Below are 140000 nucleotides of genomic sequence, written 5' to 3' on the forward strand. Positions count from 1 at the left end.
ATTACTATAATTTAACTAAAAAAACTCATTTATTCCTAAAATCTAAATATATTCTAGAAACCACTCGCATCTCGTTTCTCAAATCTATCTTTCATATAATTAAATAATACTTATTCGTTCAACTTTTATTATTTTTTCTGTATCCTTCACTTGCAACCACTCACAACAAAATATAATAAAACAGTTATACAAGGAGACTTTGAACCCCAAATTTGGTACTGCACTATTCATATCCCAGTAAATTTGATGGGGAAGGTGATGTATACTTAAAAACACAAGAATTTTGTAATTTCTGCTAAAATCCAGAGGTGAGGACAAAAATGAGGTTGCTAATGTGAATACTCTTACTCTTAAGAGCATTCATAATCAGTTTTGTGACTTTCAATAAAATTATACTAAAAGTAACTACTTTTTTCTGTCCATTTCAATTCAATAATATTTTTTTTATATCTTTATTATTACATTTTCTCTCTTATATACTTACAAAAAATATTAAAATAAATTATAAATGATGAACAATATTTTATTTAAATTTAACCATGAATGGTAATATTTTCTCTCCTCCACTTACAACCACTGTCCTAAAAATGAACGTTGTGGCCCGCCACCCTAGCCGCGAGCGGCCTGGCACGAGCCACGTCAGCCACGAACACCACAACGCACCATCGCAACCGGCCTTGCGAGCAACCGCGAGCCGGCTCGCGTATGCTAAAGTGGACGTTGAAGGGGAATATCTTTGGGGGGTGTGCGCTAAAGTGCACGTTGAAGTGGAAAATTGATGGTGAATTCCGGCCATCCCGGTTTCCTGGCGACGGTTTAAACCTCTAACGAGGTGTTTAGACTTCATATTAGGGATATATAGCCATGAGTTTGATCAGATTTAGTGGCTAAAAGGATATTGATGAACGATTCCTGTTTTTTTTACAAGAATGTGGAAGTGGCTAGATTTCCGGCGAAATTTCGGCCACCCGCTCCTAGCGCGTGCTATGTCGGTATATAAGCCGGCTAAAAACGGTTGAAAACGGTGGGGTTATAAGTTTTTCGGCAAACTCCAAACTAACTTTGCCACCCGACAATTAGTTATTAATTAAAAATAGATAAAAATAGTTAGTAAATAAATAAATTAGATAATTCGCTTAAGTCGTCGTTCGCCTGAACCACAACAGGCTCAGGCGGTTTATGCAGTGGCTTCAGCAAGTGTCTAGTCGGCATCCAGTCAGCACTGCATGGTAGGGGTGTGCATGGGTTGGTTTGGAGCGGTTTTAAGTCATACCCATAACCATAATCGACATGTCGGTTAATGGATAACCATAACCATAACCGATCCGTTATGGCTTGGTTAATCGGTTTTGAAGGTTATAGCGAGTCGGTTATGGGTTAGTTAACTGTAACAAAAAAATGTAATTGGGCCTATAAGTTTGGTAGCACTAAAAAAATGACATAACATAATCCAATAAAATATATAACCCATAATATCAAAACCAAATATAACAAAAAAAAGACATTATATAATCCAGCAATGAAATTCAAGTTAATTTGATTTTAAACATCGAACCAAAAACTTCAAAATGGTCTAACCATGCAATATGTTTGGTGGAAATAATCTCAAACATATTGTCGGTTAAGTAAATGGGTCGGTTCGATTATGACGGGTTTGGAATTATCTTCAACCAAAACCGACCCGCATTGACGGTTTTTGAAAATTAATAAACTGACCCACCAGTTATGTCAGTTTATCGATTAAAATCAGTTCGATTATGGCAGTTATGATCTGGTTAACGTTATGGCGGTTAAGTTGCTCACCCTTACTGCATGGCACAATGTTATTCGATGAATTCAAAGCCCGACTTTAACAGAAATCTATATTCTAATATAGAGGACCCATTATGAATGCTGCTCTTGGCATGATTGATCCTAGTAGTTTTAATATAAAAATCTTATTTTAATCTTATATCTTTTTGATGCCCAATGCATTTTGATTTTACGCTTCACATAAATTAAGCCCAAAACCGATTTTCTCATAAAACTAAAACCCAAACCAAAATAATAATAATAATAATAATAATAATAATAATATTAATAATACATGTTTTAGTACCCGACTATAGAGTTGATCAAAAAAACGGTTTCTGGAACGAACCGGTGGACCCGAACCGGTTCCTACCCGTTTTTGGTAGGAACCGGACCCTATCTGATTCAACCCGATGATCCGTGACCGGTTCTTGCGTTTCTGAGTGGGGGCGGGTAGGAACCGGAACCGGTTAGGAACCGGTTCTAGCCGTTGGATCGATTAAGCCGTTGGAAATCGTTTTTTTGGCCGTTTTTTGACCGTTGGGGTCAAAAATAGCCGTTTTTTTTGGCTCCCCCAAGCACCCCACTACTAGTATAAATAGGTATTTGGTGTCATGGGTTCATCACAACACTCAAAACGCAAACCCGAACGCAAAAAAATACAAAAAAACGTTATTACAACGTTTTGAGTTCTCTAATCTCTTGTTTTCTCTTCTTCTATATTCATATTTGTTGTTATGGCTGCCTCACAATCATCGGTTGGTCAAGGTTCCAACGCCGAACCAAGTTTCGTTCGTATTGTACCTCACAATCGTAATCAAGAGATTTGGTGCAATTGGGATTTGGTTGAATTGAGTGACCATTCATTGAAGGCTCGGTGCAAGTTTTGTGGGGTTTATTTAAACCCACTTTCGAATTCAAATTTGAAGAAACACATCGAAAAACCGTATTGCAAGGCGTTGAAAAAGAACGTCGATTCGCAACAAACGCAAATGGATAGTGAATGCGGAATATTTACATACCAAATTGATCGAGTTCAAGATCGTATGGCGAAGTTTGTGATTCAAGAAGCTTTGCCGTTTAGCCACTTCGACAACCCTCGCTTAACCGCCATGATTCGAGATACGCTTCAACCACAATACACTCACGTAAGTCGTCATACTCTTAAACGTTATTGTTTAAAATTGTGGAAGAAGGCCAAAGAGGTACTAATTGCATATTTTGAAAATATAAATACGGGAATAAACTTAACTAGTGATGTTTGGTCGCTCCACATGGTCTACCCGAATCTTATCTTGTGTCACCGCTCATTGGGTAGACCGTCATCGTGGGAAATGATGAAACGCACCATTGCTTTCGAACTCTTTGAGTATCCACATACGGGAGATAATTTGTTTGAAATTTTAGATTATGTTATAAAACTTATAAACTAGAAAATAAAATATTTTCAATGGCATTTGATAACGCGTCGAATAATACATCGGCGGTTGATAAATTAAAATTAAAATATACGCCGATTTGCAATGGTGTATTTTTTCACTCAAGGTGTGTTGCACATATCATTAATTTAATCGTGCAAGACGGACTTGCTTCGGATGAGGTTACATCGGTTATAAACGATTTTAGACTAATGCTACATGAAGTTTTTAAGAAAAGTAAAAAAAGACAAATGGATTATAGAAAATTTTGTAAAGATACGGGAAGAAAAGCTTTGGGAGCTAATTGGGATGTACCTCATCGATGGAATTCCACTTGCACAATGTTTCAAAGTGATTTGGAACAAAGAGAAACTTTACAAATGTTTCATTCTAGTCTTGCCGATAATGATTTGGCAATCCCCTTTTCAAATGAGAAATGGGAAATTATCAATGACTTATCGACTTTTCTTGAAGTTTTTAAAACATCAACTACGAAACTATCGGGAACGTATTATCCGACAAGTCCCTTGGTTCTTTCGGAGTTATTTTCAATGGTTAACAATCTTAAAGAATTTGAAAATAAAAGTCCAATGTTTTCAAACATCATATTACCAATGAAGTTTAAATTAAAAAAATACTTTCTTGAATTGCCACCGGTTTTTACTTGCGCCGCCGCTTTAAACCCAATGTTAAATGTTACTGGGGTTGAATGTGTGATAGACGAAATTTTTTCAGCCTTAGATATGCATGAAACTGACCCAAACTTTTCAACAGAGGCAAAAAATTATTTTAATTTGAATTTTAAATTTATATATGACTTTTATTTAAGTAAATATGGGTCAAACATACACATGCCTATGCCGGGGGGGTCTTCATCAAGTTCAAGTGCTACTAGAGTACGAGATCCCATGATTAGCCTTATGAACACCGTTCGCAACGTAACGGCTAAAAAACAAAGGGGTAACACCCCTTCAAGCGAACTAGGAAGGTATAGTGCAAATGATTACTCTACCGGTTTATCCGAAGAGGAATATGGCACTTTTGATGTTTTTGCTTGGTGGAAGGTAAAGGAAACCGAGTTTCCGATTCTTGCCACCATGGCCCGTGATTTACTAACCGTCCAAGCTTCTACGGTAGCTTCGGAATCCGCTTTTTCTCTTAGTGGCAGGGTAATATCGGTGAGAAGAACAAGACTAAATTCGGAGTCGGTGGAGATGTGCATTTGCTTAAAGGATCACTTGGACTCAATCGATCGTATTCAACACGTAACCACTCTCGAAGATGAAACACCACTTGATGTTCGAGTGCACGACGAACAAGAAGGAATTTCTACAAGTAATTCCGAGGAAGAAGTCGCCGCTCAATAATTACGACGAACAAGAAGGCTTTTCTAGAAATAATATGTCACAACTTTATATTTATAAGTTTAATGTTTTGTTAGTTTGTTTTTGAAGATTTTAAAACATGTAACCTTTTTTTTTTGAACTTCTTAAAGTAAATAAAATGAATTTTATGTTAATTGTTTTGTTTATTTTTCATGCTATACAAATACGAATCGTAGTTTAGAATCCAAATCGCAAACGAAAAACGAAAAAAAAAAAAATTTTACACTGTAACCGGTTGGTTCCAGTGTAGGAACCGGTTTAGGAACCGGTTAGATAGGTTAGGGGTCCGAGGGTGGGAGAACCGGTTCGGTTCCCTAACCGGTTCGAGCCTGGAACCGGTTTAAAAGGGGCTTTTGAATATAGGAACCGGTTCCGGTTCCTAGTCCCAAACCGTTTTGAACATCTCTACCCGACTAAACACCCGTGAATCCATCATATTCAATGGAACCGAGGGTAGTGAAACTGAAGCCTGTGGAAGCAACACCAGAGACCTTCAAAGACTTCGGTCAAGTGATTCAGCCGTCACGTGACGGAGACCACTTCGGTCCTCACGATGCTCAGCTCGACCTCTCTAAAGGCACCCCTAGGTTAGTGTTGTTACTTGTTAGTTAATATGATGGATTTCAATAGGTTATTATCGGTTAACCGGTTAATAACCGAACCGAAAAGATCACATAGCAAGGGATTTTCCCCTTTGAAATCGGTTAGGAACCGTAACCTTTTAGTGATAATAACAGGTTTTGACCGTTTGACCCAAACCGGTGTCTGTATGTAATTAATATTCCAGAAACTAGTTAACCGGTATATTTGCACCGCTAGATATGAATTTGTTTGGTTTTTTAACTAAGCATATGAGGAAAAATATTGGACCGATATTTGAGAGATCGGTTATTTAGGTAGGATAATTTTAATATCATATATATATAAAGGTGTGTTGACGTACAATAATTTCTTAACGCACATTAGGTACGCGAAATACATTCAAGGTTAAAAAGCATAAAACGTTCAAGCCAAATTCCCACCTTGAAAAGTTCAAAGGTTATCAAGTTTAAAATTTAAACGTTCTGGCAAAAGAACTTAAACGTTCAGGCTTAAAATCCTGATACATTCAAGGTTAAAACTTGTCATTCAAAACTCAAAATTGATCGATTGAAGCTTCAAATTGATGATTAATTGAATCAATCTCAAAGATTAACCGATCAATTGGCTTCAATTTCAATTTCAATTTTTATTAAACAAAAACCTGTGAAACAAGAGGAGCGGCGCTCGTGTTTTTCCGGCGACTTGCGGGACCCTCGTTGTCGACTACGGTGATGGTGAAGGAGGTGTACTGATGCCGGCGGGTGGTGGTGGAGACAGATTGTGGGAGAGGGATGACAAATGAGTGTAATTGTGATTTAGGGATTCTGAAAATCAATGTCCCGCAGTGTCGCGTACGTAACGTACGATAAAGGATTATTGTATTATATATATATATATATATATATATATATAGGGGATGGATCATGCGAGAAGTCAAGTTATAGCGAGAAGTGCGAGAAATCAATCTGAACCATTGATTAACATTGGCTATGTGTAATCAATGGATTAGATTGGTTAAGGTGAGGATACCAATTTACCAAGAATTTAATCAATAAGGGTAGTTAGGTCTTTGATTTGTGGAGTGTTTAAAGTGTAACTTAAATCATTAATATCATTTATTTCTTATTATTACTAACTAATTGAAAGTTACATGTAAATTTTTTAATTGATACTATTAATCAAATTAATGTTAAACAAATATAATTTTAATCAAATACCATAATGTCTTCAATTATATTTTTTCAAATCCAACAAATATCTTGTATTGCCTACACATATTCATATATTGTGTATGTGAAGTCATGAATGTGTACGTGAAAATTTTACAACTATAAGCTATTAATATGATATATTATTTATTATATGCACTTTAATGTGAAGAATAAAAAATAAAAAATAGTTCATTTTATACCGTGTAGGGTTTATATGTATTGTGTAGGTGGTATCATGAATGTGTATGTGAAAATTTTACAAATTGAGGTTATTAGTGTTATCCGTTATTTATTATATGTAGTTTAATGTAATAAATAAATGATTATTTTGTATTATGTAGGTTCATATATATGTACTGTGTAAGTGATATTTCGAATTTTGTATGTGTAGCTTATATAGTTGAGGTTATTAGTGTTATCCGTTATTTATTATATGTAGTTTAATGTAATAAATAAATGATTATTTTGTATTATGTAGGTTCATATATATGTACTGTGTAAGTGATATTTCGAATTTTGTATGTGTAACTTATATCGTGTGTAGGTTCATTTATGTACTATATAGGTGGTATTTTGAATTACTTGTGTACTTTTTATCGTATGTAGGTTCATGTATGTGCTATGTATGTTCATAAATTGTATCGTGTATGTGGTATTCTGAATTCTGTATGTATAATTTTTATCATGTGTAGGTTCATATATGTACTGTGTAGGAGGTATTTCGAATCGTGTACGCATAATTTTTATCGTGTGTAGATTTATTTATATACTGTGTAGGTGCTATTTCGAAGTGTGCATGCGCCATTCAGATAAAAATATTGAAATTAAAAATAAAATGAAATAGATGTATATTTGTTTGTTGATAATCTATAAATAGAACAATATCGATTATGGGAATTTGAATTATGAATATATTATAATAAAGTATGGTTAAATTCAAAATTAAAAAAATGGTTGTTTGTTCGTTATAAAAAGAAAATAATAATAAAAACGTAGATTTGTTTGTTGATTTGTGTTGATATGTGTTTTATCTTATGTACGAGAGGTTAGAACACTATGAGGTTGGATCAATTGCAAAGGTGTTAAATGATTTTGGAGATAAAGATAAATAAGAATTTTAAAAATTCATTTTATGTTACTTTTCATGAACCTCATAAGTTTGATATGTATTATACTTATTTTAAAATGTTGGATTTCATGTACAGCATATATAAATAATTTCATGTTTTAATTGAGTAACCTCTTGCAAATATTTAAGAAAAATAAATATAAATTGTTATTTGAAACATCCTGCAACATTTACTAGTTATCATATACACAAATTTGTGGAGATTACAACTATACCCTTCTATATAAATTAAAGATAAAATTAAAAGAAAAATTATGATTGGTTATAATGACTTCTCGCACTTCTCTCCCTAAAAACACTTCTGAAATGAACCTAATCCTATATATATATATATATATATATATATATATATATATATATATATATATATATATATCAATTTAACACTAATAATTCCGTATACTCATCAACCATTACCAAATTAACCTTTTGCAACTTACAAAACTAATCGTAGCAAGTAGGAACTGATTAAGACTTAAAATACTAACATTGGTTGTTTGGTAGCCTTTAAATGGTCATTAAGAGGCTACCTCTTAATGGTTCATAGACACTTAATGGTTAAGAGGTAACCATAAGTCTGAATGGTTAAGAGGCGAACTCTCTTAACCATTCAGACTTAAGGCTATCTCTTAACCATAAGAGGTTGTGAACCATTAAGAGATAGCCTCTTAATGACCATTAAGGTTCACTTTTAGACCATTGAAGCTTATAATTAGTTATTGTTTGAATTAGAGATTTGAATAATGAATAACCATTATTAGCTGTATAAAGTTTTAATTGGTAAAATCTAAGGATTACATTTGCTGGATAATTGATTAAAAATATGGAAACAGCTGATAACAATGCAATTGTGACAATAGTAATTAAACAAGAAAAAATTTTAACCTGCAGAAGTTGTATGCGCGGTTTCGTACGCATTAACTAACGGTAAATCTTCAATTTGTTACTAAACTAATATTGTTTAATGTATGCTATCAGATTCCATATTATGCAACTGCAAGATCAGCCTCTAAGGTTTTCCAGCACAACACATCATGCAAATGTGACCCAATGCCTCGGTTCAATTGGTGGGGATGGATGGTATCTAGGAGTTGCTAAGCCGTCTGTTGTGGATCCGAATCAGGAACACAAGGGTGATAATGTTTTGAAAGTGCGCAGTGGTCACTTTTTTGTGCCTCCTGCTGTTGACGGTGTTCAGGTCTTCAAAGTCACTGGTTCAAAGTTTTTGAAGCTCCACCGAGGGACTTGGCACGCTGGTCCATTGTTTAAAGCACACACGATGGATTTCTATAATCTTGAACTCACCAATACTAATGCAAGTACTTGTACTCGGCACTTAAATAACATTTCATGTTGGATTGTTGTATAATTTTGTTTGATTGTAGTACAGGCGGTGGATTTTACAAGCTATAATTTCAAGAAACGAGAGGCGACTATGTTTGTTATTGATGACTAGTTGATACTAACGAAAGACAAGTCGAAGAAATTGACTATAATTACTGTGCATCTACATGTTGGCACCCTGTTTGTTTCATTTGCAAAGTAAATTTATGTGTTACTTAATGTTTGTTGTATGTGTGTTTTGAAAACTTCCTATTTGTTTCATTTGCAAAGTAAATAGCATCTGCGTGTTAATATGATCGAATGGTTTCCTAACGTAATCTTGTGAAGCATAAGCAGTGATTTACATGATCCCATAGGTTAGCAGGGTACCGACACGAACCCATGAGCTTTCGAGTAACGGTTTTTATGGTTACCAATAATCATCTGATCTAACCAATTTATCATGTGATAAGAGAAAGTTGATTGTTTATTTAGAGTAAACTGCGGTTTTCATCCATGTGGTTTGTCTAAATTTGCGGTTTTAGTCTAATAGTTTCAAATCTGCGATTTTCGTCCTTGTGGTTTCATTTCACTTGCAATTAAATCCAACCCCACTAACCACGTTAAGTCTAATCGTTAAACACATCGGCATTCCCCTCACGTGAGGGGGGTAGTTTTGTCCTTTTTTTTCCCCAAATACACCTCAGCACCTCACGCGAGGGGCTTGTGAATTAGGGTTGGGGTTTATTTGGGAGAAAAAAGACAAAGATGCCCCTCACGTAAGGGGCACGCTGATGGATTTAACGGCTAAACTTAACGGGGTTAGTGGGGTTGGGTTTAATTGAAAGTGAAATGAAACCACAGGGACAAATATCGCAGATTTAGAACTATTGGACTAAAACCGCAGATTCGGACAAACCACATTGACGAAAACCATAGTTTACTCGTTTATTTATGTTATACTGCAAGTAAATCAACAAATGGTGGATACAAGTAACAAGTATTCTTGCATAATTTTGCAAACAATACAACAATTGAGATCGAATCTCCAAAAACTTGACGTCCTAGCGATCATAACAGAATCCATCATCAAAAACACGAAACAAAAAACCCAATCACACCCACGACATAACCTTTGCTTCTTTCTATGTATGTTAAAAGACAAAACTCGATTATTGAGCTTTGTCTTCAGCTTGAGATACGACTTCTTCGGCTAATTTTGATTCAGAACTACCACTGAAAACCCCTGTACTCCCCTCATCTGCAGCATCCGTAGCTACACTGTTGTTTTGGGTTTCAACCGGTGAGGCTGAAACACCCACCCCTTTCGCAAGACTCGTATACATCAACACAAGTTGCTTATAACTGTTCAGCAAATCTTCCACATCACCTACAGTCAAATCACCCGCACGCGAGTACAGATAAGGGAAATTTTTAAACTCTTTAATCGACGTTTCATCTTTCAAAATCATGCTCGCTCCTTTTGTCTCCAAATCTGAAACCGATGGGATCTTGCTCACTGGCTGGTCTTTCACGGTTGACTCTTCGGTTGTTGACTCGGCTGCAACAGTACTACTGTTTTCCTTCTTAACTTCCTTAGGTTCTGGTATGCTTTGACTTTGACCGCCATCATAATCGCCCGATAATCCATAAATCAGAGCTTGAGCCGACTCCATATTCTTCTGAAACTCGGTTTCGTCCATTGAAAGTGATTCACCATTTATGTTCATAACAAACGACTCTGCAGATAACATGTTTGTGAAGAAATAAGCCGCTTCTCCAACTAGTCTGGATTCCCGCCTGTACCTTTGAATGTACAACAGATTTGAGTGCAACTGAGGCGGGTTTGCTTTTATGGTAACATAGATAAGAACCGGAAGAAACTCATCAGCGCCAGGTAGACTTTCATTTGTATCAGTCGAAGCATTAAACAGCAAGTTGCTAATAACTTTACAGCAACTTAAGATACACACGAGTTTGTCACGTGGCGCCTTGTAAAGATTAATTTTTTGTAGCTCCTTTTGAGCAAGCAACCATGATGTCTCATTTTGATACGCCGGTTTAATATCCAAGTGTTCGGGTCGAATGAATTGCTGAACTAAAGCCAACTTTTCATAGAGTTCATCGTCTACTTTTGCATCATCCGGATGTGAAGCAAAGACACGCGTGAATAATTTTGTCATGATGTATTTCTCGAGCCCTCCACCTGCACTTTCTAACTCTTCTTCGGACCGGCCCGCCCAAAGAGGGTGGGCCCGGAAAGCAGACTCCATATTGCCAAGAAATTCTTGTACGGCTGCACTGTCTTTTTCAGGATCTGGGGGGTTATTTGAGAAGGACACAATGAAGGTTTTTATTGATTTCACAAATTCTGATGCGGATGGATGTCGCATACGTTCCAAGAAGTCGTGCCATGTCAACGGAGCAGTTGAGGCACTAAAGGGCTCAGCATTGTCCATGATGATAATCAGGCTTGAAGATTATCCGCTTGTGAAATAAATCGATAATGAAACTTGGCCCTGCACCAACGTGTGATTAACTGATCATAGATACATTTTTCGCAGTGATTCTACGTTAGATATGTAAAGTGATTGTTGATGGTATTAATCAGCTTACCACCCAACCGAAGAACGTAATGATGTATGGTAAAGAAATAGAATGTAAGACCGTAACAGTTAGTATACTAAAGAGGATGCATATCAAGCTTGCAATATATCCACTATAAATATACCAACTATCACAGAATTACCTTCTTCTTCTATTACTATGCACTATTTCATACTTCATTACAGTAATAAACTAATTAATACCTTCAATAATCTTCTATATGTATAAACACTATTACAATATTTCCATTCCTACATAATACATTAAAGTTCAAAAATGCACATGGGTAATCTGTATATGTTTAGCATCTGTTTAACTAATCAAGATTCATTGATTAACTAACTAACAGTATAGATCAGGTACCTGGGTCGCATCCGAATTGAAGCCAAACGAATTCCAGCAAGTATTGATTGAACGGCTCAGTGAGGCAAATGATCGAACACTTGGTGGGCACCGATGTGATGATGTGTTTGGCGTTAGGGGAATTCGAGTCGGATCTTGTGGTGTTTTGGAGTCGGGGCTAGAAGACGAGAACCCGAACCCGGTAGTTGTTGGGTTTCAAGCGGTCTGATCTGTTTGTTACTTGATAAATGAACAAATCAATGACAAAATACACTAGCAATGCTATGTAACAATGCAACATTTTTTTTAATGGCCAAGAATCCTTCCAATGGTCTAATGGCTAATTTACTATATTATAATACACTTGTTTTTTATCCCGGAAAAACTCTCATTTAAGGCCAACGTCTGTGAACACTCGTCTAAAGGCACGACAGTGCGGTGAAATAAAACTCATTTAGTTCAAGGATTCAACTGATGAAAGCCACCTAATAATCTAGTCTTCCATGTCTCTGGAACTAAATGCTGCTAGGTCACATGGAACACAAAGTCTCTTCCTTACCACTCCACCATTAGCTCATTGACGAAATTGTAACATTTGAATTTCAATTTTTAAAGTTTAGATATTATTTTTAATTTTTATTATAATAATAATTTAAACAAATTTGATTAGTAAAATATTATGTTACCTTTGAATTTCAAAATTTAAATTTAACATATGTTTTAGTTATAATAAATTTAAATAAAATGGAAGGGCACCGAACCAGGAAGCGACATGAAAACTGGTTAACAACATAGACAGATTGGAAGAGCGAGATGGAAGGTCATGTGGCATGACGCCACCGACATAACCACCAAACCTTAAGTATTGCCCAAAATATTCAAGATAAATACATCTCACCCAGACCCCATATACATATAAAGATCAATATTCAGTCAATCCCTTGCAGTTTTATCTCACTTCTACTTCTCGTGGGGCATTGCGATAGGAAGGAATGCCTAGTATACTACTTGAGCCGAGTGATCACAGGTCCGGGGACAACGTACTCAATTATGGAAGGGCATTGCCTCATATTAGTCTTTGTTACTCAGAAGTTGCGTCACTACATCATGTCCTTCACAGTTCATATTGTGACATGTGACAAGATGTGACCCAATCAAACACTTAATGTCTTGAGCTATACTATACTCATATTGAGAGTTGCTCAGCAATTCCTAACTCTAGCAGATTATCAGAAAGTCCAAATATAAACAAATTAATGATAAAAGTTAACCATTCAAAAAATAGATTTGGGCATTCTAGGTTCTAATAGATTTGTGAAAAATTTAGTCTAAAAGTCTGTTTAATTGATAAATTGTCCATAAGTCACAAAATTCACCATCGTAATCAAGAATTCAAGAGTCACATGTCTAAGGGTACTCGTCTTGAAATAAGATATGTATTATTATTATCATTATTACTACTATTATTAAAAACTAACTTTTCACCCACTAACAAAATAACTATTCATCAATTGTCTTAAGTTTTTATACATGTGGAAAAATAACTATTCATTAATTGCCTAAGTTTTATACATATGGTAGTAATTAGACAACCTCTAGGAACAATAGGTAATTGCTCCACCTAAGTCTGTCTTCATCCTACAATCCCCACATCTAATAGTATGAGTTATATAAACGAATTGCATGCCCGCTTTACTATATACTCAAACGCCCGTTGTCTTATATACAAGGGTTATTCTTCATACTCGTCTTAGGTATTAGAAATCACGAAGACGGACCGAGACAAACACGATATAACACGTGACATCACCAGCTCACGCCTAAAAGGTGATAAGGATGTGAGCCATGAGGCAATTTATTGGCATATTGTTGTTTTCGAATGGTGAGATTATTATGATGTGGCCACTTATTATGCTAAGTGATGCTTTTTGCTCTCCAATGCTACTTGCCAAAATAAGTGAGAAGGGATGAGCAAATTCTGTATTTGTAACGGTACTGAATCGGTACCAAAGTTTGAGTTTTGATATCGATTCAGTACCGTTATTTCCCGAATTTTAAACCTAATAGTTCTGTACCGGTATTACACTTTTCAGGATCGGGATGGAACGGCTATTTTAGAAGCTTTTAAACGGCTATTTTAGAAGCTTTTAAGGGACTGAAGTTTTTAAACCCGCAATCTACTGCGCCAATCGCATCTAGAAAGAAAGCGAAGATATTGCATGATTTTTTTCTTGCAAGCGCTATATGTGTTACAGGAGTATCACTTGTGTTGTGTTAACCGGTTATAAAACTTTTAGTTTTTGTGTGGAATAGCTGAGACGCAATATAATCTAACCCACAAACGCTTAAAATTGTGTCGTGTTTCACATCGATTGGTTTCAAAATACACTCTTTTCTTAATTTTGTGGACGTTCTTTCTCAAAACAAGTCAGAAGATTTCTAACTAGCTAGGTTTGTTAAACGTGAGTAATTAATGAAGACAAAAACCTTTTAAAGCTTATGGAACAAGTTAAACAAGTAACCATGTGACATTTGATCATAAAGTTGCAACCATGGTTAAGTTCTAACATACATGCATATATAAATAAATATAAACTAAAACATTATGGACAAACAAAACCCAAATCCTTCCATCAAATCACTGCACTAATTATTAATTAACTTCTAAACAACCAAAACATAAATTGCGTACATTATTCCCGGAACATATCCCAAAACCGTCAGCAATAAGCAAATCCAGAACTCCACCTACAATTTAAAGTAAAACACTCCCATCAAATTTCAAATTCTATCTTTTTCAAATGCACTTTGACAGTATCAGGTTCTTTCAAATGCACTTTGAAAGTATCAGGTCGAATTCTATCTTTTTCAAATGCACTTTGAAAGTATCAGGTTCGACCGACACGATTGTTTTTCGCGTTTTATACACCAATTAAACGCGATAATTTCGAACGAACCCATTCTCTTTTTTTTACAATTTTAGAACCCATTGGTTTTATATAAAAAAAAAAAAAAAAAAAAAAAGTTAAAAATCTATTTCCTATGAATACAGTAGATTAGTACTAAAAAATAAGTGTAAAGCGATTAGTAGACAGAAACCATTTAATTTGACATCGGGTTGTTAGAATCAAAGTATGCAAGTACCGAATAATACTGACACTATAAGAAAATTTTTCTAGCTTCGTCACTGTCAAAAACCAGATCAACCCAAAAATGACCCACGATCCATAATCGACCACGTAATTTACGAATATGAATGAAATTCAAATGGAGGCTTGAATCATTAATATCACAATTTGAAATTAAAATGAAGATTAGTTTAAAGAAATAATATTATTAGAGATGTGACTTACACCACAACCATATCGAAGAAACACGCCGACAGGAGGCAAGAGGACTGCAAGTATGATCTCCACAAATGTTTCAGTGCCCATGTTTGATCCGATGTTATGTTATGTTGTCTTTTGTTAAAGTTTTGAGGTGATGTGTCTTTTGGTACGGATCTATAACGGTTTTCTAAGATCAAGTGTACTGTTTTTTGGAATGTAAACGAGTACGTGTCACGTTTTCATGTAGTATTTGACACGTGGATATATCACTGGTTTAGTACGTGGAGTAGTAGGGGACACGTGGCCATTGCCCATTTGACCCGGTTGGATGGGCATTGTGGGTTAACTGTAAAAGTTATTTTTAGGAAAAGGAAGTTAAACAATTTAGAAAAATCAAAAAAAAAAATCATATTTTATGTTGGAAAAAATATGGGTAAAATATGGAAAAAAAGTGTTTTTCTTTTACGTAAAAAATGCATTTTTTTTACATTTTAGACATGATTAAATTATATGTCATGGTTAAATTATATGTAACTGCGGTTAATATAATTCCTAACTATTCATTTGCGTTCTATGTTGTGAGAGCTTCGTAACGAAACAGACAAAAGATGAATCAGATATCGATGTCCGAAGTTGAGTGCGTGGAATGTTAAAGCTGTCAACTTTAACAAATAAAATGAAAGAAGTTGTAACGTGTCCCTATTATTGGAGAGACAAAACATTGAATGGTTTATAAGTGAGAGGCACTCTTCACTAGCCTTCAAGAGTGCACGGGCACACACGTCCTTATAGCATGCCGACCATTTTTGTTTTTAACTTGGTGCGTCGGGTTCGGTTCGAAACTTGATGATTGTGACGCGCTAATGGTGTGCGCGTTTCACTGGTCCATGTACAGGTCACGTAAATATGTGGCATATTTGATTAGTCGGGACTCGCAGAGTGGTGCCCCAGCACGCACGACTTGTCGGTAGCGGTTTCGTGACTATTAAGTGTCTCTACCAAATGCATAATATAAGTGAATGTTGAGTGTCCCTATTAATACATCATATGAAAGGTTTGGAGTAGTAATTGAATTGATTAACCTAATAAAAGACATTAAAGATGTTTAATGTCACTTATTATGATAAATAAATTTTTGTTATTTCTAATATTACATACTATAATATTTAAAATTTTCCTGTATTTTAATAATTTATTAAATACTTAATTTTAAATAATTACCCGCGTAGTCTACATATCTCGAGCTAATTAACAAATAGTTCAATATTTTTTTTATTTTAGTTATATGTTTATAATCAACTAACTTAACCTGATAGATTATAGAAATTTAAAAAGCCAAAAGATCCACCCAATCTTCAAATTAGTTAAAAGATTTATACTCAAAATACCAATGTATCAAAATCCTATAAAATATAAGATCAATTTTAATTGATATTCATTACAATAATTCCTATTTTAAAATGTCTTGCGAGATACAAGTTAATTATAGAATGAGAATGATGAGAAACAAAATGAATCTAATTAGATACGAGGATAAAACTAATAATAATAATAATACGTTAAAAATTAATAGAAAAAAAAATGTAAATTAGATAAAATTTAAAAAGAAAAGGAAATAAAGAAGAGTTGGTCATAGCAGATCAAATAAACTAACTTTGGTCTGAAAAGCCACTCTACCCCCTCCTCTTTTGTTATTTGCCACTTTTAACCACCTTCCTCTTCACCCAACTGTACCTATTCAACAGCCAAACACACTGTACTTGTATCATTAGTAGTTCTCAACTGCTCAAAGTACAACTGTCACGGCACATGGTACCATCAAAATAAGTTCACTTTGAAATAGAGGGACTAAATTTTAATACTATACATATGTTAAGGGGCCACTTATGCAAATTATAAGAATTAGGGTTATTGGCCAAGATTAATTCCAACTCGGGAAATGTTTCCTCACAATCCCTATCAGTGTTGTAAAAATCCCGACTAGGCACCGATTAAACCCACTAGTCTTCACCCCACCGACTTGTCGCCTGTTAATCCCATTTGTTCAAAATCGGTCAAAATTGAGAATTTTATACATAAAATTTGGAGTATGTGTATATTTGAAAATTTGCATATAAATTCCAATCCGATTAATTCTGACTAATCCCTAATAATCCCAATTAACTGCTAGTGCCTATCCCACCGCCCGAGCAGCACGTAACGACTTTTGCAATACTGATCTCAAGTTTGAACTTTTTTCCTCCAGTAATCCCACACTATCTTGTTGGCTTTTTAGCTGTTCGAGCGTATTTTCACTAAAAGTTAGTGTGAGATTGATAAAGAAAAATATATTTAAAGTTAGGGATGTCTGAAAATATTTTCTGAGTTGGGATTAATACCGGCCAATACTACCTAAGAATTATAAAACTTAGATAACCCATGTGTCATGTGTGTGTGTAAGTGAAGGATGAGCATGCATGAACCAACTTGTATTATGTTTGAGTTTGACAGGTTGGAACAAATAAGTATTGTCACCTTTGGAACCATGTGATTCTGCCACACCCTTACTGGCAAAATCATCAAAAACATTATGTCCAAAAGGAGCATATTTGCATGTGACATTAATTTAATATTATTATTATTATCTTTAATTTACACAACATTAAAAAAAAAACATTACCCACACAATAAATATGATATACTTTTCAAGTTGGTTTACTTTATAATGGCAGTTATGGAACTCACTATAATTTATACATCACAAAATCAAGTAGTATCACAAACAACAGAATAAAATATTAATATTAAATATTAAATTATTAATATACCTGGAGTTGGAGCAATTTGTGTGGGCTTTGAGTAAATGGCAGGAGCAGCAGTCATTGGGCCAGCAGATAAGAATTGGGCCGGTAAGCCCATTGCTTGAGATTGATGATGATATGGATACATAGGATACATTGGCATCAATGTATGTGCACCTTGACTAGGATACATTACATAGTGTCCTCCACTCATGTAGGCCCTACCTGTATACCCTAATTTCTGTACAAATACAAAATTTAATAAATAATTATTTTTAAAAATAGTTGTGTACTATAATAAAATGTGATTATGCAGTTGTCATTTATAACTAAAATGTGATCTGGATCCACTTACATGATTGTAAGTGACATCAGTTGCCGGGAAATATGTCGCGGGAGCGTAGCCATAGTAAGGCATCGAGGTCTCGTGGTGGTATGGTGACGCAGGTGTAGGCGTTGGTGGATAGTACCATTGCACGTGACGAGGAGGTGGCGTGATCGCCCCTGCGGATCTTGGTCCCACAATCACATTAGGCCCTACAATTAAAAATCCAAAAAAATCCACCATTTGATTTAGAAAAAGAAAAAAACACGCAATTCTGTTTAGTTTCTTACTAGATAGTTTTTTATAATACAGCTAATGTTATAAAAAAATAAATTAAACCTAATGAATTGAATATGTACCATTTTGCTGGTGCCGTGGCGGTGGTGGTGGCGACGGCAGTGTGACGGTTAACATTCTCGGGCGACGAGCACCAAGTGAAGCCAGATTACAATTCGCACGACGGCCATTAATCACCGGCGTCGGATCCTCACAAGCCTTCTTCGCCGATTCCGGTTCCTTAAACGTCACCTAATGCGCACAATATCGTAAACATTAAATAAAAAAAGAAAACGTTAACCAACTTATTCTTTTAATATTAAAAAAAAAAGTAGCGTTTACATTAACACAGAACCCGCTAGCCCTTAGCTAGCAAAAGTCTTTTTTTTTTAATATTATATTCATATATCTTGAAGTTATAACTTATAACATTATAATAGACAAAAATAACAACATATGCTTACGAAGCCATATCCTTTGGATCGACCGGTGGCTTTGTCATTGATAATAACGGCTTCGAGGATATCACCGTACTTCTCGAAGTGATCTCTTAGTGTCTCTTTCGGAGTCTCCCATGCTAATCCTCCGACGAAGACTTCGGTCAACGTGGTGTCACCAAACGGTCCTACTAGTGTTCCGGCATTGTTGTGGCTCATCATTGTGATTCGGTAGACAGTAAAAGAAGGCGATTGTTGATGTGAAAAAAATGGTGATTGATTGGAATATGGAAAGAAAGAAGGAATAATAATAAGGGAAGAGATCAGAAGAGTCAATTGAAAGATTGACTGATTTATTTATTTATATATATAAAGGAATTGTGTGTCTTTGTGTTTAATATGTGTGAGAGAGGTGACAGCTAGACCAAGATGGTGCTAACCTTGATACATGATTAAATTTTTATAATATTATATTTTTTAAAGATCATGAATAAAGTCCGGCTATTCAAGGTAATCCAATAACAAAAGACGAAGCGCTGGATAGCCTAAGCCGGTTATGTCATGTTCTGGGGATAACCTAGCGCCAAAGGCCTAATACGGTAAAACCCGACTGAAATCGGATTCGAACTTGAAATCTTGCAGCATGCGGCCTAAATGTTTACTTGCCTTCGATGCTAGTTGAGTTAAAGCTCATTGTATTTTTCATAAAATAAATAATCTTATAACCAGATCATGTACAAAATGGAACCGGTTCCTGTCTGGAACCGGGTAGGAACCGGACCCGACCGGTAGACAAATATCAGGAACCGGTTCCAATGGCTATATTACCGTTTTTAGACCGTTGGAACCGGTTTTGAATGTTTATACCCACCCCACTTCCTATATATAGACGTCCTAGGTTTAGAACTTCTTAACCAACTCTCCTAACTTGTTAAACACTTCAATTACTTGTTAATCCACTTGTTAAAACACTAACCATTACCAATGGCAACCAACGACGAAGTTGTTATGGTTATCGACACCCCGAGATGCCCCGAAGTTTGGGTTCACTATGACCTGTGTGTCATGACCGACACACAGGAGATGGCGCGATGCAAATACTGCAGCAAGTTTTTGAATGCGGCATCGAATTCCACCCTTCGAAAGCATACTAATAAATATTGCAAGGAAAAAAAAGTATTTGGATGCCAAAAAAGGAGAAGCCGGGGAGTCGTCCGGCTCTACAAGTCAAGCCCCCACCGCCGGTAACAAAGCTTGATGGTCGTAGATGGCGGGACGAAAACAACGAACAATGTTTGTTATTTTTAGTTTTATGTTTAATAATGTCTGTACTTAATCGTTTTGCAATAATGTTCGTTGTGTTCTATAATTATATATATATATATATATATATGTTTAAAAGTTAGTTTAAGTGTTTAAGACAAGTTTTTTATTTAACACAAACAAATAACACTTTAAAAATACATATATTAATTGATTCGTGTTACATAATACATAAATGATTAGAACAAATATAAAAATGATTAGAACAAATACAAAAAATACAAATTAAAATTAGTCGATTTCTACGACTTCGTCTTCTTCACCCGAAGATTCTTCTTCCATCTCTTGAATTGGACGTTCAAGTGGTATTTTGTCTTCAAAGTTCACCTTGTCTTGTATATGATCTACCGCATCCAAATGATCCTTTAGGCAAATGCACATCTCTAAGGACTCGGGAGTGAGTTTGGTTCTTCGCATTGATAATATCCTTCCACTAAGTGAAAAAAACGATTCTGAAGCAACCGTTGAAGCTTGGACGCTTAGCAAGTCACGAGACATGGCGGAAAGAATAGGAAATTCGTTTTGCTTTCCTTTCCACCATGCCAAAATGTCAAGGTTGCGAACATCCTCGACCGTTGCACCTTCTCCATAGTTTGCTCCACTATATCAGCCAAGTTCAGTAGTTGGTGTGTTACTCCTTTGTCGCTTTGCCGCCGACTCACGAACCGCATTCATCATGTTTATAAGCTTGTCTTTGCATGGCTTACTTGATGTTGCTTGCCTCACAAAAGTCGACTTTGAGCTTGGACCGTAAATTTTGAAGTAATGGTCATAGATTTCCTGAAGGGATTTGTTGAAAGAATCCTTTGCTTCCGTCGACGCCATCGGATTGATCTCGTGCGCACCCATGTTGTCATATATTTCCTCGATCAACGCCTCAACCCCGGCAACATTTATGTAGGGGTTTAAAGCGGCGGCACAAGTAAACACGAGTGGTATTCCTTCAAAATATTTTAGGAACTTCTTCTTCATTGTTTTCAAACTCTTTGAAATTCAAGGAGATGTATAATTCTTGCAACACCCAACAACTAGTAGGATAGTATACACCTGACAATTTAGTTGTTGCGGTTTTGAAAACATCAAGATACTCCAAGAAGTAACCGATATTATCCCAAGCACCGTTTGGAAACATATCGGCTTGTATAGTTTGTTTTTGGGAAAAAGCACAAGCGAGCATATTACAAGTCGAGTTCCAACGGGTTGGAACGTCCCAATTCGGCCCCAAATATTTTCTATCAACCGACTTGCAATAGTTTTTGTATTCAAGATGTCTTCTTTTTCCACTTTTGAGAATATCTTGTAACATCAACCTAAATAATCTCAAACCGCCCTCCATGGTTTCGTTGTCAAGACCATCTTGAACAACCAAGTTGATAATGTGGGCAACACATCGAGTATGAAAAAACTTTCCGTAGCAGGGTGGTGTATATTTTATATATAACTTGTCTACCGCTTTTGTATTGTTAGAAGCGTTATCAAACGACATTGGGATTTTTTTTTCCTCAAGTTAAAAGTGGTTATTACCTCATCCAAAATTTCAAACAATTTTTCGGCGGTATGTGGAAACGGAAAGTTTTCAAACGCGATGGTGCGTTTCATCATTTGCCAAGATACCGGATCGATCCAATGCGCGGTCACACAAAGGTACGATTCCGGTAACCCATGGGGTGCCGACCAAACATCGCTAGTTAAGTTGACACCCGTTTGTAAAGTGTCAAAAAAATCAATTAAATCTTTTTTAGCACATTCCCACAACTTTAGACAATGACGTCGAAGAGTGGTATCTCTGATCAAGGCCGTCAATTGAGGGTTGTCGAAGTGGTTAAACGGCAAACCTTGTTGAATCACGAACTTCGCCATCCTATCGTGAACCGCTTTCACGTTGTAATGAAATATTGCCCCATCTTTACCCAATACCGTGGCGAGAACTTCTTTTAACGCTTTGCAAAATTTATTCTCGATGTGCTTTTTTAAAGTAGAGTTTGAATCATGCTTTAAATAAGTGCCACAAAATTTGCAACGAGCCTTAACGTCTCCATTAAGCAACTCTACCAAATCCCAATTCCGCCATACTTCTTCGTTGCGGTTATGAGGGAGGATCTTTGCAACTCCGGGGTCATCTTCGGCTCGAACCGGGTCAATAAAAACGGAATCGGTAGCCGCCGCCTTTCTTTTGCCCTTGTTTTGGCTTGCCATAATAACTGGTTATCAAGTGGTGGTGGAATGGAATTGAAAAAAATTGGTGTAAAGTGTAAACCGATAAGTTTTCTTGATGTTTTTGAGTTGGAGTGGTAAAACAAGTGAATGATCAAGCCTTTATATAGTTTTTAAGCTCAAAAACCCGTTCCAACGGCTATATTACCTTTGGAACCAGTTACAACGGCTCTTTTTAAAAAAAAAACCCGGTGGAACCGGTTATTTCGGGTAGGAATCGGCACCGGGTTGGAACCGGTTCCGGGTAGGAACCGATTTTTGGGAAAATATATGGGTCCGGGTAGGGTTTTCCGGGTATAATAATACCCTAACCGGGAATGGGGTACACCGGGTATGAACCGGAACCGGTTCCGGGTCGGTTCCACCGGTTCGAGTACAAGTTGGGCTCAAGAGGTGCTGGACTGGCTTGTAGCTGCAAAGGCTGGATTGGGCTTAGCCTAGAGCTGGGCACGCGCCGACGGGCCGAAGTTGAACCGGGCATCAGCCTATCAGGTCTCCTCATTCGACATTCTTTCCGGTTGACGATACGTTCTCGTTCCTCTCTAGAGATTTAGATCGATTACTAGGGTTTGAATTTGTATTTCGTGTTCTTGAGAGTTCGTAGCTAGATCGTTGAGACGATGATCTAGCTCAGTCAGTATTTGTTCCTCTCTGACTCGTTGCTAAGTTAGTCGATAAATTTTTTTTATCGAAACATGTTTAGAACACTATAACAAATATTATGATCCTTCATTGTTCCTCACACCGTCTCATAGAACTTCCTTCAGTTCTCTTTTCTTTCCATCTCATGCAACGTCCGTTTCTCTCTCACTGTTCTAGTGATCCTCTCGTGGCTTTATTCAACAACATATGATTAGCTTAGAATCTCTCGTGGCTTTACATAATCACAAATTTCAAATACGAATTCAAATTCTTGAACTTTGACCCGCTACAACGCTACTTATTACTATCACTGTTCTAGTACGTTATGAATCTTATAAGGTTGTGCTAACTAGGATAAATTATAATACATGGGAAAATTTAACGAATTGGATAACGAAATCAAGTAAGAAAAATAAGTTAAATGACCCATTAGTTGAAGTCTTGGTTTTGATTATATGCATTAGGTGATAAATCAATGTGCGTATTTATCAGATGATCTATAAGATCTGAAAACAAATCTTGAACTTTTAAGTCTTGTTTGAATGCTTGTTATTTGATTCATGGCCAAAACTTATTATTTTGAGTCAAAACGTGTCGGACCAGCGTTATTCCTATGTGCCTTGTTTTCAAGTCGAAACATTTCAAGTTCAAATGTAAAACAAAACAACAACAAAAAGCGGCCCACAACCTACATAAAGATAAAACCAAGAAACCCAAACCAAGCAGTTTCTTAAAGCCAAAAAAACAAAATCTTGAATTTGGTTCGGTCTGAGACCTAATTTCACACCTAAATTGCTCTATATGCACATGTTTTCATTGGCTCTGAACGAACACTCACATATTTACACACATAATAATAATAATAATAATAATAATAATAATAATAAAACTAATACAAATCTACATAATGTTGTTTGTTTACTGACCATTTAGTAGGAAACTGTTGAACTAGTAAACGAAAAGCTTGAAAATCCATCAACAACCAGATCATGTCGTATCCCCTCGGTATTCTATAAACAAGGCTTACAATCTAGCTATACCAATATTAAGCAATCAATAGTTCCACAGATTACAAAGCATAGAATCTAGCCAGCCTTGAGTTTGATATTTACTGATAAGTTCTGAAACAATTCACCAATAGATTACAAAATATTCACACGCCAATTGAGTGCAGAAATGACTAATCAAGGGTGAAAGAGAGATATTTACTTGAAAGCTCAAAGGTGCTAATTAAAAATAATTCATGCCTTGTGTATAAGATCCTTGATGAGTATACTGCAAATCGATACACAAATGCAAAATCATAAGCAAAAAAACGATCGAAAAATAATAACGGGTGGCAATCGTGCTAAGCTGGGTGATTGTATCGATCGACCCTAACAAGACACGTGTATTTATTCGTGTCAAAGACATCAACCTTATAAAATATGTTTTAAACTAAACAGATTAAAAGGTTCAACCTGTAGATAGCCCGTTTGGTTAAGTGAGGTAAACAGGTCAACTCAAACACGACCAGTTTATTAAGCATGACAAATCAAAACTGACTATTTTTGGGTCGTGTGCCGTGTCATATCAGGAATTGTCAACCCTGTATAAACAAGAAACCGAAGCTAAAAAATCAGTGCTTTTACTGACCTCTGCATTTGGAACAATCTGAGATCCAACTGTATCTTTCTTGCCAGATCCCTTTGTATCACCCTAAGTAAAAGATACCACACTGTTAGCTATTTTAACACTTGAAAAATCAAAGTTGGATTTTTATAGGTATGCCAAATGAATCACCAACCTCAAACTGTGCAGTCAGCATTCCACATAAGCATCCAACATCATAAAGAAGGAAAATAATAATAATAAAAAAAAACATGTCAGGAAACAAATTTAAGAAACTGAGAAGCTGATACCAACAGAATATTACAAGATAAAAGCAGTTCATCACTGTTTTTCACAAAACAACTTTTTTGAAAGTGTAGAGGTGGTAAATTACAAAATTTAGAGGGGTGTTTGGAGTTGCTTATTAAAATTGCTTAATAACCGGTTGCAACAAAACAAAACATAATGCAGAAGATAGTGTTTAGATTGGCTTATGCAGTATTAAAAGTTATTTTAGTGTGTTGCCGATTTGCCTATCTAAGGATTTAAAAGTAAAATACTCAATTACTCGTCATTATCAGATAACCAATTTAAACTTACAACTCCCAAACTGTCAATTGCACGCTCAAATAAGCAAATGATCATAAGCAGGTAGCTTCTATCCAAACACAAAAACTTGCTTATTTGCTTATCAAAACATAAATGATATACTTCACTCCCCATCTTAAAACACTGATGAAATTAAAAGTTTAAATAGCATAAGCGCCAAATTAGCAATTTGAACACTAAACTGTAATGACAAAACTTTCACACAATCTCACTCAGTTCTTACTATTAGTTAACGAATTTATGTAACCACAAACTGAATTACCTCTCTGTATCTAGACAGGTAAACCTTGAGTGGTTCAATATAATCTTCAAACCCCAGTGTAGCCATTGCCCATAGCAAATCATCACCGTTGATCGTCTTCCTCTTCTCTTTCTGGCACTTATCACTAGCCCTACAACACACAAAGAACGCAAATTTCAGTTTCAATAAATGTATAGTTTTATCCGATTCACAAAACTTCACCAAAAATAATCTGCTACAACTTTCTTGATTTACTGTAACCACCAGGGGTGTGCAAAGTCAATTTGGCTTAACCATAAACCATAGCCGAATGGTCGGTTAACCGTTGATTTTGGTTAAAAGTTCGGTTAATTGTCTAGTGTATTTTACATTTGTTCCGCTTGAACATGGTTCAGTTACCGTGTTTCAAGCTCAGTTATGAAGTTTTGAAGCTGAAATATGCTAGTTCCAAGCTCTGTTATAAACAGTTGCAGCTAGGGGTGTAAACGAGCCGAGCCTGAGCTCAACGAGGCTCAAGCTCAACTCATTTTGACATACGAGGGCTCGAGCTTGCCTCATGAGTTGCTTTTTCAAGCTCGGGCTCGGCTCGTTTATTATTTATCAAGTAAATTGTATACATTTTTTATTATTCTTATATATTTTGAGAAAAAAACTAAAGCAAGCCTAAGCTCGGTTGTGAAATGTTAACTTCATGCATAGAACTAGAAGTCTAAAAAAGGTGAAACTTAAAAATACAAAAGGCTCAACAAGCTTCCCACAAAAGGCTCGAGCTTTGGCTCGATAACTCAACAATCAATATTTGAGGCTCAGGCTCGACTCAAGCTCGAAAAAGCTCAGCTCGTTTCAAGCATTTTATCAATCCGAACTCGAGTACAACTCAGACCGTTTGCAGTTTGCACCCCTAGTTGCAGCATGAATTCAAACGTTCAAATCTAGAACTAGAGGTACAAAATATGAAAATAGAGGTATAAAATTTTGAACACACAGACATACAAGGTTCACTTCCGTTTCAGTTAAAGTCAGTTAACAACATTAACCTTAACCATAACCAAACAGATGGTTAACCAGATTCACTATAGAGGTGTACAAAACCGGTTTTAAACCCAACCCGAACCGGTTTATAAACCGAACCGGTGTGGTCAATGGCTGGTCAAAACCGGTTTGACTCAAACCGGGTCGGTTTATAAACCGGTTTAGAAGCAAGATAGGCCGGCCTGGTCACATCGGTTCGGTCCGGTTTATAAACCAGTTTTCCTTAAACCGATTCGGTTTTAAAACCGGTTTGCTAGATCTTAAGGGGAACCGCTCCTGAAACTGGCGGTTTGGGTCAGTTTGGGTGAAACTGGTTTTAAACCCAAACCGGTTCGGTTCGGTTCGGTTTGCCTAAAACCGGTCCCAAACCGGTTTTTTTTGTACACCTCTATTCACTACTGTGTCAATTACAGTTAATTCAGCTAAAGGTTCGGTTTTTGCTCACTCCTAAATGACTAAATTTACAACTACGCATTCGAATTTACTCGTGTTAGCTCAAACGCACGTACTCGCTAGTGACGAAGCTGATGAACTCCGAAACGCACTCCTGCGCGGTCTCTTTAGCGTCTTTCGCAATCTTACCGTTAGCAGGCAACGCTTTCTTCATGATCCGGCTTATATTAGCAATCGGCAGGAACCTATCCTGCTCCCGGATGTTCGAATTCAGTTCACCGCCGCTTTCGTTACCGCCCGGACTCCCTGGAACATCCGCCATTGTATATCACCTACCTAAACCCTAACCTTTCAACGGTCATCAATTAAACATAATAATAATAATAATAATAATAATAATAATAATAATAATAATAGTGAACACGCCAATAGTAGGACATAAGTATTGTGAAATTCGGGATTTTGACATACCTGCGAAATTGGTGATTTGTATTTGGCGCGAAAGAGAGATCTGATTGGATCGGACGCTGGAGAATAGATATAGAGATTGTTGAAGCTTGAGAGATCTTTATCGGAGCGTTAATGGCGGCGTTGTTTCTCTACCGTTCGTTCCCTTGTTTTTTTAAAGTCACGTGTCTCTGGGCGGCTTCAGAGTTTAGCTAACCATAACTTCGATCGCTTTTTGACAGTCGCTAATTCACCACGAGTGCTGAACTCTCTCGCGTAACATACAACGAAAATCCGTATGGACTCGTAGTTAGGTGAACAAGGGTTTGTTTGGATCATAACCATTTCATTGATAGTGACGTGTTAGATTAGGGTTTGTTTGGATCATAACCATTTCATTGATAGTGACGTGTTAGATTAGGGTTTGTTTGGATCATAACCATTTCATTGATAGTGACATGTTAGATTACTATATGAAAATGTAATGAATCACTACTTTGTATTGTTTAATAGATAGAAATGCCACTGAGTGACGGCCTTGGTGGTGGTTGTGTATATGAGCTTGTCCCGGCTAGTACGACACGATAAGATATAGTTTTCTTCTTTGTCAAGTTTTGTTAAAAGCTGGGGTTGCCTTTTTCTGTATCGTTCACGAGCGTGTCCTGTTATTAGGACTGAAACAGTTTGTTTAGGTTGTTTTATAAAAAGGTTTGGAATATCGGGTTGCTTGTGTTCCATAGATTATTATTTGAAAAGGAGAATAATGGATTAACAAGATGAAGAGGCATTAAGGTGAAGATAAAATGCAAAAATGTGTACGTGAATGTAATTTTATTATTATTCTTATTTGTTGAACAAATTGCAGCGGTACCTTCCTTGGAACCATCACCCAGTGGTCCTTTTTTACTTTAGCTAGCGATGCCACAATAACGCCTCCCCTATCCCTATTGGCGCTAGTGGTTTTGGAGTATCGAAATGGTGGGTGGCGCCATCTTTGCTTGCGTGGTATATGAATGAAGCTTCAAAAAAAGACCATGACACTTAGTCTAATACATGAAATAAGTTACAAAAACACACCATCAAATTTAATACTAGCATTAGTTAACACTAGTTTTTTTTTCTTCCCAAGAGAGTATGGAATTAGATGCTAAAGACTAGTTTAAACTATAATATATGATTAACTTAAAAAACAATAGCTACCTTATCATCCAATAGAGAAAAATGTGAAAAATGCGTTTTTTTCCTTTGGTTTGTTTAAGTTTGTTATTTCAGTTCAAAATTTTAAAATTTCATATTTTCGTGCTTAGGCTTTTATTTTCGTTACAATTTCCGTCCTCGTGAAATTATTTGCACTGAAATAACATATTTTAACAAACCACAGGGACAAAAATCACAATAAAAATGAAAGTTTATGAATGAAAATTGGAAAGTGAACAAATCAAAGATGCGATCAAAGACCACACTTTTCCCCTTAGAATATATCTACCATGTACAACAGGCATATAAAATTTTTTTTATTTATATATAAATACTTGGTGAATCGATTTTTTATTATATATAAATATTTTTTAACAACAAGCTAATATACTTCTAAATATTTTTATAAACGACTTATACATGCATCTTGCAAAACTTGGGCCATTAACCTTTAAGATACAAGGTCGACACCTTACCAACACACCATATCCCTTGAAGACACTTGATGAATCGTTTGAGTGGCAATTTCCTATACGAACTCTTCAACAAAAATATCAACTTTTATGTGACCTAACCTGTCAACCCATTTGACATATTTACATAACTGATCTAAACAAATAAACAACTGATGTTCGGTTTACCCGCCATTAAATATGTGCGGGTTACGGCTGATGTCTTGAAAACAAATAAAAAAACGAGTTATCTCCAAGTTGAGCAATTCAACCCGCCAGCCAACACGCTTTGACACCCCTGCCTATCCATATCTTGCATGTTAAGCTACTACCCGTATCCCTAAACAGAAACCATCTGTTTTTAAGTAAGTCTATTAAATATCACATGTTTTTCAAAACTATTAATATATTTATATTTATGTTTTATCCTATGGCCTATGGCAGCTTGTTAACAACAAACGGCCCATTTATTGATCCGTTGAATGTAAGCTTTTGTGTTAGATTCTACCGTATGTTACCAACAATTGTCCCAACAAGCGTGTGTTACGTAAGCTCATTAATTGTAGGAGGCAATGCATCATGGGTTTGATAGGAACCACCACCAGTTTTACTGCCCACCCGTCGTCTAAATTCTACACTTCATTTATTGCTAAGTTGACACTTAACCTAATTTTCATGTCATGTCATTCGTCATTTCCTTAACACGCTCCTCGTATCGTTATTTGTGTATCGTGGAGTACATACGTTTTACATGGTATGTGTACGTATATATTAAGTTGTTTGATGTGTCTCGAGATTTTTAAATTTTTCTTGCAGTGAAAATGCGTTATTGATCTTTTTAAATATGTGGATTAGGGCGTCCAAATCGCTTGACGCTAAAACTCGCTCGGAAATTTCTCCAAAAATGTTCGCTCGGTTTTTTGCTTGATTGTAAACGAGCTGCTCTGCTCGGTTCGGTTTGTAAACTAGCCAAACAACGAGCAAAGGTCTGCTTGGTTTGTAAACGAGCCAAATATATAACTATACAGACAACACTCATAAATATAAGTATACAATTTTTTAAACCCTTTAAAATTTTCACAATTCGATCAATTTTATAGTTTTATTTGTTTGCTTCAAGTTTTTAGAATACAGAAGTTTGTTTACATATTCATTATATCTCAGTTCAAATATAGTTGTTATAAAAATTTACAACATATTACACGTTTGTCTTTAAACTATTAATTTGTTTACAAAATATATTATTTACAATCTTCAAATTTGTTTCTTATCTAAATTTTTAAAGTGAAAAAATAAATAAATAATGCTAGAAAATTGCTCGATGTTTGATCGAAAAATGCTCTATTCGATTTTGGCTCGTTTCTATTTTCGCTCGGTTCGAATTTCAGCCATTCGGTTCGGTTCGATTGTAAACGAGCCAAGCAATGAGCAAGCCCTCGTTCGATTCGGTCCGGCTCGTGAACAGCCCTAATGTGATAGATGTAGTACGTTAATTGTATTAATGATTTTCCTATTTAAACAGGACTTATGGGTCCAAAACTCGTCCGATATTAATTTCTAGAATGGTTGCACTTAGTGCAGAAGACTAATTTGCTTTTTGGTTAGGTTAGGGCGTTCAAATAACTCAACTCAACCCGATTGGTTAATTTTGTGTTATAAGAGGTCTTCTAACCAGAACACGGTAATTATATATATGGGATAGACTTACCAATTGATTTGTTGACCTTTGTCATTATTGGTCATAACTCACTATAAATGACAATGGAAGCTAATACAACTAATAAGATAAAGAAAACTAATATAAGATTAAATAATTAAAAAAATGATCATAAGATTAAGTTGAGTGTTTCCTTGTGCTATAATTTTTAATATTTAGCATATAATTGTAAAGTTTATGGGCTGACATGCTTGAAACTAATGTTGAGTAGAAAAACAGAAATCAAACGAATGAACGATAATTAAAATAACTGAATCAATTAAGAAAGAGAGTTCCGATTATATATATAGTTTTTTTGGCGCAGTTATAGCTAAGGTTATTGTGATATCGAATAAGCATACTGGTATTATAAATTTATAACCGTATCGAATATAATAACCGAATTGAAATGCCATTTACTCCAGGAGACTAGTATACATTACTTTGGCAAAGCAGAACTATTAAATGTTACATTTTTGACCTTTCGACCCAGTTTTGACCACCTTGACGAGTCTGATAACGGTGGGCCTGTTGGGCTGAAAACATCCGGGCCTACAAAATAACAAACACGGGTCATACATAGAGGTGCACAAATCGAGTTTTTCTGGTAACGGATTCCGGATATGAGTAAATGACCGGGTATTGAAAAATAGGGTATTGATAATGCCCAATTTGGGTTCGGGTTCGGGTTCGGGTACTGTCTAAAAACTGTACCCTATGCATCGGGTTCGGGTACTGTCTAAAAACTATACCCTATGCATCGGGTTCGGGTCGAGTATAGAACCGGATATTTTAACACCATTTTCCGGGTATTGAAAAAAACTCCGTTTTTAATTTGAATATCATATTTCCGGGTATTGAAAAAATCATTTTTTCGGGTATAGAAAAGGGTTGGGTATTTTTTTGGGTATAGATAGGGTATTTATAAAACCTGGTTTCGGGTATTGAAAAACCCAGTTCCGTGCATAGATTCGGTTCCGGTTTTCGGGTATCAGGGCACAAATCGGGTCTACTTCCGGGTATGGGTTTTGGTATTGAAATGCATACCCTCTTCGTACCCTACGAGTAGGGTCGAGCACGGGTATTAAAACCCCGAGTATAAAAAACCCGGTTTTTAGTTCTTTTTTAGTCCAGTTCCAGGTTCAGGGTTTTTTTTTTAACCTCTAGTCATACACAAATGTAATTACGATAATGCTAGAGATTATGTAAATATAATGTTTAGTATACAACCCTCTTATCTAGTAAACCCTAAACAATACAAGCAATACAATTTACAATTTTCACACACAAAGGTAATCTGACTCCAATAACTAAGTTACACTAACCCAAACACGACTAAGTTAGTTGTGTGAAACCGTTCATGCCCAGCCAGACTTGTCAACCCCGTTATTAATAATAATTTAGGTCTTGAGGCCAAATCAGTCACATTTTATTGGTCGGATTTGGAGGCTTTTCAAAGAGTCAAACAATATACCATGTGAATTAGTGCAACTGTTTTCTTTCTATCCATGCCAGTTACAAATTTAGCTGGCCATCTATAAACATTTATCTAGTTGAATTCAATGCATGCCAAAATTAGCTATTTGCAAGATAACATATACAATGCATACCTCATCTTCAATAAACAAGGTTCTTTTTTATATCACTTATGACACCAAAAATGTAGGTTTCTACATGTTCCAATCATTTTTGGATCATGTCTTTTCTCCATCTAATCTAATCATGTGTACCTAAAAGCCTAAATAGCACTGTTAAAAAAAAACGAAAAAAATCATTGGTTTTTGTTATAAGTTTTTAAATTATAAATATGGTTTAGAAATATATTACATGTCAAATAACAAGAAAATAAATTAAAAAAGGTTACAAGATCGGTTAGGTCTACTATATTGGTTCCAAGTTTTAGGTCGTCGGTTGGACTGTCAAACCATGAAAGGAACTGTATAGATCTCAAACTTACTAATTGAATGCATAGTTCGATAACAAATCGCTTATAAGTACCTTAAACAAAAGTATAATCATAGGATGTTTTTAGCTATAGAATATGTTTTTGTTGTGAAACAAATTTATTACGTGCATATAATTCAATTTATGGGACAATAATTGACGGTATGAACTCAAATTATGGTATTCACATGACATGCACTTATTGGGTATATGCAATGTCTCCGACTTAAGCCTCCCAATAAATGGACACTATTCTCATTCTGCTGCATTGGAATATTGTACTAGTAGGTACAACTTGTATAAGCATTTGACTTTCCTATGTTTTGAGGTGGCGTGTTTCCACTCCCAACCCTTGAGGGTAGGCCACGGGTAGAGATGTCAATAATCGGGTACTTGGGTTCAAATTATAGGAAGTAAAAGTGAAGCTCATTCCACCTTCGGTGTGTTTGACACTTGAAACCTGGTTGTTTTTCATGTGTTCCCGAGCCTTTCATGTTTTTTTCACCTGATTTTTGCCGTCTTTTACAAGCTTTTCTCCTAATCGGTGAGTAGTTGTCGATTGCCACCTTCCAAAAACCATGGGACGGTGTTTCTTGTCAATGCCTCATTGCCATACCGTGTGGCCTAACAATGGTGTTTTCTTTTTCTTTTCTTTTTTTCTTATTCTAATTATTATATGTACATAATTTACATTATATTATACTTATGTGTATTCAAGTTATTCTTTATCTAAGTTATCAGTAAATAATTTCTTTATTCTAGTAGATAGAAAAGTTGCTCGTGCTAAAACTCTCGACACAAAAAAGTTAACGTTTTTCTTTTCTTAAAAAATGTAAAGTAATTGTAACAAAAATAACAAACATTATATAGGGTGCCTAGGTATACCTAAGCAGATTTATTTAAGTTACTAGTGTAATTGAATAAGCTCGTGTTAAGGGGAGATCCAGATAGGTGGGTTTGGAAGCTTGGGGATATGAACGAGCTTTCGCTCAAAGAGGTAAGCAATATAATTGACGAATAGGCTACCAAGAAAAAATGTTTAAATAGTTCGAACATGCTATGCACGCTTTGTGATAATTAAGAGGAGTCTAATGAGCATATTTTTGGTAAGTTTATGCCAGCAAACGAGTCAAACGTTCAGTGAACTGTTTATAAACCATTCGACGGGAATTTCATTTTTGTTTGCATATTTAACAAACAAACGAACACTAACAAAAATTTTGTGTTTGTTTAATTATGCGAATGAACATGCATACATGTTTCGTACGTTTGTGTTCGTTTGTGGCCTTTATTTATATTTATGTTCATTTACATATTAATATAAAATAATTAAATAATATTTAGATGAATCTTCTACTTAATGGTTTTATATATGTTCGTTTGTGGTCATTTAAGTGTGCTCAATTATTTTTGTTTTCGTATTTTTATGTTTGTTCATATATATTCATTTATGCCCGTTTAATCGTTTACCTTTGTTCAGTTATGTTCGTGAGCTGTCCGTTTAGATATAAACAAACAAACATGAAGGAACACGAAAACGTTCATTTTTAAGCGAATGAACATGAACAAAAATATTGTTCGTTTAGGTGGTTGTGCTCGTTCATGTGACAACTGCCCAATCCGACCCGACCCGGGTACCCGTTTTCGAATCCGATTCTTTTTATGATTTAAAATTTGATTATTAATCTTTGTAAATTTAACATTAAATAAATCATATATATATATATATATATATATATATATTTATATTACTTACTAATAATAATAATTTCCTTTCTCTCTCTTGTCGCCGTCCCGCCCCTCTGCTTAACCCTTAAGCCTTGACCCCCCCACCCTTATTCTCTTAACTCTTTGCTTGTCCTTTGGTTCTTCCCGCCTAAGGATGTCTGCGCAGCTCCACGCACCAGACTCCTTACAAGGAAGCCTGCGTGAAGACCAGCTGTTCCTGCGATACGTGAGGCGAACTGTTCCCACGACGCGCTAAGGATTGTAGTTCTTTCCGCGACGCGCTAAGGATTTTAGTTCTTCCCGCGACGCGCTAGGGATTGTAGTTCTTCCCGCGGCGCGCGAATGATCGTTGTTCTTCCCGCGGCGCGCTAAGGATTGTTCTCTGTCTGCCTTCGCCCTCGCGCGCGCTCGAGTCTTCTCGCGCTAGACCTTAAGTCTTTTCTTCAGTTTAGGTCAGCCTGTATGTTTTTGAAATATCTTATCTTTTATATGAGCACTGTAGGTCAGTTCCGACATCTGTCCGAAAAGCCACTTTCGGCGCAGCATGCGCACCAATCCTATTGGTTGACAGAAAAAGTGACTGGCATAATCTTTTGAAATCTTCTTTTGCATGTCTTGAACAGTGCTTTATCTGACACCTCCCATGCTTTGATCTGTAACCTGTCAGCTTTTCCCCATCCCCTGCAGCTGCCGGCATATCTTTTGATATCTTTTGCTTTTGGTTTCTTGTGCTTTTTAATATCTTTTGCTTGATTTTATAAGATCTTTTCCCCTTTCAAGGGATTGTGTTCCCTTGGGTTTTCCTATATATTAAGCTAAATTCTTGTTTATTAACACTGCACACACAACACTTAACCCTCCCCAAAATCTCTCTCCCTTTGCTCTCTGCCATAGTTCCTCAGCAACGCCACTCCTCTCTTTGCCTCCGTCTTCTCTTCTGTTCTGCCCAGAATCTCGGTAAATACAAATATATATATTTTGTTTTAATTTGTTTAACTAACAAAAATCGATACTTACTGCATATATTCAAGACATAAAAACCAATCGTTAAACCAATAACCTCTTATTTATAGGTTAACTTGTGCTTGTTTAAAAATTGGATTCTTGCATTATCTTTCAACGCACCGTTTACAAGCGAGTAATCTCGTACTTAATCCCCTTTTATTTTTAACGTTTTGGGATGTTCATGTGTTCGTACAACTTGAGTCTTAAACTTGTTTATGAAATTTATGTGCGCAAAACCCCATGTGTTATGGACGTTTACTTGGCTGTTTATTTGTATGTGTGAATCATTAACCGCTTTGTTCAGCCTATTCCGAAGTTTTCATGGATCCATTAGATGAACACGGGAGACCTATCGTTTACGTTTTTCTTGTTTTGTTTACACATGCACGTATGATTATTTGTTTTTGTGCTCGATTGGGAGCACGGATTGAACTATGAGCTATGATCTATTTAGGCTTGATCACAATCTGATTACACCATATGTTAAACCCCAGTTAAGCACATGTTGCGCGCAGTGTTTGTTATTATCTATTATTATCTATTAAACTTGATTTCTCACCGACACGCAAGTGTTGACGTTTTATTTTAACACATGTTCAGGTTTGCTGTAGCTGCTTTTGGGAATCTCAAGGACACGTAGGATGTTTTCTTTTCTTTGGACCTAGATTAAAATGTAACAAGACAAATTATGTTATTTGAATATTTTAAGTTATGATATGATTTATGTTACTTTACGATTTGTGTTCTGCGCGTGCGCAATGAAAATGTATTTATTAAATATTGACACCCAAATAGTGTCACGAGTAATGAAACAATACGTGGCGCCCCGATGTATAATCCGCCATCGGTCGGGGTGTTACAGATTGGTATCAGAGCTCCGTGACTTTAGGATAGGTGGTTAGACGTAACGACCTAGAATACCTAAGAGTCCCCTTCTCGCGCATGAGAAATATCTCATGTTTGCGCGCTAATTGTTAATTACTCGATATTTATAAAATATGCTTGCGCATACGCAGCACATGATTTCGTGTTTTATCCGCGATCTTTCGATTTTTATTGTTAAATTTCAATTTATTTCTTTACTTACATATTCGTTTGTTGTTGGGATTTAGCATTGAAAATCCGAAAAGTCATGGTGATACATGAATAGTTGATTTTCAATCCCCATTAACTTTATGTTTTAAATTGAAGATTTGAAAAGTCATGGTGATACATGAATTGTCAATCTCCAATATTCATTTACTCGATATTTTAAATTGAGAATTCGGAAAGTCATGGTGATGCATGAATTGTCGATTTTCAATTCGAATTCATTACATGTATTAAGTTTGCATTTAAATTCATATTTTACTTCAAAATTTGATAGCATTTAACTCCGCGAAACAAGCTTTACGACGATATACTTTGCGCTAAAACGATTTCCCATACCAAGATATTAACAAAAATTAAAACTTTTATAGAATGCCTCCGCTATCAGCTCGCCGTCATCAGAGGAGAGAAGCCGCGCGCAGACGTATGCAGCGTCGTTCCCAGGAAATGGCCGCCGCAATAGCCCAAGCCTTAAACCAAAATAATACCAACCCCTCCGGATACAATATTAAATCCTTTAATGCGGGTAACCCTCCGAAATTCACAGGGCTTGAAGGAGCTACCGTAATGCTCCAATGGCTCGAGAAAATTGAGAACACCTTCCTCCATACCCAATGCCCTCCAGACCGACGAACCTTATACGCCTCAAGTGTCCTAGAATCAAGGGCGCTTACTTGGTGGAACGGAGTAGCTCACGCGAGTGGCGCAGAGGCTGCTTCTAGCATGCTCTGGGAGGAATTCAAGGATCTTTTGACTCGAGAATTCTGCCCTCCCAACGAAATAAAGCGCCTTGAGGAGGAATTTTGGAACTTGAAGCAGTACAGTGGCGAAGCGCGCGAGTACGCTACGCGCTTTCATGAACTAAGTTTGCTTGTCCCGCACCTAGTTACCCCTTCCCGCCGAGCCATCGAGAAGTTTCTTGGGGGTCTCCCCATGGAAATTCAAGATTCTGTATGGGCCAGGAACCCAGCAACCCTCTCTGACGCCAACGAGTTGGCCGATGTGCTCAGCGACAACCATGTCAGGGCAGGAACCCTGTTCCTGCGGGGAGCCGAGAAGACCAAACTCACCAAGACTGTCCCAGAACCAACAGAAACCAAGCCAGAACCCTCAAACCGTAACAACCTCAAGCGTAGGCGCAGACCCAATCATCAAACCTACGCGCTTACCAACCCGCTCGTTGTCCAGCAACCCGTCTACCAACCTCTAGTATACGCTCCTAACCCACTGTCAACCTACCCAACACCCCCTGTAGTCCATAACTATGCCTTAACCAATCCCGCACTCCCTGCCCCGTCAACTAAGAAACCTTACACAGGAAACCAACCCTTTTGCCCAACCTGTAGACTTCACCATCCAACTCAAGTCCCGTGTCGACAATGTAACCGATGTGGCCGTACTGGTCACACTGCTGAGAACTGTAGAGTCCTTCCCGCCAACCCAATCGCGCAAACACCACCAACTTACCCGCTAAACCCACAACCAACATACCCAAATCCACGACCCAGGTCGTGCTATAACTGCGGTGACCCCAGTCATTTCCGGAACGCGTGCCCGAGACTGCAAGTACAAATTACGCAAGCTAATCCGGTTAACCAAATTTCAAACCAAGTGACGCGCGGACGAGCTTTTAATATAACCGCGCACCAAGCGCAAGCGAATAATGACGTGGTTAATGGTACATTTTTACTTAACGGATAATATGCATCTATACTTTTTGATACTGGCGCCGATAGAAGTTTTATTTCTCGCGCATTTGAACAAAAACTTGCGCGACCGCGAGTAAACTTAAATGAAAACTTTTCAGTTGAATTGGCTAATGGCGAAACTATTTTAATAAACTCCATGGTCAAAGATTGCACGCTTAACCTTAATGAACATGATTTTCTAATCGACCTCATTCCCATGCCTCTTGGAAGTTTTGATGTGATTATTGGAATGGACTGGCTCTCGCAAAATCGCGCCGAAGTAATCTGCGCCAAGAAGTTGATTCGCATTCCTCGGGAAAATGGTCAAGATCTTCATATCTACGGCGAGAAACCATCTAACGGTCTTAAACTTATGTCATGCTCTGAAGCCCGAAGACTTTTGCGGAAGAAATGTGTCGCGTTCTTAGCTCATGTGGTCAAACCCGATGAAGGAAAGAAGAAACTTTCTGAAATCCCCATTGTACGTGACTTTCCTGAAGTCTTCCCCGATGATCTTTCTGGTTTACCTCCCGCTCGGGAAGTCGAGTTTCGTGTTGATCTTGTCCCTGGTGCATCCCCTGTAGCCAAATCTCCTTATCGACTTGCACCCGCTGAAATGCAAGAATTAGCAAGTCAACTTCAAGAGTTGACCGGTAAAGGATTCATTCGCCCTAGCTATTCGCCTTGGGGTGATCCGGTGTTGTTCGTTAAAAAGAAAGACGGTTCGTTTCGCATGTGTATCGATTACCGCGAGCTGAACAAGCTCACCATTAAGAACCGGTATCCCTTACCGCGTATTGACGACCTCTTTGATCAACTCCAAGGTGCCTCTTGTTTCTCCAAAATCGATCTCCGTTCTGGCTATCACCAGTTGCGTATCCGCGAAGAGGATATTCCCAAAACTGCCTTTCGAACCCGCTACGGTCATTTTGAATTCTTGGTCATGCCCTTCGGTTTAACCAACGCACCCGCTGTTTTCATGGATCTAATGAACCGGGTGTGTAGATCTTTCTTGGACCGATTCGTGATCGTGTTTATCGATGACGTTCTGGTGTATTCCAAAACCAAGGCCGAGCATGAACAACATCTTCAGTTGGTGTTGCAAAAGCTTCGAACCGAACAACTCTATGCCAAACTCTCCAAGTGTGAGTTTTGGTCTGATGAAGTACAGTTTCTTGGTCATGTTGTAAACAAGATGGGTATTCATGTCGACCCATCCAAAATTGAAGCAATCAAGAACTGGATTGCACCGTCCACTCCTACCGAAATCCGTTCCTTTTTGGGCTTAGCTGGTTACTACCGGCGATTCATCTCGAACTTCTCAAAAATCGCCTTGCCTTTAACAGCATTAACGCACAAAGGCAAACCGTATATTTGGGGCTCGAAGCAAGAAGAAGCCTTTCAAACACTCAAGCGAAAGTTGTGCGAAGCTCCTGTTCTAGCGTTACCAGAAGGTACTGACGACTTTGTCGTTTATTGTGATGCCTCCAACCAAGGTCTCGGTTGTGTACTTATGCAACGAGACAAGGTTATCGCTTACGCGTCTAGGCAACTCAAAATTCATGAAAAGAATTATACGACTCACGACCTCGAACTTGGTGCAGTTGTATTTGCCTTAAAAATCTTGAGACACTACCTTTATGGTACTAAGTGCATCATTTACACAGACCATAAAAGCCTTCAGCACATTTTTGATCAAAAGGAACTTAACATGAGACAACGCCGATGGAACGAACTCATCAGCGATTACGATTGTGAGATCCGATATCACCCTGGAAAGGCTAATGTGGTTACCGATGCGCTCAGCCGCAAACCCAGTCAACTCAACTGTATCTTGCCGCGCACGCAGCTTCATTTCGCCCCGATCCAAAACGATCTTGAATCGCGCATTCGCAACGCGCAGCGCGCATCGATCAGCAAAGACAACCTACGCGCCGAGTTAGCGTGTGGTGCAGAAGCGCATCTAGTCCCTAACCTGAATGGAATTCTCTGTTATCTCAATCGCATCTGGATCCCCAATGATGAGAATCTTCGCTCTGTCATACTGAGTGAAGCGCACAAAACTCGATATTCCATTCATCCTGGTGCTGACAAAATGTACAAAGATTTGCGCCTTTCTTATTGGTGGCCTGGTATGAAAAAGGATATTGCTGTGTTCGTAGCTAAATGCCTAACTTGTTCTAAGGTAAAAGCTGAACATCAACGCCCATCTGGTTTGCTCGAACAACCTGAAATTCCTACGTGGAAATGGGAAAGTATAGCAATGGACTTTATCACCAAGTTACCCTTGACCGCAAGCAAACATGATAGCATTTGAGTAATAGTGGATCGATTGACCAAGTCTGCCCACTTTCTGCCCATTCGTGAAACCTACCGTGTTGAATAACTTGCGCATCTATATGTCAAAGAAATTGTCTGCCGTCATGGTACTCCCTTGAGCATCATATCCGATCGCGATGGCCGTTTTATATCTCGCTTTTGGAAATCTCTCCAAACTGCGTTAGGAACTCGTTTGGACATGAGTACTGCATATCATCCTCAGACTGACGGACAGTCTGAGCGAACCATCCAAACCCTTGAGGATATGCTTCGATCTTGTGTTCTTGATTTTGGAGGTAATTGGGATTCACACCTACCTCTGATCGAGTTCTCTTATAATAACAGCTATCATTCCAGCATCGGTATGGCCCCATTTGAAGCACTTTACGGTCGAAAGTGCCGCTCGCCGATTTGTTGGAACGAAGTGGGTGAAGTTCAAATCACAGGACCCGAACTAGTTCAAGAGACAACCGATAAAATCGCCAAGATCCGTGATCATCTGCTGACTGCCAGAAGCCGACAGAAGAGTTACGCAGATCGCAGGCGGAAGCCTCTCGAATTTCTAGTTGGTGATCTTGTTCTCCTCAAAGTGTCGCCCTGGAAGGGTGTTGTCCGCTTTGGGAAGAAAGGTAAGCTTGCACCTCGTTATGTTGGTCCGTTCAAGATTCTTGCGAGGGTGGGAAAAGTTGCCTACAAACTGGACCTGCCGCCCGCGCTCAGCAATGTGCATCCAACTTTCCATGTATCCAATCTCAAGAAATGTTTAGCTGACGAGAACCTCCACATACCACTTGATGAAGTTCAAGTTGATGAGTCTATGCATTTCGTTGAGAATCCTGTTGAGATTATGGATCGCGAGGTAAAGCAAACCAAGCGCAGTCGCATCCCTATTGTCAAAGTTCGTTGGCAGTCCAAGCGCGGAGCCGAGTTCACTTGGGAAAGGCAAGATCAAATGAAGATCAAGTACCCGCACCTTTTCTCTGCGCAACCTACTTCGAGATAAATTTCGGGACGAAATTTCTTAAAGTAGGGGAGACTGTGACAACTGCCCAATCCGACCCGACCCAGGTACCTGTTTTCGAATCCGATTCTTTTTATGATTTAAAATTTGATTATTAATCTTTGTAAATTTAACATTAAATAAATCATATATATATATATATATATATATATTTTTATATTACTTACTAATAATAATAATTTCCTTTCTCTCTCTTGTCGCCGTCCCGCCCCTCTGCTTAACCCTTAAGCCTTGAACCCCCCCTTTTTTTCTTAACTCTTTGCTTGTCCTTTGGTTCTTCCCGCCTAAGGATGTCTGCGCAGCTCCACGCACCAGACTCCTTACAAGGAAGCCTGCGTGAAGACCAGCTGTTCCTGCGATACGTGAGGCGAACTGTTCCCACGACGCGCTAAGGATTGTAGTTCTTCCCGCGACGCGCTAAGGATTTTAGTTCTTCCCGCGACGCGCTAGGGATTGTAGTTCTTCCCGCGGCGCACGAATGATCGTTGTTCTTCCCGCGGCGCGCTAAGGATTGTTCTCTGTCTGCCTTCGCCCTCGCGCGCGCTCGAGTCTTCTCGCGCTAGACCTTAAGTCTTTTCTTCAGTTTAGGTCAGCCTGTATGCTTTTGAAATATCTTATCTTTTGTATGAGCACTGTAGGTCAGTTCCGACATCTGTCCGAAAAGCCACTTTCGGCGCAGCATGCGCACCAATCCTATTGGTTGACAGAAAAAGTGACTGGCATAATCTTTTGAAATCTTCTTTTGCATGTCTTGAACAGTGCTTTATCTGACACCTCCCATGCTTTGATCTGTAACCTGTCAGCTTTTCCCCATCCCCTGCAGCTGCCGGCATATCTTTTGATATCTTTTGCTTTTGGTTTCTTGTGCTTTTTAATATCTTTTGCTTTATTTTATAAGATCTTTTCCCCTTTCAAGGGATTGTGTTCCCTTGGGTTTTCCTATATATTAAGCTAAATTCTTGTTTATTAACACTGCACACACAACACTTAACCCTCCCCAAAATCTCTCTCCCTTTGCTCTCTGCCATAGTTCCTCAGCAACGCCACTCCTCTCTTTGCCTCCGTCTTCTCTTCTGTTCTGCCCAGAATCTCGGTAAATACAAATATATATATTTTGTTTTAATTTGTTTAACTAACAAAAATCGATACTTACTGCATATATTCAAGACATAAAAACCAATCGTTAAACCAATAACCTCTTATTTATAGGTTAACTTGTGCTTGTTTAAAAATTGGATTCTTGCATTATCTTTCAACGCACCGTTTACAAGCGAGTAATCTCGTACTTAATCCCCTTTTATTTTTAACGTTTTGGGATGTTCATGTGTTCGTACAACTTGAGTCTTAAACTTGTTTATGAAATTTATGTGCGCAAAACCCCATGTGTTATGGACGTTTACTTGGCTGTTTATTTGTATGTGTGAATCATTAACCGCTTTGTTCAGCCTATTCCGAAGTTTTCATGGATCCATTAGATGAACACGGGAGACCTATCGTTTACGTTTTTCTTGTTTTGTTTACACATGCACGTATGATTATTTGTTTTTGTGCTCGATTGGGAGCACGGATTGAACTATGAGCTATGATCTATTTAGGCTTGATCACAATCTGATTACACCCTATGTTAAACCCCAGTTAAGCACATGTTGCGCGCAGTGTTTGTTATTATCTATTATTATCTATTAAACTTGATTTCTCACCGACACGCAAGTGTTGACGTTTTATTTTAACACATGTTCAGGTTTGCTGTAGCTGCTTTTGGGAATCTCAAGGACACGTAGGATGTTTTCTTTTCTTTGGACCTAGATTAAAATGTAACAAGACAAATTATGTTATTTGAATATTTTAAGTTATGATATGATTTATGTTACTTTACGATTTGTGTTCTGCGCGTGCGCAATGAAAATGTATTTATTAAATATTGACACCCAAATAGTGTCACGAGTAATGAAACAATACGTGGCGCCCCGATGTATAATCCGCCATCGGTCGGGGTGTTACAGTTCAATTCGTTTACAAGCATAGGTAAGTGTACGTTGCCAATCCTATTTGGCATTTAATTATGTCATGATTGGGCCTATCAATAATGAATTCTTTTAGTCCGGGTGAAATGATGGAGTGGCAGGTGTGAAAGTTCATCAACAGAAGAAAGAGTTGATCGGGATGATTATATTTATGACGTGTGTGACATTCGTCAATTTCGGGTCTTGTTTGTATTATTTTTTGTATTTGTTTATTATGTAAACCGACCCGATTTGTAAACCGAAGCTTATGTTATAATCAAAATGATGGATTTATGTTACAATATTGTTTCACACTTGTTGGGTCTTGAAAATATCCTATTTTTATTTTTATTTTTTATTTATTTATTTATTTATTTTTTGTTGTTTTGTGTTTTTGTCTTGATCCATTTTGCATGAAAATTCTTGTGTCTCACGCCCATATTTGACCAACAACATTACCCTATATATACACCACCTTTCCTCTTCATTTTCCCTTGCTATAACTCAAAAAAAAAAACTCTCTCAAACATCAAAGATTCAAGGTTATCTTCTTAAGTGTTCTTGAAGGTTTTTAGTCTTTCATCTTAATTAGTTTATGTAGCCTTATTAATACTTATTTATGGTTGTGCAACATACATATAATATACACCCCTTGTTTACCTTTGGTAGTTACTTCTCCGATTCCGGTCGGTGAGGTTTCGGACCTCATAAGACAAGGCTTCATGGAGGACTTCGTACCCTTGATATATATACATCTATATAACTTGTTCATAGATATTAATCTTGCTTATTTTAGTTTGTTGGTCATGTTTACAAGTTCCATGGTTATGGGTTTTTAAGAGTCTATGCTTCGGTTTAACCGTAAATAGCTCTAAACCGTAAACCGAACTTTGTTACTAGTTTTGTTAAATAATTGTTTAAACATACTTATTGTTAGATCTAAGTTTCTAAAATCATTTTTACAAATTCTATGGTTATGGGTTTGTAGAATCTTACCTCGGTTTTAACCCGAAACACGATCATAACCGAAAACCTAACTTTTGTTTAAAGACTTTATTGTTAACTTTTGGTTGTAAACTTAAAGTATTTTTATTTGTACATTATTATACAAGTTCTTTAGTGTTTGGACATGTGGAAACCATCTATGAACTTGTTGTGAGATGGAAACCGAACCAAACCGATTCTTACTCGCTTAAGACACACAAATGTGTTTTTTTTAGCCATCAAGACTTGTATATTTCTTTAAAAATAGTTACAAATTGATTTTTAAATATTTTCTTGAGTACTTGGAAATGTTGGGTCCAACTTGATCTCATAACAAAGTTTGGACCGACAAAACCGAACACTCGCTTAACGTGCGTGGTTAGTTCTAAAACAATGAAACTACATACTTGGTTAAGTCTTATTAAATTTTATTGAGTTATCTCATAACATTCAATATTTTGGAAAGTTGACTTTGGGTTTGACCAATTATCAAGACCCGAACCGACAACCCGAACACTCAATAAAAAAAAACCGTTTTAGTATCTTTATTCCAAAGGGATTTGCATTCTTGCATTTTACCCACCTTATTACTTAACATAGGTTGAGTAAATATTAAGGTTAGATATTTTAACCCGGTTTCGAGCAAACTTACATTTTTAAAGGGTTATTATTATAAATTCTTAAATAGTTACATTTTAAAACCTTGAACTTTAATTATTTACATTTCTCAACATTTATTTTGTTTAAAGACCTTCAAGACAACCTTTCTAAATTCAAGACTTCTTTTCTTTTTAGGCATTGTGCGTTAAACTCATCGTTCCGACAAATCTCCAAATTATCATCTTTCAAGTTTACTACTTGAAGGTGAGTATTTCATACCCCATTTTCCATCTTTTATTTCGGGGGTGACATTTCATACTTATTCAACAAAATGCTTTATATTTGAATTTTAAACCACAAACGTAGTTGTATACTTTACCTAAATAATTGCTCGATTTGGTGTTCTATGCTTATATGCCTATGTGTTTATCGCTTTTGGTTGGTGGAACTATAAAATCCTAGACTATTTGGCATCCCCTTATAGCTAGGTGTCGCTAATGTGTTTAGCGATATCTATTTATCCAAATTACCACTTTTATTTATCGTTTCGTATGCAAGTTTTGTGGCTATTTTTATTATATACTTATATGATTAAACTTATGAATTGCTTACCAACCTTTGTGTTGACAAACTTTATTTTATGAAATGTTGCAAGTTTGCATCTCGGTTGATTTATGATTATGAAGAAAACGACATCAAAGACCTTAGGATATTAGTAAAAATGAACAATATCAAATTTGCCATATTTTGTGATATCTTGTTTATGTTTATTTTATGGATAATTGTTATGTGATATTTTCAATGTTGTGAAATGAAATGAGTTTATTAAATACTGTCACTTTAATTAGTGTCTTGTGTTTATGGACAATCGTTACACCTCGGCATATTCTGCCGCCTTTGATCGGGGTGTGACAACGTGGTGGGTTGTTTGAAGATTTATAAAATACACGTTTAAAGTCAACGCGTAAAACAAACTCAAACCAACAAACTGGCAAAACAAAATCGTGTTGGCCAGTTTAGCCGGTCCAATCAACCTAACTGATTCGACTACTTCGGTTTAGTTTTTCCTAAACCAAAGCAATCACATTGCCTAAAATTCCATCAATTCATTTGAGACCAAGAAACTAATGGATCTATTTTGACGTCAACATGAGTTGAATACATCTAACATCGTCTTCTGAGTTTGGCGATGTCACGCACATCAATCAACTTTGTACTATTTATAGCTAGCATTATCAAACAACATAGTCAAATATCATAGGCGCGACTACTGATTTAACTATAGAAGGCCGGCACCTATAACATCAAACAATACAATTGCACTGATTAGTATCCGTCTATTTATTGCATGCAACCACCACCAAGTACCGGAATTATAACTCATAAATCATAAGTAACATATCCTTTTCAAATTCAGATATCCCGAGTTTCGGATGTCTGAATTTTGGATGGTGAATTTCAATATCCGAATATGTATAAAATTTAAGAGATATGAACATTTTCAAAATCATTGTCCAAACCTAAATCCGAAAATTTAGATATACAAAATTTTCAAAGAATTCTAATTCGGGTTTTCGGATATTCAGACATTCGGATTTCTTTTAATACCCCACATGTATCATAGTATCAAGTGATGTATTTACACATCTTGATAAACGATAAATAACACTGGATATTATTGATAATGTAAATTCAGTTTTTAATGAAGCAAGATGTGAGGTTGACTTTAATCTAGTTTAAAAGCATTCGTGAACGCAAATAGATCAATTTTCAAAACTAGCTAGGTGTCCTTTATTAATTTCAGTTAATTAAATTTATTTGAAATCGATAAATTGACTAGCAAGTGAAATTTGACGAGCCCTCCTGCATGCCAAATTGTCGTTAATTCTATAGGGACTAGGGAGGCTTTGAAAATATTGTAACTAATTGAATATTTGATGTGAGTTGTAGTTAATAACATTTATTATCTTTTCTTAGAGATTAATTAAACAAACAAAAAAAAAAAGCACACACACACACAGTAACAAATTATATACTGATTATCGTGAGAGTAACGAAAAACGTGTTTGTACTATCTTTTAATTTCAAACACCTTATAGTATATTTTGATTTTATATGAATTTTATTTAAAATAATATAGTATAGTTAGCAACTAGTGAATAGCAAATACGAGTTAATTAGTTTGCATAATAGTAACCGAAGTTATTTTTTTAATTATTCAAGAGCAATGTTTGATAAAAAGTAAAAACTCAATAACACAAGGAATTAGAAACACAACACATATCAGTTATAAGTTACTCGTAATTAGGTTTTACTATGACATTGACTTGTATATGTATTTCCTAAACTAACAACTAACTAAAATGTCGCTTATATTATTTTGAAAAAATATTTTCAATTAAAGAAGATTGATTACATAAAGGTTAATATCAAATAAAGGTTTTCTTATCACCGAACACTATAACAAAGATGGGAAATCACCGACGGATACAATCATAATCCATTTTTATGAAATGCTTTTAAACTTATAAAGAGGCGTCGTTGATCTTCCGAAAAGCTACAATAATCTAAAAGTCCGTCGGTGATAAGAAGCCAATAATTGTCTCTAACAGCACTTTCCAGGTTTATTTCCTTATGAATTGTACGAGAATGGTTTCCGACAGATGATAATGGGCCAATAATTATCCTAGCTAGCTTTTTCCATATTTGATTCCCGATCAATTGTCTGGTAATCGTTTCCAACTTTCCTCCATTAGAAACCGGGCACTTCTCAAATTAATTGACTCCACTCTTCTTCGACAAGGGTATACCTAATAGACTAAAGGGCACATCTATACTCTCTAATAAAAAGTTACAAGTTTTGCTACTTGTCACTCACACATTAAACCTTACCATTTTTAACAAATTTATAATAGTAAAATAATATTTACAATTCTTGAAATTTATGCTTCAAAATTTGTTAATTTAATATTTACTTCATATTTTTTTTTCAAATATTTACTTTATAATTGTTTCAAAGATTATTGCACAACGACTATGTATTAATATTGTTTAATAGGTTCATTGCTTCTTGTATATCGATTATTTATTAAATATTGTATTTTTAAGAACTACCCGTATAGTAGACGGGTCTCAAACTTGTATACTATAAAACAATTGACTCGCAATGTTAAAATAAACTTAATTGAGTGCTTCTAAGCTTTTTAATCACGATACAAAGTGATAACTTATAACCACTATCTCACGCATAAGTTCACCTTCTTGTATTAGTTTGTCTTAAAAAACATAGATGTGTAAGTTATCAAGTTTCTAAATTCATTCAATTACATACTTTCACAACTAACCGCTATTTAAAAAGGTAAAACTGATATTTAACTATTAATTGAAAATAGAACATTTTTATATACCTATAAGATTATACAATTATATATGTATTAAAAACTATATGATGGTTAACTCATAAAATTTACTATTTATGAAATAAGCCAATCATTTTGTTACAAACCACTTTGATGTTGTTATTTTGAGGTTTAATTTTTAATATTATTTTATGTTTTTCACACTCAATGAATTTGCAAAATTAGACTTCTATAATTAACATTGACATATTTTATTTTTGAAAATATTATATTTCTTAAATTATATATACACAATTGCAATTTGACTATTTATATTTGCGTTTCAGTATAAATTTCATTCGAAACAAATCTGGGTCAAAGTTAATATATTTTTAATTTTTTTTCACGTAATAATGTTACTCTAAATTTTGAATACAAACGTCATTGTTTCTACGTACGTCTCAATAAAATTTTATTCAATACTGAGCTCACGCAATGTACGACCAAAACAAATAGTTAAATATTATATATTTTTTATGCTTACATCACGACAACTTAATTTTATATGAATATTTTGAAATTTCTATCTACGTTTTAATATAAATTTATTAAAAACAGACTTGTTATTACATGTGTACAAATTTTAGTAATTTCATATCTTAACGTGTATTAACGTTTTCGCCGCAACACGCGCTACTTTTAAAATAACGCGTCCCTTCTTATTTGTAAAATCATTTTACACAATATTTGGCTATTTGCTATTACTTAAAATAGTAGAAATGATAGCGTGCCTAACATTATTCACATATATGTGTGAATATACATATATACATACATAATACATATAATTATGTGTATATAGCTCTCTTTATATATATATATATATATATATATATATACACATGTAGAGGTTGATCTTTAAATCATAACTAAACAGGTACGTCATAATATCATATCCCACCACCTACACAATAATAACACTCTCGTTATTAACTAGTTTAATTCCGGTTAACTGAAAAATGTCAGCTCGTATAGGGGTGGCAGACCTGCCGGAGTTTGCGGAACTATCGCCCGCCTCTCCAACTCTCGCAGAGCTTCTGGAGTATAGCGGTGACAACACCGCGCATCGTATACTTGAAATGAACAAGATGAACAACGGCAACGACTGCGGGAATGACTTCGTCCCGCAGGCGTTGCCGTTTGTCTTGTCCTTTACTAACCTGACGTACAGCGTGAAGACACGTGGAAAGTTTGGCCTTCCCGCTGTACTGTCAGGTGATAGTAAACTAGGCTCAGGCTCTGCAGCTGTTCCTGTAGCAACAGCAGGAGAGCATGTTAGAGGAGAGAATTTGTTTTGTGGAAACAAAGTGTTGTTGAATGATATTTCTGGGACAGCTAGAGACGGTGAGATACTCGCGGTCCTGGGCGCGAGTGGCTCGGGGAAATCGACTCTGATCGATGCGTTAGCGAACCGAATTGCGAAAGGAAGCTTGAAAGGGAATATTACTTTGAATAGTGAGCAGTTGGAATCAAAGTTGTTGAAGGTGATATCAGCTTACGTAATGCAAGACGATCTGTTGTTTCCGATGTTAACGGTCGAAGAAACGCTGATGTTCGCAGCCGAGTTTCGGCTCCCTCATACTATGCCAAAGTCTAAAAAGAAGCAAAGAGTTCGAGCCCTGATTGATCAGTTAGGGCTCAGAAACGCGGCGAACACAGTCATTGGTGACGAAGGTCACCGAGGCGTCTCTGGGGGAGAACGTCGTCGCGTTTCTATTGGAACGGATATTATTCACGATCCAATTATTCTTTTCTTAGACGAGCCGACTTCCGGACTTGATTCGACTAGCGCGTATATGGTCGTGAAGGTTTTGCAACGGATTGCGCAATCGGGGAGTATCGTAATCATGTCCGTGCACCAGCCGAGTTTTCGGTTACTCGGGTTGCTAGACCGATTATTGTTTTTGTCGCGTGAACAGACGGTTTACAGCGGCTCACCGTCGAATCTCCTATCCTTCTTCGCGGATTTCGGTCATCCGATACCCGACAAGGAGAATCGTACCGAGTTCGCACTCGATTTGATAAGAGAACTCGAAGGTTCTCCAGGTGGGACCAGAAGCTTAGTCGAGTTCAACAAGTCATGGCAGACGTTAAGACGCTCACGACACACGGGCAATGAAATGCCCACTCATGGTTTATCCTTAAAAGAAGCTATCAGTGCTATCATCTCCCGAGGCAAATTAGTCTCGGGAGCTGCCACTGACCACGTGAGTTCTACCACATTGGTCCCGCATTTTGCTAACCCAATGTGGAAGGAAATGCTAGTATTATCAAAACGGTCATTCAAAAACTCGTGGCGAATGCCAGAGATATTCGCTACCCGGTTAGGCGCGGTTATGGTCACTGGCTTCATCTTAGCCACCGTGTTCTGGAAACTCGACAATTCGCCAAGAGGCGTTAAGGAGCGATTAGGGTTTTTCGCATTCGCGATGTCAACGACATTCTACACATGCGCGGATGCGTTACCGATATTCATTCAAGAGCGTTTTATTTTCATGAGAGAAACGGCGTACAACGCGTACCGCCGTTCCTCATACGTCTTATCCCATTCGCTCGTCACAATCCCTTCGCTTATTATCCTATCGATCACATTCGCAATAATCACATTTTGGGCCGTGGGGCTCGACGGTGGGGCTTCGGGGTTTATGTTCTATTTCCTCATAATCCTCACCTCATTTTGGGCTGGGAGCTCATTTGTGACCTTCTTATCCGCTGTTGTACCACATGTCATGATCGGATACGTCATTGTAGTCGCGATCCTCGCGTACTTTTTATTATTTAGCGGCTTTTTCATCAACCGCGATCGAATCCCTGACTACTGGATTTGGTTTCACTACATTTCGCTAGTTAAATACCTGTACGAAGCGGTTTTACACAACGAGTTTCAAGATCCTCGCAAATGCTTCGTTCGGGGGACTCAAATTTTCGATGGGAGCCCACTCGGCGTATTCGACGAGTCCTTGAAACTTAAGCTGTTAAAAAACATGGGTGAAACGTTAGGGTTTAGCATCACCGGGTCGACGTGCCTGACCACCGGGTCCGACTTATTGCAGCAGCAAGGGGTTAATGATCTAAGCAAATGGGAGTGTTTATGGATCACATTGGCTTGGGGTTTCTTCTTCAGGATCTTGTTCTACTTTTGCTTATTACTTGGAAGTAAAAATAAAAGGAGGTAACTGTAAACAATAGAATCTTTGGGGACTATTATGTAAGTTTTTTTTAATTTTGCCATTTTGGTTTGGCGGGAAGTGAAACAAAAGATTATATGTTTTTTCTTTTTTTTTTGGGGTATAATTTGATTATCATAATTAATAAGTTTGTATTATACTTACAATAAGATTATCATTTTGTAAAGTGATGATAGTATTGACTAAAAGAATGGTATTACATAAATTAAATTTCGGTTGGTGTGAAATAGTTGGATAATATCGTGCATTTTATATTTTTTTCATTTTTTACGTAAAGCTTGAGATTGTTGAATTAAGAAATAAGATGACGTTACTAGATAAGAAGAGGGTGAATGTCGGTTTTTGGATAAATCTTTATTGAAATGGAATTCTATGTTATAAATGACGCTTAAAATACTTTGTCATACATGGTATAATTTGTTATGTTTCTTAAGTCATTCTAACATCCAAATTTGATTTATTGGAGAGTTGAATACAGGGTCAGCCCTTGGGGGGACTGGGTGATCGACCGGCCCTTGGCCTTACACCCAGTGAGGCCCGAAATATTTTTTTAAAAAGATTTATATGTGTTTTAATGAAAAGCAATATGTGTATTTAATGTTTAAACTGAATTACATAATAAACTAGCTTGCCTTAGTGGCAAAGTGGTATGACTCTTAACAAAAAGTTTTGTGGGTTCTAGTCTTATTTGAGATATGTTTAAGCCTATTTTAATAAAAAAGTTTTTTACGCAACACAAATTATAACCAAGTATGCCCATTTAAAAATTAAATTGTTTAAACCCAACTAAATAATCATTTTACTTGATGCCCAAAATAATTTTCACCTTCTCGGAGCCGGCTCTGGTTGAATAGCCCTATGTATATCTTTGTAATTTATTTTGTATAAACATACAAAATATGATATAGATATAAGTTACTTTTTTACTTTTTATCATAGAATTAACAATTTATATTGGTTTCTAGATGTTAAAGCCAATAATCAAAATAATATGAAAATGAATGCGAGCACAATTAATGGGGTTGGCATTGGCAAGCCAGCCAAATGGGTAGAGGTGGAGATGGTGGGGGTGGGGGTGGGGGTGGGGGTGGGGAGGTGAAGCTTTGTACATACACTTTATCTTTTGGTCATAAATGATTTGAGTTTGAAAGGTCAAAATGTCAATTTAAAAGCTATAGTTTGAAACAAGAGTTTGGTGGAAAATTGGTGATGTTAATTATTACTCATATTACTTCATGTATCTACCCCTCCACCCCAATTTTATTAACCTTCAATTTTTATTGCTAGATAAAATCAATGCTTTATAAATTATAATTAAAGAAATATCGCCTCTCTACTTTCATGCAATGCTGGTTATTATTTATATTTATTCATAAAATAATCCATGATTTTATCTTATATTTCTAGATAATAATGTGTATATGATAGATCCAAATATCATTTAGGGTTTAAATTTTGCTTCGCTATCAGTTAAATTTCTTTGGAGTTGTAGGACCAATGAAAGATGTCACGTTTAATATGTTGCTACAGCCTAATAACTTATATAATGGGGACCAAAGGTATTCCAATCAGAAGTCCTTCACGTGGCCCTAGAAGTAGCGACAAGACTATAATATTACAACGATCTTATATTTTGAGAGAACAAGCGTGTAACCATATATTTATGGTTTATATTTCTTAACGGTGAAATATATTGAAAACAAATACTAACTAAAAGCTAACAAATAAAAAATCACAAAAAAAACTCGTTACAAATCACATGCTCCAATTAATACATCAACATCGTAATTAAATTTACTAAAGGGTCATGTTGCATTTATTGAATAGCACGCCACATCATATAATCCACTTTAAGAATTTTAAAATAAGCACGAAACCTTTTTCAATATGAAAGTGTAAGTTTAAGATGTTGGGTATACAGAATGTGATTTGAGTTGAACAAAACAATATAATATTCATCTTAACTAATAAAAATATGTAATCAACTTGTTTAAAGACAAGAACCACGATAATTAAATATATTTACATAATGTTGATTTGGCGTAGTGAAAGAGAGAAAGAGACATGGTCGTGTGACTTGTGTTACATACCGTTTTAATGTTTTATATAATACATGTAAACCGACAAGTACAAATATTTATTATTTTGTATTGTTCTTACAGTTTCATACCAAAAAGTTGATTTTGTGTTGAAACTTGAAAGTATGCATAGATGAAAAGATTAATTTATAAATTGAAGTAGAAAATATATACATAACTAAAAGAAAATGGAAAATGATGGATTACTATCTATTATAATTATATTTATAATTATTTTGTCTATTAGATGTCTTCACGGAAAATATCATTATAATTTAATTATGTTTTTATTACCAGTAGGCTGTAGGTTTGAGTTTTTGAAAGTTAAGTTGAGAGACATTATTGACTTTTCCAACAAGGTGTCCTTTTTTTTAATAATGTTTTGAAAAGCCACAAATATCCGAGTGATTCTTTCTAAGACGTGATACAAATCGTCTATATTGATTTGATATTTCAAGTCTGACTCACTGAAAAATACCTTTCAGGAGGAAACCACCACTGTAAAGAAGATATTTGAGTCAGGTTTTAAACTTGAAAACATAAGAATCTTAATTCTTAAACTATCATCTTTATGTCATTTAACCAAAAGACCAATAGGACAATGGTGCCATTTAACTTCAAAAAATAAAAATAAAAAAAATGTATGTAGAATATATATGGTGAGAACAATTATTATGTATTACAATTAAGAAGTTTGGTGTAGCTAAGTGTCCACTGGGCTATTTGGTGGCACCGTATTTATCAATTGTATTGTTATTTTATTCAATTCCTTATTCCCAAATTTACCGACGAACCATCCCATTGGGGCACCTTAATTGTTATACTATCCGTTTTTTTTGCTCTGGTACCGTAACGAAAAACGACCAAGTGCCAATTTGGTTTTTGTTTTATTTCTGGTATCGCAATGAACGTGACGAAACCAACCAAATTTACGCAAACCCATCACATTTTTTTTAATTCCGGTCCCGTAATGCAAGTAACAAAAACAAACCAACCGAATGCCAATGTTTTTTTGTTTTAGCTCCGATGCTCATAACAAACGTGACGAAAACCGATCGAATTTACATACACTCACCGGCTCAACGCCCGGGTCTTCCCAGCGTCGGAGTATTGATGGATATATGGTTGAAAGGTGAGAGGTAGCCTCCCTACCCACTTTGGCTATAAATTAAGTGTCAATTTTTAATTAATTGGATAAATTTGATATTGAAATCTAACAAACTAGATACATTAAGCTTTCGAATTATAAATGCGAATCTGATATTGTCTCCACCCTTATTCATTACAACAACCGTTAATCCGTTATCCACCGTTGTCATTCCGTCACCAAATCAAATTAAATTAGTAATAAGTATAGCAATATATAAAAGTACATAAAAATCAAAAGAAAAACATGTTATTTTGTTAAGCATGATGCGTGAGACAGTATTATGTTACTCTTTGAGAAGATAAATGGTCTAACGGGTTTTAGAGTTGGTAATTTGTCCCGTTAACTCATGAGCGGGCTGATTTAGGGTATGATTTGTTTCTAGCATGTCAAAAGTAGCCCCAGAAGTGTACTTTTAAATGCAAGCAATCTTCTAAACTGCGTTTTTATTCTACTCTGCTTCCGCCTCTTCAATTATTTGGAGCACAAAGCAACACAGTGCACAAATCAAAGCTGGGTGAAATTTCCACAAAAATCTTGCCCCAGCACCGCCTGTCATGCTCTCCACTAAGTGGCAAAACGTCTCATGGTCTTAGGGTTAGAATGTTAGATTTTATTGTGTTTTAGATGGATACTATCGTATTGATCTTTTTTAAAGATAAAAAGCATTTTATCGGTTCACCCGGCGGTTCGCCGGTCCGGTCTGGCCGTCAAACCGGCAAAACCGGCCGGGTTTTTAGAAAATGGACAAATGTCATGAACCGGGCTGGTGTTTGTATCAGGTCTCGGTCAGACCGGGCAGACCGGCCGGTCCAGATTAGTTTCAAAACACTATGTTTGACACTCCGTTTATGTATTAAATTTTTGGAAAAAAAAATGTTGACCTGACTATTTTGCATGGCTATTGAAGGGGAAAATTCCCAAACTAAGTATTTATAAAACAAATTTCAAGTTTTTGGTACCATTTGTAAAAAATTCCAGAAATATATATTATAAACTAGTCGTGACGAGTAGTTTGTAAAACCAATTAAAACTTGCCGTGTGTCCTTAAACTAACAATAACGACTTAACGAGCACGTTCACTAATTATTTACTCGTCACGACTAAATAAGTTTCATGCCTCGTACTCAACGCCCACGGGTAATTCATAAGTCCTTTAGTCGTGACGACTAGTTTACCCGGTTTGCATTACTTACACGTGTAGTTTATTAGTAGTTAACTCGTCGCGACTAGTTTAACCTTATAATCTACTCGTCGCGACTAAATGACTTATGAATTACTCGTGGGCGTTGATTACGAGGCATGAAACTTATTTAGTAGTGACGAGTAAATGATTAGTGAGCGTGCTCGTTACGGTTAGTTTAAGGACACGTGACAAGTTCTAATTGGTTCACAAACTGCTCGCCACAACTAGTTTACAATACTTATTTCTGGAATTTCTTGTAATGGTGCCTAAAACTTGAAATATATTTTCATAAATGCTTATTTTGAGAATTTTCCACTATTGAACCCATTTGACCAACCCATTTTACCACCTCTTTATGAAACTTCATTGGTAAAAAGGCAAAATGATCTTTTATAATAATTCACATGAATTTTTCTTTGTATTGCAATTTGCAAGAGACGATATGTTGTATCCAAATTGAAATCTTAGGTAACCGACGACTGCATTCATGTTTATGTCTGGCCAACTAGATCGTGAAAAGGCCGACTAGATCACAACAGATTAGATCACGTTGTTAAAAACCCAGGCCGACTAGTAAGACATGTGGGACGACTAGATCATATCGAATGAAGATTGGAAAAAATGTTATCAAAAATAGGGCCAACTAGATCGTGAACATGTAGACTAGATCATGAACGAATGCAGACTAGATCACGCTATTAAAAAATAAAAAATACTAACATTTTATACTATAAATGGGCAAGAATCGGGAATGATAATATGAACCACCAAATTTTACCCAAACATTTGCCCAATATCCTTACAAAATGTCTTCGAGATTTGTTAAAAAAAGATACAAAACCCATCCAGACCCAAAACAACATATATCATTATGGTCCGTCTCCATTGCTAAAATAGGTGGCTCCAGAATTAGGACGTGAGCAATAAGTGTGGAAGTAGGGGTGTGCTCCATATCACACTACTCCAGCTACCAGCGCCTTGGCTCCATTCGTCATATTTCGCCAGTAAGGTTTCGTCGGGGGGTCATGCTAGATATTTAGAGAGGCAACCTAACCGGAACCTTGAACACCCGGCATTATGATGTGTATTTCGCCAAAGTCAATGATATAGAGAAAGCGACACATCTAGTCGCCGGTTCCAATCACTCACGCCAACTTATTTAAATATCATGTATTTTGTTTTAAAAATCTGATCATGTAATTGGTATATTTGTAACAATAAATTCAATGATATTAATCATATAACTTTGTTTGTTAACTTTTTTGTGAATTTAATATTAAAACATAAATGTAGCTATAAATCCGTTCAATAGTTGTAGACATTTTTGAAAACTTCACGATCTAGTCAGCATTTTCACGATCTATTCTGCGTTTTCACGATCTAGTCGGGGTTTCACGTCTAGTCGGCGTTTCTCTAGTCGGCATGTTCACGATCTAGTCTACCCTATTTGTTGATTACGCTTTTTCCAATCTTCATTTGATATGATCTAGTCATCCCACATGTCTTACTAGTCGGCTCGGGTTTTTAATAACGTGATCTAGTCGGCATGTTCACGATCTAGTTTACCCGTTACCCGACCCACTCTTTTTGCCACCGCTACTTCTTCTTTATATTTTTTTCCCATGAGACCTCATAGATCCCAACCCACTCTTTTTGCCACCGCTGCTTCTTCTTTTTTTTCCCATGAGACCTCAAAGATCATCAATTGAGTTGGGATCAGTTGGCTTATTTGTTATATAAAAGTTCTACACGGTAAGTTTTGAAAATTGGCTTAATCAAAATTATAAGTTAGCATACAAGCTGTACTACATATGTAATAATAACAATATGCTTTTCTCTTTCACAAAAACCAAGATGTTTTATAATATATAAGCACCCTATACTATACATGGTTGAGCCACTTGCCTATTTTCATTGTGAACTAGATCTAACAATCTCTCTAATACCTAGAGCTGTTCGTGACACTATACCATTGATCGAGTTGATGATTTCCATCGTGAGGTCCGAGGTAGTTAAATTTGGGTGCAATATTCGGTACCCAATAGTCACCATGGATCCACGTTCATCACCCGGTGCATATACATCACCTTTACCATAGCCTGGGACAATACTTATTCCTGATGGCAAGAGGGCCGCCGAAGAAGTGTCTTCGCCACTCATCACAGCGGATACCGTCTGGGAATCCAAAGCTGCATAAACAATAAATGATCCTGTCATATCACTTGAAGTCTCTTGCAACACCATAATTTGATTGTCTTCCGCGGATGCCTACAAGCAAAAAAATAAAATAAAGTTAGAAAACAATCATTTTATTATTAATATTATTAAGACCATACATATGCATAAATAGTAACTATGTAAACTTACATTTGAGTTCAAAATTGAGATGCAGTTAGGACTACTTTCATCTTGGCTCAACGGGAAATGGATCATGTTATCGGTAGCGATGGTATGGCATACCGCATCCCACAAGCACCTCAAGTCTTTTGTTTGCCACAAACTAAACAAGTGTTGATGATTTGTTGGTATCCAGACTGAAAATGATGCGCTCGTGACTATTCCAAATGGTTCGCCAAGACCATGTATGCACTTGCGTGCCATGATCCTTGGTCTTCCTAATGCAATCACAACCGGTTCCCATTGTTGACCACCAGTCAAACAAACGCCAGCACAAAAATTACTCGTCATGCGTCGTGCTAGGCCTTTTAAGCGTATTTTCATATTTTGATATAAGTTGGGATGAAGGGTGGGTGAAGTGGTGGCACTTAAGCCCTCGCAGTGTCGCAAAAGTGCACCAATCCATCTTTGTGCACCAAAGCCGATACCAGATCTGATTAGCTGACGATACTCATGGGAGACTGGTAGTTCATTGTATACAACATGTTCGATCCATGTAACCTACACATTAATTAAAAGTTACTAAGTTATATCGTAATTAGCCATTATGCAATACAAAAAATATAGATATACCATACCATTGTGAAACCATTTGGCATATCACGTAGGATGCATCCGGAAGGACACCTTCTTGTTAAGTGTGCTTCCAGTTCATAATCTACAGATACATCAACCACAACCCATAGCCCCTCAGCTTGCTGTTTGGCGAATCGAATAAACTCAAAGACTCTAGCTGGCACTTCAGGCGAGATGAGTTGAATTTCGGCGTTCTACATAAAGTTTTGATAGTTTAGCATTTTTTTTATCTCAAAATATTAAATAAATAGAGGAGATAAATAGAAAAATAAGTCCAATAAGGCTTACAAGTTGGAGAGCACCATTTCTTGAACCTCCTGTACCATTAGAAATCACTTCCATTATAGTACAACTTCCGATCATGCTCGAAAACATCTCTCTCCATTGATCCTATAATACACAACATCATGAATTAGTATAAGTTAATCTAACTTTCGGTTTTCTAAAAAAAAAATTGATAAGTTACCGCATCTAGTAATGCTTCTACGAGTGTTGAACTACTTATTGGTACCACACTGTTAGCCCTTGTAGCATCGGATACAAATCCAAGTGGTTTTCTACCAAGGCAAGGAGGAAAAGACTTTGCATATTCTTCGAAATTAAGGGTTTCTCCTCCACCTTCAGCGTTTCTATTCCATAATGGTGCATTAACTAGCCCACTCTTGAATAGCTCTTCCATAGCATTTGACGCTTGCTCAATATATCCACTCGTCTGAATGGGCATGTCAATGCCCATTTGTGATTGAGCCTCGACTGGGTTTAATGAACCATGGTTGTAGCTTCCTCCTGCGAGTTCCAAGTTAGAATTTGTTAGTAAAAGGGCTAGAAATTAAGTCTATAGAAAGGCGAATACATAAACATTATTTGTTTTTGTATTACATACCTTCTTGATCTTCCTTGCTTGCCTCATTAGGATATGAGATATTACTTAGCAATTGACTAGCGAGTGGCGAGTGCTTGCCGAAGAATTGATAGTAGAGATTAGACATTCTGCTAAGCTCCTCTCTCAATTGGACATTTTCTATCGTGACAACATGAATGGGTCTACCCGATATTGTCGCTTGTGCACCACATTTGACACAAAGAGGGTTCTTTACAACTTCTTTTAGTGCTAGAACCTCAAGCCTCAGTAGCTCGTTTTGTTGCCTTAGGTTTGAATTTTCATGACGCTCCGTTTGAGCCTACACAAATGAATTTAATAATTTTTAGTACCAATTATTTAGCTACCATCCAAATAATAGCAAAATCAAGTTACATGCTACAATACTGGGTGTTAATATATATTTAAAACTTAAGTATTTAATCATAGAAAACTTAAGTATTTAATCGGAGCAATTATTACGACCTTTATAAATATTTTTTTTTTCAAAAAACCAACGATAATTATTGCATTGTTAAAGATTGCCTTCATCTGAGTTCTTTTGTTTTGGAACCAAAATTTGACCTTTTTCAGCTCGATGTTGAGTTTTCTTGTAATTTCCCTTCGTTCTTTCTCGTTAGGGTGATCGTTATTCTGGAAGCATCTATTACCACAAAAAGAAAAAAAAAATAAAAACCATATATGCATGCATGAACTCAAAATTTGGCCAATAACCGAAAGGAAAGGTGAGTATTACTTTTCGAGTTCTGCAATCTGATGTGGTGTATGACGAGAATAGTGCACCTTTCTTGAACTCGAAGAAGCACCGCCACGATGGACTTCTTGTTCATCACTAGACGATACTTCAAAATTATCGTGTCCATATGGTGTTGTCGCGGGCACTTCTTCCCTAGCCCGTTGGTTATCATTTCCTTCAACTCTTTGCCGTGAAGAATTAAATCTTCCTGCCATTTTGCGCTTTAGTCTGCAAAATCATCATGTGTGTTAAATGTAATCCAGCAAACAAAATGCTAACATTTAAAATCCATAAATAACATCAATAAAGGCTTCACAAAAAGAATATGGTTTTTAATTTTTTTACTTTTACTGAATATAATTCAATCTTGGAAATTCTTTGAAAGAATTGTGTTGAAAATTTTATGGTAAATAACTTTTTGTTTATAAATGGAATGAAAAAGATATGTTTTTTTTTCATTTAATTACAAAATCAATAAAATAAGACAAATCTTTTGATACATATTATGTATTTCATTTATATTGTCACAAAACCTCATTTGCTAATTATCATGGGGTGAAAGATTTATAACAAGTGCTAAAAAGCCTAAAATAAAAACAACTAAACAAGCAACAGGAAGGGATCAATGCTTAGCGATTTTAAAAGCACATTCGAAATTTGAATTCGGGTTAACTAGAACAAACTGTATCAAGAGAAAAAAAAACATAAAATGCAGCACGATATATAAGGGTGTTCGTCGGATCGGATACGGATTATTTGGTTCGGATTGTTCGGATTTGAAATTTTTAGGACCCTATCCGAAATTCGATCCGATCCGAATTAGGGTTGTTCATATCCGATCCGAAGCCGGTCCAAATTGATTTTGGATGGATTCGGATCATATTCTGATACTCCGAAATAATCCGAATAACCCGAAATAAACCGTAAAGCAAACATTCAAACAAACGTCTAATTAAATAAAAATACAAAACCAAAAAATTAAACTAAAAGTACACAAACAAAAGTCAAAATTCAAATAAAAATCTAACTAAATCCATGATTCATCATAATTCTAGAAATTAAAACAGTACACGAATAAAGTCAAAATTCAAATAAGTAAAACACATGCTATTTGTTCCGATATCCGAATAATCCGAACTATCCGAATTTTTTTAAAATCCCTACCCGAATAAGAATTTAGATCGGATTATTCGGATTTCGTTTTTTTTTCGGGTTTCAGATTTCCTGAACACCCTAAGTCGATGTCTCAAGCTTGAGACTCGAGAGGGTTAGTATTTTCTAAAATGGCGGGTACTCATCATATAAAAAAGGGGGAAAATCTAAAAAAATAGAATATATATTATTTATAGTAATTTGGATTAGGTTAAGCAGGTTCGATCATGCTCAAAACTCCGTAATTTGATATGGACAACGAAACGAAATATGAATTCTAATGAAAAACCAAAAATGAACTGATGGATTTTGATTTTTTGAGTTCAATGTGACAAATTGACACTCGTTACAACATAATAATGTTGTGTGTTTCATAACAACAAAAACATAGTCTAAATATAGTTGGTAATTTATGCAACTTTAATACCATGACAAAAAGTTTTAAACGTAAAAAATCATTTTCATCAAAATCGAACTCAAAAACTGTAACAAAAAAAACAAAAAACAAAAAATGCATGGCTACAAATACAAAATAAATAAATAAATAAATAAAATAAAAGAACATATAAGACAATATATTATCACTTGATAGTTAATCAACGAAATAGCTTCTTCAGAATTCTTTTAACTAACAAATGAAGTGTGTAAGTGATGTGAAGACAGGAGACTTATATATACACGCACATAAAGGGGTGTAAAATTGAAATATGTTTGAAAATGTTTTTTAATGTTTTTCTCTCTTTAAATTTAAGATTTTTCTAGATTTTTCCTGCTACAAAAATAAATTTTTAGCAATCTCCTCGGTATGGAATTACATCTCATTTCACTGCATTTGACTCACCCTATTCGTTAAAACATTTAAATGTGAAACAAATCTCAAAATTAGTTATATACTTTCTTTTAAGAAAAATAAATTTATTTCTAACTTTATTTTTGTAATATTAATAGTTTAATACTATTCTCTAATACCTATTATAATATGACTATTGAATTCACGTATCAAATCAACTTTTCTTTAACTTGGGCTTCTTATTTTTTGTTGAATTTTACTTAAATATATAAAGAACTCATTTTTTTTTCTCTATATGTAATTAAATGAAAATCTGAAATAGTAAATAGTAATAAACTAAATAAATGGAAAATCTTTTATTACAATTACGAAAAAAAAACATTACACACCAATACATTTTTTTTCCTATTTTATTACATGATGATATTAAATCTTTACTTTTATTGTCTTATCAAAAAGATGCTAAAGATATGCATTATATTTTATCATTTAAGTTTTCAGACGTAAACAAATTGTTGTTTAAAAACAGTAAACATAATGATTTGTACTTTTATTATTTTACCAAAAATGAATGTTTTTCTTAAAAGTTGTTGCAACCTAAATATTTCATTGATTAATTTTATGTACAAGTTGACTCGTAATAATCTGTAATATTATTGGTTTCACTTTTGCATTTGTCATCTTAACAAAAATTATTATTCATAAAAAAAGTTCAATATTTCAATAAGAATGAGTTGCAGCAGATAAATATACTTTTACAATATATGAATCTTAAATTATTAATCATCTAAGAATTTGTTGGTACCAGGCCAACGCTGAGTGGTACCAAAGTATTGGAGCCTTGGAGGTAGAGGTGCACAAACCGTTTTTTTTTTAAAACCGGTCCGGTTAATTCCCGGACCGGTTTTTTTCTTTATTTCAATAACCGGTTTTTTTAAAATCGGTTTTTTTATGAAAAAAACGGACCGGTCTAACCGGTTATAACCGGTTTTGTTTATGATCGGTTTTTTTTTTTTTTTTTAATTTTCGCGATTTAAAATACGAACGTTTGTAAATAATGAAGACCATTAAAAATACAAATATTAAAATTTCATTTAAAATTCAACATTAAAAATACAAATATTAAACATTGTTTTTAACAAACGAATACCAAACATTACAAACTTTGAGACATTGTCTTCGTACAAACAATTACATCATTATAAATACATAACTAATTTTCTTCGCCACCCGATCCCGAGCTCCTTCGTAGGTACTCGTCGTAGGCGGCTTCTTCATCGGTCATTGGTTGAGTATATCCTTCATTGACCTCGTCTTCATACAAGCCCGCTTCATACTCCATTTCCCCCTCGAGTGAGCGTTGATGTTGTGCCATTTCCAAAGAGTCCAAGTAATCCTTGTAGCAAATCGACATCTTTATAGCCGGTGGAGTGAGTCGAGTCCTCCTAATCGATATAACCCTGCCAGATACAGAAAAAGCAGACTCCGAAGCTACCGTGGAAGCTTGGACCGTTAGTAAATCTTTGGCCATGGCAGTGAGGATCGGAAACTCATCCTCCTTACCTCTCCACCAAGCCAGCAAATCAAGATTTCTAAATTCATCCGGAGTCATGTGTTTCACAAAGTTGCTACCACTATACCTTCCAAGTTCACTGTTTGGGGTGTTACTTTTTGACGTTTACCGGCGTCTTCCCAAATCATGTAGTACATCCCCATTTCAAGGTCGGTTTAGGATTGGGATTGGGCAGCAGCTCTCAACGAGTCATGAATTTGGGACGACGACCCGTATCTTGTTAAGTAGACATCATACATATTTGAGAAGGTAGTGTTGAAAGTATTCCTTAAAGTTTGGTTAAAAATGGGGTTTTCAGCGGTGTTTAACCCAAGCTCATCACAAATTTTTTCTATTAAAGATTCAACACCACCAACATTGGTGCAAGGGTTTAACGCAGCAGCACAAGTAAAAACAGCGGGTAGTTCTTCAAAATATTTTCTAAATTTTTCTTTCATTTTTACACCCATATCAAAATAAGGTGCACCCCTACAATCAAGCTCACTCAATTTTGTGCACATGACAGCAATTTTTGGTAAAGTAATGGGGCTTGTTGGATAGTAAACCCCGGATAAACTAGTCATGCAAGATTTAAAAATTTGATGAACCTCCGTAACGGTCTCAATCAATAACCAGTTTGAAGGATGATATGCTACACATTTACCCCTACTTGCCATAATTTGATGAAACGCAATCAAAGATTCTTTTTGTTGGATGGCTTTTTCAAACATGTTACAAGTGGAATTCCATCTTGTAGGACAATCCCAATTTGGCCCCAACCATTGACAATTAGCATCGTTGCAAAATTTTTTGTATCTTGAAAATGTTTTATTGTTGCTAAAAACATCTCGTAACATTCTTTTAAAGTTGTTTCTTTGCGTTTCAATCACTTTTAACCCATCTTGCACGGCCAAGTTGATAATATGTGCAACGCATCGACTATGAAAAAACGCTCCATCACAAATAGGTTTATACTTTAATTTTAAATGCTCAACCGCGGCCGTATTGTTGGACGCGTTATCAAACGAAATTGAAAGGATTTTATCTTGAATTTTGAATTTTCGAATGATTTTATCCAAGATTAAAAAAATATTTCTACATGTGTGCGGGTAATCGAACAAATGAAAAGCAATGGTTCGTTTCATCATTTGCCACGCCTCAGGGTCTACCCAATGAGCCGTGACACAAATGTATGAGTCGGGCAAACCATGAGGTACCGACCAAACATCCGTTGTTAAGTTTACACCGTTTTTTAAATTTTCAAAGTATGAATTAGTTCGGATTTAGCGTTTTTCCATGCTTTGAGACAATCTCTTCTAAGGGTCGAACGACTTACGTGTTGGTAGCGTGGTTGAACAAACTGTTGCATCATCTCAGTGAATTCTGGGTTGTCGAAGTGGTTGAAAGGAAGTGTTTGTTTAATCACAAAGTTTGAAAATTGTTGACGTACCACATCAATGTCGTACGTAAACACCGTTCCTTGATTCGTCTTCTCCGGTTGCGAACTACTTCCCGCTTCGTTCTTCAAACCTTTGCAATAGCGCTTTTGTATATGCGCTTTCAAAATCGAATTGGCATCTTTGGCGTAGAACTTCGCACAATGCTTGCATCTTTGGAAGTGAGTTTTTTTAGTGAGTTTTGGAAGTGTGAGATAACCATTACCCAACCTAAACTATATATAGCTGTTTGTGGTGTTAAAATGGTAAAAAAAAAACTCAAAAAAACGGTCAAAAACGCATCCCAACGGTCAAAAAACGGTAATATTACCGTTATATAACGTTAAAAAAAACCGGTTTTAAAACCGGTTTTTTACCCTAACCGGTTCGGTTTTTTTTCTAACCGGTTTTTCTAGCTTGATGATGTAACCGGTACACTAACCGTCGGTTTTATAACCGGTTTGACCGGTTTTAAAAAAAACCGGTTTCCGGTTTTAACCGGAAAACCGGTTCACTAACCGGTTTTTTTGGGCATCTCTACTTGGAGGCTTTGTTTTTCAAATGCCAAGGATTGAATTGCATTCTCATGATTTAATTTACAAATAGTAGAGTTAAAAAGTATATGAGTTGGTATTTCTTAAAAAATTATTATTACAAATATAATGGTTTTTGAATCGTTTTTGTAACTGGTTCAGATAGAAATTCAAAAATCAACTTTATGTAGAAACAATACATTTCCCAAAGAATAGCCATTGGGGGAAAAAACTGGTTAAACGAACTGATCTGAAAATCAAACCGGTTTAAAACCGGTTATGTAGAAACCGATTTGGAACTGACTGAAACTGTTGGTTCAAATCCAACTGAAACCATAGATTCGGAACCGGTTTGTAATTAATTATCTCTACCGAAACCGGTTAACCGAACCCAAAACTGGCCAAAACGAGTGAATAACTTGCCAAAAACTGATCATAAACTGGTCAAGAAACCAGTTTAAAATCAAACCGAAATCGATCATAAACCGGTTTTGACTTTTGTTAACCAAACCAAACTGGTTTCAACTTGGACCATTTAGGGTTTGAAACCGGTTTGTGCACCTCTACGTTAATATAGGAAAGTACTCATAGCTTTGATACATTTCGAACAATAAATGAAAGGCAAAATGTAAATCTAGATTACGGTATTTTACATATGTAAACGACAAATTAATATAGCATAATTGCAACAAATTTTTTGTATGCATGTGATATAACGTATACGGAGAAGAGATTGATAACCTAAATGAGAGATGAATTCGAGTCTTCTGTTTCGATTTTCTATGTCGATATAAAGTAGGGTTTCTTGGAGTCCTCATTTGGACGGCGGGCAACAAAGGACTTTGATCGTATTTGTAAGAAAAAGGAAAAAAACTTTAGTGTTTCTGAGAAGAAAAAAGAACCTGACAGTATTACAAACGATGAAATTTTATAGAATCGTTAACAAAGAAATAAACTTAATTTTAGGGTAATGAGACTAACAATCAAGTATATTTTTTCGTTTGGGGTATTGCATTAATATATAGAGCGTTTGTCACGGAGATTATGATCCTCTGTGTACGAGGTACACCATACTATATTGAAACGTTTATAAAAACATCCTGTTTTGATTTAGTTATGTTTTGAAATATTGAGAGAACATTCAAGAATACATTTTTTTTTGTATTTTATGTATATACCTAATTCTCTAAAAATCTAATATAAGTTGTATTAGTATGATATATTAACTAAAATAAACAAGCAAAGAAATTGTATAATCATTGTACTATAAGATCACAAGGCAACAAATGGTGCAGGACAGGAATTGGTACTCGAATTCACAAAATTGGTGGTCTAAAGTCGCATGGGCATAGCTTAGGCCTTGCCCAAGCGCCCAACTTAACCTACGCTAGCTCTATGTTTTCTTAGCCATTTTGTCACATTTTAATGCCTTAAATCTTATATTTTACACATCTAACTCGTGACGTTGTAATACTTACGGTAATGCCTTACATAAGTATCATGGAGGATATTATATATGTGTGTGTATATATATATATGTATATATAGGGTAAGGTTAAAATGAAAACCCATTTGAGTTGTGAAAACCCGTGAAAACCCTATATAACATCGTTTTTTTTTGTTACATGTAATATATGTTGTAACATTTAATACAAAACATCGAAACATAAAAAAAAATGTTTTGCTATTTTTTAACATTTTTTTATAACTTTTATATATGTATTCAGGAGAGAGAAAAAGTTATATTTATATTTACATTTTTTATTCACTTTAATTGTGGACCACAAGATTTAAACATTAATTAAAAACATGTTGTTGAGAATGAGTTTCTAGAGTTTTCACAACTCAAGTGGGTTTTCATTTTATATTTAGCCTATATATATATAAATATATACTAGATTTTATCCCCCGTGTTACGGGGGTTGTTTTACATTATTCGTTTTTAATATTTATATATGTATAATTGGATTTTAATTTTGTTTACATTCGTTTTTAATATTTATATATGTGTATTTGGATTTTAATTTTATTTATTGTAAGAAAGTAAATAATTAATATACTTGACGTTTGATGATAAAATGGTTTCACAAATGAATGATATGTTATAATCAGGTTTAAAAGCAATCTGAGTTTGGTGATACCCATTACCTGTTTATTTTCTTTATTATAAAATTGTTTCTTAATTATAAATAATATCTTTTTTTAAATAAAATAGAATATTAATTTTTAGTATAATTCTATTATATAGGATTTTCATATCAAATATTTGATTAGATTATTTTTTAATATAATGAGATGTTATAACCCGTTTAAGAGATATTTGGGTTTGGTGAGACATTTACCTGTGAATTCGGGTCAAATGCGTGAGAAGCCTTCATTTACAAATAAAGCAATATGATGGCTTGAGATAATGGTTGTTTTACGTTTTTCGTTTTTTAATATTTATTTTTGGATTTTAATATTCTTTATTGTAAAAAAGTTAATAATATACTTAGAGTTTGATGATGAAAGGGTTTCATAAATAAATGATATGTTATAACACATTTAAAAGCTATCTGGATTTGTTGACCCATGACCGCTCATGTTTTTTTACTATAAAATTGTTTATTAATTACGAATAATATCTTTTTCTTTTTAAATTGGATATTAAATTTAGTATATCCATATTTTATAGGATTTTCATATCAATATAATTGGTTAGATTAATTTTTAATTTAATGAGATGTTATAGCCCGTTTAAGAGTTATCTGATTTTGGTAAGACCCATACCCATGAATTTAGGTTAAATCAATGAGAGGCCTTCATTTAAAAATCAAGAAATCTTGTGGCTTCTATAAAAAGGAGGAACGACCACATCACGACACATAGGATTTTAGGGTTTTCGTTTATATATATATTATATATATATCAAAAACTAACATTTGCTTCTCTCACATTTTGCACTATTCATGAAAATGTTAGTTCTTCATCGTACACGTGCTATCTTACTACTCATTTTATTCCAACACGTTGTTCTTTCTCTCCTCGCCGCTTGATTTGTTTTGTTTCTCTGGCAATAGTTAGGCGAACACTATGTCTCTCTACTTCATTCTTGGTGGCGCCAGGTGGCAATGGTGTTGCCGGGTTTCGATTATCGTCTGCTGTCGCGTTTTCGAGTTATGATTCGGAACCCTTGGTGGTACCAAACGATGGTGTATACTTCATCCTAAATCGGTTGTGTCGTCGAGTTTAAATTCGGACCTCAGTGGTGATTGCGTTTCGTCACCGTCGCCGACTCCATTGAGCATTAGGCCTCTGTTCTTCCGACACCAATACTAGGTATGGTTCTTAAATTACACCATCGAGCATCCGATTCGGTTGCCAAGGTATATGATAATTAGTAATTGAGGTTTTCAAAAACATGCGTGCTTTTGTTTGTTGATGTTGCAATAACATAATCAGTTGTTTGTGCATAACAAATTTACAATATTATAATTGATAGACGAAATGACCAAAGTCATGTGTTTTTGTGATGTTTATTTACTAAATTAGGTGTCTTATTGTTGTGTTTTTTTATTGTAGATGATCCAGTAAAGAAATCATAGCATAGTAAAGATCTCAAGTAATGACTCTGTTATCTTTTGCGAAACTGTGTTGACTTCGAGTTGGTTTACTATATAAGGTTTTATCATTGTTGTTAATCGACCATCCCAGCAACACGGGGTAAAAAGACTTGCTGGATTTAAAGATCAAGTGCTCAGAGACAAAACATAAAAAATGCATCATGAAATTGAAATGTCATTTTGTATAGTTTATGATGACGTTTTGTTTAAGCATTGTTTAATTAATGTAAATTGTGAGATTACATTTTGTATTGCAATTTTAGTACATGGCTGTTGGTGATGAAAATTAAGTTTAAATAAGGTTATCTAATGAAATATACGATCAACCAACATTTATCGAATTTGAAAAAGAGTCAGAAGAGATGGTTCGATCCTCTTATTTTTTTTTCTCGAACCGAGAGATCCATGAATCGGGATCCTGATGCATATAGATACAAATGGTCCACTGGGAGCAATCATTTCCAGGAACATTTGGAACATTTCGTTTCTGAGCAGAAGAGCCGTTTTCAAGTAGTGTTCGATCGATTACGTATTAATCCATATTCGATTGATTGGTCTGAGGTTATCGACAAAAAAGATTTGTCTAAGCCACTTCGTTTCTTTTTGTCCATACATTCGTCAATTTCCATACCCGTATATGTTTTGTTTTATCCAGTTCGGGCTTGTTTTTGGATTCTTCGTTATCAATAAATTTTGTATTTATTAGTATTTGTTGGTGTGAAATTTATTTTATATTAATAAATCATTTAAAGCTACCAAACAACCCTTAAAATCACTTATTTTTGGCTTAAAGTAGTATTTTTTGAAGTTCAGGAGCTAAAAGTGACAAAATGGAAAAGTCATAACATTTATCTCCACACGTGGCGCGCGGCACCGACCAGATCAGCAAAAACTTGATATTTCGATTAAATCCGATTTTAACCCCCAAATTTCGTCCAATTCGATTAGTTTCTAGATTGTTTTTCAAGATATAATAATTACCAATATTCCTAGTGATAAACCCTAACTTAATCTCCAAGATTTGGCTTTAATTCGCTATTTAATCAATTTATGACAAAAACATAATTCAAGCCCTAATCCATCAATTAATCGATTTTTTGAGCCAAAGCCTAACTGATCCTATATAAACCATACTTGTAACATCTATATTTTGAGATTTATAAATAAAAGAGAATTTATTGTTACGTGTGTGCCGTTAAGTTGATTGTGTGGGGGAATGTTTGGATAATATCTAGATTTGGAATTGTGAGTGGGTTGTGGGGCCCATAACCCCCTATATAAACCCAACCCCTCCACCCTTTTCACCATTTCTTTCCTTCTATCACACACACACACACACACACATTTTCTTTCAAACCCGAATCCAAGTCCGGGCTAAAGTAAGGAAGACCTTGGTGTTCAAGTGCCTCAAACAACAAGAAGACGTCCAGATCTACGTACTGTTCGGTTCCGACCCAACCCGAAGAAAAATGTGAGTTTTGGTTAAAAAGGTTAAGTTTTATGGTCGGTTCCGACATGCAAACTGATATCTTAGTAGACCGGGTTGTAAGATGTAAGAAAAACATAAAGTTGGTGAGTTATAACCTCACGGGTGTGTTGCATGACAAAAAGGTGATGTTCGGACCTCATAAACACGGGTATACAAAGTTGGTACGACCCAAAACCCATAAAAAGAGTAGAATTGGGTCCTAAGGAAGAGTCTCGGAGGAATATGGCCTTAAAATGGTAAAAATGAAGAAAAGAAGATTTCCATTCGCATAAAGGATTTCGCATCGCATAGCCATGCGAAACCCCTATTTCGCAACGTTTCGCATCGCACAACCACGCGAAGCGAAATGGCCATGCGAAGCGAAATTCTCATGCGAAGCGAAATCGCATGCGAAGTGAAATAAGCATGCGAAGCGAAATTCTCATGCGAATTTCCAAGCGAAATGGCCATGCGAAATTTCATGAAATCCATTTTCTGATGCATTTTTGTTAAGGGCTGTTAATGAAATAAACAGGGGCTCTGCCCCTTGGACCCTGCTAGGGGCTGCCGCCCCTAGACCCCGCTACCAGGGGCGCTGCCCCCGGACCCCCGTTAGTTGAGGGTTTCGTTAATCTAGAAGTACGACTTAGAAGTAGTTGATTAATTCTTATAATTGTTACACAGTTAGCCGTACACAGCTAAGGAAAGGTATTGCATTTAACTCAGAGAGAAACAGGACCCCCCGTGAGTTTCTAGCCCCTTTATCTGTTATGTTTTCGGGGCTGTGTGCATACTCCTATGTGATAGTTGTTAATACACTTACCTTAATTGGTAAGGGTATGATATGTGTATGATATATGTGTGACTAAGTATTGAATGCTATTATGATATGTTTATACGAATGAATATGTATATATATGTATATACATGACTAGAAGATATGTATAGTATGCATGTATGAAAATGAATGTATAATAGAGTGACGAGACAGGTATGGTATTTCAAGACAAAGGGACCAGACCCTAATAATATCTGAGACAGAAGGGACCAGACCCTACTAATTTCTGGGATGGTAGAGATAGAATAGCCTATGGTATACCATAGGGAGTTATGAAGGAAAGTATAAGAGATCGATTGAATGTCTGTATGTAGGTACGTATGAAAGAAATGATAGTAAGTAAAGTATGAATACGTGTCTTCAGACACGTATGGGTAAGATCGCGAATGTAGTGTACGTTGAATGATTAACTAGAATCACTCAGCGTAGTTAACTGTTAGTATGCACGCAGGTAAATAGATTGAGGGAGATGGCTTAAGGATGGCACGTGGCAGGTAGAGATGGGCAAAAAAACAGGTTGGTGAACCGGTTACCCGGTTTAAACTGAAAACCGGTTTAAAAAAACCGGTTAATTAAAAACCGGTTTGACCGGTTTAAAAACCGCCAGTTCGCATATCGGTTACGCACTCGTGGGAAAAAACCGGTTCAAAAAAAACCGAACCGGTTAATGAAAAATCCGGTTACTAAAAAAACCGGTTAGTAAAAAACCGGTTAACCGGTTAATAAAAAAACCGGTTTTTGACCGTTATAACAGTCATATTACCGTTTTTTTGATTTTTTGACCGTTTTTTTTTTTGTTTTTTTACCATTATACCACCCCAAACATCTATATATAGTTTAGGTTGGGTAATGGTTATCTCACACTCGATTATACCACCCTAAACACTCTAAACGTTTATTTCAAACTCGATTATCATGGCCTCCCAAAGTGCTGCTTCATCCGTCAACATGGGTGCCTCTAACACTCAAGAAACGGTCGTTCGGGCCATCCCCACGAAACGAAACCAAGAAATTTGGAAACATTTCGACTTATGAGAAATGTCTAGTGGTGTCCAAAGAGCTCAATGCAAGCATTGTGCGAAGTTCTACGCCAAAGATGCCAATTCGACTTTGAAAGCGCATATACAAAAGCGTTATTGCAAAGGTTTGAAGAACGAAGCGGGAAGTAGTTCGCAACCGGAGATGACGAATCAAGGAACGGTGTTTACGTACGACATTGATGCGGTACGTCAACAATTTTCAAACTTTGTGATTAAACAAACACTTTCTTTCAACCACTTCGACAACCCAGAATTCACTGAGATGATGCAACAGTTTGTTCAACCACGCTACCAACACGTAAGTCGTTCGACCCTTAGAAGAGATTGTCTCAAAGCATGGAAAAACGCTAAATCCGAACTAATTTCATACTTTGAAAATTTAAAAAACGGTGTAAACTTAACAACGGATGTTTGGTCGGTACCTCATGGTTCGCCCGACTCATACATTTGTGTCACGGCTCATTGGGTAGACCCTGAGTCGTGGCAAATGATGAAACGAACCATTGCTTTTCATTTGTTCGATTACCCGCACACATGTAGAAATATTTTTTTAATCTTGGATAAAATCATTCGAAAATTCAAAATTCAAGATAAAATCCTTTCAATTTCGTTTGATAACGCGTCCAACAATACGGCCGCGGTTGAGTATTTAAAATTAAAGTATAAACCTATTTGTGATGGAGCGTTTTTTCATAGTCGATGCGTTGCACATATTATCAACTTGGCCGTGCAAGATGAGTTAAAAGTGATTGAAACGCAAAGAAACAATTTTAAAAGAATGTTACGAGATGTTTTTAGCAACAATAAAACATTTTCAAGATACAAAAAATTTTGCAACGATGCTAATTGTCAATGGTTGGGGCCAAATTGGGATTGTCCTACAAGATGGAATTCCACTTGTAACATGTTTGAAAAAGCCATCTGACAAAAAGAATCTTTGATTGCGTTTCATCAAATTATTGCAAGTAGGGGTAAATGTGTAGCATATCATCCTTCAAACTGGTTATCGATTGAGACCGTTACGGAGGTCCTTCAAATTTTTAAATCTTGCATGACTAGTTTATCCGGGGTTTACTATCCAACAAGCCCCATTACTTTACCAAAAATTGCTGTCATGTGCACAAAATTGAGTGAGCTTGATTGTAGGGGTGCACCTTATTTTGATATGGGTGTAAAAATGAAAGAAAAATTTAGAAAATATTTTGAAGAACTACCCGCTGTTTTTACTTGTGCTGCTGCGTTAAACCCTTGCACCAATGTTGGTGGTGTTGAATCTTTAATAGAAAAAATTTGTGATGAGCTTGGGTTAAACACCGCTAAAAACCCCTTTTTTAGCCAAACTTTAAGGAATACTTTCAACACTACCTTCTCAAATATGTATGATGTCTACTTAACAAGATACGGGTCGTCTTCCCAAATTCATGACTCGTTGAGAGCTGCTGCCCAATCCCAATCCCAAACCGACCTTGAAATGGGGATGTACTACATGATTTGGGAAGACGCCGGTAAACGTCAAAAAGTAAACACCCCAAACAGTGAACTTGGAAGGTATAGTGGTAGCAACTTTGTGAAACACATGACTCCGGATGAATTTAGAAATCTTGATTTGCTGGCTTGGTGGAGAGGTAAGGAGGATGAGTTTCCGATCCTCGCCGCCATGGCCAAAGATTTACTAACGGTCCAAGCTTCCACGGTAGCTTCGGAGTATGCTTTTTCTGTATCTGGCAGGGTTATATCGATTAGGAGGACTCGACTCACTCCACCGGCTATAGAGATGTCGATTTGCTACAAGGATTACTTGGACTCTTTAGATAGGGCACAACAGCAACGTTCACTCGAGGGGGAATTGGAGTATGAAGCGGGCTTGTATGAAGACGAGGTCAATGAAGGATATACTCAACCAATGACCGATGAAGAAGCCGCCTATGACGAGTACCTAAGAAATAGCTCGGGATCGGGTAGCGAAGAAAATTAGTCATGTATTAATGATTTGTTTGTTTGTACGAAGACAATATCCCTAAGTTTGTAATCGTTTGTATTAGTTCGTTAAAAACAACATTTAATGTTTGTATTTTTAATGTTGAATTTTAAATGAAATTTTAATATTTGTATTTTTAATGGTTTTCATTATTTACAAAATATAAAAAAAACAAACGTTCGTATTTTAAATCTAGAAAAAAAAAACCGGTTAAAAACCGGTTCTAACCGGTTTCAAAACCGGTTATAACCGGTCCGTATTATTAATTCAAAAAAACGGTTTTAAAACCGGTCCGGTTTTACAAAAACCAGTTAGTGTGGGAATTAAAAAAAACCGGTCCGGTTTTTAAAAAAAACCGATTTGTGCATCTCTAGTGGCAGGGACTGGAATACTGGCATCTTGGAAAAGAATGTTATGAATTATTATGATATGTTTTACGACAAGTTAACTTTTGTTAAGACAAGATTTGATGCTTTGTGATGTAATGAATGAAGTGTTATGTATTACGCGAAAAGTTTTAATTAACTCTGATTTTAGAACTATGTTTATGAGTAAATCCAATACCAAAGTAGGGTTACCTGGAACGGGGGCCTTACAATACTTAAATTCTATAAATCAATTACCCTAACTCAATTTTTCCGTCATCAATCGAATTTGGGTATTAATTCTCAATAAACTCTTCCAGTGTTGACTTTTGAAAGTCCAAGGCTACTTTTTTCTCGGTTCTTCCATCTCCATTCGTTTTCTGGTTAAGTTGTCTTCATGAAAAATATTTGTTTTTATCTAAGTAACAAATACCTCAATAAATTTTACATATTGATGGAGTTTGGTTGTTAAATTTAATCCGACCCGTTTAGGGTTCATAAAAGTCAATTATCGTATTTTTCAATTTTGCTTATTTTCTGTTCAGAATTAGATTTTGGTCCATAAGAGTTTTAGCTTTGTTTTTATGTTTTACATTTGACGGACCAAAATCGAATTCAGATTCATTGTTCGGATTCTGACTATGCATCAGCTCGCTTACAACTTGTTTATTTCATAACTTGATCGAACTCAGATTCGCTGTTCGGATTCTGACCAAAATCAAACTCAGATTCTATTTATTTGTTTGCTGTGATTCCAGTGGAGTTATTCTCGGTTTTGACTCTAGTTTGATATCTAAAATTTTCAGGTCTTTTTGTGTTGGGTCAGTCAACACGTTAATTTCTTCGTTTGTTATTATTTTATCGTTTATCTCACCTAAATAACAAGGTGAGTAATCACTCCCCATCTTTTACTGTTTTAAACATTTTGGGGACCTTATGCGTGCCTTGTCATATTTTCATATAGCATATTATGTCAATTGCAAATCTTAAATATTGTATGGTTGATCAATTAAATGTTTATATGCTACTTGCTTACATGCTCAATTGTTTATTTATCGCATTCGGAGAGGCCCATCATAATCACATTAAAGTATGATTATACGCCGTCTTAGTAGCCATCGATTGTGTTCATTTAATCATGACCAACCGACACCGTTTTGTACTTAATTATTTTACGCCGTCTTAGTAGCCATAGCCCGTGTTCGTGAGGCATGGTCAAACGACACCAATTGTTTGCTTATCATTTAATTGTTGACACTCATGATATTTATTTGCAATTTTTCTCATATATTATATTTATTATCAACTGATTATTACTTGCTCAACTTTATGTTGACAAACTTATTCTATTTTTACGCATATTACAGGGTGTTACATGAAGTGAATTGAAGTATGAAGAACTTAGTTTTGGTTTTAGGTAATTTATAAAAAGATAAGTTTGTACGTTTTCTTTTGGATTTTTTTGCTTGTTGAGACGATGTGTACTTGATTTTGAATTTAATAAAATAATTTATATGTTGTCATTAATATTGTTATTTTAGTGTTTTGTGAACTGTGAACCGCGAGTTCACGCCCCGACATTTTCACCTTAGGTTGGGATATGGCAGATTGGTATCAAAGCCAAATACTATAAGATAGGTCATTAGAAATTGCCTACTAGCATGCTTAGAACCCTATACGTGCTTTTATGTGACCTTATTTGTTTCATTTAATTGCTTATAGCTTGTTAAATATTTATTTATTTTATTATTTAATCATGTACACGCAGACATAAACTCCGACACTACGCCTCATTCTCAAAAGATTTTCTTTAATAAATCATTAGATGGTTATTATTTCGGGAAACCAATTTCGGGTATAATAGTGTATTTGACCAAGTTTTGACCCGGTTTTCCGGATAGGGTCGGGTCGGGTTTTGACCGAGTATTTCCGGTTTCAAGTAAAATTCCAAAGAGAAATTCAATACCAAGTCGCACTCACAGGTAAGATACAAATACAAACAAGTTCCGGGTAAGATACACCGCGTATTGTGTGCACCTCATATAGTCATGCTTCAAAATTCAAACTACCACCTTCTGACAAATGTTGTAATACGGGCCTAAATAAGTCCACAATACTATTGTAGACAAGCCCAAATCGAGTTTTTAAATTTTTGTATATGTAAAAAAGAAAAATTTAAAAACAAAAAACAAGAAGAATAAATAAACAAGACTTATCCACACCAAAAGCAACCACGCATAAACAATCAGCAATGGCCACCTCGAACCCTCTATTCTCATCACCACTCTCTCTTTCCCAGCTTAAACGTCACGCGCCACCGCCCCAAATCCTCTGCTTCACCACCCCTGAGGAGTCCTCCGAACCAACGTCCGAGCCTACGACTGAACCATCCGAGCCTGGGAGCTTCGATGACCGTCTTTCGCAGGTAGGGGTGTGCACTATTCGGTTTGGTTATTAGCCTTAACCGAATCGGTTTTTGGTTAATTAGTTAGTTTATCGGTTTTCGGTTCATTTGGTTACCAGTCAAAATCAAACTTGGGCTAATATTTCTGTTTACAAATACCTGAAGGTAGAAATGGGGATATAAAATTATAAATGCATAAAATTAAGGTAGAAATTAGGGATTGCTGGGTACCAGTATCGAAAATATCAATACCGAAAATTGTCAAAAATGCGTATCGAAAATCATCAAAAATGCACGGTGCTGTACTGATATCGAAGACAAAAAATGAGTAAGATACTGGTACCAAATTGATACCGAAAGTACCCGGTTTGGTAATGCTATCCGTTACCATTTGTTCATCCCTAATAGAAATACATGAAATGATGGTAAAACGGGAAAGCTATCCGTTACCATTTGTTCATCCCTGATAGAAATACATGAAATGATGGTATAACATGAATACATGAAACAGAAGTATAAAAGCTAAAAATATTTGAAAACATGAATGATTCGGTTCGGTTAATTTTGGCTAGCCAAGGACAAAAAACGCGATAAATGATTTTTGATTAGTTCGTTTTTGATTTTTGGTTAACAGTTCGGTTATTGCTTTCCCTTACTCGCAGGTTCGGTTTCGTTACCGGAGTGGGACAGGGAAGAAAGCCGATGCCCGAAAGAGCAAGAAGACAGGGAAGAAATCTTCGGGCGGGGGAAACTTGTTCCTCCCGCCAGTGCCGTTGAAGGAGCCGACTTCAGGTGGGCTGAAGGTGGATTTCGGGTTCAGCCCGTATTCGGAGAGGATGAATGGGCGTGTTGCGGCACTCGGGTTGGCAGCATTGGTGCTGGTGGAGTTGGCTACTGGAGAGAGTGTGATCAAATACCATTCGCCATCGATAATATTTATTCAGGTGTATTTTGTGGCCGCGGCTACTGCGATATATTGTAAGGTTGAGAAGGAAAAGGTTAGCGTTTGGCCGTCGAGTTGATTCCGGTTACAGAATACTACACTGATGATGATATACTGATGCATTTGTGTTCTGTAATTTGTTTTTGTGACGGTTAAATTATTTGTACAAAACAAGAGAAAGTCGTAATATTTGAGGTGGTAAATAATAGTCGATTGGTTAACGAGTTGTTTTAGATCCCTTGGGAAAAAAACGAGTCGTTTTGGTAAATGATGATATGTGTTTTGAGTGGGATAGTTTGGGTCGAGCTATCGTAACGCATTTTGTTTAAATATCTATATGATAATCGATGTTACCTGCGTTTGTGTATGTTATGATTCGTAAATTATAAACTATAAACTTTGGGTTAAAAGATTTATAGATTTTATGCAATATTGCATTGGTCCTTAACTCATTATTATGAGAATCAAGACACGAGTAGCTTAAACATTTACTTCGAGAATATAAAGACGGTTCATTGTGGAGTAACAAGTGGAGCGTCAAACATGTCATATAGACATGTTAACACTTGCCACACCACGAGGGTCAAAATAGTGGGGCCGCAACCCGTCTTTACTGCTTTCCTGCTAACCTATTAGCGCAAAAAGGACTCAAAAGATGGAGTCAAGGCTGTCTCAACGTTTTTGAAGACCTAAAGTGAACTAAAATATCGAGGCATTTTTCAAAAACAATTTGATATAAACCCTCCTCTTTTACCAGGGCTTGGGACCGGCAATAACAAACTATTAAGTTTATAGTTGGCGGAGTTAAAAAAAAATTAAAAATATTTTTTTTCTATATAAATATATTTATATGAAGTTTACTTTTCTTGCTTTATTTGATGCAAACTAGAATGTTGGACACTTGGAACTTGTAATCTACCGGTCGCTTCAATTTCTTGCGGCATGTAATCTACCCTAGCTTCTGATTTTTGTCCGTCGTCCTTACTTAGTCCTTTCATTTTTTCTTTTTTAAATTTCCTATCAGGCGTAAGTAAATAAATCATAATAAAAGGAATTGGGCCTTACTTTGGCCCATTTTAAAACATAGTATACATATGCTGAACATTTTGGAGGCCTAGTAATCTTGGAGGCCCAAGGCAATGCCTGACTTAGCTGGCCCATTAGCCGGGCCTGGATGAAGTCCACATCCACTAACAACCAATCACATCTTTTATTTTTTTTAAATATCTAGATAAACCTAGTTAACTCATAATAGAACGTTTAACGTCTTTATCGAATAATAGAACGTTCAAAGCGTTCAACAACATTATTTCAATGCTAATAACTTTAGAAGCCTACAAGTTGAAGCCTGAAAAATAAAACGAGAATTTAAACTTTGAAAAATAAATTTCTTTACTTTTGTTTATCAAATAACCGATCGGGTGGTTCCCCCATCAGTTGATGGCACGCTCATAACCACCCGATCGCAAGTCACAAAATCCTGACTACACAATTAACCCGCAAACGCAACCCGGGTCAGGGTTTTTGCTTCATATCCTGGCTCCAATGCTAACTCTAGTTAGTGTTCGAATTCAACGGCCACTTTTGGCGCCAAGCCGGTGCTGCCTTCGCATCAGGTGCAACTCCTCCAGTGCATCTTATCCACATCAGGTTCGCAGTTAAACTCATCCAATGCACACCAACTGTTCGATAAAATGACTCAATGAGTTAACTTAATTCAGGTACTCCAGACTGTAGACGAGGAGTGTGCCGGTTTCTTGACGTGGTTAAAGCGAAAGTTTGGGGTGGAAATTTCGTCCGTGCTCTCCGTTGGGAAGTCAAGTTATGGCAGGTAATTGACGATAGGGGTGTGCATGGGTCGGTGTTGGCCCTGAACCATAATCGAGATGTCGGTTTATGGATAGCCATAACCATGACCGGTTATGGCGGTTTTGGTTATAGCGGGTTCGTTAACCGTGGACTACTGAACTCGGGTCTAACTAAGAATAGCTAAAAATAATATATTTGGGCATTATTTGGGCTTGAAGTTTTTTGATCATGGAATATATTGTTATTACACATATTTATATATAGTACTAGTTTGAGGCCCGTGTATACACGGTTAATTGATGAAAATTTTAAACTTTAACCATTAAGTGAAATACAATCAACAAAAATGATCATATAATGTTAATAAACTTACAATTTTCATTAAAATAACAGAAATTACATAACTAAGATTACACAAATATGTTGCAAATAAGTAAAACCTTCATTGTATACTACATTTGTGATTGTATTGGTTGGTATACACTGTTTATCAAAAATCAAAATCCTTAGTCCATGTCTGTTTGTAACTCTTGATAAGGTAACAAATAGGCCTGCTTATAACTATTCTGTGTGACAAATAAGGTTCTTCAAGTGCATTCCAACCCTAATAAATGATACTATATCCATGAAACCAACAAAAAAATATCCATGCACATAAAATATCATACCTTATAATTAATTAATATGATGTCATTTGAGATCATCAGCTAATGAATGAATCGGTTATGATTTACATTTAATAAAAATATTGAATTCATATATTGATATGACTTAAAGATAAGATGAGAGCTTGACAAGTGACACAATTAAGTAGCCTTTTGGCCCTTTTATTAGAGTAGTAAGATAAGATGGGTTAAAAAAATGATGAGTGATGAGAGCTTGACAAGTGGCACAATGAAGTAGCCTTTTATTATAGTAGTAAGATAAGATTAGGGTTTGTTATTTGGGTTGGGTGTGTGTTATGAAAAGAAATGGACAAAATAATAAAAGGATCCGGAAACTATTATTTGGGCGGTTGACCCGAAATAAAAACCATTTATTGAATATGGGTTAAAAAAAGTGAGGAGTGACGAGAGTTTGACAAGTGGCACAATGAAGTAGTCTTTTCTTAAAGTAGTAAGATGGGTTAGAAAAAAATGATGAGTGATGAGAGTTTGACAAGTGGCACAATGAAGTGGCCTTTTATTAAAATAGTAAGATTAGGGGTTGTTATTTTGATTGGGTGTGTGTTATGAAAAGAAATATACAGAATAATAAGAGGATCCAGAAACTATTATTTGGGCGGGTTGACGGGTTAACCCGAAATAAAAACTATTTATTGAATATGGGCTAAAAAGTGAGGAGTGATGAGAGTTTGACAAGTGGCACAATGAAGTAGCCTTTTATTAGAGTAGTAAGATATTACATAGCATTAAAAAAATACATATAATTCGTTCAGTTTGGTTTGGCTTTGGCGGGTATGACAACCTTGTTAACTATGACAACCCTCTATTGTCGGTTTTCAGAAAATCATTAAACCGGCGCACCGGTTTTTTCTATGGTTCAGTTATATCGGTTTGGTTTCATCGGTTAATTTGGTTATGGGTCAGTTAGTTTGGTTTTCTGCACAATCCTAATTGACCATGCCACAATATTTGGTCCGAAAGTTCCCGATTTTCCAAATCTATGTCATAAATTCAGGTCGTTGTTTGCCTGTAAACCGATTCAAGCTGGTGATTGTGTGTTGAAGGTTCCATACAGTGTGGTATGCTTTAATGGAAATTTTTGATTTTTTTAACATCCCAATACTATATTGTCTGTTATTTTTTTATTTTTTTTTAAAATTTTTGTGTAGCAATTGGCCCCAGATAATCTACATCCTTCGATAAGTTCTTTGTTGGGGGACGAAGTCAGCAATGTTGCAAAGCTTGCTTTGGTCATCTTACTGCATCAAAGTCTTGGTCAGGTAATATGATCTTGTGTGTAATGTACTTTACACTACTTATTGTTTGTGATTGTCCTTTTATTATTACATGTTTTTTATTTATAAATAGCATGCTATTACGCGTCTGACGAAAGCGGTTCCTTGTTTATTTTCTATTTCCTACTGCAGGCTTCTGAATGGGCCCCTTACATAAGCTCTTTGCCACGCCTTACGGATATGCATAGCACGGTATTTTCCTCTTTCCTTTTGGTTTAGTCACACTTCATAACCATGTTACACTTTTATTTTTTGTCGTTCTTGTTTGTTATTTATTATGAGATAGATATTTTGGAGTGACGAGGAATTGGAAATGATAAAGATAAGTTCTTTATATTATGAAACATTGAAGCATAAAGCTCAAATTGAAAAAGACTTCTCCTCCATAAAACATGTATGTCCGTTATAGAGCTCGCTAATTATTCATTGAGATCTTTCTTATATTAACCAATCGCTAGACGCTTAAGAACTAAACAGTTGGTGTTAATACTCTTATTACTTTAATGCAGGTTCTTGACCAATTTCCTGAATACTTTGAAGGTGTCACATTGCACAAATTTAAGCATGCATATAATCTGGGTATAATATCTTATTATATTCCCTTATCATGCACAATATATTCATGGTATCCTAATTTAAGCATACATGCATGCATACTGTTTTTGATACTTCTTGTATATGTTTCAGTTGAATCTCGAGCTTGGATCAGCACAAGGGGTGTTTCAATGGTATCCTAATGTGATCTCTCTTTAACATTTTATAACTGTTTATAATCTCTTTCAAAAGTTCCATTTCTGTAGAAACTCTTCAGTGAATAAACACTTTTTTAGATTCCGTTTGCAGATTTCTTTAACCATGATGCATGTTCAGAAACAGATGTCTTGAGTGATGACTTCAAGCAAGTCTCAGAGGTGATCTTTTCAAAACGATGTCTTTAATATCCTTAAATCACTAATGAATGTGCATTCTACAGGTTATTGCTGATGAAAGTTATGCTCCTGGTGATGAGGTTCTTATAAGATACGGGAAGTTTTCGAATGCTAGACTTTTGTTGGACTTTGGATTTGTAATTCCTCACAACAAATATGATCAGGTCAAAGTTGAGGTCAATGCACGTCAGCATGACCACCTGCATGCATTGAAGTTGAATCTTTTGCATAGACACACAACACCGTCTCTGAAAGATGTTAATGATTTAAGCTCACAAGAAAATGGATTCATGGTTATGTAGGTCTCTGTTCATGTAAAATTCATTTGATGATATTATAGATTATATTGTATGCTAGTGACATATTTACAATTTGGTCCTTGTTATCATACAGGGAAGTGAAGTCTTCAAGTGGCAAAGGGAGGGGAATCCCACAGTCACTTCGTGCACTTGCTCGTGTTCTATCTTGCACTTCTCCCCAAGGTCTCAGATATGTATATTTGTTAAAAATTATGATTTTGAAAATTAAATAATAATTATGTGCATTGCTGAATTTATTTTTCCCAATTGTTATTTTGTTAGTTTGATTCATATGCTACTTTATTCTGTTCTATTTTCATTATATCTGCTGATATTGATAATTTGATATACTGTTAGTCAAATATCAACCCAATATCAGAAGATATTATTTCAAACAAATTATAAAAATATGGAAATGCTTGTGTGCTCTTCAGAGTTGCAAGAATTGGCGACGGAAGCAACACAAAATGATGGCCGTTTGGCTAGAATTCCTTTGAAGAACAGGGATAGAGAAGTGGAAGCGCATCGGTTATTGCATTCGAGAGTCAGTCACATGATTCAAAACTATAATGCAGCTCTTGAGGTAAATTAATCCCATAGCTTTTAATCCAAATGTTTGTTACTTCATCTGCCTATAAGAGTTGCAGTTGACATGACATTGTTTCGAGTATTAGTTCATATAGTTTTTGTGTTCATGTTAATGGGCGATTAAATTATTGGTATCGGTGACCAGTTTAAACTGCACCTGTTTTGTTGCATGCTTAATTGGTAATTTTTGTTGCTACAACTGTTTTACAGTCTCTAACTCACTACAGTTCTGAGAAAAGCACACAAAGGATGCAACTGGCTCGAGATTTACTCACTGGGGAGTTTCGGATCCTTGGATCTGCTTCCGCATGGCTGAAAAACTATTGTCAAACTTTGAAACAAGCAGGATCGGTATAAACAAAGGTCAAAAAGATATAAGTTTCCAAATGTTATATGCGTTAAGTTAATTAGGCTTGTAAAAGGTGAACAATCATTTTATTTTGTTATCCGGGGTAAATGCTTAGTGGTTATTTGTGATGTTTGGGTCTAGCCTTCTAGGTCTGGTTCTAGAGTTGAAACTTTGTTTAGCGAAGTCTAAACCGTAGTCTGAGCTAGGTTTTCAAAAACTTGAAAAATTTGACGAAGTTGCCAAATTTGAACAATGATTTTTAATTTGTGATGTGAGGTTAATGTTGATGAGGTGTAAACAAGCTAAACTGAAACAGGTAGCAAGGTTAGAATTTGACTAGGTTTGGTTCTGGGTCTTGTTCTAGACTTGAAACCTTGTTTGGCCAACTTTTGACTGTAGTTTGAGCTACACCTGACCAGGCCGTAGATTGTTTGATTTCGGTTAGCTTGGCGAAAGGTCATCACCACCTGGCTTGATTTGTCAATAGAATTCGAGACTTGTGTTCGTGAAGTCATTTTTGTCTAATATCATTGTGTCAAATTAGACCATGTAGTAGTTTTTACACTTGTAAGTCTCCCGTGCAATGTTATAAATCATTAAACTAGATGTCTTATCGCCTCATTAGTCAGACCGATTTAAAAACCTTATAAATCATTCTTTTGTAAAAATCTATATGTAATTAACTTAAAACAAAATTCTTTTAGAACCTTGCTCTCATGCATCTCATAAAGTTCAAAAGATAATATAATATATAGCACAATAAAAATATTTATTTTTTTAATCTAATACTATGAAACACCCTGCTATACAAACTTAAAACCATGATTTTACGTATATACCCAAATAAATATATAGCAAGTATAAGTCGAATGAAACTTTAATGTAACTGCTATGACAAGTATATGCCATAAGGGTGTGCGTTATAACCGTGAGCATCAGGGGACCCAACACCATGCCGACCAACACTCGCGTGTACACCAATTTGCCTATGCATGAGTGGACCGTGAGCGGTGAGTCCGCGAGCTTGGTCTTGAACGTGTGAAGATTTGATTATCACTCACCACTCACTAGGTTAGAGAGACTTGTTTGAGTAAAATGACGGTGTTTGTTTGCGAATTTATAGAAAGTTGCTCGAGTAAAATAGGCTAATTAATTAATTAATTATTATTTTTAATTTTGAAACAATCAAAATACCGTTGGAATAGAAGGACGGGCCACAAAAACCACGTATTAGCGCTGGTATTCCTGAGCCCCCTCCCCCCTCTCTTGAGCACCCATTCAAAGCTGCCCCTCAGCGGTGTTACCTCCCAAAACCGTCCCATTAGAGCCCCCTTGAACGCCCATAACGACCCGCCTAAAGATAAGAGAATGTCATATCTACCTTTATCCCTCACTAATCAGCATATTTATCTGTTCAGGCTTTAAGCCAATTATGCCTCATAATATCCGATACCAAATAATAATATTAATAATAAATTGCATTAATTAAAATTAAAATAAACCGGATTCGGGTAATAACCGATCCACGGCCCACGGATACCGAAATCCGGATCTTGAACCACTATATAAACAAAAGGTAAGTCAACTGACTACCAAGCAACGAATCAAATCTAGGGTTTGTACGACTCGACTTCATCAGGTAACCTAACCTACCTCTATGTGTTCGTGCATCTAATTCTTCATGTTTATATACTTCTCTGTCAGTTTAATTTTAGATCTGAATATTTAATTTAGGTATTTTGCTTCGCTGAGTACGGATCTGGATCCGTTAGGGTTTTTCGGTGTTGTTTTTGTAGCTATTGATTTAATCAATACGTTCCGTGTTGATTATGTTAAAGGATTAGATTGTTCACGATGTGGTTATTGTTAGATTGAATTAATGCGTTATTATTAAGTTTAATTTGTGGTTATTTTAGTGGATCCTTAACATTTGAGTAGTGTAGAGTTGTTATTGATGAGCTATGTATAGTTAGGAATCATTTGGCTTTATCGAGTTATGTTTACGGTTCGGTTATTGGCTCAAACCGAGCCAAAACCCGAAAGGTTGGTTTTTTAGTTTTTGAAAACTGTTCGGTTTTTTGTTTTTGAGTTGGGTTTGTTGTGGTTATTTTGGTTTTGCTGTTTGGCTTCGAAATTTTTGTGCTTGTTAAAAAATAATGAATTTGGATCAAAGGGGCTGTTTGGTAAGCATGAATTGATGTGTGTTGAAAACAGTGGCGGAGCCAGGAAATTTATCTTATGGGTGGGTTTAGTTTGGTCATTTGGTAAGATAAGTAAAATGCAGTATCATTATCATAACAAAAGTTCTCTTTTATCGGGTTAGTAATTTGTATAGTTTATTTTATAAAAAAATATTTATATCTAAAAAATCTTTTCTAAAATTTTCATAATCCGTGGGTTCGATTTTTTTATTTTTAAAATCTAAAATTTTCATAATTTGTGGGTTTGAAATTTTTTTAATTTTAAAATGACACTGGGGTTCGCTCACTGAACAAGCATGGATTAACTCATTAATTCAATACTATAGGTTATGTATAAAATCGTAAAAGACCGTGTTCGGCAGAACCCGGTGGCCAACATGTGGCTCCGCCACTGGTTGAAAAGCTTCAAAATGAAGCTTTTCCAAACTGCTTTTGCTTTTCAGACAGCAAATAAGCAATTTTAAAAAGCTCACCCTAACACCCCCTAAATATTTTTGCTAGTTATAAATAATGGAAGTTTGAAGTAAGAAAATAAAACCAAATCGTCAGTTTTTGTTTCAGTTTGGTTCATGAATGGTATATGCGCAGTGCATACATATAATTTGTTACATGGATCGTATGCTTATTTGCTTGCTATATGATGTGATTAGAAGACGCGTTGTTGTGTCTAATTTTTCATCGAAGAGTGTGAACCGAAGTCATCATAGGTGTGTTTATATGCACTGTGAATTGTCTATTATGTGAGATACTTGTATCATAAGGATGCAAGGTGGTTTTTCATTTGCTTGCTTTTAAGTGATGTTTTTTTGGTTATTACTTTTTAAAGACTGCGTTGTTTTAGGGAATATGCCGCGCTATAATGATCGCCATGCAACTACCCGCCTTTATGTTGGACACTTGTCTTCACGTACAAGATCACGCGATTTGGAAGACATCTTTAGCAGATACGGAAGGTAAGAAAGTTAACTGTTCAACTCCAGTTGTTTAAGGTATTTTTGTGATATTAGTCTTGCTAGTACAGTTAAATGAAGTTGTCTCTCATGTTTATGCTTCGTTGCCGCCTCATGGGATTATTATCGTTTCGTGTTGTTAAAAGTTAGCTTCGTGTTCATATATTCAGGTTCGAGTAGTTAGACCTAGGTAGCGATATTCTACTAGAAGGTGTGGGTAGGAAGCTAAACCATTGCCATAATTGGCATAATTTTGATAACAAACTCTGTTTTTATAGATAATAGGAAACTTAACCTGATGATATTTCTGAAGGTAAATGGTGAGAGGTTGCCTTTTGGTGGAAAGAGTCGTTATCCACGCAGATTGTGTAGGAGACTTTGGCGATTTTTTCTATAAATGTTTTGCGTGTTTTTTTGATGGAAAATGGCTTCAATCTGAAAGTGGTGTTTAGTTGATCTTTGAGGGGCGAAGTTTCCGCCCTTTGCTGCTTAATGTCTTGATGGCCTTATGTTTCTGCCACCCCTTTAACGCAGAATTCGTGACGTGGACATGAAGCGTGACTTTGCCTTTGTGGTATGTACTTCTGTAGCTCTAGAGAAAATATTTTTTTTTGTACTCTTGATAGATTTCACGGCTGTTTTCTTTCTTGGTATATATATGTTTTATAGGAATTCAAAGACCCTAGAGATGCTGATGATGCAAGATATAGCTTGAATGGCCGTGATGTCGATGGAAGTCGTATTGTGGTGGAGTTTGCAAAAGGGGTAATGATATCTGAATATTCTTATGTCTCGATAACAAAAACATATCCGATAATATCATGACATTTATACATTCTTTAACATGCAATAGCTTCCTCGAGGGAGCGGTGGTGGCGGTGGCCATGGCCATGGTGGCGGCTATGGCGGTTCTCGTGAGTTTCTTGGCAGAGGTCCTCCACCAGGATCAGGTCGGTGCTTCAACTGTGGACTTGATGGTCATTGGGCCCGGGACTGCAAAGCTGGCGATTGGAAAAATAAGTGCTATCGTTGTGGAGAACAGGGTCATATAGAAAGGAATTGCCAGAACAGTCCCAAGAAAGTAAAGTAAGTTATTTTATTTAATAATGTTCGTTTTATTAAATGAATAATTTATTTTACTGAAAACTGTAAGCAGGCGTGGAAGGAGCTACTCTCGCACCCCGTCCCCACCACCTCGGCGTGGAAGAAATCAGAGTCGTAGTGTAAGCAGGAGCCGGAGCCGCAGGTTAGTTTTCCTTAACTTTAAGCTTTATATACAGGATTCATTTTATCTTTTATGTGTAACTTTTGTTTAACTTTTTAGCCGATCGAGGTCACCTGCAAAACGAGAACGTAGCGTTGAACGTGCAGAAAGAAGGTCAAGAAGCCCGAGAAGGAACCGGGCTTCACCAGAGTCACCTAAAGGGAGGAAACGTAGCCCGTCACCATCTCCAAGGAGGAGCCCTGTAGAAGATGATGTTCGCAGCCCAGATAACAGGAGTCCTGCTGAGGAAAACGGGCACAGCAGGAGCCCGAGCCTGGTGGCTAGGGACAATGGGACTCCTATTGAGGATGAAGATGTTGTGAACAATGGTTCACCTGACCCCAGCGAGTCCGGGTGAATGGTGGGATCATTGATATGGATGGACCCTTGAAGTAGTAATTTGAATTTTAGTCTTGTGAAAGATAAAGGAAATATTGTGAACCATAAGTTTCTTGATTTTGGTGTTTTGTGTTTTGTGTTAATGAAGATAACTGAGCAACTTGATTTGTCTTAGTGTTTAATTTCCTTGCATGTGTGTTATTTGTTAAATGATAGATTTTGTGTCATGGAAGAACCACCCATTATGAAAACAAAGCTAACACTTTACCTAATCCAAATAATTTTAATGGCATATTTACCCATCCTAACATGTTAAATGCATATTTATGTTAAATGCATATTTATCCGATTCGTAATTTTAGTTGCATATTTAGAACATTCTCAATCCGTTTCCTAAAATTTTCCCTAAAATTATGTGAGGGGGATTTGCAAATTATATGGCATGATTATGAGTGATTGTGAGTAGAGGAGAGAAAATTTATATAAGAAATTTAAATTTGAGGTTTTACTATAGATGATGTATAATTTTTTAATATTTTTATAAAGTAATTGTGAGTGAAAGAGAAAGAAAATATGATGATAAAGGAATAAAAATTATTATTTAATTAAGTATGAGAAAGAAAATACAATGTTTTTTTGTGTAATTATATTATATATATGGATATAGGGTAGAGAACGGGTTTGGAATGCTCTTACTCATTCTTAATTACAAAAATTGCAAATTTACCATATTAATTTATTGTATTAGCAATTGATTATATAGTGACCGTTTTACCCTTAAAATTTTCATCACTAAGATCATTCTCAACCGATCCCCTATTCCTATCTCTATAATTACATTAAAAAACACTACATTTACCCTTAAATTTTTCATCACTAAGATCATTCTCAACAATCCATGTTTAATTAAATAATGTTTTTTTGTACTTTAATCATTAAGTTTTCTCTCTCCACTCTATAATTTACAAAAAATAACTATATTTACCAAAATTTACAAAAAATTAATACTTTCTCTCTCTTCACCCTATAATTTACACTCACAACCACTCAAAACTCTACTTATAATTTACAAACTCCTCTCACAAAATTTTAGGGGATCGGATGAGAATGCTCTAACTTGTTAACTACCTATTTGTCCAAACCATAATTTTAATTTCATATTTACCCATCCTTAATCGACAAAACTGCAAATTACGGATTACCAACTTCGTTTAAAGAAAATTAGCCAGCTAACAATATAACAACTTTATTTGATGAACATTTTTTTATAAATTTATATAAGTTCAAAAATATACAACTAAACCAGTTGAGGCCTGGTTCCCATTCCAACCGACTCGGTCATGTTTTAACAACATTTGTTCAAATTATAACATGCAAATAGAAAAAAAAAGTCCCATTGAAATATAATCTACACTATATATAAGTCGAATACATGGATTGCATATAATAGACTAAATCAAGAAAAAAATTGGTGTGACTGGAGCAAGTGCGGATCTAGTATAGGTTGAGGGGCCGCCTCCACCACCCCTCAACTTTCTTTGCAAAATACTTTTTTGTGCAAAACTTTTTTTTTATTCGTTTTAGAATCGGCTATACTCTTAAAAAAATATGTATATTTAGAGTTCGAGTAATAACTTCGCAAATTAAACTTTTCAACCAAAAAAAAAAGTTTTTTTAATATTCATTTTACAACTAAAATTTAAAATAAAATATATTCAGTGATATAGTTTTGTTTGTGTTAAGGTTAATGTATCATTTACTTAGTCGGTTAATCTTTTGTTTATTTTTTCTTGGGCGTTAAGCTAACTTTCCATATTACTTACATCATTCACATATATATACACACACATGGGTATTAAACATTCATAAACCTAAACCCTTCCCACAATTTTTCGTTCGAAATTCATATTTGCACGTCACGTTTTCGATCTAAGATGAGTCCGCAACCACCCGCGAAACATGAACCGATAGTAAACTATTACGATACAAACATGGTTAACTTGAGAAGAACCATATACTTAACACTAATGAATAGTCTTGGTCACGAAGAAGCCGGTCACAAGCTCCTAAAAGTCAAATCGTGTCACGGTCAAGAGATCGAAACATGCGTCATGATCATCGAATGTTGCGGTCAAGAGAAAACAAATAGGCGGTTTTACGGGCTACTAGCAGAAAGGTTATGCCACAAAAGTAAAGTGTACAAAGAAGGTTTCGAAACATGTTTTGTGAAGCATTATGCGACGGTTCATAGGCTACAAACGAATAATATTAGAAATTTGGCTAGATTTTTTTCGCATCTTGTGGCCACGGGTAGTTTGAGTTGGGGTGTGTTGTGTTACGTTCGGCTTACAGAGGAAGACACGACATCATCATCACGTATTTTTATTAAGTTTTTGTTCCAAGAGTTGGCTGATACCTTGGGATTTGTGGGTTGAAGGAGAGGCTAATGGATCCGAGAATGGAGGCTGATTTTGAATCAGTTTTCCCGCGAGATAATGTTAAGAACACGCGGTTTGCTATTAATTTTTTCACGTCTATCGGGCTTGGTGGTGTTACTGAGGAGTTGAGGGAGTATTTGAAGACGAAAAGCGCGATTTCGAGGGATGTTAAACAAAGGAAACGTTAGGTTTGTTGATACATTCTTGTTTTTTTTAAAGGTTTTTGATTTGATTAATGTCATTTGAATGTAAACTTTGAAGTGTTTTACTTCATATTATGTGCTTTGCAGTTATGCTGATAACTGGTCTAATCAAAAGTAAAGGACTATTTTGTCTTGTGTTTATAGTTAAGGGGCTGTCTTTGTAACAGTGAAAAGTGGACCCTTAAAACTAGAGTTGCACAAACCGGTTTAAAACTCAAAACCGGTTTGGGTTGAAACCGGTTCGATTTGGTCAACAAAAGTCAAAACTTGTTTATAATCGGTTTCAGTTCGAGTTGAAACCAGTTTCTTACAATGTTACGATCGGTTTTGATTCGGGTTTTGATTGGTTTCGGTTCAGGTTTTGGCCAGTTTTTTGCCGGTTTCGGTTCGGTTCGGTTAACCGGTTTGAAACCGGTTTTGGTGGAGAAAATTACAAACCGGTTCTGAACCTACGGTTTTAATCGGTTCAAAACCGGTTTCTACATAATCGGTTTCAAACCAGGTCGGTTTCGGTTCGGTTTTCGGGTCAGTTTGGTTAACCGGTTTTTTTACCAGTTTACCACCTCTACTTATAACTAGAGGTGCACAAACCGGTTTAAAAACTCAAAACCGGTTTGGGTTAAAACCGGTTCGGTTTGGTCAACAAAAGTCAAAACCGGTTTATGATCGGTTTCAGTTCGGGCTAAAACTGGTTTGTTACAATGTTACGATCAGTTTCGATTCGGGTTTTGATCGGTTTCGGTTCGGGTTTTGACCTGTTTTTGCCCGGTTTTGGCCCGTTTCGGTTCGGCTAACCAGTTTTGGTGGAAAAAATTACAAACCGATTCCGAACCTACGGTTTCAATCGGTATCAAACTGGTTCGGTTTCGGTTTAGTTTTTGAGCCAACCGGTTTATTTGCCCACCTCTACTTAAAACCATAATTAGTGGGAGGATTAGAATCATTTAATATGGGATTCATGTCAAGGTAAATGAAACCCATGCATGACCCCATATGATGATATGTTGCATTATGTATGGCCAAAGATGGACATAATGGTTCCAAATGCCATACTTTTTGGGTTTGTAGGCTTTTTTACAGTACAAACATAAGTCATAAGCCGCTCCTATCCATTAACATATATCATAAAGTTGGTACAGACTGCTATAGTGCTATTAAAATAAATTATTGTTTTGTTAAAATCGGATATGATTTTGTTCATACTGTAAAATACTTTCCATATACTTTAAATAGTAACAGGTATATTTAAGAGAAACTAACCTATATTGCCATTAAGACCAAGTGGTTATCTTAGGTAGTTAGGTAGTCATTTCACTTAATTTTTAATGTTTTTCCTTAAAAGTTAGACAACTATTTAGAAAATATCAACTTATCAGAAGATGACATGTTTTGTCAAAAAAAGTTAATGTCATGTTTTACATAAAGAAAATACAAATTGACATATAATAAATATATTTATTTGAGAGATAAATCTTTGGAGCTATATATGAAATTGGTTATCCAAAACAAAGCTTCATTGCTATTTGGTACGCTATACTCTTAAAAAATATAAACTAGGACCTTAATTTAAGTAAAATTATATTGTGATTATTGTCTATTGGCCTATTGTTTTATTAATTTACTAAAAAACTTACACTATATCATAAGTAGTCTTTTTAAAGTTGAAAATGTTTTACAACATCCAACAATTATACATAAAAATCATTTATCAAGAATAAAATAAAAGACAAATACACAATGATATACATCCTACATGTTGATATCCTTTTCAAATAAGTCATTAATAACTGATACTTATTGCCTAAATTTCACACTTCAAATAATTGTGGTATGCTTTTAAATAAATTAGTTATTATCCAAATTTCATACTTAAATTTAAAAAAAAAACTCTAAGTACCATGTTTTTACTCTCTCTTGCATGCGAAGAAAACTAATCACGCGTGAGTTTATTTTACATGTATCTTGAATTTTATCCTATAACTACCATAAAAGCCTGCTATTTTATAATACACAAGTAAAAAAGTTAATTCCCAATAATGATTTAAGTATAATATATATTCCCCCACACATTAAAAAACATAACTTTCTTATTTTTATTTTTTTTCAACCAGCCAAACAACTAAACACAACATAACAAATAAAACCAAACAAAGATACTTTTAATATCTTGCACCTAAAATTATAACCTAAACTTAAGCAATATAATATTTTCTGTTTTTCCTTTTTTTGGACTACTTGCTTCTTGTAAACGGTTACTCATTGTTTTTTTTAAATATGTTTTTCTTTTGAAAAAAATCAATAAAATATTTCCAAAGATGCAGGTACACCAAATACTCCTGCACCCGTGCACTCTCGATCACCACACCCCAAATGTATACGCTCCAAACATTCAAATTTAATAAAAATTTACAAAACCACCCCCTCAACTTACCTTCTCTCCATTTCCAGTCCCTGTCTTTTTCTCAAAAGCAGAGTCTTCATCTTTTCTCTTTCACTTCCATCTTTACTCTCTCTCATCACTTTGTCTCTCTACATTACTCGCCGCCGACCACTTTCCGATCACCTGCTCCGGTAACTCTTCATATTGTGTATAATAATAATTATTATTATTATATTATTATTATTATTGTTGCTATTATTATTGTTATTATTATTAATTTAATTACTTGATTTTGAATGTGGGTATTTATGGAAACAAATAATGTTATCAATAATCACTTAAATTAACCATTAAGAGTATTAATCAACCGTCGATGATTCAAATTTCAAATCTTTTTGAATTCTTAATGCATTTTCTTCCGTTACGGTAACCGTTAAATCTTTTAATCTCTGTTTCTTGTGTTTCTTGATGTAATTGATGTATGAATTATAGGGTTTTAGAGGCTTTTGGGTTAGGGTTTTAGAGTGGAGAAGATGTGGGTAGTTTGGTCATTTTGTTCCAAGATTAATGGTTTGATAATTTGTTGAAAAGCTACTGACTGACACATGATATATTCAATTCTGCATCAAATACACGTTGGTTGATTCTTTTAGGGCTTGTTTTTATTTATATAAAAAGTTTTATTTTTCTGAAGTCAATGTCAGCATGTTTTTTGTTATTAATTTGGGATTCAAGATTTAAAGATTTGAAATTTACTAATTCTTGTTTTTTTGCTGCATATTCTTTATTAATTTTCAAGAAACTCAATTTTTGTGTGTATGTGTTACTTAAATATCTTCATATGCTCTTTATATCGTAACTCGAGTGTTCAACTAATCTGCTAATCAAATTCTTTATAATTTTTTTTTTAAGTCAGCATGTTTTTTGTTATTAATTTGGGATTCAAGATTTAAAGTCTTGAACTTTATTAATTCTTGATTTTTTGGTGCATATTGAATCATTTTTCAAGAAACTGGATTGTTGAGTGTATGTGTTACTTAAAGATCTTCATATGGTCTTTATATCGTGATTCGAGTATTCGACTAATCTGCTAATCAAATTCTATATAATTTCAGATCGTTTTGTGATTCGGTTTTCGACTGAGAGTTTACAAGGGTCAAGATGATGAAAAAACTGTTCTTTTTCAAGGCATCTGCATCTAACAATGAATCGAACAATCTAGTACCGTCTCCGTCAAAAGAGAGACAATCCAGATCCAAAAAGGCTGCTGCATATGAAGATTGTATTCAAAATCAAAACAATCCGTTTCTTAGAAGGAGCCGATCATATTCTTCTGGTACCTTTCCGGATGGTGGACTGCTAAGAACTCAAACTGACTCTCCTTGTAGCAGCAGCAGTAATATCTCTAGAAAGCCATCCGCTTCTCGTCCTTCAAGGTAAAACATTTTTTATTAAATGTAATTGTTTAAAGAAAATGGAGTATGCTAGTGCTTGTTAATTTAGTTAAACTTTAATCTTTATTATTGTTTCACAGTCGTGCTCTTACACCCGATAGGCCTTCAAGATCAAAATGGTTTCAAGATGCAGCAGCAGATACTGCACAAAGATTAGAGGAACTGAATCTTGGTAGAGTTGATAATCGTTTATCCGAAACATCATCGTATTGCTCAAACAAAGTATTAGACCGATACATTGATGGTGAACAACATCAAGAACAGATGTCCAGACAGACGAATGCCAACACAAAAAGTCATGCTTGTCAACCAACCGGAGGCGGAAAAAAACCGCCACGGTATGCTGATATTGGTTTGACTAAAAAGCCCAGGTCGCATTCATTTAGAGACTCGAATCAAGAGTCTAAACTCTATAGGTCTACACGAGAGTGGGTCGAGAACACGGCTGCACACGAGTCCCCACGAAAACTAGCAAAACATGTTATCGAAAGACTTTCTCAGTCTCGTGCTTTGCCTAGGGTTGACTCGAATGAGTTTGACCATGATATTCCCATCACTCTTGAAGATGTTTACTGTGGGTCCCAAAATTGTGTACGGAGTATTGATGAAAAAAACTATGGCCTTGATGATGATTGTCCTAGGGTTTTGGATTATGAAGAATCTGAAGACGTTGAGGAGGTTACATTACTGAAAGCTGAACTAGATTTTCGCACACGGAAACTTGAAAAAGAGAAAAACGAGTTGCAGTTGACTTTGGAGAAAGAGTTAGATAGGAGGTCAACTGAGTGGTCAATGAAGCTCGAGAAGTATAAACTGGAAGAACAAAGGCTTCGGGAAAGAGTACGGGAACTTGCGGAACAAAATGTGTCTCTTCAGAGAGAAGTCTCGTCACTTGGAGAAAAAGAATTGGATAATCAAAGCAAAGTTGTGCATTCGGGTCAACAAGTCAAAGATTTGACCATAAAGATGGAGGAAGTAGTCAAAGAGAAACAAAGCCTTCATCAAGATCTTTTAGAATTAAAAGATAAATACAAAGCGGCTGAAGAAGATAAAGTTCTTTACAAAAGAAACTTTGAAGCTAAAGATACCGAGTGCAAAGAATTGCATAAAGTTGTTACAAGACTTGCTAGAACTTCCAATGAACAAGAGCAAACCATCGAAGGGTTGCGTGAAAGTCTCGAGAAAGAAGCAAGGAACTTTGACCAAGACCAACGGTCAAAGCTGCAAATGGAACAGTTGAGGTTAACCGGGGTCGAACAGAGTTTAAGGAAAGAAGTCGAATCATATAGGCTTGAAGTTGATTCTCTTCGACATGAGAATATAAACCTTTTACACCGTTTAAAAGCAAGTTCAGAAGGTGGTTGCTTTTCAACCTTTAAGCTTGATGAAGAATTATGGAGCCGAGTTCATTGCTTGCAAAATCAAGGAATGCGCATGATTCATGATAGCGTCCACCTATGTTCTAAGTTGATTGAAAATATTAAAGAAAAGGGATTACAGAATGGCTTGGATAGCCAGTTTATCATGGGATCAGAAATGAAAGTCCAAGGGTTTAAACGAGGAGCCGAAAGCCTAACAAAAAGTCTGCAGAATGTATCTGATGTACTGCAAGAAAAGTCAACTGCATATAAGGAGTGTTCTGAGGTAAAGTTGACTTTATGCTTTTTAAGGCTAAACATATTTTGTATCTAAAATAATAATAATAATAATAATAATCTCATTTGGGTTTTGAATCTTTTTTTTAACTTGTGCAGGATGTTATGAAATCTGATTTGAAAGCCGAAGCTTTGATGACAAGTTTACTAAGGGAGAAATTGTATTCAAAAGAAGTCGATATGGAACGACTCGAAGCTGAGCTGGCAACAGCTGTCAGAGGAAATGATGTTCTGAGATGTGAAGTGCAAAACGCCATGGATAATCTTTCTTGTGTCACACACAAGATGAAAGATCTTGAACTCCAGGTAATGGCCATTATAATTATTTTTATAGTTGATAGGATATTAGATTTATAAGTTGTGGGATTTTTTGTTTTTGTTTATGAATAGGTGATCAAGAAAGACGAAAGCATATACCACCTGCAAACCAATCTACAAGATTTCAAAAAGGAGTTATCGATGGTCAACGGGATTCTACCAAAAGTGTCCGAAGAACGAGACATGTTGTGGGAAAATGTTCAGCAGTGCAGTGAGAATAACATGCTGCTGAAGTCGGAAATAATCATGTTAAAGAAGAAAGTCGAAGCTCTGGACGAAGACGTGTTGATGAAAGAAGGCCAGATTACCATCTTGAAAGATGCACTCGGGAAACCATTTGATCTTCTCTCGAGCCCGGTTTATGGTGAAGAATTCTTGCTGCGGTAATTGATCAGTGTGTCCATATTACTTACATTTGTGTGACTATTTTTTTTTCTCTTCTTTTCGTTTCGGTAAAGAGTTTGGTTTGTTTTTTCCTTTGTAAACAAAGGGCAAATGGTGGTGATAGTTTGTGAACATCTTTACATATACTTTGAAGTTTGATGCACAATGGATTGATTCTTGGCTCATTTTTATTTTATTCTCTTGTGATGCTTGAAACTGTTGACCAGTTTGATAAAAAATAAAAAAAAAGTAGATTTATAATATACTGAAGCATATCTTGCACAAATATCTTATGTATGTAACATATTATTCTTCAGTTAACATGTAAAGGAAACAATCTGATTTTCTTGAAAGTACAATAAATCTTGCATAGAGTACACTACCTCAATCCAAGCTGCAAGTTTTGGCCTGTCCACTGACCCACTTTAATATCATATTTTTTTAGCATCTAGCAAGTACTGTTGAAATCTTTCAATGAAAGGAGCATAAGCTATATCTACCTGTACGTTGTAAAAATCGCTAGTCGGTAGTCGGGTGATGGGGTGGAGACTAGTGATTAATCGGATCGAACTTTAGTGTATATTGTTCAATTTTATATATACACTCACATATATGTAATTTTCAGTTTTATACATACACAAACATATTATGTCCGGAAATTGGCTAGAATCTCGCTGAAAACCGTTAGTTTTTGCTAGTAACTGCTGATTTTGGTCAGAATCTTTCCGGAAATCGTCGATTTTAGCCGGATTGACCGTTGACCGATTAATTAGCCGACTAGCCCAAAATTAATCAAATTCCTAGTCGGGATTTTTGCAACACCCCCATAGATGCATATACATGTGTTCCCAAATGAGCAAATGGATCATAATAATGCATGCATACATAATATATTTTCAAGAAAACTGAAACCGTTATAGAATCTCATGAAAGACAGTTAGACAGCCATGGACCAACATCCTTAGTTGAAAACAGTTCACTGATATTATTATTATTATTATTATTATTATTAATATTACTACTACTGCCATTATTATGCTTATAATATTTTTCCAAGGTTATATGATATCTTCAAATAAAGTGAAATCTTTTACTTCAAACAAGTTCTAAACCCGTGAGGCTATAAATTTATCTTCTAATGGTAGGACTTAGAAACCAATCCGTCAAAGTAAAAACCGGTCGCATCTGGCAGATGAGTACATAAGGTTTAGTTCCAAACAACTTAATCTAGTAAACATCAAACATTAACTTAACATAACACCAAATCAAGCTCTCCTTGTTAACTGATCTTTTGAGGTGCTTTCAAATATCTTGTCAGCATTGCCCACCTCAAAACCATCTCTTCTATGAACCTCCTCAACCTACACAACACAACACAAAACAAATTCAACGCGCAGAAAGAAAGACACAAAGACAGACCACCCGACCGACACAACACTACCTTATCTTGGGCCAAGTCTTTATACTGTGGCAATACAAGACGCTGCGCAAACTCTATGTACGAACAAGGGACGTGTTCTTCGAAGCCATCAGAAAATTCAAATGGTACGGAATCCGCAACAGTTGAACTTTGAAGTAGCAGACCGTCTGGGCTCACTGTCACGAGTCACGACCACATCCAAACTATGTTATAATTATAATCGTACGACATTGTTTTGCAATATTACAAAATGTAAGGAAAACTAAACTAACCCTTGAGAACACCCCCTTCGGAGTTCAACTTGAAGCCCTTGTCCTGAATGAAACGATTAAGGTTGTCAATATCGTTCAAGGGGGGTTTCAGCCTATGAATGGATATGGTTACATGATTCAATGCGTATCCGTTGACCAGAGTCCACGCAGCATACTCGCTTTCTCTACATGGATTGGAACCAATTTAATTATGAACAAAACAACAATATATATATATACACATATATCGTAAACAACTCAACCTGGCTAACTGCTGGAATTCACTATGCGATGGATTCGGCCATGTCAAACAACCTAGAGCACTTGATAGAGCACTGTGTTTATGTCCAGCACCCGATAGCCCCGTGTATTTTCTTATTATATCCTATCAACCGTTCAACACAACCGTTAAGTCACCAGAATCAAAATAAACTCCATGGTTGTAAAAATCGCGCCTATTAATCGCTAGTCAGCACCGACTAATCATCGTCAATTAATCGCTATTTGGTCAAAATTCAAAATCTTTTACATGTGTGTGTGTGTGTATAGAAATTCCAATATGATTAATCACTAACCCAGGCCCAAGCCGACACCCTGATAGGCCCGAATTTTTTTTAAAATAATTATTTTTTATGAAAAAAAATATGTATTCTTAATGTTTAAACTTGATTACTCATCTAATTTAAGTCCCAATTTATTTATTTTCTAGCATTCGGCACAAAATATTTTCACGATTCTCGGTGACGGCCCTGATCACTAGTCCCCACCTCACCGTCCAAATAGTGCCTTGCGTGTTCTACAACACTGATAAGCACTTACTACAACCTATTGATCAACACAAACCTGCGCTTCTGGGCTCATTTGATCTACAAGGAGCTCTGAGATGAAGACTCTAGGCAGCGGTCCATCAACGCCGCTGCCGCCACTTGATCTACTACTAATACTAACAGGAGGAGAAAACCAGAGTGCTTTTAGCTTCTTTTTCGGAAACCTTAACTCTTCGCGTTGAGTATAGCCAAAATCTAGGAACAACTTTGACATAGACTCAATCCCATGACCATTCACCTATATAATAATAATTCATGAAACACGAATTCTTATAACATGTCACACGGTTTTGAATATAACAAAATATATATACGTACACCGAATGTGCGATATGCAAGATGATCATAGCATACTTGGTTAGCATCTGTGGAGTGGACAAGTTCCAAGACTGCGCTAGCGGTCGGGTTTCGGTTGAGATATACTTGTTCCATACTTGAAAGCACACTCCTAAAGAAGGAATGATCACCACCGCCTTCTTCCTTTGATCATTAAAAGTAAATTCAACAGGAAAACTAACTAACGAATTGGTTGATAATTAGTACAAGTCTGTGTGTGTGTGTACACACACACCTATATTATACTGGAAAATTCCCAAAATGTCCCTTTTTTTAGAGGCAGATTCTAAATGTCCCGTCAAAATTATAATTTCTTATTTGTGACTAGCATATCATCGCTTCACCTCTCCGTTAGGAGTTCGAGACGAAATGTTACTTAACTCGTCGCCTCCTCGCCATGTTAACTCAAAACTCGTTGCCTCATCGTCATGTTAGCGCAAAACTTGTCGTCTCCCCACCATGTTAGCTCAAAACGAGTTGTCTCCCCACCATGTTAGCTTAAAAAATAAATTCAATAAATCTTGTTATTTAAAAAATTATATCTAAACAAGGTACATATAAAATGATTTTGATGGTATACATGAGTTTTCTAAATCGTATTATTATCCAAAATCCAATATACAAGAATTTAAAAACTAATAAAATAAAAAATATTAAATATTTTTTAAATTAGTTTAGGATCCATGTTTGAGCTAACTTGACGGGGAGACAATGAGCTTTAAGCTAACATTGGCGGAGAGGCGTCAGGTTTCGATCTAACATCATGGACGTATTTAGAATCGGAAATTTTGGCATATTATATTATACCTGGGATGATGATGATGAATAATGTTGGGATCCATGAGAAGCAGCAATGGACTTTAGTTTGTGATGATTGGCTGATGATGGAATTGGGAGAGACATGAAGAAGAAGAAGTTGTTGTTGTTTGTGGATGACCGATGATGAGTTGTTGATCTTAAGACAGGGGATGTTGGAATTGAAACTGAAGCCTTCATCATCATAGGCATCATCGAAAGTTTGGGAATTATTAAATTAAAATAAAATTTTACTTCTTTTAGTTACACTTGACGATGATGGATTGCGTTTAAAATTAGTATTCTCAAATCGTAACTTATCTTTTGTCAGTCACGTGCAACTTACACTTGTACGCACGCATCTTCCACGTCAAACTCTTTACACATAAAACGTCATCACATGTGACTTTTTGGTTAGCAACTGAGAGAAAATGGTTACTTAATTGTTAAAAATTAAATTAAATTAAATATAAATAACTTCAATATTTAATTGGTTGGGTGGCGTTTCCTACAAAACGCTTGAGGACATAACTTTGACTCTTTGAGGCGGTGGTGTTTATAGAGTTTTGGGAGAGTTTTGAGGTGGGAAATGTTACACTATGGATGGTTGTATAAATTATAAATAAATTCATATCGAGAAGAAGATGTCTCATATTTTCATTAATGTGGTTTGATCACTTTATAAAGATCTTTTACGCATGGCTGTTTCTAAAATTTGGAATGATTGAGTGGAGTTCTAGACCAATGCTTTTATAATCGGATCGGACAATGAACCGCTCGGGCAACCAATTCACCGATTCAACCGGTCGGGCCAGCCGAACGGATTTTGCTTAAAAATGCTGAAAAAAAGATTTTCAAAAAAAAAATTATAGAAAACAGGTTCAACCGATCCGTTCCGGTCGGACCGGCTGGTTTTCTAGGAACTGAGCAAACTGCATTCACAGGACCGGTCAATAGACCGAATCTCGGTCGGTCCGGTCCAGTCTCAACAACATTGTTCTAGATCATTAGCTCGCATGTGACTTCTAACCAGAGCTCTCAGCCTTGTAGGGAATGAATATCATAGAAAAATCAACCGAGATAGTCAAAGGGGTTTGACGCCTAAGTGATATATCCGAGTTCTATAGTTATTTAATTCTTCTTGGTTTATTTAATTTTAAGTCATTCGTTATTTTAATTATTAAAAACTCTCAAATCAGTTGATAGATTAAAATATTAACAAATCAGTTGATATAGTTATAAGTTGTGGGATTTTATTGTTTTGTTTTTTAATAGGTGATCAAGAAAGATGAAAGCATACAAGACATGTGGGAAAATGTTATGTAATACAGTGAGAATAACATGGTGTGCTTATTCTGCTGTGATGGTTTGCTTTATAGAATATGGTAAAAACTTAATAATTGTACCGATCACCGGTTAAAATAAATAACAGATGTATGTAGTATAAACACGATAGCTTAACATTATTCTCCCAACGGTATCTTGCACAATTATCCTATGTAACATTATTCTCAGACAACATATAAAGGACGCAATCTGGTTTTCTTGTCCATGCAATGCTCCTGCATTCCATGTGCGACTTAATGGCAAAACCTGAGCCTTATGATGGAGTCTGCATGATCACAAAACACACAATACTTAGAAGAATAAACATATTATTAGCATAATTAGTTATATAGGTTTATTTTGACTTCGTGAAAACAGAATATTAAGACATGAGATTGTTAATAGGTACCAAGTAACGTTTTTTATAGCTCTCTACAAGTTCCTTTGGATCCCGTCTTGTTTGGTTGAAATCATCATTTTTGTTCATTTCCTGCACGACAAACTAGTGTCTTATTTTCTACGAAGGACAGAAACCAGAACCACTAGAGTTGAAAGTACAGCAAATCTTGCATAAGGTCATCATGAAAGCGAGAGTAGTACCTCAATCCAGGCTGCAAGTTTTGGCCTGCCCACTTTAATATCATAATTTTTTACCTCTAGCAAGTACGGCTGAAATCTTTCAATGAAAGGAGCATAAGCTATATCTACCTGTACATGCATGTATATGTGTTCCCAAATAAATACACATGTATACACAATATATATTTAAGAAAGCCATGCTCCTCATACACTAACATCATAAGTTGAAACTCAATATAATAAAATTGGTGTTCATCTTACTTACCAGGCTAAATTGACCTAGAAAAAACGGCCCATCATCGAACTTGGAAAGAGCCTTCTCAATATAATCAAATGCAGCAGCTGTTGCAATTACAAAACACCATGCCATTTAATTCTAAAATTTTACTGACTGGTATTTAAATATAGAACGATGGATAAGATACCGGCATCATCAACCCCGTCTCCCTTAAATGAGGAGGTGGCGGATTTATAGAAGGTATCAGTGTATGAAAGCAACTCCTCTCCAAACTCTTGCTTGATAGCATCCTTTATTGTAGTTATATAGTTATAAAATTTATAACTAACTAAATGAATTTAATCCTGTAAAGCTTAATTCCAAAAAATGAAAGCTTACCTCCGGATAAAGTGACGGTCCTTCAAAGTTGGTGTCAATATACTTGATGAGATCAAGACTTTCACCCTTGACTTCATTGTTATGTTCTAAAGCTGGCACCTATGGCATAACAACACACCACAAGCAACTAAATTTTATACAAACACTACAAGCAGCATTATGAACTTATGATCATAAAGAAACACTTATAAAGCATAAAACTTTTGCCAGAAAATCACCTTGTTTGGTGGATAAACCTTCTCCTTGTACCAATCTGGTCTGTTCTTTAGATCAATCGGAACTAGTTTAATCTTTTCCTGCAATCCCTGTTCACAGTTTAAACAAAAAAATTGAATATTTTGTAATTATCATAAAGAGAGCTGATCCATATGACAAATTTGCCCAAAATGGATTTTTTTAAGTAATTGTGAATGTATGGGAGAGAGGGAGAGCCTTGCAGTTCCGGGTAATCCACGCACGTTGTGCATACGGGCAAGTGTAGGATATGTACAGCCTAACAAAAAGGCAAACATGTTTCAGATGATTAGTTAAATATGCATATGGAAGCATCAGCTCCATATCTAAAAAACTGTAACCAGAGCAAATTGAGCTTGAATTTAAATAAAATGAGCTCCGATAGTCCGATACTGACTCAAAACTGTGAATTGTTATGGCCCAAATCCCGTTTTGACCCAATACTTGTTTCGTCCCGACTAGTGTTGTAGATCTTGCTAGGCACTAGGCGAGCGGTGAGGTACATACTACTATACTAGCGATTTATAGGATTAATCGGATTGGAATTTTATATGTAATTTTTCAAAATTACATATAAATGTTCACATAAATACTTCAAGCATATACAATCAAGCTGAACATAAAAAATCAATGAAAACACCAAGGTCCGATTGCCCTTCAAAAATAAGCAGTAAACAAATAAATAAAATATAAAAGAAAGGTCGATTACCGATTAGGCGATTAATCCTTGATTTTTGACCAATTTGACCGAGTTTTACAGACTATCGATTAATGGGCCCGATTAGGTGAAACCGCATCGGTCTAGGGCCGATTACCAAACAATCCCTGCCAAGACCTAATATTTACAACACTGGTCCGGAGTCCGGACCCGAACCAAATTAACCCTTTTTCGAATAGACCTATTCCGACCCTAACCATTCAGACCATTGACCCGACCCCACCCGACCCGTTTGCCTGTCCTAGTATTGGGAAACTAGACCACCTAATTAAAATAAGTTTCATTCAGGCATTTCATCAAACAGCTGGAGAGCATATAAATATACCTAGTGGTTCCATCAAAAACTGAAGGTGGGTCTGAAGTGGAATCAAGAGCAGGTGGAAGACCATCTTGCACACTATCAGCCATTGTTGTTGCTAGAACTACTAACAGATTATTATTATTATTATTATTATGAGGTCTTTTGTGATGAAATGTTAATGGGTGTTTGTGGGAGAATGAGATAGAAGATATATGGGTACGATTAGAGAGAATAATGGGAACAGAGACAGAGGTGATATTCGATTGAGATTGAAAGTAATGGCAGCTTAGATTCAACGCAGACATTTTGATTTTGATGATCATGTACCAGTAAAAAATCAACCGTATCTGATGATGATTCTAATGACTTCACTTCGCCTTTGTATGTTCGTGTGAACCACGTTCATCTCCGCTGTTTAGTTAGTAGTTTGGTGCAGGGTATTTGGATTAACTCGTTGATCAATTTAATTACTAGGGGCATAATCTAAGGGTCCCTAGGTGGGGTTAAATATTGTTTGAATTTTATTTATCAAGACAAATTGTAAATAAATAATCCTAAATTTTGTGTTAGCGGCTGATAATAATTTCAACTTTAAAATCACTACTAACGTTCCCAACTTTCAACTATTTTTGTCTCAATAAACCTCTGTTAAAAAACACTTAACGTCGTTATGTTTTTTCCCGAGTTTCAAACTGACGTTTTAGGGCTTTTGATCGAAAGAACGATACGAGTCGACCGATGTATAACTTATCTTGAAACGGTTATCCAAGCGACGAAACAATGTTTCAATTTGGGTGTTTGAATTTCCAATTAACAAAAATAAAGTCATTTGAATCACTGTTTTGAGATAAGTTTTACATCAGTCGAATAGTATCATTCTTCTGATCAAAAGCCTTAAAACATCGGTTTGAAACTCGGGAAAAAACATAACTGCGTTAAGTGTTTTTTTAACGGAGGTCCATTGAGACAAAAATAATTGAAAGTTGGGACCGCTGGTAGTTATTTTTAAAGTTGGGATTGTTATCAGTTAATACAAAAAAGTTAGGATTATTTATTTCCAATTTGCCTAATTATAATGAACATTAAGCAAGTTCGGGATGAACATAGTGTATGCTTGCTTTAGTTTACTATGGTGTTAGGGGTGAAGCCTCTAACAAACGGGGTCCGGGGCCAGTGCCTCCGGTTGCAGGGTCTAAGGGGCAGAGCCCCTGGCTGAGATTAAGTATCATTTGAAGTTTATTTATTAAAATTTCATTAGGAAAATGAGTTTTATGATTATGTTACACATAATCATAAGTATTATTTAAAGTTTATTTATTAATGTTTTTAAAATTTTGAATAGATAACTGCTTGAAGTAGTTCAGCTATCTTGAACTACAAGTCTACAATTGTCCAGGAGCTAAAAACATGGTTTTGTTTTAATTGACTCTTTCTTGTTCATCTTCTGCATAAATTCATACTAATACTTATCTCAATTTAGAGTTTTATCCGATTAAAGTGTTTGAAGAACCACTAAAAATAATTTAATCTGAAAGTTATCACATGACTCTCTTAATGATTATATTGAAATCCCCAACAACTTATTATTGTCCACCCCCCCCCCCCCCCACACACACAAAATAAATAAAAACCATCTTTAATAAATAGTTGGAATTTTTTTAACTTTTATTTATGGTTGATGTATATTAATCATTTTTAGATTTGACTTTTGTTTGGTTTGCGCTTGGGTTTAGTGGCTTGTCCATATCTCATTGGAGACGGCCCGGCCATTAGAAACGTATATGTGCACCTAGATGCATTTATATTTTATACATCGATCACACTACTAATCAAGAGGAGTTGCTCTCTTAATGAGTCCATGACAGGACGAAAGAAACTAGTGACCGTAATCATAAGTGAGGGAGCTTGGCTGGCTCTTGGTCTTGGGCAACTAAGGATGTCACGCAAGGCCTCGGCCTCCAAAGACAACTTTGTAACATAGAGCTCTAAATCAAGGCTCATATTCTCTTTCCATTATTCCTAAACCCTCAATCTAATCATGAAATACAACGATTCTGGATCAACAATGGCCAATTCAAAATGACAGTCTTAGCAGTTCACTCTTGGGCGATTTCAAAAACCGGAAAAAATCAATAACAATATAAAAATGAGAGAGAGAATTTCCAATATTACAAAAATACGGGCCCTAAACGAGGTTTTATAAGTAGAAATACGGGCCAACCACCCACCCAGCCTACTAGCCTAGTTCACCAGTTCAGTTACGTAACTAGTTCCGGACCTGTCATGAGACTGCTGATAAAAAGCAACAATCAGAAATCAGGTTTCATTAGAAATTCACAAAATAATCATTTTCTAGGTATACCATGAGTACAACTTATGAACCACAAAACTGTTTCTTTATGTATTACGCCAATAAAACTAATGAACAACTGAGCTTCCAAACAAACAAACAAAAAATTACATGCAACTGATGGGTAGAAAAATAGCTTTTGGGCTTCAAGAACAGCATAGTTTGTTAGCACTAATTATAAAAGGTGTTACATCAGCATTACTTTCCATATCTTCTTCATATACACTACCAATGACCATACGGCTAACATAGCTGATATGTATAGAAGACCGACACCCGTTGCACCCATGAACGCTGCGTCTTTAAAACTGGATAGTTTTCGGCATTCAAAAACCCTTATTTAGTTTAACAAAAAAATAATTAATTACTTTTTGTATTTAAAAAGTCAAATGGAACAAACCTGCCGTCTCTGATAACAAGAAGAATAGTCAATGAAGTCATTTGTGTGGCTGTTTTCCACTTCCCCAAATTATTTACAGCAACTGCCTGAAAAAGCATGCATTATCCTCAGGTACATGAAGAAAAAACTATAAAATACGATTACGGATTTAGAAAATGAATAAAAAAAACCTCCGAAAGTTTACTCCTTTGAGAAGCAGCCCATTCTCTAACCGCAGACATTGTTATCTGCCATACATCGTTAATAAATTCATAAATTCATTTAAATTTCATGAATATGCTTCTGAGTATGTACTAGCTACTCTGTACTTAATATTACACATTCACATCTAATCAAATAAAAATCTATAAAGATTTGTAAATACCAAAACATTAATTAGTGAAACATAAAGACAGAAATATGACAAAACACTATGCTTTGATGTCGCCCCCTAATTGATAAACCATACTCATATAAAACAAGTAGCAGTATCTTGCATCTGTGTTAACAATGTGCTAAAGTTAAGAATTTACCTCTCTGCCAATTATTGCAATAGCGGGAACAGTCAGCAACCATGGTAGCTGCCCAAACATAGCAGCTTCGGGAGGTCTTGTACATAGCATGACCAATGTAGCAGCAACCATAAGCTGCAACCACAAACAATCATACAACTTTATAAACCTACAAAATATAATATCTGAATTAATGTCTAAAAGTAGCAAGGGCATACCTTATCAGCCACTGGATCCAAAAACGCACCAAATGCAGTTCCTAAGTTCATCTACAAATGAAGATAAAATATGCAAATCTTTAGTTTGGGAAATGAAAAGAAGCATATTATCTTTATCAAAAGTTAAAGAACATGAAATGCTTACTCTTCTTGCTAAATAGCCATCAAGCCAATCTGTAACTGATGCCGCAATGAAAATACCCGTGGTAGCATTTGTTCCTAACCGACTGTCCATGTAAAACGCTAAAAGAACCAAAAAGAAAAATAATTAATATGTTAGTTTCATAAATTCCACTACATCTGTCTCAAAATGTTGTCAAATCAAGAACTGTGAGCATTCTGCAGCATCAACAAAACAAAGACATTATACATAAATCCATCTGTTGAACCGAATTCTCCAATTTCTAGTTGTTAACATGCCTACAATTCAAACTAGGGGCGTACAAATTGCAGTTCGTTTCTGTTTCTACCGTTAAGCAAACCATAACTGCTATCTTTGGTTATGAGATTTCCTTAACCATTACTGAACCTGGGTTTCAGTTAATCGGTTATAAAGCTCAGTTACGGTTCTGTTTCGGTTAATTGATCAAACCAAATGTGAACTGTAACTTAACTAAATGAACATGGAAAAAGAATCGGTGATATCAAACGAGAATTGCATGAAAGTTGATATATACCTGTTCTCAAAGTTTTTCATTACAACATCAACACATATACCAAACCACATACATACATATATTCATCTCAACATCAGCATGTCTTTATTCTTTTCGATTCGGTTCAATTAGCGTTCAGTTATGGGACGTCCTTCACCATAAGTCCATAACTATAACCGAGTAATCAGATAACCTTAACCATAACCATCTAGTTAATCTCGGTTATCGTTAATTCGATTCTGTGGCGGTCCGATTATCAAGGTTTGCTCACCCCTAATTCAAATTTCAAGCAAACCTATAAACTTCGGTTTCACTTAATCGCTTATGAAGCTCGGTTACGGTTAACTAACCAAGCAAAGTTTGAACTACAACTTAACTAAAGAACATAGGAAAAAAACGGTGACATCAAACGAGAATTGCATGAAGGTCAATATATAGTTATATACCCATTCTCAAGGTTAATCGTTACAACATTGAGACATATACGAATCCACATATATTCATCTTGACGTAAGCATCGACGTTCGGTTATGAGACGCCGTAAACCATAACCTTAACTATAACGTTTTGTTAATCTCAGTCATTGGTTAATTCGGTCCAGTTATCGGTTAATTTCGACTATCGGTTAAGGTTTGCTGGCCCCTAATTCAAACAAATCAATAAAATAATTCCATAATTGAGCTACAATTTGAGCATTTTCAATTGAAAAAAAACATACTGCTAATCAAAATCGGAACGGAGGCGACTCGAGCAATCGTCAATATCGTCGGCAACGTTAACAACTTCGCCGATGAATTCTGTTGCGACGGAGAAGGTTTAAGATGTCCGTCATCGTCCGACGGCACCGTAGGCACACGGTCACTTTCCGTTATCCGTTTGCCATTTCTGTTATCACTGCTAACCGATTCCATGTTAACAGCACAATAATATCTCAACCTTTTGGGACCACGAAACCCTAATTTGTTATTTCCGTTATTATTATTGTTATTATTATTGTTAGTAACCTGAGGTTGAGGTGCAAAGTTTGTTATCCTCCACCAGCCGAAGGTTGCGGACGGTGGTCTAGGTTTTGCGATGGTAATATCCCGGCGAAGCCATAAATGGCGGTGGTTGTGGACGTAAATAGATGAGGTGAGTTTGAGAAGGTTTAAGGGCATGGTGATTCGGCGTATGGTGCGGATGGATGATGATATTAATTATTATTGCTAATGTGCGCCGAGGCTTAGGTTAGCAGTTGTTCTTTGGATGGGGAGAGTTGATGGCTTAGGTTAGCGAAGCCATGGTTGATTGAAGTTGAAGGATGTAAAGGGAAATTACGGGGAGGCCCTTATACTATTTTATAATGGTTTTGAAAGTCCCTAGAGTTTGTGCTATATGCAATAATGCATTCTCGATATTTAGTAGTCTCAAGCATGACTGAGTTGCTGTTTGATTTTTCAAAGGTAAAATGTATGCAGTCTACATACTACATCTACAAACATCTGTGAAAAAATGTGGACCAGGTCTCTGCAGTCTGCAAGAAGAAAACTGTTTGTTTTTTAACGTCTATAGATTGCTAAAATAAATTGGTGGTGGTGTACGAACTGTGGTAGTGCAGTGGTGGTGGTGCTGTTGGACGGTGATAGTGGTAGTGGTAGGTGGTGGTGACAGACAGTGGCGGTGGTAGAAGACGGTGGTGGCGGTGGTAGAAGGCGATGGTTGGTTGGTGGTGGTGGGTGGTAGTAGAAGGCGGTGGTGGGTGGTGGTGGTAGACGATAGTGGTAGAAGGTAGTGGGGGCAGACGGTGGGTGATGGCGGACGGTGATGGTGGATGGTGGCAAACGGTGGGTGGTGGTGGTGATGGCAGACGGTGGGGTGATGGCGGATGGTGGCAAACGGTGGGTGGTAGTGGTGATGACGGACGGTAGGTGGTGGATGATGGTTGTATGTGTTGGTGGAGGTGGACAGTGGGTGCTGGTAGGGTATGGTGTTTCAACCTTATGCAGACCTTAGAAAATCTCATAAATGTATGAGCAAAGTCTGCACCAAAAATAGTTGCGCATGCATTTTTTAATGAAACGTCTTCAAGAAAACAAACAGTTTGTAGATAACAATGTATGCGCGGCACAGACAAAGAGCTTGCGCAGAGCTTTTTCAGAAAAACAAAAAACCTGACTACTCTAGTACATCACAAGGATCAGTTGTGTTCAAACTAAACTCATTTTATAGGATTGCTCCGGTTTGTTAATGTCCAACTTTATTTAAGCACAATTCGTTTTTTAGAGTGGCACTTCGTAATGTCCTTCGTGCTTTGACACACTTTTAATGATGGATTGCTTCGAAATAGTGAATCATACGTTTGCAATTTAGTGCAACTGTTCTTTATATATATATATATATATATATATATATATATATATGAGAGGGTTATCCTAAAAATAAGTTTTTTCATAGGAAGACTAGGAATAAATCATAGCAATTAGATCATGTTAATCAATGGTTGAGATTGAATATTATCAAAAACCGACATAGTTTCCTATAATTACTCTTTCACCTTTATAACCGTCATAGTTTACTAGAATTGTTCTTTTACCATAATTTGTAATGCCACATGTCAAAAATCTATTGGTTCTTAAAATTCATAAAAAACTTCTTATTTTTATTTGAACCCTTTTATATATATATATATATATATATGGAAAAGATCAAGAGAAAACTCATCCTTATGGAGAAAAATTTAAAAACTTCTAAATAATTATTTTTAATTAAATATAAAAAAATATTTTCAAATTTCCGTTTTGCCATTATTCTTATATTTTGGTCCCCTTCACTCGAAAAAAATATAAAACAGTAAAAAAAAAACCGTTGTAATGCACATACGTATTACTGTGCGAAACCGTTGTATTACACATGTGTATTACTATGTATTTTTAAGTTCAATAGTACTTAGAGGTATATATTCAATATTTGTGTATTGTATATGTGTAGTAGTGTTGTATTATATGGAAAAAAAAAATAATAAAATAAAAGTCGATGTAGTGCACATGTGCGTTAATGTTGTATTACACATACGTACTAATGTGTAATCGATGTGCGTATTAGTCTTATATTGCATATATACAATAGTGTGTATCAAATATGTGCAATAGTGTTGTATACTATGCAATACAAACACTTTTACATACATGCAACGCACACCATTACACGTGTGCACTACACCGACGAGGTTACCGACAAAGTTTTTTTTTTTTGAACCAATAACAAAATATAAGAATAATGGAAAAAACAGAAACTTCAAAAAAAAAAAAATTAAGTTAAAAATAGTTTTTAAGTGTTTTTAGGAGTTTTAAGTTTTCTCTTTAAGAGGAGTTTTCACTGGATCTCACCCCTATATATATATACATATATATATAGGATTAGGTTCATTTCAGAAGTGTTTTTATTGTGAGAAGAGATTTTAAGCAATCACATAATTTCTTTTTTATTTTCTGATTATTTATATGCAAGGGTATATTAGTGACATATAATGTATTTTATTTTGTAACTCATGCTCATTAATGGTTTAATAATTAATGATAAATTACTAGCAAATGGTAAGTTACAAATATTATTATTATATTTTATTTCATATAAAATTTAAACCATTGGAATCTATTTGATTTAAAATCATTTTATTCTATAAATGGAAAATTATTGTTGTTATTATTTTTATTATAAGGAAAATTGGTTTTAAATAATCCTAACTATCATCTATTGGCAAATAATAGGCCCAACTTTGCACTTGGCTGGTGGCGGTCCTAACTAAAGAGGTATTTGTTTTTAACGGGCCACGACTAACGGATGTTAACCCCATTAGTTTTACCTACACAAAATTAGTTTTGTTTACACTAAAGTAGATATGTCACACTACATTAGATATGTCAACGCTCCATTAATTATGACTACACACCATTAAAAGTGTTCCTACACTACATTAGATATGTCAACACTGCACTAATTACAACTACACAACATTTTAAAGTATGCTTACACCACATTACGTAGCTACATCTACATTACATTAGATCAAATGATGATGATGATGATGGTAATTATTATTATAATAAGGAAAATTGGTTTTAAATAATCCTAACTATCATCTATTGGCAAATAATAGGCCCAACTTTGCACTTGGCTGGTGGCGGTCCTAACTAAAGAGGTATTTGTTTTTAACGGGCCACGACTAACGGATGTTAACCCCATTAGTGATTTGTTGACGTGGACCTGTCGGAAACCTGCAACTCGCCTCCATTCTCCCTAATATCGTTACACCGTCTCTCTCTCTATCTTTCCCCTCATACGAAACCTATCCGACGTGTCGCCGTTGTTGTCTCCGGAGAAGTCCACCCTCGTCAATCGTGCGTCATTCTGTAACATCCTAAAATTTTAATGATGAATAAAGGAAGTTATGTTTAGTGATTTCGCGTAATTAATTAATATCGGGTAAGGAGCGGGTCTTGGACTTGGATTAATTGAGAGGGGTTAAATGAGAATGGGATTTCAGGGATATAAATACCCCCAAAATCCCAAAATATCTTCATTTTTCACCAAACTCCCTAACACTCCAAAAACACACACATACCACACTAACTTCGCCGCCGGACCGAAGGCAGATCCGGGCAGATCCGGCAGACCCGAGTGAGAGAGAGAGCGATTAGTGGTGATAAGCAAGTAAACGAGATCCAAACAAGCCTAAAAAGGTATGATTCTTGATCTTTGAAGTTTAAAGATCCAAGCTTTTTAGTGTATAAACGACCAAAAATGGTCGGGTAGCGTAGTGGGTGATATTGAACCATAGCAAGGGTGTTAAAATCGCTCGAAATGCCGATCAGAAACTAAAACAGCGGCTGCCTGGTTAACTTCGCCTTCATCTGGGCAACTTCGCCTTCAAAGTGACGAACTTCGCCTGCAAGCTAAGTTCGCCTGATGAACTTCGCCTGCAAGCTAAGTTCGCCTGATGGCAACTTCGCTGTAAAGTTAAGTTCGCCTAACTGGTAACTTCGCCTTAGGCCAAGTTCGCCTGATGACAACTTCGCCTGAAGCCAAGTTCGCCTGATGGCAACTTCGCTGTAAAGTTAAGTTCGCCTAACTGGTAACTTCGCCTGAGGCCAAGTTCGCCTGATGACAACTTCGCCTGAAGCCAAGTTCGCCTGATGGCAACTTCGCTGTAAAGCTAAGTTCGCCTAGCTGGTAACTTCGCCTAAAGCTAAGTTCGCCTAAGGTTAACTTCGCCTAAAGTCAAGTTCGATTAGAAAATAAATTAAAAATCTAATGAAAAATGTGTTAAGACAGTTAATGGAAATAAAATTTTTCCAAGCTGACCTGGCAGCTCGACCCCAGCCAGGGGCTCTGCCCCTTGGACCCTGCTAGGGGCTGCCGCCCCTAGACCCCGCTGCCAGGGGCGCTGCCCCCGGACCCCCGTTCGTTGTGGGTAGTAATTAAGACTAGAAAGATGTTATAAGTAGTGATAGTTAAATTGATATGTATACTTGTTATACAGTCAGCCGTGCACAACTGAAGAAAGGGATTACGATCAACGGAGAACGTAACCGTGTTCAGGTGAGTTTCTAGCCCCATTTATGTGTTACGTTTTCGGGGCTGTGTGCATACTCAATATGTTTGTTAATACACTTATCCTAAGAGATAAGTGTATGCCTTATGTGGATAATGTGAAATGTATGAATGATTGCTTGATAGTACGTGAACGATCTTCGGATATTGCACTTACTGTCAGGTTGTAACGCTATGTATAAGGTAAGTATGTTATGTATGTTTATGTGTATGAACATGATAGAGATAATAGAAGAAAGAAATGATAATGTATGGTTACGAAAAGGGTACCGAGCCCTACTAATACTCGAGGTATGATGTATGGTTGTATGGTAACGAAGAGGGAATCGAACCCTTCTAATATTCGAAAACTAGGGACCAGACCCTTATAATATCTGTGATGATAGGGACCAGACCCTTATAATATCTGTGATGTTAGGGAATCGAACCCTTCTAATATTCGAAAACTAGGGACCAGACCCTTATAATATCTGTGATGATAGGGACCAGACCCTTATAATATCTGTGATGTTAGGGAATCGAACCCTTCTAATATTCGAAAACTAGGGACCAGACCCTTATAATATCTGTGATGATAGGGACCAGACCCTTATAATATCTGTGATGTTAGGGAATCGAACCCTTCTAATATTCGAAAACTATGGACCAGACCCTTATAATATCTGTGAGGTTATAGGGCGAAAGGCTCTTTAAAAAGTATGATTATGTATGTAAGGAAAGCATGAAGGTAAAAATGAACGTATGATTATGAATGTAAAGAAAGTATGAAAGTAAAAATGAAAGTAAAAGCACTTAGGTGTATATGAAAGAAAGTTAAGAGATTAAGTATGAAGCGTAAGAATGTATTGTATGATTATGCGATTAACTAGAACTCACTCAGCGTAGCTGACTTTTAGTATGCACGCAGGTGAGTAGGATGAGGCAGCTCGCTTGAGGAGACACATGGCACTGAACAAGAATCTGGCATCTGAAGACTTATGATGTTTTAATTTAATGCTTTAATGTTGAAAGACAAAGGATGTTTTGAGACAAGTTATGAATTATGTAAAGTTTTATGAAAGTTTTATATTCCGCGTAAATGTTTTAATTAACTCTGATATTTAGAACTGTGTTTATGAGTAAATCCAACACGAAAGTAGGGCTACCGGTAACGGGGCCTTACACATTCGAGGTAATTGACACTTTATTCGACTCGTTTTGACCCCCTTAACAAAAGCCCTATGCTTATATTTGTAGATCGTGTAACATTGATTTCGAATTTTTGAAAATAAGATCGGGTTTGGTATCTAGGGATTGGCCATGGAAGAAGATGTAATGTACTTCATTTTCAAATTTCCGATGTGTTTTGAAAAGGGAGGGAGACGGTGTGATGATATTAGGGAGAATGGAGGCGAGTTGCAGGTTTTCGGCAGGTTTCCGGCCAGAGAAGAAGGTCCACGTCAGCAAATCACTAACGGGGTTAACATTCGTTAGTCGCGGCCCGTTAAAAACAAATACCCCTTTAGTTAGGACCGCCACCAGCCAAGTGCAAAGTTGGGCCTGTTATTTGCCAATAGGTGATAGTTGGGATTATTTAAAACCAACTTTCCTAATTATAATAATAATTACCATCATCATCATCATCATTTGATCTAATGTAATGTAGATGTAGCTACATAATGTGGTGTAAGCATACTTTAAAATGTTGTGTAGTTGTAATTAGTGCAGTGTTGACATATCTAATGTAGTGTAGGAACACTTTTAATGGTGTGTAGTCATAATTAATGGAGCGTTGACATATCTAATGTAGTGTGACATATCTACTTTAGTGTAAACAAAACTAATTTTGTGTAGGTAAAACTAGCATAGTGTAGGCAAAACTAATGTTGGTAAACATATCTAATTTTGTGTAGACAAAACTAATGTTGTGTAGGTCCACTTTTAAATGGTTGTGTAGTCATAACTAGTGTAGTATAGACATATATAATGTAGCATAGGTAAAATAAATGTAGTGTATGAACACTTTCGAATGTTGTGTAGTTATAACTAATGTAGTATCTAATATAATGTAGGCAAAACTAATGCTGTGTAAGAATCAGTTTGTTTATATAATAAAGTGTTGGCAAAACAAATAAAAATATGCTTACTTCAATACATTGTATGTACTATATAAACAAATCCGTAATATACAATGTAATGTTGCAAAATTTATGTGTTTTATGAACAAATTCTAAAAACAAATAAACAACTTACACAACCATAAAAAAGATCATAATTTTAATGAAAAAATAAAATAGTATTAACCTTCTAATGAGCATTAAATGAGCACAAAAAAGTAACCAGTTAAAACATTAAAATCTGGTTTAATGAGCCATATACCACAAAAGACGTATCTAACCTTTTTATTAAATTATATGTCACAAATATGTGTTTTTAATTACGAATTTGCCATTTATAATATAGACCATTGATTAAACATAATCAATGGTTCAGATTTATTTCTCGCACTTCTCACTATAATATCACTTCTTGCATGATCATTCCCCATATATATATATATATATATATATATATTATATATAACTTCCTAACACGTCGTGATGCCCAGCTGTGTTTAGTATTCATCATAACTAACATGTTTATAAATATGAGAGTAACATAGAAAGTGAGCACTACGTGTATGAGGGAGTAAATATTCTCGTGGAAGGATCCTTCACATTGAGATGTTTTATGGATCACTAAATACTAGGCTCATTCTTTTGGGCTAAGCCCGTTTGGAGGAATCTAAAACAAATATATCTAATATGGGTTGACTTGTGACCAAGAAAACAAACCGTGATCACTTTGAGAAGAAAACGCAATGGTTTAGGGAGACGGGCGCTACCTCTTTGACCTTGCTATTAGGGGTACTTCGCCCCTAACATCGTAATATACTAAAATAAGCGTGCACTCCGCATCTCCTAACTTGTTTAATTTATATTACAATTACAATTTACCTTGATAGAAAAGTCAATCTAGTTAAACTAAACAACTAACTTTTAGGACACCATTTAATTAATTATTTCCCCTAATTCATGATTTATGACTTCCAAATGATTGATTACTTCGATGGAGAAGATAAATTTTGATAACGATGATAAATTTTATTTGTTGAAACAAGTGATAATTTGTATTGAAGATGGACTAATTATTTATGTAGTTATCAAAAATATCTATTTATAAGTATTTTAGTATTCGATATTATGCCTTAAATTGTCATATTCCGTATTAGGAAATAACAACATGATTTAAGATGTGACCGACACTATTTTAGTCTTTTTAGGTCGCAATGGGATAAATAATTGAGTGGGCCAACTGTGTTTTCTAAATGACGAACAAGAAAGAGAATTCGAATGAAACTATTTATTACTCGAAAGCCCATGAAGAAACACTAACCGGACCCCGGGCAGGTTACTGGTAACCTAGGGGTTGGAGAGCTGTTTCCCACGAGGGGTTAGACCCTTGGAAGATGGTTCTTCTGATAACCTGCAAAACAGACACCGTGAGCTCGTCACTGAGAAGGGGGGGGTTCCTCCTTGTGACCACCCTCCGGCGTGAGAATCAGACTAGATTGCTCTTTAAATATAAAAGTATATTAAGAGATTGCTAGAGCAGATATCAGGTATATATGATGATAATATAATAAGATATGATCATACCATTTGTGGTATTTATAGCCGAAGGTAGGTTTCCAAGGGGTTTAGCCGGCCCAACACGCTACCAACTGTAACCTATGCACGTGCCCTGCCTGTGAGTGGTGGATAGGTAGCGGCTGACACAGAGCAGGCGTGTCGTGCACTCTTCCTCTTCTGCCAACTACAGGCTAGGCACGTGGTATGGCAGGAGTTGGTGGGTAGGCGGCGGCTATTGGTCACAGTGCTGTGGCGTGCTGTCTGCCATGCTGCTGTCAGTGAGCTGTCGCATCTCTGATCAGATCTTTTGCCCATACCTCGTCAGGTACAGTAAAAGATCCTTCAGTATACGGACTGGCTTATTTGGGCGGGAGTATTCCCCCTCCCGCCTCTGTGCGGGATTGCTCCCGGCTTGGCTCATTCCTTCAGGTGACACTGAATGATTGAGAGCTAAGTGCCTTGTGCGTGTAGCCATGCTGCGCGGGTGGCCTTCCCTAATGGCTTGTATCCGAGGCTGCGGGGACAGGCGGAGTCCTTCACCATTGGGAGGCATTTCCTGCGGGACCAGCTTGCGTACTGCGCGTAAGGACGTCACGTCTCTGAGCATGGTTGGTCCTGCGGATCCAGTTGGTCTCTGCGCAGACGTCCCTGTTTAAGGTGAGTCTTGCGGGTCCAACTGGGCTCTGCTGGGACCTACCTCTTCAAGTCCCCCCAGTCCAATGTTCTTCTCATGAGTGTTTAATGAAGTGAGGTGAACTTTTGGACTTGAGCAAAGGGTTTTGAAAAGGGTTTTGTAAGGTTTTCCATGGGGATTCTTTCCGCGGAAGTCCTTGTCACTTGCAGAAATGCCCGAGTTTCCTGCTTGGTCTTTGGGTATGATGCGGGTAGGTCTGTAACCTCCTCGCAAGTCAGGAGCATTGAGTCCCAGTTGTATGTATTTTCCATGAGGTTTTGGTAGTTTTGAACATAGTGATCAATTATGTTAAGACCACCAATTCCATCCTGGAGCTTCAAACAACGTAGTTCTCGATGTTCCCGCTATGCGGGGATGCTATTTCCGTTTCCGCAAGCATTGCCCAGAAGATCCTTCTTGGTTTCAATTCCCAGCGGAGCGCTAGGTATGTGAAGGGTTTTGCCTTAACACTGTACCTGCGCTCGTCTTACGGTTACTTTACTCTCAAGGTATTCCTGGCGTCAATTCCCTGCGGGTGCTAGGTATGTGAAGGGTTTTGCCTTAACACTGTACCCGCATCCGTCTTACGGTTACTTGTTCACCAAGGTTCTTGGCTTCAATTCCCTGCAGGTGCTAGGTATGTGAAGGGTTTTGCCTTAACACTGTACCCGCAGCCGGCTTACGGTTACTTGTTTGCCAAGGTTTATTTGGCTTCAATTCCCTGCGGGTGCTAGGTATGTGAAGGGTTTTGCCTTTACACTGTACCCGCATCCGTCTTACGGTTACTTGCTTGCCAAGGGGTAAGGGGTATTTTCCTGCTTACTTTTTTAATACTTTCGAATTTTGAATTTTGAAATTCGAAGAGTTGGTGAAAAGATAAACCTCTGAAACGTCGTGCGACGGTTTCTTCTGACTGTGTCAGGACGTGCAGGAAGTTATGGTGACGTGACAGAACATGGTCATTCCAGTCGCTTTTTCAGGCGCGTGGGAGCGATTTTTCGGGCGCGTGGCCGCGAAATTACTGGCACACGTCCTTTCAACAGCTGTTGCCAGCTTGCTTTTTGCCACGTGTCATAGTTTCATTGCACATTTGATTTCTCTCTCCTCCGCATTAAATTCACCGCATTAATTGCGATTACTATATAAAGGGGGAGAGGGTTATTTGCAATTCACACTTTCCACTTTCATCTCTTCTTCTCAAGTAATTTCCGGCGAATTTTTCTGTTCAGTAAAGCATTACCCTGAAATCTCTTTTCGTCTTTCTTCCACCATGTCTTCTCATGATGCTGATGACCAGAAGACTGCTGGCGAATGCCAGTGCTCTCTTCCTGTCGATCTGTACCAGTATATCATCAGGAAGTTCATGCTCGAGTCTCTCGAGCCTGAGTTTCCTGAACCCCACCATACTGTGTACGATGCCCCTAGTGGCAAGATCGGGGTTTATGCTGCATTCTTTGTCTACGGGAACCTTAGGTTTCCGTTGACAAAGTTTGTGTACCGTGTCCTAGAGAGGCACGGTGTGCACCTGACAGAGGTGCACCCCATGGCCATTGCCAAGGTCCGGCACTTTGAGTGGGTGTGCCGGATACTGGGCCTTGAGCCCCTCGTTGATCGCCTGATGACCTTCTATACATGGAGGTGCATCCAAGGGTGGTACACTCTTACAACCCGTATCAAGGGTTTAAAGATTTGTACCACCGAGCGGAGTCTTCGCTCATGGAGAAGAGAGTTCTTCTTCATATCCGCTCGCGCCATCCCCATCGCCATGAAGTTCAAGAATGGCCAGGCGCTTCCGAACCTTCCCGCCCTCAACTACGAGGAGGCGGAATGGTTCTCGAAGATTTCCCGGGTCCAGTCCCCGGTTTTCCGTTTTCCGGAGTCGGCGATGGTGATGTTGGGGATGAGCCGGGTGTGGAAGGCGGCGAATGCGGATAAGGTTCCGATCGTCCTTGAATATGGTTCGAACTCTGTCCCTTATGGTACGTCTTGTTTCATTTTGCTGACTTCGATTTTTACTAACTTTCTTGTTGATTTCAGAGGGGAACGATCTTCAGTCGCTCCTGAACCCGCGGGAGGAAGATGGTCCCGCGCGGATGGGTACTCGTGCTCTGGACGAGAACGAGTTGCCCATCTTAGAGCAGACCGCGGGTCGGTTCGTGGAGGTTTACCCGCCAGGCCAAGAGATCCTGAGCCACCGACGGCCAGGTAAGCCTATCTTCTACCCTGAACCTCTCAATGCTGTGCCTGCTGCTGGAGTTCATGACATTTCTTCTTCTGAGGAATCCGCAGAAGGTCCTCCACTGGTGCGGAAGAAAAAGGCTGCCGTCGGGAAGGGCAAGGAGAAGGTGGCCTCTACGGCCGACCCGGTAGTCCTATCTGACTAACAGTCAGATAATGCAGAGGTGGCGGGGAAGCCCGGTGGTGAGGAGACCACCGCTCCGGAGGCTGCAGGTGTTACCTCCGGGGAGGCAGCGACGACGACGGTTACCGGTGTCAAGAGGCCGGCTCCATCGGGTTCGCCCCCGCTCGTCCGTGCGTTCAAGCTCAAGAAACCCCGTGAGTACCCCCATAATTCTTGTCTAGATTTGTTGTTTCAAATAAATTTTTCTAACACTTTTGCTTGTGCAGGTGTGGATGTTGACGCATTCCAGGGTGGAGTTGGAGCAAGTATTCCCCCGCCAATGACGGTAGGCTCGGTCAGCCTTCCCGAGGCGTCGACCCAGGCGTCTACGCCTGCTTCCGCTGGTTCCAGCCTTCCTGAGGCTGTTCCAGCTGAGAAGGTGTCTCCGCCGGCCGTGAGTGCAATTTTTACAGCATCTTTCACGGAGCCGGCGGTTACTGTTGCTGAGGAGGTGGCGCCAAACATGGCTACCACAGCGGCTGCCACTATACCTGCGCCACCGGCACCGACGGCCGGACCATCAGGTATGCGCCAGGCTTCCCGCCGATCTATGCCACCTTCCCGTCTGCCTGACCTGTTGGATGGATTTCCTTTAGGTTCAGGTGATGGGTTTGGCGGCTATCGGCCTGTTATTGACCCTACAGGTACGTAGGGTTCTTTTTCCCTTATATATTTTTATCATCTTTTCCTAACTGCCTTTGTTTCTTTTGCAGTGTCGGATTCCAATGAAGTGTATGTTCCAAGATGGAACATACGCCGAGGAACAACCCTTCGTACCCCTGTGGAGTGCGTGGACTGGGCTCGCCACGCTGCTCCTCATGGTGCGTTGGGGGAAGCCATGGCTAGCTACCAAGAGGGTAGGCTAACCAATGAGCTTCGGGTTCTCCAGGCCCGGACGCAGCCCCGCGTCGAGCTGCTTTGTCGTGAAAACGACAAGTTAAAAGCAGCTCGCGCCAAAGATGTATCTGAAGCGCGGGCTCTTCGGGAGGAGAACCGGCAGTTGGCCGCTGCCGCAGCCGAGAAGGAGAAGGCATTCAAGGCCCTCGAGGTTGAAGTCCAGGCGCGACTCGAGGCCCGCTCCAAGGCTGCCCAAGCTGTGAATGAACAGCTTCGGCTGGCCAAGGAGACTGCGCGAAACTCAACTGAGAGGGCTGCCAAGGCTGAAGCTGTTGTTGAGCCGCTTCGCGAAGAGAATGAGCAGCTTAAATGCAAATTAAAGGCTCTTCAGCATGCTCATGACGCCTTGGCAATGGAAGATGCCAAGAAGCTGCAGGAGATCCTTGACCAGAGGGGGGTGCTTGACCGCACTGAAAGGAAACTCAAAAGCGTCGAAGAGGCTGCCGCCAAGGAAGTTCAACTTGCCAACCTTGATAAAAACGGGGCCGAACGTGCTTACAAAGAAAGTCAAGCTACCCTCCAATGGCTGCTTCGAGAAGCGTTGCCTCAGGTATCTTTATCTTTTTCTTTACGCTTTCCGCTCGTAATTAGAAAATGTTCTAACTTGTATTCTTTTGTAGGTTGCGCGTCGGGTCCTTTCAGAGACCTCTTATGACGATGCGATGAGCGCAGCCCTCAACGCTTCTCATGAGGATGGGGAGAAGACTGGCTTCCTGCTTGGTCTAGGGTTTGCTGAGAGAGGCTTTCCGCCCTCCAACTTCCCTTTATTCAATGTTAATACTGAAGCTGCTTATGACCAAGCTGTGAACCAGTACGCTGCCTTCCTGCATCCAGTGGTGGAGAAGGTGAATGAGGCTGCTGCTGCTGATGATGGGCTAAACATCCTTAAGGCTTTCCTTGGGCAGCCACGCTCAGACGGTGCTGGTCCAAGCGGAGGTGGCCCTGAAGCCTGATCCTGAAGATCTCTTCCCACCGCTAGGATAGACTTAGCTTTGTATAGATTTCTTTTAGGCGGGTAGTTACCCGGCCACTGTTGTAATACATCATTGAAATATTAATCTTTTTGCGTATAAGACTGTTATTTCCTTCTTTGGGTTCCTTGCTTTATAAACTTATGACTTGCATACTTAGTTTAAATTAGCAATTTTCCAAGTGTTCAGAATAAGAACCTTTGAACGTGGTTGGTAGTGGGTTAAAGTTTCGCTTCCTCCTTCGTGATTGTGCGGGTAGAACCGTCACTTGCACTTGGTAGGATGGCTAAACTTTAACTTTTATCTAACCTGCGTGCTGGTTTTTCTTACTTTTTTAGGATAAGTTAACCTTTGAACGTGGTTGATAATAGGTGTGAAGTTTTGCTTCCTCTTTCGTGATTGTGCGGGTAGAACCGTCACTTGCACTTAGTAGGATGGCAGAACTTTACCCTTATCTGACCTGCGTGTAGGTTTCTCATCTTTTGAGGATAAGTTAACCTTTGAACGTGGTTGATAATAGGTGTGAAGTTTTGCTTCCTCTTTCGTGATTGTGCGGGTAGAACCGTCACTTGCACTTAGTAGGATGGCAGAACTTTACCTTTATCTGACCTGCGTGTAGGTTTTTCTCATCTTTTGAGGATAAGTTAACCTTTGAACGTGGTTGATAATAGGTGAAGTTTTGCTTCCTCTTTCGTGATTGTGCGGGTAGAACCGTCACTTGCACTTAGTAGGATGGCAGAACTTTACCCTTATCTGACCTGCGTGTAGGTTTTTCTCCTCTTTTTAAGAATTTTGTTTTGAACCGTTCGACGCGCGGTTGTCGATAGGTTATTATTCAGTTTCCTTACTGATTCATGCGGATAGACCGGCACTTTCATTTTTGGGTGCTGAACTTTTTCCCCTTCAACTGACCTGCGTGAAGGTTTGTCACGTTATTGGGTTCGTGCGGGTAGGACCGCCTTCCCATGCAATGACTTCACGTAATTATGCGGTGAAAACCGGCATATTAGTGTCCAGAAAAGTATAAATGTAAAATCATCAGCTTCGATATTCTTAAAGAGAATCATTTCCATTAGAAGTGGCTCTTGGCCTTCTCTTTACAAATTGGAATTGATTACATGCAAACTGTGTAATTGAACTCCCTTCCATGTTGGGATGGGAGTGCCATCGAGCCGATACGCACCTGGTTCGGGATCTCGTTCTTTACGCAGCATGTAGTCTCGTTTTTGAAGCTGGAATTGGTTCGTGTTTTCCCCAGCTGGGGTTCTATACGCACTCGCCTGCCTAGCTTTTATTTCGCCACGAGGTGCGCGAGCGTCCCATCTCTGACGAATGTTTCGACCATGTCTTTTACGTCTATGCATTCTTCAGTGTTGTGGCCTTTTGTTCTGTGATAGTCACAGTACTTGCTCCGATCAGCATCGTGACGATGCCGGATTACTGGAGGCTTTGGCCATGGGAGCTCCTCAGTAGCAAATATGTCAGTGACGCTTTTGGTAAGTGGCGTCCATCTGGAGTTCCGGTGCGGCTTTACATTATCCCTTTCACCCAATCGGTGCTGTAAGCCGGATGAGGTGTCAAAGTTTACCCTTGACTGCCAAATGCCTTGCTTCCGTTTTTTGTTCAATCGGGCGGTGAGGACGTTGTCCTCTCTCGTCCTCTGGGTGTAAAGGTTTGTGTTCTGCGGAAGGTCTCTACCCAGTTGCTTCTCCGTTTCCGCATAGCGTTTGGCTGCTGTCATGATGCCATCCCATGTGGATGGCATTCCATCTTTACCCGTTAGGGTGCGGATAAGCTCTGGGTCTTGCGCGCCCTGGATGAAGGCTGCGCGAACAAGATCCTCGCTGATATTGCCCAAACTTAACTTCTTTGAGTTGAAGCGAGTGATGAAGTTTGGCAGAGATTCATCTTCTTCCCGTGTGCATTTGAGGATTGTCCATTGCTCCTCGGTATACTTTCGCTGCTGGCTGAAGTGTTGGCTAAACTTCTGCTGGAAGTCTGCCCAGTCGTAAATGTGGTTAACCGGTAAACGATCAAACCAAGCCCTAGCAGCCCCCACCAGCGTCATTTGGAACATGTAACACCACGTGGGTTCCGTCCAATTGCTAACGGTTGCCCCCGCTATGAACCTGTTCAAATGATCGTCTGGATCAGATAGGCCGTCATATGTGCCTATGTTAGGCATTTGTTTAGCACTTTTCGGGGCAATTGCTTCAGCAATGTCCCTTGCAAATTTGGACGTTCCTGCATTTGTAACGTTTGGTCTGAACGTTTTAGAGAAGTCTCGTGGACTTCCATCTATGCTTTTTGGTTTGAAGGCTTGTCCAAAATGCCTTTTCGGTTGGGTTTCCGTTTCTTTACGCTTCCCTTTTGCCTTATGACGAGGGTTCGCGTCGGAGTCGGATTCCTCCGAGTCATCCTCCCAGTATTCGAATTCGTCGGCCTGTTGCACGGAACGCAAGCGTTCGTTCAACTCAGCCTGGAATTCCTTTTGTCGTGCCTCCGCCCATGCCTTGACTTCGTCGAGAGTCTGGCGGGGGAGTCTTCGTTTTTCAAACTGGGTATCGGTGGATCCCAGTAGGCGGTCATTTACTGCACTTGCCCCTGCTTTAGTAAGTGGGGTAGTGTTCGTAAAATTTACTTCACTTGCTCCGGCTTCGGTAGCCGGAGTAGTGTTTGTAAAAACTGTGTTGCCGGTATTCCCCCCAATAGCTGGGGTTGTGGTTACCGGAATTTCTCTAACCATCTTTTGTATAAAGTTTTGAAAAAACTGGAGAAAATTGTAGTTCTAGCTTTATGCACGGATGGCGCCAATGAAGAAACACTAACCGGACCCCGGGCAGGTTACTGGTAACCTAGGGGTTGGAGAGCTGTTTCCCACGAGGGGTTAGACCCTTGGAAGATGGTTCTTCTGATAACCTGCAAAACAGACACCGTGAGCTCGTCACTGAGAAGGGGGGGGTTCCTCCTTGTGACCACCCTCCGGCGTGAGAATCAGACTAGATTGCTCTTTAAATATAAAAGTATATTAAGAGATTGCTAGAGCAGATATCAGGTATATATGATGATAATATAATAAGATATGATCATACCATTTGTGGTATTTATAGCCGAAGGTAGGTTTCCAAGGGGTTTAGCCGGCCCAACACGCTACCAACTGTAACCTATGCACGTGCCCTGCCTGTGAGTGGTGGATAGGTAGCGGCTGACACAGAGCAGGCGTGTCGTGCACTCTTCCTCTTCTGCCAACTACAGGCTAGGCACGTGGTATGGCAGGAGTTGGTGGGTAGGCGGCGGCTATTGGTCACAGTGCTGTGGCGTGCTGTCTGCCATGCTGCTGTCAGTGAGCTGTCGCATCTCTGATCAGATCTTTTGCCCATACCTCGTCAGGTACAGTAAAAGATCCTTCAGTATACGGACTGGCTTATTTGGGCGGGAGTATTCCCCCTCCCGCCTCTGTGCGGGATTGCTCCCGGCTTGGCTCATTCCTTCAGGTGACACTGAATGATTGAGAGCTAAGTGCCTTGTGCGTGTAGCCATGCTGCGCGGGTGGCCTTCCCTAATGGCTTATATCCGAGGCTGCGGGGACAGGCGGAGTACTTCACCATTGGGAGGCATTTCCTGCGGGACCAGCTTGCGTACTGCGCGTAAGGACGTCACGTCTCTGAGCATGGTTGGTCCTGCGGATCCAGTTGGTCTCTGCGCAGACGTCCCTGTTTAAGGTGAGTCTTGCGGGTCCAACTGGGCTCTGCTGGGACCTACCTCTTCAAGCCCATAAGTTAGCTAAAAAAGAAAAGATAAAGGTCTCATTAAAAGTGACATTATTTTCTTTTTCATGATTGAAAACTTGACTATAGCAGTAAATAAATTAAACGTTCAGAAACTGTTAAAAATAAAAAAAAATCATTTATATTTATTGGTCATACACTTATTTGAACGCACGTGGATAAAAAATGGTATTCATTTTATCAAATAAACGAACAAAATACACGTTTTAGACTGTTCGCATCATTTCAGAGTAATTTTCTTCACAAACAGCCTAGTCAGCGTGCCACATCAACTTTTCATTTATTTTATTTTTTCCACAAACATTTTTACCTACAACAATAACATATTCATTCTTTTCACAACAACCTCATAGTTTTCACATCACCAATATGGAGGACCCACAAACCATCATCCTTCACAATCCTTGATAAAGGATCTTCAAGGATGGATGACCTCTACCTCAGCCTCTACAACACTTGCCTTTTCCATCATTCTCACAAATCTCCTCCACATAAGCTATGAATGACCCTGATGCGGAAGGTCTTAGTCATTTATGTTATTTGTTAACTTTCTTTGTTAAGGTTCATTTCTGTGTCCCGACACACATGACACATATAAGAATATTAACATTATTATATGTAATTTAAATTGAATATTATTGATGGTGTTGAAATATATGCTTGTTTTCGATTCAATATAAAGCGTATGGTTATGGTTGTATAATTTGTATAAATGTTCTCTAATTTTTGGTATTACATTTCTCATGTTGGACTACTTTTACTTGTTGAACTTTAATGAGGGTTGACTATTGATGGATTGGATTTGTGTGGGCCAAACCCATAGCCGGTTACAAGTTGTTGCGAGTTCGCGCCCTTTTTAAAAGCGGAGAAGACACGTCTTAAAAATAATAGTTTTTCATCATTAGCTTAGAACTTTGTCTTTCCCAATCATCAAAGTTCATATTTGAGATCTTGATGTCAGTTTTTTGTATGTTGTGTAAGCTATTGTCAAGTTGATGATAATAGTTTTGTTCTCTCTAAATAATTTGAATTAGTTGTTCGTATTCTTTCACATCGTGATATTATGAGTTTCTTGTTTGAGAGGTTTTGTTAATAAAATTCTTGAAGATTTCATGTTTGTGACAACTAGGTGCTGCTTGTTTTTGCAGAGGTAAAATATCTGCAGTCTGCGGACTAAATCTACAGATATATGTAGAAGAAGAGGTGAACCAAACCTCTGCAGTTTGTAAAAAGAAGACTGTTTGTTTTTAAACGTCTGTAGATTGCAAAAATAAACTGGTGGTGGTGTACAAACTACGGGTGTGGGTAGTGTTGGAGGTGATAGTGGTAGCGGTGGGCGGTGGTGGTAGAAGGCGGTGGTGGTTGTGGTGGACAGTGGTGTTGGTAGGGTCTGCTTAGAAGATCTCAGAAGTGAATGGACCAATCACAAAAAAGAGCTTGTGCAGACGTTTTTTAATGAAACGTTTTCGAGAAAACAAACAGATGACAATGTCTACTCATGGTATGCGTTGTGCAGACAGACCTTTTTCAGAAAAACAAACAGCACCTTAGTTTTACAAACGTTTATCCGAACACCTATAAACAAACATAACAAATTAAATTTGTGTAAGATGACAAAACAATAGAATTTAAAATAACTTGTGACCCACAAATATTCTTTTGATAAATAAATTACAATGTCCTCAAAACAATGAATCAAGTCATCCAACTAGGCAATTCCATCGGAGAAGCCAACTTAGTGATTTGTCGGTGGTGGGAACCGGTAGCTGACTCCGGCAATCATGCCGAGCCCGTGCACAGATTTCCAAATCTCCTTTTGCTCTCTCAAGTCTTATCCAAAATTTGATGCATCTACTAAAACTTATGCTAGAAATATTTTAATTAGGTGTAAACGTGACGATGCAAAGGCTGGCAAAAACATGTTTTATCATGTTAAAACAGGTTAGAGATGATGCACTTAACATAAATATCAAACATGAATAAGACTCGTTTAACCACTTAATATCTCATGTCTATAACGTAGTTTTGACTTTTATGTACCAATAAAAAGGAATGATGAAGCCTAGCATCCTAATTTCAAATGTCCAAAAAAATATAAAAAAACAAATTCACGTAGTGTACCTTTTTATTAACAGTTTAATTGTGTCTTAAACATCTGCCAGTTGCAACTCTACGCCGGTGACATGTAGCTTGTTAAAAGCTTGAATCGGGTCAAGCTTAAATGAGTTTGAGCTTAAAACCGTGCATCAAATCTCATTTAACAAATTAATTTGAGCTTTACACATATACTCGTCTCCGACACCTCCATTGTCATTGTTGCCACTCCACCACCGCCTCCATCTTTGGCACCATCATCGTGGGTGAACCTATTTTGCTATTTTGTTTTTTCTAAAACTACTCACCGCAACCCCACTTCAGTTTGGTCAGCGTCCGTTTTGACCAAACATTTGATACTTTTTAAAGCTGTATGTTTTGACCCGAACTAATATTTCTTAAAGTTAATAATAATACGCATCCATTCTAACCTCTCACCCGAAAGTACATTACTCGCCTAGTTGATGTATCTTAAACCATGAAAAACAAATTATTTTCTATTAATTGTAAATTGTTAAAATATTATAGTGATAATTTTAGCACTATATGACAAGATTTATAACTGTTGAAGCTTGGAGACAGCAAAAGGAGACAGTAATAAACATATAAGAGTATGATATATCCGATATCTTCTTACTCTTACATTTACCTACTATATATAGTACAACACAAAACATTTAACCATTTAGGGGACATGGTCATACAATTGGGGTTGAAAAGTAGCCCAACCTGAAAAGACATATAATACGAAGTGTGTAATAATACTTAACATCTTTTGATGAATTGTTATTACACACTGGGAACCACCCCTTTAACATGTGGATCCGTCCATGTATGTACATCCATAAGTGTGTAATAACACTTAAAAGATCTTCTGACGAATCACAACAATAGTTTCTTTATTGTTGTTTTCATCACATCTAGAACTTATGAAATATCATATTCTATAAAGGGATATTGGTTTTTAATACTTCCAAATTTCATCCAATTTTTGATTTGTTATCTACCACTCTCAACTTTCATCATATTTGTTTTTGTCACTCCCTCACTAATTGAACACTAGCGGTGTTAGTGTTGATGCTGACGTGGACGTTTTTTAACTGAGTTGGCATGAAATATCATATTTCTATAAAATATAAACATAAAAAGTGATTATTATTTTTATTCACGCACCTCTACTCTACTCTACTAGTAGTGCATAACGTGAAACGCTAATCTCGGCTTTTACACGTAATATACTACTCATCTCATCTTCAGCAGTTGCTGTTGATCCACTTCAATTCAATTCAATTCAATTCAATGATGGCCAAACCACAAGTCCTCAATCCCACACTTATCGCCTTTGAACACAAGAGGTACTAAATTATTAATATCTTCTATTTTTCTGCGATAATGTTTGATCTAGATATTTTATTTCCCCATTTACCTGTAATCATCTATGTAATGTCACATTAATTAGTGTTTCATTGAGTTAGGTCTTAATCTTATTTAACCTTGCGATTAGTGCTGATATTGTTTGTGTTATTGGAATCTGATCTGTTGTTTCTCAATCTGACCTAATTTGACCTAATGCTGTTGTTGAACAGAGACGCCTATGGCTTTGCAGTCAGGCCTCAGCATGTACAAAGATACCACGAATATGCTAACATCTACAAGGTTTTTTATTATTATTATTATTATTATTATTATTATTATTATTATTATTATTATTATTATGTATAGCTCTTAACGTAATTATGCTTAATACTAGGGTAATTATTATTACACTACGCTAGGGCTGTTCAAAAAGCTCGTGGCTCCCTCGATAAAAGCTCGAATAAAACTAGCTATAAAAAGTTGATTTGAAACATACTGATGATTTGGATCATTTTTGTAACCGAGCCAAAATCAACCCTGGCTCGGCTCGTTGGCTCGATCTTAAGCTCGTTTAACTTCAAAATCGAGCTAGAGTCTAGCTAAGTTGCCTCGTTTAATTTCGAGCCTGAGCTCGAAACCACCCTGGCTCAGCTCGGGCTCAACTCGTGATCAGCCCTACACTACGCTATAACTTTGAACTAGAGTAATGATAATAAATTAATATTTACTCTAGCTCATTCTGTACTCTAGTTTTGAATATGTAGGGGTGGGATCCGGTGCAAACAAATTTTTACGCGAGAAGTGTAAGAAGCATTAGAGTAATCATGCTTAACACTACGGTAATTATTATTACGCTACAACAAAATGAACTAGAGTAATTATTATTACTCTAGTTCGAAACTATAGCGTAATAATAACTACTCTAGTGTTAGCATGATTACTCTAATGCTTCTTACGCTTCTCGCGTAAAAAGCTGTTTGTACCGGATCCCTCCCCCGCATATTCAAAAGCTTTATAATATGGTTATAGGAGGAAGAGGAGGAACGATCGGATAGGTGGAAGAACTTTCTAGAACGACAGTCAGAGGGTGCTGAGCTACCTGTAAATGGTGGTTCTGATAAGATTCTAGAACAAGAAAATGGTTTACAAGAATCTGACGAACAAGATGATGAAGTTTCTTCTAGAACTCATCGGGCTCAAATATGGGCTCAGATTAGACCGTCACTTTGGGCCATTGAAGATATGATGAATGCCCGCGTTAAGAAAAACATTAGTGCCACAAAAACCGAGAAAGATACTGAAGAGGATTCTGATGATGAGTTTTATGATTTGGAGAGATCTGAATCCGACCCGATTTCACAGATTCCGTCAACTTTTGGTGTCGGTGATCCAACTCCAGACGTCTCACAGGAATCTTCAATTCCATGGAAACAGGAGTTGGAGTTTCTTGTTCAAGGGGGACTGCCAATGACTGTTAGGGGAGAGGTAGGGTAATCATTTATTATTTTATATTTTATATTATATATATATATATAATGTTAGATTTTACTTATAATTCACCACTGCAGCTCTGGCAAGCTTTTGTGGGTGTGAAGGCTCGACACGTTAAAAATTATTACCAGAATCTTCTACTTCGTGATAGTAAGACTGATAACGGTGTGGACCATAAAAAATCAGAAGTCGATGAAGCTAATAATAATAATAATAATAGTACAACAATCGACTCTGTAGACGTACCTGAAAAATGGAAATTGCAGATTGAGAAGGTCATTATTTAAAACTTTTTTCACATTTTTTACAAACCTAGTTAGTTTTATTTGTATCTCCTAATTATATAAATTGAGTTTTTTACAGGATTTGCCTCGGACTTTCCCAGGTCATCCTGCTCTGGATGAGGGTGGTAGAAATGCTTTGAGGCGTTTGCTAACTGCATATGCTCGCCATAATCCCTCTGTTGGCTACTGCCAGGTCAGCATACACTCATCTGATTACTATTGTTGTATTTTGCAAATATTCTAATAGCGGTTTAGTATGTGTCTCGGGTTGCATGCAGGCTATGAATTTCTTTGCAGCCTTATTATTGCTTCTGATGCCAGAAGAAAATGCATTTTGGTGGGTTTGATTTTTTTGCTTAATATGATTAAAGATTAAAGGTTAATATGATTCTGAAATGCTCGCATTTACATTTTAATCTCAGGGCGTTATCAGGTATTCTTGATGATTATTTTGAAGGCTATTTTTCAGAAGATTTGATAGAGTCTCAGGTAAATCATATTGTCCTTTTTATTAACTTTTTAAGAATATGATTAAAAGGCTGATTCTATTATATATTATATATTATATATTACACTATGTTTATTCTTAGGTTGATCAACTTGTTTTTGAGGAGTTGGTTCGTGAGAGATTTCCTAAATTGGGTTTGTTTTCATACAGCATCTTTATTTTTAATTTCAACTTGACATATTTACCTAGTTTCTGATGCCACCTGGCAAACTATTGCAGTTAATCATCTAGATTACCTAGGAGTCCAGATATCATGGGTCTCTGGTCCATGGTTCCTTTCAATATTTATGAACATGCTTCCTTGGGAAAGTGGTTAGATTCTTCATATCGTTAGTCGCACTTATAAAAAATAGTTAAATATTTGCAGCTTATAATTCTTCTTATTTTCTTAATTATTTTCTCTCCGTTCAGTTCTTAGAGTCTGGGATGTACTTTTATTTCAAGGGAACCGTGTCATGCTATTTCGAACAGCACTCGCTTTAATGGAGTTATACGGTACAGTTTTTTTTTAAATGCATGTGTATGACCACTTTTAAGAAATTGCAAGTTAAGGTTTTTCAGTTTTGTGTAGGACCCGCATTAGTGACAACAAAAGACGCTGGAGATGCGGTTACACTGCTGCAGTCACTAACTGGATCAACTTTTGACAGCAGTCAACTTGTGTTGACTGCTTGCATGGGTTATCCAAATGTATATGAGGAAAGACTACAAGAATTGAGAAACAAACATCGGCCTGCTGTACAAGCTGCTCTTGAGGAAAGGTCAAAGGGGCTAAATATGTGGAAGGATTCTAAACTCACAAATGGTGCATTATCACGAATGAATTCTAATTCTTCTAGTACAGATGAGTCATGTATGAGTGAGGCTAATTCTGTTCCAGATATTCAAGAACAGGTATATATTATTACCAATCCACGACCAATATTTTCATATTATAGAGTAAACTAATATGAATTAATTAATAATCTAGATGGCATTGCTAAAGAAGGAGCTGTGCAAAGAACTAGAGGAAAAAAGATCCGCGATAGTCAGGTCAACTAGTTTTCTCAGTCTTTTCTTATGAAGGGGTATTTTGGGTATCTGGTTATAAGACAAAGATTTTTTTAAAACTTGGTCTAATGCTTGTTATCTTTTCTCTCCAGAGCAGAAGAGTTGGAAACTGCCTTAATGGAGATGGTAAAGCAGGACAATCGTCGAGAATTAAGTGCAAAAGTATGCTACAAAAACTTTCAACAAGAATCCTGAATATTAAATTTATATATTGAATCAATAACTATGATTTTATATATTTTGTTTTATTAGGTCGAGCAATTAGAGAGAGATGTTGCTGAACTACGACAGGCCCTTGCTGACAAGCAGGAACAAGAGAATGCCATGCTTCAGGTTTTAATTTAAGCATTCATGCAACATAAAAGTTCAATATTTTTATTACATTGATAAATACATAATTGTTATTATTTGTTAAGGTTTTGATGCGGGTAGAGCAAGAGCAAAAGGTAACAGAAGATGCTCGCAGGTACGCTGAGCAAGATGCTGCAGCCCAAAGATATGCCACTGGAGTGCTTCAGGTTAATTTACTTTTATTTGTTTATCGACCAATAAAAAAACTCAATATTTGATTTAAAATTTTGCATTGTTCAGGAAAAATATGAAGCTGCGAGTGCTTCACTTGCTGAAATGGAGAAGAGAGTGATTATGGGAGAGTCAATGTTGGAAGCAACTTTGCAATACCAATCTGGTCAAACTAAAGCACAACCTTCTCCAAGGTATCATCTGGGTTGCAAAATGGGCGGGCCTTGAATCGGGCCAACCCTCAAAACACTTATTTTCATTTTCTTTATCATGCAGATCTACAAATCAAGATTCTTCATCAATCAGAACAAGTCAAGAACTTTCACAAGAAACACCTACAAGAAAGATTAGTCTATTATCTAGACCGTTTGGGCTCGGGTGGCGTGACAAAAACAAGGTTGGTTTTGTACTTCTTTTGACACGTTTTTTCTAGGTTGAAACCCTTTAACAAATAGTCAAATATATTCAATTTTTGAAATAATTAATGATAATTACAGGCAAATAAAGTGAAGGTTACAAGCGAGGAACAAAGCCCGAAAGTTGTGGAAAAACCAGTAATAGAGCAGGCGAGTGCGAAGATAAGTGGCGATGAACAAAATGCAAAAGCTTTGCATGAAGATGTGAATGGTGATCAAATGGAACAAGTTTCTTTGGCTGACGACGGTAAGTAAAGATGAAATCGATGCGTCTATACTTGTGCTTGAGGAGAAATGTTCTTATTTTTGTCTGTAGTATTTTTCTTTGATACAGTATTAATAACTTTACATATAGCTCATTAGCCATTTGTTTTTATGTTATCAATAAAACCCTAGTTCGTCGAAAAGAATTGTAAAAAAGAAAATTGGGAAGTATGGTTATGGTATTTGAATCTTTGCTAGTTTTGATATTTAAGCAATTTTTTTCTTTTTAAATTTGATGTACATAAAAGTTTGATGTCATCTCATGATTTATGGTCACTTATGATATTTGGTAGTAAATTATGGGCAATGATAATCTAGTGTTTAATTTTCTGCCATTGTTGATCATTAACCGATCGGTCACACTAAATATATTAGTGACCTCTTTACATTACAAATAGTAAAGTACATAAACAAGAAAAAGAAATAAAAAAGGTCTATAGCGAGTCAATTAGCACCGGTCTTTATGCCAATCCAAGTTGCTCCTTGAAGGCAACTTATTCCAATGATTAACAATGTATTGGTGGGGTTCATGAGTTTTCTCGCAAAAGAATCTTCTCGGTTACCAAAAATTATCCAAATTGCATCGGTGGCAACTATATATTCACCGTTCGCATGATTCAAAATCCAAATAGACTGTTACCCTTTTATATAGAGCTTGCTAATTACAAGAATCTCCAATCCTTAAATAAAAAATAAAATAAAAAACCCCGAAAAATTCAAGTGGAAAATGGAAAAAGAATGGTGACGCAGAAAAGAATAACCAAACCCAAGTGTTATATAAACACAAAAGGGTCATATTTCTTGTTAGAAAAATATTATCTTTCACCTCACCTTCACCTGGTGCTGGCATCACTATTTCTTTGTGTTCTAGGAGTAGACGAGCCCGAACGAGTACTGTGAGGCTGGTAGGCCCGTGGGTCCTATTTTTGAGAAGCAAGATATGTGAGTGCTGTAACCACATCTGCAATCACGGGCCTCATGTTCAGCTGCTCTTGTACACACATTGCAGCCACTGCAAGTGCCTGATACAACCCTCTTACCGGGTACTGACCTTGTAACACGGGGTCCGCCATCTGCCCGAATTTCCTACGGTCTTTAAATAAAGGGCGCGCCTGCAGTCAAAGTTAACAAACTTGAATATATAATAACAAAGCAGCTTGTTAAGGAATATAGATTCATAATCCAAAGCTCACGGAGGCGTATCTGTTTTTGGCAGAGTCGGTGAACGGACTCGTGAAGGAAATGATCTTTACATGGAAATGAAAGAATCTGGAGTAATTAATGAACAAAATATTGCAGAATCAAAAGTAGCTCTAGTTTACGGTCAAATGAATGAACCACCGGGAGCTCGTATGAGAGTTGGTTTGACTGCCCTAACTATGGCGGAATATTTCCGAGATGTTAATGAACAAGACGTTCTTTTATTTGTTGACAATATCTTCCGTTTTGTCCAAGCAGGATCTGAAGTATCCGCCTTGTTGGGTAGAATGCCTTCCGCCGTGGGTTATCAACCTACCCTTAGTACCGAAATGGTTTCTTTACAAGAAAGAATTACTTCTACCAAAGAAGGGTCCATAACTTCTATTCAAGCTGTTTATGTACCTGCAGATGATTTGACCGACCCTGCTCCTGCTACGACATTTGCACATTTAGATGCCACTACCGTACTATCAAGAGGATTAGCCGCCAAAGGTATCTATCCAGCAGTAGATCCTTTAGATTCAACGTCAACTATGCTACAACCCCGGATCGTCGGTGAAGAACATTATGAAACTGCACAACAGGTTAAGCAAACTTTACGTTACAAAGAACTTCAAGATATTATAGCTATTCTTGGATTAGACGAATTATCCGAAGAAGATCGTTTAACCAAGAGCGCGAAAAATTGAGCGTTTCTTATCACAACCGTTTTTCGTAGCAGAAGTCTTTACGGGTTCTCCGGGAAAATATGTTGGTTTAGCAGAAACAATTAGAGGCTTTCAATTAATCCTTTCCGGAGAATTAGATGGTCTTCCCGAACAGGCCTTTTATTTGGTAGGTAACATCGATGAAGCTACGGCGAAGGCTATCAACTTAGAAACGGAGAGCAATTTGAAGAAATGACCTTAAATCTTTGTGTACTGACCCCTAATCGAATTGTTTGGGATTCAGAAGTGAAAGAAATCATTTTATCTACTAATATGGACAAATTGGCGTATTACCAAATCACGCTCCTATTGCCACAGCAGTAGATATAGGTATTTTGAGAATACGCCTTAACGACCAATGGCTAACGATGGCTCTGATGGGCGGTTTTGCTAGAATAGGTAATAATGAAATCACTGTTTTAGTAAATGATGCAGAGAAAAGTAGTGACATCGATCCACAAGAAGCTCAGCAAACTCTTGAAATAGCGGAAGATGCTTTGAGAAAAGCTGAAGGAAAGAGACAAACAATTGAGGCAAATCTAGCTCTACGATGGGCTAGGACACGAGTAGAGGCTATCAACGCCATTTCATAACCAGTCGATGTGTCCGAATAATCATCAATTTATACACCCTATATTTGGTTATTTTGTTTGACTTGATTCTGTCGATTAAATACAATCAAGTGAAATCATATTTTTATGATCACATTTTATGCAACGAAAAAGAAATAGAATAGAAAAGATACAAAAAAATATTACTAAAATCAAATGGGTATAAAAACTTATTAGATACCATTGACCGCGGTATCTAATAAGTTCTACCTACTATTGAATTTGAACCAATGACTCCCGCCGTATGAAAGCAATACTCTAACCGCTGAGTTAAGTAGGTCATTTATCTTCACAAAGAAAACCAAAAGGGACTCCTCCCGTCGATGGATTATAAATATCATATTACTTAGAAGCAATACCGATCAATATGATCTTGGATCATGGAATAGTCATCTTGACAAGAAATTATCTACATAATAAAATATGTATTACAAGCACTAAGGGCTGTAGCTCAGTTGGTAGAGCACCTCGTTTACACGCGCGCCGATGTTTTTCAGGGGAGTGCATCATGCAATCAAAAAAATTGATCTTATTGATAAATCGATGTCTTACTCAATAACTTTGAGGGAAGAAGAGAACAATAGCCTGACAAGGGTTCGGTCCGATTTAGGTGCCCAGTTAGGTGCCAAACAGACCCCACCGTTGATTTGATATATTGATAAGGAGAATACCTAGTCTATTCAATGCTAGGCTGAGTATCAGGGCCTCAAAAAAACCTCTTTTCGTCCTATGAACTTTAAGGTGTATGAAGTTTTCATATTTGATTTTTAAGTAGAGCGATAGAGACTTCATTTCACTTAAGTGAATCTAGGCCAGAGGCAAACCTACGTCAAGATAACCCCCCTTGAAAAACTTTGGTAGTGTTCCTGAATCTGAATCAACATAATGACTCAGAGCACATGGAGCCATCTTCTTATTTTTCTGTCAAAAATAAAAATGGCGGACTAGCTGATATTTCTATCAGTTAATGAAAGAGCCCAATGCACAAAAAATGCATGTTGGGTCTTTGAAACAGTTCATATCATTTTGATAATAATAAGTTTGATCTGTTTTACCGAGAAGGTCTACGGTTCGAGTCCGTATAGCCCTAGAGCCCTATACAATTCAAACAATTCAAAAAAAAAAAACGAATAAATATTCGAATACAAAAAATTGTCTCTTTTTTTATTTGATTTTCCTCGTTATTGTTTTAACTGACTGATTGCTTCATCAAAAGACAATCATTCCTATAAGCCCATTCATTGGGAAAGCAAAAACACATTTCATTTCAATGGACCCAATTGATCTTTTTCTAGTTGTGGATAAAAAAACCAACTTTTCCTCATTACTCTTCGTAGTCAAATTCATATGGAATTTTCCTCTTTTCCTGTCCGAAATCAACGAGTTAATTATACTACCCTTCTTTGGTATATCCAATTCTAGTGAATTTTGTATCATAACACGAGTCTGGTTAAAAACTCCAACCTAACCCAACCCCAATTTTGTGCAAAAGATAAAGTTTGAAAAAACTAATATCTTTGCTAATGCTAAGTTTCATTGTAAACATTGTCAACAACGTAAAATAGGCTTAGTATACCTTACTTAGACCTAGTCTTCTCTTTCGATAGAAAATCCTCCATTGGGATTGGATTCTAATACTAATAAAAGTAAT

General features: G+C 36.8%; 15 protein-coding genes and 2 pseudogenes across 16 annotated transcripts in view; 8 read left to right on the forward strand and 9 right to left on the reverse strand.

The window, feature by feature from the left end:
• The first annotated feature begins 5035 nt into the window (after window positions 1–5035).
• Window positions 5036–8972, forward strand: LOC143554141 (uncharacterized). Its single transcript, XM_077043990.1, has 3 exons — window positions 5036–5181; window positions 8495–8835; window positions 8902–8972. The coding sequence occupies exons 1-3, from the start codon at window positions 5036–5038 to the stop codon at window positions 8970–8972; spliced, it is 558 nt and encodes a 185-aa protein (XP_076900105.1).
• Window positions 8973–9808: 836 nt separating this feature from the next.
• On the reverse strand, window positions 9809–11298 carry LOC143554125 (vacuolar protein sorting-associated protein 9A-like). The gene has a single exon (XM_077043979.1). It carries the CDS (start codon window positions 11296–11298, stop codon window positions 10012–10014), a length of 1287 nt encoding a protein of 428 aa, XP_076900094.1. The 3' UTR covers window positions 9809–10011.
• Window positions 11299–14445: 3147 nt separating this feature from the next.
• LOC143554126 (salt stress-induced hydrophobic peptide ESI3-like) lies at window positions 14446–15251 on the reverse strand. Its single transcript, XM_077043980.1, has 2 exons — window positions 15142–15251; window positions 14446–14536 (listed from the first exon to the last, which is right to left on the reverse strand). Exons 1-2 carry the CDS (start codon window positions 15220–15222, stop codon window positions 14453–14455), a joined length of 165 nt encoding a protein of 54 aa, XP_076900095.1. The 5' UTR covers window positions 15223–15251; the 3' UTR covers window positions 14446–14452.
• Window positions 15252–16687: 1436 nt separating this feature from the next.
• Window positions 16688–18465, reverse strand: LOC143554142 (putative RNA-binding protein ARP1). The gene is made up of 3 exons (XM_077043991.1): window positions 18253–18465; window positions 17925–18138; window positions 16688–16851 (listed from the first exon to the last, which is right to left on the reverse strand). Exons 1-3 carry the CDS (start codon window positions 18463–18465, stop codon window positions 16838–16840), a joined length of 441 nt encoding a protein of 146 aa, XP_076900106.1. The 3' UTR covers window positions 16688–16837.
• A 5788-nt stretch (window positions 18466–24253) lies between these two features.
• On the reverse strand, window positions 24254–27494 carry LOC143554143 (uncharacterized). The gene is made up of 6 exons (XM_077043992.1): window positions 27096–27494; window positions 25561–25705; window positions 25305–25436; window positions 24901–25008; window positions 24750–24812; window positions 24254–24389 (listed from the first exon to the last, which is right to left on the reverse strand). Exons 1-6 carry the CDS (start codon window positions 27299–27301, stop codon window positions 24345–24347), a joined length of 699 nt encoding a protein of 232 aa, XP_076900107.1. The 5' UTR covers window positions 27302–27494; the 3' UTR covers window positions 24254–24344.
• A 21999-nt stretch (window positions 27495–49493) lies between these two features.
• Window positions 49494–51772, forward strand: LOC143554127 (ABC transporter G family member 6 pseudogene; annotated as a pseudogene).
• A 6288-nt stretch (window positions 51773–58060) lies between these two features.
• LOC143554144 (homeobox-leucine zipper protein ANTHOCYANINLESS 2-like) lies at window positions 58061–60953 on the reverse strand. Its single transcript, XM_077043993.1, has 8 exons — window positions 60739–60953; window positions 60567–60645; window positions 60006–60303; window positions 59589–59908; window positions 59411–59512; window positions 59125–59316; window positions 58517–59047; window positions 58061–58417 (listed from the first exon to the last, which is right to left on the reverse strand). Exons 1-8 carry the CDS (start codon window positions 60951–60953, stop codon window positions 58061–58063), a joined length of 2094 nt encoding a protein of 697 aa, XP_076900108.1.
• A 16789-nt stretch (window positions 60954–77742) lies between these two features.
• LOC143554145 (uncharacterized) lies at window positions 77743–78918 on the forward strand. Its single transcript, XM_077043994.1, has 2 exons — window positions 77743–77917; window positions 78559–78918. Exons 1-2 carry the CDS (start codon window positions 77744–77746, stop codon window positions 78916–78918), a joined length of 534 nt encoding a protein of 177 aa, XP_076900109.1. The 5' UTR covers window position 77743.
• A 1466-nt stretch (window positions 78919–80384) lies between these two features.
• LOC143554148 (fructose-bisphosphate aldolase-lysine N-methyltransferase, chloroplastic-like) lies at window positions 80385–84836 on the forward strand. Its single transcript, XM_077043995.1, has 13 exons — window positions 80385–80489; window positions 80561–80670; window positions 82329–82392; window positions 82483–82593; window positions 82741–82800; window positions 82895–83002; window positions 83118–83187; window positions 83296–83336; window positions 83439–83519; window positions 83582–83835; window positions 83931–84019; window positions 84271–84419; window positions 84635–84836. Exons 1-13 carry the CDS (start codon window positions 80385–80387, stop codon window positions 84779–84781), a joined length of 1389 nt encoding a protein of 462 aa, XP_076900110.1. The 3' UTR covers window positions 84782–84836.
• Window positions 84837–86366: 1530 nt separating this feature from the next.
• LOC143554128 (serine/arginine-rich splicing factor RS2Z33-like) lies at window positions 86367–89726 on the forward strand. Its single transcript, XM_077043981.1, has 7 exons — window positions 86367–86412; window positions 87816–87927; window positions 88459–88498; window positions 88594–88689; window positions 88778–89010; window positions 89081–89170; window positions 89249–89726. The coding sequence occupies exons 2-7, from the start codon at window positions 87821–87823 to the stop codon at window positions 89544–89546; spliced, it is 864 nt and encodes a 287-aa protein (XP_076900096.1). The 5' UTR covers window positions 86367–86412; window positions 87816–87820; the 3' UTR covers window positions 89547–89726.
• A 1828-nt stretch (window positions 89727–91554) lies between these two features.
• On the forward strand, window positions 91555–92153 carry LOC143554149 (pre-mRNA-splicing factor CWC22 pseudogene; annotated as a pseudogene).
• Window positions 92154–95668: 3515 nt separating this feature from the next.
• Window positions 95669–98362, forward strand: LOC143554129 (uncharacterized). Its single transcript, XM_077043982.1, has 4 exons — window positions 95669–95984; window positions 96083–97646; window positions 97757–97963; window positions 98048–98362. The coding sequence occupies exons 1-4, from the start codon at window positions 95710–95712 to the stop codon at window positions 98360–98362; spliced, it is 2361 nt and encodes a 786-aa protein (XP_076900097.1). The 5' UTR covers window positions 95669–95709.
• A 1236-nt stretch (window positions 98363–99598) lies between these two features.
• Window positions 99599–102201, reverse strand: LOC143554150 (2-oxoadipate dioxygenase/decarboxylase, chloroplastic-like). The gene is made up of 7 exons (XM_077043996.1): window positions 102001–102201; window positions 101176–101337; window positions 100874–101095; window positions 100294–100415; window positions 100052–100215; window positions 99801–99955; window positions 99599–99720 (listed from the first exon to the last, which is right to left on the reverse strand). The coding sequence occupies exons 1-7, from the start codon at window positions 102199–102201 to the stop codon at window positions 99625–99627; spliced, it is 1122 nt and encodes a 373-aa protein (XP_076900111.1). The 3' UTR covers window positions 99599–99624.
• Window positions 102202–103496: 1295 nt separating this feature from the next.
• LOC143554131 (glutathione S-transferase L3-like) lies at window positions 103497–106067 on the reverse strand. Of its 2 annotated transcripts, none has more exons than XM_077043984.1 (9): window positions 105787–106067; window positions 104942–105002; window positions 104728–104814; window positions 104510–104608; window positions 104319–104421; window positions 104159–104235; window positions 103915–104022; window positions 103724–103804; window positions 103497–103600 (listed from the first exon to the last, which is right to left on the reverse strand). In XM_077043984.1, the coding sequence occupies exons 1-9, from the start codon at window positions 106065–106067 to the stop codon at window positions 103589–103591; spliced, it is 909 nt and encodes a 302-aa protein (XP_076900099.1). In that variant the 3' UTR covers window positions 103497–103588. The 2 variants fall into 2 exon arrangements, with proteins under 2 accessions (XP_076900099.1, XP_076900098.1); XM_077043983.1 differs by having other exon boundaries at window positions 103562–103587; window positions 103704–103804.
• Window positions 106068–108236: 2169 nt separating this feature from the next.
• On the reverse strand, window positions 108237–111034 carry LOC143554132 (CDP-diacylglycerol--glycerol-3-phosphate 3-phosphatidyltransferase 2-like). The gene is made up of 7 exons (XM_077043985.1): window positions 110596–111034; window positions 109367–109464; window positions 109222–109272; window positions 109025–109138; window positions 108683–108739; window positions 108513–108598; window positions 108237–108420 (listed from the first exon to the last, which is right to left on the reverse strand). The coding sequence occupies exons 1-7, from the start codon at window positions 111032–111034 to the stop codon at window positions 108300–108302; spliced, it is 966 nt and encodes a 321-aa protein (XP_076900100.1). The 3' UTR covers window positions 108237–108299.
• A 20205-nt stretch (window positions 111035–131239) lies between these two features.
• LOC143554164 (uncharacterized) lies at window positions 131240–135955 on the forward strand. Its single transcript, XM_077044003.1, has 18 exons — window positions 131240–131295; window positions 131527–131596; window positions 132326–132781; window positions 132865–133062; window positions 133151–133264; window positions 133350–133408; window positions 133494–133560; window positions 133662–133713; window positions 133799–133891; window positions 133991–134074; window positions 134151–134473; window positions 134550–134611; window positions 134722–134791; window positions 134882–134962; window positions 135046–135147; window positions 135221–135345; window positions 135428–135548; window positions 135649–135955. The coding sequence occupies exons 1-18, from the start codon at window positions 131240–131242 to the stop codon at window positions 135820–135822; spliced, it is 2307 nt and encodes a 768-aa protein (XP_076900118.1). The 3' UTR covers window positions 135823–135955.
• Window positions 135956–136719: 764 nt separating this feature from the next.
• The window catches only part of LOC143554167 (putative serine/threonine-protein kinase PBL7), a 20358-nt gene continuing 17077 nt past the window's right edge, over window positions 136720–140000 (reverse strand). The window contains exon 5 of the mRNA XM_077044004.1: window positions 136720–136943. Coding sequence (XP_076900119.1) covers window positions 136752–136943 — 192 coding nt within the window. The 3' untranslated portion in view covers window positions 136720–136751. The remainder of the gene's footprint in view (window positions 136944–140000) is intronic.

The sequence above is a fragment of the Bidens hawaiensis genome, unplaced genomic scaffold (assembly GCF_021521415.1).
Source record: "Bidens hawaiensis isolate Kalapana, Puna unplaced genomic scaffold, B.hawaiensis_p1.1 tig00017563_1, whole genome shotgun sequence".
NCBI lineage: Eukaryota > Viridiplantae > Streptophyta > Magnoliopsida > Asterales > Asteraceae > Bidens > Bidens hawaiensis.

Bases quoted from the DNA above. Each gene is read 5' to 3' on its own strand.
- LOC143554141 (XM_077043990.1), top strand. From the start codon at position 5,036: ATGGAACCGAGGGTAGTGAAACTGAAGCCTGTGGAAGCAACACCAGAG. The intron at 5,182-8,494 runs GTTAGTGTTGTT...GTATGCTATCAG, and splicing joins CTCTCTAAAGGCACCCCTAG to ATTCCATATTATGCAACTGC. The intron at 8,836-8,901 runs GTACTTGTACTC...GTTTGATTGTAG, and splicing joins ACTCACCAATACTAATGCAA to TACAGGCGGTGGATTTTACA.
- LOC143554125 (XM_077043979.1), bottom strand. From the start codon at position 11,298: ATGGACAATGCTGAGCCCTTTAGTGCCTCAACTGCTCCGTTGACATGG.
- LOC143554126 (XM_077043980.1), bottom strand. From the start codon at position 15,222: ATGGGCACTGAAACATTTGTGGAGATCATACTTGCAGTCCTCTTGCCT. The intron at 14,537-15,141 runs GTAAGTCACATC...TTTAAATTGTAG, and splicing joins TTCTTCGATATGGTTGTGGT to GTGGAGTTCTGGATTTGCTT.
- LOC143554142 (XM_077043991.1), bottom strand. From the start codon at position 18,465: ATGGTGGATTTTTTTGGATTTTTAATTGTAGGGCCTAATGTGATTGTG. The intron at 18,139-18,252 runs GTAAGTGGATCC...GTATTTGTACAG, and splicing joins CTGATGTCACTTACAATCAT to AAATTAGGGTATACAGGTAG.
- LOC143554143 (XM_077043992.1), bottom strand. From the start codon at position 27,301: ATGGCGGATGTTCCAGGGAGTCCGGGCGGTAACGAAAGCGGCGGTGAA. The intron at 25,437-25,560 runs GTTACATAAATT...TAATTTCATCAG, and splicing joins GAGAGGTAATTCAGTTTGTG to TGTTTTAAGATGGGGAGTGA. The intron at 24,813-24,900 runs GTTGGTGATTCA...TCTTTTACTTAG, and splicing joins TGCTGACTGCACAGTTTGAG to GGTGATACAAAGGGATCTGG.
- LOC143554144 (XM_077043993.1), bottom strand. From the start codon at position 60,953: ATGGCAGGAAGATTTAATTCTTCACGGCAAAGAGTTGAAGGAAATGAT. The intron at 60,304-60,566 runs GTCAAATTTTGG...TCATTTGTGTAG, and splicing joins TCAACATCGAGCTGAAAAAG to GCTCAAACGGAGCGTCATGA. The intron at 59,513-59,588 runs GTAACTTATCAA...TGTGTATTATAG, and splicing joins TAGAAGCATTACTAGATGCG to GATCAATGGAGAGAGATGTT.
- LOC143554145 (XM_077043994.1), top strand. From the start codon at position 77,744: ATGGCCACCTCGAACCCTCTATTCTCATCACCACTCTCTCTTTCCCAG. The intron at 77,918-78,558 runs GTAGGGGTGTGC...CCTTACTCGCAG, and splicing joins TCGATGACCGTCTTTCGCAG to GTTCGGTTTCGTTACCGGAG.
- LOC143554148 (XM_077043995.1), top strand. From the start codon at position 80,385: ATGCTAACTCTAGTTAGTGTTCGAATTCAACGGCCACTTTTGGCGCCA. The intron at 80,671-82,328 runs GTAATTGACGAT...TCATAAATTCAG, and splicing joins GGGAAGTCAAGTTATGGCAG to GTCGTTGTTTGCCTGTAAAC. The intron at 84,020-84,270 runs GTCTCAGATATG...TGTGCTCTTCAG, and splicing joins ATCTTGCACTTCTCCCCAAG to AGTTGCAAGAATTGGCGACG.
- LOC143554128 (XM_077043981.1), top strand. From the start codon at position 87,821: ATGCCGCGCTATAATGATCGCCATGCAACTACCCGCCTTTATGTTGGA. The intron at 88,499-88,593 runs GTATGTACTTCT...TATGTTTTATAG, and splicing joins AGCGTGACTTTGCCTTTGTG to GAATTCAAAGACCCTAGAGA. The intron at 88,690-88,777 runs GTAATGATATCT...AACATGCAATAG, and splicing joins TGGTGGAGTTTGCAAAAGGG to CTTCCTCGAGGGAGCGGTGG.
- LOC143554129 (XM_077043982.1), top strand. From the start codon at position 95,710: ATGATGAAAAAACTGTTCTTTTTCAAGGCATCTGCATCTAACAATGAA. The intron at 97,647-97,756 runs GTAAAGTTGACT...TAACTTGTGCAG, and splicing joins CATATAAGGAGTGTTCTGAG to GATGTTATGAAATCTGATTT. The intron at 97,964-98,047 runs GTAATGGCCATT...GTTTATGAATAG, and splicing joins TGAAAGATCTTGAACTCCAG to GTGATCAAGAAAGACGAAAG.
- LOC143554150 (XM_077043996.1), bottom strand. From the start codon at position 102,201: ATGCCTATGATGATGAAGGCTTCAGTTTCAATTCCAACATCCCCTGTC. The intron at 101,338-102,000 runs GTATAATATAAT...TAATGATCAAAG, and splicing joins ATTCATCATCATCATCCCAG to GAAGAAGGCGGTGGTGATCA. The intron at 99,721-99,800 runs GTAGTGTTGTGT...TGTGTTGTGTAG, and splicing joins AAGACTTGGCCCAAGATAAG to GTTGAGGAGGTTCATAGAAG.
- LOC143554131 (XM_077043983.1), bottom strand. From the start codon at position 106,067: ATGTCTGCGTTGAATCTAAGCTGCCATTACTTTCAATCTCAATCGAAT. The intron at 104,422-104,509 runs GTAAGCTTTCAT...ACTACAATAAAG, and splicing joins GACCGTCACTTTATCCGGAG to GATGCTATCAAGCAAGAGTT. The intron at 104,236-104,318 runs GTATCTTATCCA...TAATTGCAACAG, and splicing joins AGACGGGGTTGATGATGCCG to CTGCTGCATTTGATTATATT.
- LOC143554132 (XM_077043985.1), bottom strand. From the start codon at position 111,034: ATGCCCTTAAACCTTCTCAAACTCACCTCATCTATTTACGTCCACAAC. The intron at 109,465-110,595 runs GTATGTTTTTTT...TGGTTCTTTTAG, and splicing joins CGTTCCGATTTTGATTAGCA to CGTTTTACATGGACAGTCGG. The intron at 109,273-109,366 runs GTAAGCATTTCA...CTTCATTTGTAG, and splicing joins ATGGCTATTTAGCAAGAAGA to ATGAACTTAGGAACTGCATT.
- LOC143554164 (XM_077044003.1), top strand. From the start codon at position 131,240: ATGATGGCCAAACCACAAGTCCTCAATCCCACACTTATCGCCTTTGAA. The intron at 135,148-135,220 runs GTTAATTTACTT...TGCATTGTTCAG, and splicing joins ATGCCACTGGAGTGCTTCAG to GAAAAATATGAAGCTGCGAG. The intron at 135,346-135,427 runs GTATCATCTGGG...TTTATCATGCAG, and splicing joins AAAGCACAACCTTCTCCAAG to ATCTACAAATCAAGATTCTT.